Source organism: Dendropsophus ebraccatus, chromosome 8 (genome assembly GCF_027789765.1).
Source record: "Dendropsophus ebraccatus isolate aDenEbr1 chromosome 8, aDenEbr1.pat, whole genome shotgun sequence".
NCBI classification, from domain to species: domain Eukaryota; kingdom Metazoa; phylum Chordata; class Amphibia; order Anura; family Hylidae; genus Dendropsophus; species Dendropsophus ebraccatus.
In genome coordinates this window covers 35,311,926-35,433,821 of record NC_091461.1, presented here as the reverse complement: position 1 = coordinate 35,433,821, position 121,896 = coordinate 35,311,926, and the positions used below count along the sequence as shown (strand labels likewise).

The 121,896-nt window shown below is 42.6% G+C and overlaps 1 protein-coding gene across 1 annotated transcript; it reads right to left on the bottom strand.

Moving 5' to 3' along the window:
- Positions 1–6,166: 6,166 nt before the first annotated feature.
- On the bottom strand, positions 6,167–75,012 carry LOC138799244 (alpha-2-macroglobulin-like). Its single transcript, XM_069980158.1, has 37 exons — positions 74,908–75,012; positions 72,665–72,848; positions 70,432–70,591; positions 69,245–69,297; positions 68,340–68,360; positions 67,823–67,979; positions 64,208–64,292; positions 63,130–63,262; positions 61,283–61,391; positions 59,406–59,515; positions 59,132–59,305; positions 50,225–50,470; positions 49,119–49,191; positions 46,921–47,066; positions 46,372–46,527; positions 45,012–45,143; positions 42,262–42,361; positions 40,427–40,508; positions 38,761–38,986; positions 35,410–35,530; positions 33,433–33,554; positions 31,936–31,987; positions 31,062–31,145; positions 30,796–30,972; positions 30,279–30,354; positions 27,470–27,626; positions 27,113–27,181; positions 26,450–26,612; positions 23,317–23,483; positions 18,050–18,265; positions 17,816–17,943; positions 14,696–14,786; positions 13,109–13,177; positions 11,444–11,546; positions 10,330–10,371; positions 6,787–6,921; positions 6,167–6,333 (listed from the first exon to the last, which is right to left on the bottom strand). Exons 1-37 carry the CDS (start codon positions 74,973–74,975, stop codon positions 6,311–6,313), a joined length of 4,410 nt encoding a protein of 1,469 aa, XP_069836259.1. The 5' UTR covers positions 74,976–75,012; the 3' UTR covers positions 6,167–6,310.
- Between the last annotated feature and the right edge of the window lie 46,884 nt (positions 75,013–121,896).

Sequence of the window (121,896 nt, the reverse complement as noted above, 5' to 3'; positions counted from 1 at the left end):
ACTTCCGGGTACACGGGTGGGGGTGGTGGGACACGGGGAAGGGGGCCATTCACAGACATAACATACATTACAATGTTGTATAACTTTGTAATGTGTGTTATTCTGTGAATAATTCTTTACCGCCGCACTACCCCTTTAACAATTCTACCTAAATGGGACTTTTTTTATTATTATTATTTTTTTTTTTTTTATTAAAATGCCCATTTAAAGGGAATACTGTATGTCAGTCAACTGAATACTATGAGCTGTAGGCAATGGCTGATATATATTGGGGCAATAAAATAGACAGTACCTTTTGTAAAGCTAATGGCCTTTCTTTAAAATGAATCTGTACCAGTCACCACCCACTCCAAAGCACCAGCACTGTTTTTTAAGCCTTCACCAAACCATGTTCAATCCCAGGGTCTGCAAATAGGGTCTGATTTAGATGGTGCAGGCCTAGGGTACGGATGCTTTAGGCCCCACCTAATGGACACCCCACCTTGCCGCGCTGCTAGAATAAAATTAGTTTTTAGGCATAATACCAGCGCCTTGAGAAAGACAGACCCTGACTGGACATGGCATGGTGAAGACTAAAAAACAGTACCAGTGGTTTGGGGTGCTTGGCGGCCTGTACAGAGTCACTGTAAAATCGTGTTTTTTAACTGGCTGAAATATCAAAAAGGTGGGGCCAAGCTGCTCAAGTGCCTCAACACCTCCGTTCTGCCTTCCTCTCTCCCAGCCATGCATTGACTGACATTCAAGGCTTTGGCTCACATGTCAATCATGCAGAGCAGGGACAGAGGGTAAGCCAAGAGGATGGCGATGCTGTGGCACCAGGGACAAAAACCTGATCTGATGATTTATGAAAAGGCAATCCTCTTTATTAATAATTAATTATATAACGCCAACATATTCCACCGCACTGTACAGAACTTAAATTGATCCCTGTTGTTATTAAGGCTCACAAATCACATATCTGTTTTAGAGTGTGGGAGGAAACAAAACTCAAAAAAATTAGAAAGAGACTATTTCTATCAGTTTGTAGCCTCTGGTGCCCTCATTACGGTGGTGTTTTAATTTTGCTTCTATGTGCCTGCAAATCTGCACTTTTCCCCAACAGTCAAGTGGGGCTACTGCAAGGGCAAATAAGATTATGGAGTCAGATCTCTTGTCAGACTACATATAGACTATTGCACTTTGGGGCACCAGTGTACAAGAACGACAAAGTGGAGCTTGGGCTTGTAGAGTAAAAAAAATTAACAGCCAGGCTCAGACTGGCCTACAGGGGGACAGGAGAATTCCCCATTAGCTCCTTTCCCTTTGTGGGCCCCTGAGATGGAGGTAGCCTTCCTGTTTAGCAGCACCAGGATGACATATAATCTCCCAGCACTGCTGCACACACCTGTTACCCACTGCCTCTATATACTAAGCTGGGGTTTCATATTACTATAAAGAAGCAGGGAGTGACCAAAGTGGCAGGCAGCATCATGTAGTGTGAAGAATGAGTGCAGCCCCTCTCCTTTTCCCTGGGACTCTCCCCCACCTCTTCCCTTCAGGTTGCCTCCAGCTCTAAGTGCTGCTGCTTGCAGTCGGGACACGGGGGGAGGTAAGGGATATGGGCTGTAGCCGCCCAGCGTGGCCTTGGAGTAGCTCCTGGAGCTGCAGATCTGACAGCATGTGAGCTGTACCTGGTGCTTTCCTGTACCAGAGGTAAATCTGTGTGTACATGAATTATGCATGTGAGTCTGTGTGTATGGTGCGTGTGTGTATTATCTATGCATATATCTAATGTGCACTTCTTTATATCTGTATATGGTGTGTGTGTGTGTGTGTGTATGTGCTATGTATGTATATAGGTAATGTGCATTTCTTTATATCTGTGTATGATGTGTGTATGTATTGTGCATATTTGTATGAAATATGTTTGTAAACGTTTTGTTCACTCATTTGTAATGCCCCCTCCCACACCTAAACCTGCTGAGGGCTTCCAGGTGTCAGTTAAAGGGAACCAATCACTTAAAAAACGCCTGTAACGCTATGGGAATGTGCTGTAGCAGCACCCAGCACACTTCCCAAACATGCTTTTAAACCCCCCGTCCCTGCAATGTACAAGCCTAAAACTTACTTCATAAGCTTGGCGCCCTGTATGTAAATTACCCCCAAGTAGTCCTCTGGACGGGGAGCTGCGGACAAATAGTCACTGTCCCCTGGGCATTCTGCAGCGCTAATCATGCCCCTCTAGGCGTGATTAGCCTGCATAATTGTGGCAACGTCACCGGAGGCGCGCTGTCCCTAACGTCAGCACGCCTACGTTCTTGCTGTGCGGCTCATGCACAGTACAGCAGGTCCAGTCTGCGCCGTACTGGGCAGGTGCAAAATAGCCTCAAACTCATTGCCGGATCTCCAGCCATGAGTTTGAGGCTTTCTGCACCTGCGCAGTATAGTGCAGAGTGGACCCGCTGTACTGCGCAAGTGCGGCACAGCAAGAACGTAGGCGTGCTGACGTTAGGGACAGCGCGCCTCCAGTGACGTTGCCACAATTATGCAGGCTAATTACGCCTAGAGGGGCATGATTAGCGCTGCAGAATGCCCAGGAGACAGTGACTATTTGTCCACAGCTCCCCACCCAGAGGACTACTTGGGGGTAATTTACATACAGGGCACCAAGCTTATAAAGTAAGTTTTCGGCTTTTACATTGCAGGGACAGGGGGTATAAAAGCATGTTTGGGAAGTGTGCTGGGTGCTGCTACAGCACATTCCCATTCCCATAGCGTTACAGGCGTTTTTGATTGGTTCCCTTTAAGCAGGGAGGGAGGAGAGAGGAGGCGTCAGGCTTGCAGCTATTCAGGAGCTTGGAGAAGCCTTTTTGACTCTTTGTACCAGAGAATAAAAGCATTTTCTGTGCTATGGAAGCACAGACAATTATATTAGGTATATTAGGTACCATTGGGGAGATTTATCAAACATGGTGTAAAGTGAAACTGGCTCAGTTGCCCCTAGCAACCAATCAGATTCCACCTTTCATTTTCCAAAGAGTCTGTGAGGAATGAAAGGTGGAATCTGATTGGTTGCTAGGGGCAACGGAGCCAGTTTCACTTAACACCATGTTTGATAAATCTCCCCCTATGTATCTTCTTGACCTAACAGCATCTAACAACGTCAGCAGTTTGGAACATTAATTACAGCTGACCGATTCCCCTTAAATGAGAAGATAATAAAGTATACTTACCAGTCCCCATGCCCCCGTAGCGTTGCTCTAAGGTCTCTTCCACAGCCGGCGGAAATAATTTTCGTCTGGATTCTGTGTACGTCAAGCCCCTGACTCCTCCAGCTGCAATGCCATAGACCAGCTGATGGATTGCTCGCTCAGCCAGTCATTGACTACAGCAGTGTCCCATCCCAGTCACAGTTTGGCACAGCTGGAGGTGCTGCAGAAGGGTGGCGGCTGTCGGATATCGTTAAAGGGTTTATCCAGTGCTACAAAAACATGGCCACTTTTCCCCCTACTGTTGTCTTCAGTTCAGGTGTGGATTGCAATTAAGCTCCATTTACTTCAATGGAACTGAGTTTCAAAACGCCACCCAAACTGGAGACAACAGTAGGGGGAAAGTGGCCATGTTTTTGTAGCACTGGACAACCCCTTTAAGGAAGTGCTAAGGGGGCTTGGGGAAGTATACTTTCTTTATTATGTTGCCGCACTCTCTTCCCCCTCATTGTCTGAGATTTGTTTCATGGAACTTCTCCTGTCTACAAACCTAAATTGGTTGTCCAGCAAAAATCTTTTTCTTTCAAATCAACTGGTTTCAAAAAGTTATATAGATTTGTAATTCAGTTCCTCAGTTCCTCAGACAGAGGTGGCAGCAGAGAGCACTGTATCAGACTGGAAAGAAAACATTTCCTGCAGGACCTACAGTAGCTGATAAGTATGGGAAGACTTGAGATTTTTAAATAGAAGTAAATTACAAATCTATATAACTTTTTGAAGCCAGGTAATTTGAAAGAAATAGATTTTCGCTCGATAACCCCTTTAAGTAGCATGCTATGCTATTGCTATTATATTGCTACTAGTGGTGAGCTAGCATCACTGGTCACATATTCAGCTCTATGCAAAGTTGCTATAGTAATATGAAAGGTTTGGCGCTGGGTATATCTGGTGTATGTAGGATGGGCCCCTAGAATCAAATTCCCTGCACACCAGCACAGGAAGGGGTTCTTTCCTGCCAGGGCAGTGAGCCTACAGAACCTTCTACCAGGGGAAAAAGCATTGCTGACCCAGGAGATTATTCTGATTGACCGATTTGGAGTCAGGGGAGTTTTTATTTTACTTTAAAATGAGTAAAATTGCATACCCATTGTACCTTACAGGGTTACTTTTGCCTTCCTCTGGATTAACCCTGCTGGGTAATAGGTTGCAATGGATGTTTTTCAGCCTTACAAACTGTTACTTTGATACAGTGCAAGAGGACTGATACATGATTTGTATTTGTTACCTAAAGAAATAAAATGTAAAGGGTCATTGCAGCATAAAAAAACGTACAAAGTAAAGCTGGGTTCACACTACGTATATTTCAGTCAGTATTGTGGTCCTCATATTGCAACCAAAACCAGGAGTGGATTAAAAACACAGAAAGGCTCTGTTCACACAATGGTGAAATTGAGTGGATGGCCGCCATATAACAGTAAATAATGGCCATTATTTCAATATAACAGCCGTTGTTTTAAAATAACAGCAAATACTTTCCATTAAATAGCGGCCATCCACTCAATTTCAACATTGTGTGAACAGATCCTTTCTGTGTTTTTAATCCACTCCTGGTTTTGGTTGCAATATGAGGACCACAATACTGACTGAAATATATTTGTAGTGTGAACCCAGCTTAGGTGTTCAGACCCCCACCACCACCAATCACAAGATTTAAACCTTTTAAACCTTGCCTACGCCTGACATGCACATGCTCCTCTAATCTCGGTTGCTATAATTCCAAGATGGCCGGAGGGGGTAAGTGGAACACCAGGGAAAAGACCAGGTAGGACCTTTTCTGCTGTCCAGCCAACCCCTTTGAAGTGAATATGTCAGCTCTATTTGCTGTTTAGCGTTGCATACACCATTGGATAGCTGTTCGGGTGTAAAAGTAAACTGTATTTTTCCTGGAACCTGGTGGTGGTTGAAAAACTTTTAAAATTGTCTTTCGCCTTTTTATTTCTGCACCTGCCCTCATCTTCCAACCTCTCACTAACTGGTGTACAATGCTCTGTATGGAAGGGGCTTGAAGGGGGGGGGGGCAGGAAGGGGCTGGAAGGTGAGTACAAGCAGGGGGTTGAGCAGCTAGGCCCTGCCTTCTTGTCACTTGGCTGAGAAATACAAAAGAGATTTGGCAACCATCATCAGCTCCAGAAAAGGTACAGCTTGCTTTTGTATCCAATGGTGTATGAACTGGACAACTGACAGATTCCCTTTAATATTGTAGTATGGATGGGTTAGTAAAAGTCTTAAAAGTCTGGTTAACAACTTTTCATATTCTATTTTGGACAGTCCCTCTGGGATTACACAAATTGTGTAACTTGCCAAGATTCGGCTGTTTTGGTTTTCCAACCACCTCTCTGGGGGCTGTATACTGGACATAGGGGGCTGAAGAGCGCTCGATCTAAAGATAGGTGCAGGTCCCAGAGGTGAGACTTACATCTAGGAGACATGTATGACATATCCTGTGTATAACCCCTATGTAGCCTAGTGTCAAAGGTGACGATTAGAGATGAGCGAACCTCGACCATGCTGGATTCGATCCGAACCCGAACTTTCGGCATTTGATTCGCGGTGGCTGCTGAAGTTGGATAAAGCCCTAAGGCTATGTGGAAAACATGGATATAGTCATTGGCTGTATCCATGTTTTCCAGCAACCTTAGAGCTCTATCCAAGTTCAGCAGCCCCAGCTAATCAAAAGCCGAATGTTCGGGTTCAGATCGACTCGAACTTGAACCCGGTTCGTTCATCTCTAGTGACGATGAAAGTATGGAAGTGAAGTATCCTTCTTTTGTCACATCCCCTCTCATCAAGTGTGCAGTGAAGGCTATAGTCCTCACATATGTCTCCTGCTTTGCATCCATTATACTGAATAGTTACAATAATTTATATATTACATGAACCTCGAACACACAAAATACAAACATATCACAAGGCCTCTATTAGAAGGACACATTTACTTTATTGAGAGCTTGTTTATAAGATAGACTTTGACAGTGTATAAGACCAGACGCTTTTATTTTCGTAACATTTTCATTGACTGTTCCCTAGAGAAGTGGCCGCTGCAGCTAATGACCAATGGATATCTATTTCTTTGTCTTCTTAAAGTCTGTAAAAAAACAAAAACATATTGTAGATCAAACATAGAAAACTGTATCTAAGCCTTTCTCTCAGTTCCCCCTCCCCCCCCCCCTTCCGAGATGGCTGATGTAAACAAGTCCCTATCTGCAACTTTGTAATGCCAAGAGGGAAAATCACAGTAACTTGACCTCACATTAACCCCACAAAGTATTACAAAAAGGGTACAAAGTTGCAGATAAGGAAGGGAGGGAGGGAGGAGGAGGGGGAGTCAGAGAGAAAAGCTCTCGCAGTTTTTTCTGTCTTCAGCAGAAAGCAGCAGCTCAGAACTTGGGGAAGGAGAGTGAGTAGATAATTAAAAGTAGGGAAGGAATTGTTAGTGTCACCATGGGCAGGTGCCATAAGGTTCCCATATGATAACAGGGAAGAATAACAGGTACTAATAAATGTGAGTATACAAATAAGATGAAATGCTAAGTCCAACCTTGGAAGAAACACCACTTGGTTCCAGGGACACTGGGGTCAAAACAGCAGCCTTTCTGATGACATTGGTCCTTTGAGATATTTGGAAATCCACAATCTTCTCTCGCCCCAGCAGATACTTCACAGTGAGGTATGGCTGAACATGGAAAACACATTAAGATTTCATCAGGGACAAAATAAAGCATTCTGGCTGTAGGCCTTTAAAAGGGCTATCCAAGCTTAGGGCCCGTTCACACAGAGTAAGAACCACCAGCCTCCGTGTCATAATGACACTCTATGGGAGACACGCGCACGACATCGCTCAGGGTCAAGAATGAACATGTTTATTCTTCAGCGCTGAGAGATGCATCGCGCGCCTCACATAGAGTGTGTGAATGGGCCCTTATAAGAACATGGCTGCTTCCTTCCAGAAACAGCACCTGTCGTGTCCTCATTTTGGGTGTGCTTTTGCATCTCAGTTGCATTGAAGTGAATGGAGCTTAACTGCAAAACCACACCCAAACTGGAGACAATAGTAATGCTGTTTCTGGAAGACAAAGGGCATGTTTTTCTAATCATGGATAACCCCTTTAAATCAGTATGAAGACTTCATAGTGGTACCTAGATTCCCAGTGGCTCTGTACTGTGGAACTGTAAGAATCTATGTGCTACTTATTGCTATTTTTTGTTACTTTTTTAGTTGCTTTTTTTTATTTTCCCTCACATATAAATTATGTATTGGAGGTATGGGAGGTGAACTTCTCCTCAATTATCTTGTTCTTACTGAAATTTTGGTTTTGGTTCCCGCTTCTCCACTTTGGCCATTACAGGGGTTTTTATTATAATAACTTATTGATGACCTATCCTCAGCATATCAATATCAAATTGTTGGGGTGTCGACAACAGGCTCCCCCACCAAACAGCTGTTTGTCAGAATGAAATTCCTGCCATACATGATGAAAAGTGTACATTGTGTGGTGAAAGTTCTGAATTACTGCCGCTCAGCTCTCATACACTTCAAAGCGAGCCAAGCTGCAGTAACCCAGCTTGGCCACTTAACAATATATGGAGCTGTTGGCTTCCTGCTCGCTTTCACTTTCCATTCAGGCACAAAGTTTTTTTTGTAAATAAGGATTTTATTGAAAGATAAGTTTTTAAGCAGAACAGAAAAGAGAGACCATACAATTTCAAACAAGCAATAGTCCATCCAGTAGAAAGCAGAGATTCAACAGATGATCCAAGAGGTCATACTGTCCAAGCTAGAAAGGTAGACAGGCTTGAAGAATCCCTTCAGGGGAAACATGAATCGCGATCTCAATGCCCGTCAGAGTTGTTTCAACAATATAACATAATAAAGAACATCTAAATTATTATCTGACGACTCAATATATTTCTCAGAAGAGGAAGAAAGGAAGAGACAAAGCAAGAGAGAGGGTAACTAGTGTGGGAGAGGAAAAGAGAAAAAAAGGGGGGGAGGGGATAGGTAGGGAGATGTAGAGGGAAAGGGCTGTACCACGTCATGTCCAGGGGTAACATATCAATACACATATCTGCCACGGGAAGGGGCTATCAACCACCATCCCAACTCAAGTAAGCCAACGTGCCAGGGAGGGGCTAGCCTTGAAAGTGAGCCACAGGAGCCAAATATGTTCTACTTTCTTGCTACAGCCATATTCCTCTGCTTTCCATCCGATAAATGAAGTCCATCTCGGCCGACCACCCAGAAATGGAGGGGGCTACCGTAGACTTCCAATCCCTGGAAGCTGCTTTCAAGAAATGACGGAGCAGCCCCTTCTTGGCAGCAGAGGAAGAACCAGGGACCAAAGATAAAAGGGCTACGGCAGGAGCAGGAGCCATGTCCCTATCAGTAACCTTGATGTAAATCTCAAAGACTGCATCCCAAAAGGGCCGCAGGGCAGTCCCACCAAATGTGGAGCATGAATCCCACAGCTGTTGAACAACGCCAGCATGTTTCAGGCACATCCGGATAGAACCGATAAAGCATTGAGGGGCAAAGATACCATTGTGTTTTGAAGTACCTTTGAATAGCTGCTTTTAATCCAAGATCTGTCCTGGGGTCCGTTTGGCAGGTGATGCGGTGATTGTCCTAAAAAAACAACTTTTAAACTTGCAGTACCCATGCCCCTAGAACAATTTCTGCTATTCATCACCTGTGTGAACACTGCAGATGTGCTAGATTGTTAAGGCACCTGTGCAGTGTTCAGACAAGTGAAGAATAGGAAAAATCCTAACCAGGGGCGTTCATAATGGCAAGAAGGGCGGGGAGGAGGGATGGAGAGGCAGTGCAGGCCTAGGGCATGGGTACTCTAGGCTACGCCAATTTGACATAGGGTTGCAAGTTTAACATTTTTTTTAGCACAATGACTGCATCACCTGCCGAACAGACCCAAGGACAGATCTAGGATTAAAGGCAGCTATCTGACAGTACAAGCAGTTTGGGGGGGTCAGATTGTGGGTAAAGAGTCACTTTAAAGTTGCTAACCTGGCCATATAACTCGAACTCCCTGAGGACCGCAGGAAGAGTTGTAATGGGGTTGGACACATAGAACAATAGGTTGTCCGCATAAAGTGCTACCTTATAGTGGGAGCCCTTTAAGCGGATACCCGTTATGTCAGGGGATGCCCGCAAGGCCACTGCCAAATGTTCCATGGCTAAGACATAGAGCATCGGTGATAGCGAGCACCTCTGGCGTGTTCCATTTGTGATCGTCAGGGGGCTTGAGAGAAGGCCATTTACTTTGACCCTTGTCGTTGGGCCCTCGATACAGGGCTTTAATCCTGCCCATCATCCAGTATCCCAAACCAATCTGGTGTAGGGTGGCCCGAAGGAATGCCCAGTGGACGCGGTCAAATGCCTTTTCAGCATCAACCGATATCATGCATGCTGGAGACCGCGTCCCCTGGGCATTGAACATTAACAGAAATGTCTTATTAAGATTAGCCCGTATCTCCTGGCATGGGACAAAGCCCACCTGGTCAGTGTGGATAATCGGGAGGAGTAATGGGGCTAGTCCGCAGTCGTTTTGGAAAAGAATTTTATATAGAAGTTGATTAAACATATGGGGCGGTAGTTGGCGCATGATGATGCATCTTTGCCAGGTTTTGGAATCACCACAATTGTGGCTATTAAAGACTGAGACAGGAAGGGGCATGAAGGGGAGATGAGATCAAAAACTCGGGCCAGGAAGGGTGTAAGCTGAGAAGAAAACATTTTATAAAACTGATTGGTAAACCCGTCCGGGCCCCGGGCTCTTCCCCAGACACTATGTTTTGCCTAACTGTTGATTATCAGAGGTTTCATGTGGCGGCACAAACCAATCTGATATTGATAACCTATATTGAGAATTAATAACCTAATTATATGGATGATATAGGATTATAATACGCTTTATTTACCTCTGCCTCTTTAAAGCAACAATATACTTAAAATACAATAATGCACATTTATTTATACTATTGCTAAAACTACTTAGAAAAAGAACCAGATAACTCATATTAATCCCAAATATAATAAATAATAAAATATTCAAGAACCGTTTCTTACCTTGACTGCATGGGGCATCATACTCGACCACAGTGTATTCGTCTAGGAGAGAAACATATGTTAAATATAATTCAGGAGCAGACAGACGAGTCTGGGCCTAAATAGCTAGTCTCTCCAAAAGAGGGGAAATTTACGATCAGCATGAGGACTACTTATTCTCTGTCCAATATTATTATTCGGTACCAAACAGCAGCAGTGCCCACATAATGTGCTTATATAATAATATTTATTGAAGCCACAGTAGAACCTAAACAAAAGTGGCCAAATAATACTTTAGCCAGTAGCTTAATTTAAAGAGAACACATGCTTTCAAAACTATTTTAATAATCGTTAACCGTTCAAAGTGGTCTGCAAAGTGCCATGTGAGAAGAAAGGAAATAAACAGCAGCAGGATTACACTGACAAAAGCAGCCCTGGTCTAAGCTAGAAATTGCTAATAATGCTAATGACCAATCTGGAGCAGAGAGAAGAGCAAGGACTGGGTTATATCATAAAAGCAGCCCTGGTCTCAGCAGTGAACTACTAATAATGATTATGACTAACAAGGATCAAAGCAAAGAAGGGGTCACATTATAAACATAGACCTGGTGTTAGCAATGAACTGCTAAAAATGATGATGACTAAAGGGAGAGGAAGGGTGAGATTACATTCAGGAGGCAAGGGACAACTGCCCAAAACTCTATAGGAGAGTAGGCGATAATAGGAAAGCCTTGATTTACCTTTCAGGCACAGTGAAGCACACTGTCCAGGATTTATGATCTACAGTAATACTACATATGCCTTGTCCCACTGTATCATCCCTTATTTTTCTGCTGCTAGAGATGGAATTCTTCTAACAGGCAATGAGCAGCAATTTGTAGGAAAGTGGGACACCTATTAAATAAAACTTTACAGCATTTGTCCTGGTGTAAGGGAGTATTTTTAGTAAATAAAAGTGATTTACAAACATTTTAAAAAGTTTTATAGGCTATCACAAGGAGGGAAGTTGTTTAAAGCAACAGTGACCATTTAACTGCTATATGGCATGATACAGTAATTCGGGATAAAGGGGTTAAGGTGTCTGTCCGGTGAACAGAATTCTGGGAAATGCAATCTATATGATCATTTCACATACCTGGATCATAGTAATCAAAAACCACAGCAATGCCCGGCTGCAGATTCTGTACTGGAGTTTCTTGTTCCAGAGTAAAGACAAAGCTTACAGGCTCGTGTGTGAGCTGCAAAAGAGCCAAATAGAGAGAATAAATGTCTGTACATACAAGAGAGGCCACTCTGTCTACAAGAGGCGTACCCTGGCGGTATACTTAGGGGTAATATACAAGTAAGGCTGGGTTTACATACTGTGGAACTGCACAGATATAAGCTACTGTATAATATCAAGATTTCCCATTTTGCTGTATTTTCATGTTTATAACTACTAGAGCACAGAGAGGCCTTACTACTATATAGGAGTAAAGACAGGCCTAACTACTATGCAGGGGTATAGAAGGGTCTAACTACTATATAGATGCACAGAGGGGGGCCTGACTACTATATAGGAGTACAGACAGGCCTAACTACTATGCAGGGGTATAGAAGGGTCTAACTACTATATAGATGCACAGAGGGGGGCCTTACTACTATATAGGAGTACAGACAGGCCTAACTACTATGCAGGGGTATAGAAGGGTCTAACTACTATATAGATGCACAGAGGGGGGCCTGACTACTATATGGGTGTGCAAAGGGGCCTAACTACTATATGAAATAACACAAAATTGAGTCCAAAGCAGTAATACAAAACAATGTCCTGTTTATTCACACATTAGCAACATTTTGGTTCCATACCTTTCCCAAGCAGCGATTGAGGTATGGAACCAAAACTTTGCTAATGTGTGAATAAACAGGACATTGTATGGTAGTGCTGCCTTGGACTCTATTTTGTGTGATTTTATCATGGACCAGGGACCAGGCCCAAGTGAGGGGCTATCTTCTATATGGAGGCACAGAGGGGCCTGACTACTATATGAGGTCACAGATAATGGCCTTTTTTACTATGTGAGGATGTAGAAGGGGACTAGGTACTATTTGAGGGCCAAAATTGGGTCTAAATGCTACATGGGAGTATAAAGTGAGAATTGTTGCAATGTGGAGCAATGCAGATGCAGAGTATTTATAGAGGCGAGGATGGTGTTGCAGCTAAGAGCCTCTGTTTGTCTGGCGGCTTCTGGCCAGGAGAAGTCTTCATGATTGCCAAGCCAGATGATGGAGAAAAGGAAAAACTCCAATTGGAGAAGACGCCCATGTGAATCACTGGATGTAACTGCACTGTAATCACTTCTATGGTAGCCAGATATATATGGGTCAGTATATGGGGATACTGGTCTTTGTAATGGATTTTATTAGTAATGGTATGGTGGTATTAGTCACTATGTGCTGGTAATGTTAGTGGTTTGGCAATAATATTTGTTGTATTTTCAATTATATTAGAAGTGTTATTTTTCAATGTCTTCCTGCCTATGATAATAAAAGGATAACGGGGATAGCGGCTATAAAATGATCTCTACTTAGCGGTAAATGTCAGCCTAAAGTGAGTCTCAGTGATCAAAAGTATAATATATCAGGATTTTTTATATATATAAATTGACATTGAAAATTGTGAAATTACAATTAGTAGCATTGTCTGTTCATACATTCCCTTTAAACTGTCCATGTTTATGTTTCTTAGAAAACTTGAACAAAAACTTGACATACGTTCTCAGTAAAGCCCACTGTTACAATAAGTTGCTTTGTGTCTTACCTTGGTCAGGTAAATGGAAATGTTATGTGCTGATACTTCTGTTCTATCCACTAGAGGATGTTTCTTCAACTAATCAGATTAAAAAAGATATTTTGTGTAAATGTTCAAAAATTCTTCATAGCTTTTTATAATCACTTTTGATAAAACAATACCATATTTTGCTTTATATTAAAGAGATCCCATAGCAAAAGCAAAAAAAATTGAGGTTTCTATCTTTAAATAGCAGAGGGTTCCCTGATTCACTACTATTATTAAAATGACGTTCACGCCCATCTGACTAACAAAGGGAACCCGTCATCATGAAAATACTTCCTAAGCTATTGGCATCATGTTATAGAGCAGGAGGGGCTGAGCAGATTGATGTATAACTTTATGGAAAAAGATTCAATATAACTTGTAATTTATTCATTTAAATCTCTGATGTTTCTATTTTTAAGAGTCCAGTCCATTGTGTGACACCGCCCACTGGACTCCTTAGCCCTTAACGATGGATGACGTACATTTACGCTATCTTGCCGTTAGGGGAGTTCAGAGAGGGTCACGCCGTGACCCCGCTCTGAACTGCCGCGATCCCGACTGTTATCTGCAGCCCGGGACCGCAGCTATTAGCGGGAGTGGCGATCGTTAAATGCCATCTTCTATGGCCATTTTCCTAGTGTCTAGTGGGGGGAATGATGCTAATCCCGGCTCGGAAGTCTATTGATCTGGTCTGCAGCAGACCAGACCAATAGAGCACCGATCTCATTGATCTGTGCTGTATAAAGCATAATACACTGATCAAAGTAGCTATATTAGAAAAATGTATTCTTACCCATCCCCGTGCAGCACAGCATCAGCATCTCCCTGACAGCTGCTGGCCTCCTGCAGCTCCTGCTACATCACTTCCCAGCTGAAAAATACCCACTTAGCCAGTCAGTGACTGGGACGGGACATGTCTGAAGTCACTGACAGGATGAGTGGCTACTTTCCACTGGGATGTGACTATGCAGGAAGCTAAGAGAAAGAGGAGACCAGTGGCTGTCAGAGAAGTGGTGACACTGTGCTGCAGGCTGTAGGTTCTTTATTGTTCCCCCAACTCCTGCCTGCACTGGATTTTTAGATTTGACCGGAGTTCCCCATCTACTTTTTTCTGGATTGGGTACAGGTCCTCTTTGTTGCCTGGATCTTCAACATGGAGCCAGGATCTTAAGTATACAATAAGCTTTATTGATAACATACTAATATCAAAGCCTTTCTCACACATAATGACAATCTTATTTGAGTCGAATAATATAGTAAAGGTGGCTTCTATTTTTCCTATAGCAGCCAATCAGATCACTTATTTTGTGACAACACTTGTCCTGGAAAAAAAGGTGGCAACTGGTCAGTTACTATGGGCAATGTTTTGTCAGATGAGTTTTGGAGGACAATACCTTATTAGGCTATGTTCACACAATGTTCCGCAGTAATTGTTGCGGGTCACGGAACAGCTGGTCTCTTACAAAATGTGAACATGGCCTTATAAAGGTTAAAGCAACAGTCTTTTTTCCTATACAAAAATTAGCTTACAGCTTAATAAATGGATGACTTATGGGTCACGCTTCTCACCTTTCTCATGCTTTCCTTTTCAGGAACGTAACCAGACACAGTCTTTACTACAATCATTGCCATATTGGTATGTTCCCTTTTTCCTGAATATCTAAATAAAAATCAGAACAATAGATTATGGGAAAACAATGGAAAAATATAGTCCAAAGACCTTCTAGTATTACTGGGATGCATTTACTTTATTTTGCACAAAATACCCATAAGAAACTGCACAGATTTGAAAATCACAGGGGAAGAGAACATAGCCAGACAATACATAGTATGGTTGCTGCTTTACCCAATCCGGCTATAAGTATAAAGGTGCAGAATAATGTGACAGACAAGGGATCCGGGCCCCACAACCCGATGCACTTTTGCTGTGAAGCAGGTCCTGAAAGAAGCAAAATGTGTTGGGTTGTAAGGTAACAGATCCCTTGTCTGTCACACTACTCTGCACCTTTATACTTGTAGCCAGATATTTTATTCAAATAATAACACCCCTACACCCCTCGTTGACCTTTTTATTAAAAAAAAAAAATACAACGCTGGTCATCGTCGTAGTTCACAGAAACTAAACCTAACCCATTCCAGCAATAGGTAAGTGCCCCTCCTCCATGCAGGGATGGGTAATGGGGGGGGGATGGGGGGAACTGTTTATACTCACCAAAAATGTCTTCTTTCTTCATCAAAACCTGAAATATGCAGGGCTCTGTCTTTTCAAATAAAAAAACAGCAAATCAGCAGCTACAGCCAGGACATTGCTGCAGCCACTGATTGGCTGAGAGGACAATGCACAAGCGTCATCTCAGCCAATTAGTGGCTGCAGCAGGTCCTGGCTCAGCTGGTGGTTGAAGATGACAGGGAAAAGACTGGGGGGGTAGTTAACCATCCCCTGACGCCCCCTAACAAGCACAGTCAGTACCACAGGGGGTTCATTTAACCCCCTGGGGACCAGACTGTAACCAGTGGCGTAGCTACCATAGTGGCAGGGAAGGCAGTTGCTATGGGGCCCATGGAGCGAGGGGGCCCGGGGATGCACAGGGAAGATAAGAGCCTCCTGTGTCCTTTTGCTAAACCCCTTATGTACTGTACTGCAGTGTGTAAGTGACCCAGTATTGTCTTACATGCTGCAACACAAAAAAGGGTTAATAAGCTCAAGACAATTAGCTCTCTGCTTCACTGCTCTGATAACCTCTGACCTCTGTTCTCTGAGCTCCTGCAGAGATCAAGGGTCATTAGTGCAGGAGTAGTGAAGCAGAGAGCTAATTGTCTTCTGTATTAACCCTTTTTTGTGTTGCAGCATGTAAGAGAACACTCGGTCACTTACACACTGCAGTAAATAAGGGGTTAAGTAGAAGGTAGTCTGCTCCTGCACCTATGTATATAACCATGAGGCTCCTAATACGCTGTTATAGTTAAATACAGTGGATGGACAGAACAAGCAGACATTGGCTTTCTGCTCTGCCAGTCACTGTTGTGGCTGCATGCAGGATTCTGCTTCTGGCCACGAGAGAATTTTTTTTTGGCCACATCACCGAGTACATTATATATATATATATATATATATATATATATATATATATATATATAGTGGTGCCTTGGATTATGAGCATAATTCGTTCTGGGACTTTGCTTGTAATCCAAATCCACTCTTAAACAGAAGCAAATTTTCCCATAAGAAATCACTGATATGCAGACAATTGGTTCCACTCCCCAAAAATAATGATTTTATATTTTGAATAACATGTAAGACAAATGAAACAGCTGAATATGTGATATTATAAGTTACTGTGCAGTATAGCAATCAGCATGTGAAGTATAATGTATAATAAGTGCATAAACCTGAAACACAGCAGCAGTTTGTAGATACAGGGTGGAACTGCAGATCCCCATAATGCAGTAGTGTAGTAAAACATGCTAAAATAGAGAAGCAGGGCTGCTGTCAGAGGTCTGTGTGGTCACATGACAGCAATGGAGAAGGGGTGTGTGCTCAGCATGGACCAGTCAAGACTGACAGAGACTGCAGGGAGCATGAAGGAATGAGCAGGGCAGAGGTGGGCACATACATGCAGCTCTCTCTGTCCGGGGAGAGAGGGGTTACAGCTATGAAGAGATTACCTCCACAGTTCTGTCCCCTGATGTAAGCCCCAGCCTGAAGTGGATCTGCTATGATTTGGAAGGCAAGGGAGACTTCCTGGGTTAGAGTACAGGGCTGTAGACCCCGCTATATAGACCATGTCCCTCCCCAACTCGCGCTCCCACCTAGTACAGGGAGCTCTTAAACCAAAACAATGCTCTTAAACCAAGTCACAATTTTGAAAAACTGTGAGCTCTTAAACCAAAACGCTCTTAAACCAAGTTACTCTTAAACGAAGGTACCACTGTGTGTGTATATATATATATATATATATATATATATATAGTGTGTAGGGGAGGGGGGCCCCATACAGTTCTTTGCTATGGGCCCCATGAATCCTAGCTACGCCCCTGACTGTGACGTTATGACACATGCCCCTCCCCACCCCCACCCCTCGTGACCCTTCACACAAAACTCTGTGTGCCAGCTCTAGCACCTACTCCAGCAAGGAAGAAGTCACTTAACCCTTTACTTTTTGGAATGGGTGCATTCAGGTCGGCATTCTGAACATGAACCTGAACATGGACTTCAGCAGAAGTCCATGTTCAGGTAAAAATGCTGACCAGAAAAATGCCAAAAATAAAAAAGGAAATTTTACACATAATGTCAAAAGCACCACAAAACTCCACCCCAAAAAAAGATGCAAACGCATGAAAAAAAAAACAAAAACTACAAACTAAAAGGATGTATGGGGACACTCTAACTGCAGCTTTTCTCAATTTATCTACAGTGCTTAGAACTACAGTCCTTTGATTTTGAAGATCATGGATCCCCACAAGCACACCCCACTGATCCGAAAATGATGGGATATCTTAATGATATGGTAAGTAAATCCCATTAAGCAATCAACTAGATTTTACCACTAATGTCTACATTTTTGATGACGTATTGTGTATAGGTAAGACACATTGCTTCAATGTTTCACCTGTACAAGCTTCATGAAAAGGAAGAGCACAATAAAAGCATGGCTCCTATGCGTATGGGAACTTTTATTTCCAGCTCACCTGACATCCATATGTACATCAAACTTCTTCCAAGATGCATGGGTGCAGGTAGACGGCTCACTGCTCACGTTGAAGGAGAAGTATCCTTTTTCAGGCTCCTCAGGCAAAGCATGGTAATATAAATGTGACTGTGAACAGAGGGATAAGACATTATAGACAGTTCTCTTTCTAATTATATTATTTCATGGTTCAGTTACTAAAACTTTAAATTGAATTCTATTAAGCTATTTCTACCTGGCAATAGACAAAGCCGTCACCTATAGCAGTGACAGTGTATTCTCCAGGGATTTCTGGAAGGTCGATTTTTTGTACGAGGAGACTGTCGGTTTTGTCCACATGAACGGTCTTTTCAAAACCGGACTTTGACTTTATTGTCACCGTTGAATCTCCCTTCTTGTGGCTAATGGCTTTGGCATACTTAGCCAGAGCTTGAACAGCTATAGCTGTGTCCTAGAAAACCAAAGACATATTGAACAAAAAAAGAAAACAATCAAGGCTCAAAGACATCTGAAATTTTGTAAACATAATTATTTTGGGATTTTACATTTTGCATACATCATAAATAGTACATATCAATATAAAAGCAGTGTAATATATCTTAACAGGAAAAAAAATCTATTTTTGTTTCTTTACCACCCTGGATTCCTCTGCTAAGCTCATCGCCTATGCTAAAAAACTGATTGTCTGATAGGTGAATACAATGAAATCTCTGCCTTAAAGTGTACCTGTTGTTTAATTAATTTATTATTTTTTTGCAGAAATTAATAGTACAGGCGATTTTAAGAAACTTTGTAATGGGGTTTACTAGCCGGAAAATGCATCTTTATCATGAAAAAGCAGTTTGAAGCCCCCCCCCCTGTCTTCATTGTTCTTTATGGAGAGGGGGGGGGGGAAATGAGGCACCAAAACAGAACAACAAAGAGTTAATTTACAGCTACATCACCAGGCTATCTCCTCTGAGGTCAGACTGACCTCTCTGACCTCTAAATATCTGCTTACACACAGCTCCTGCTGTGTAATCCGTTGTTCTCTGCTCTCTGCTGCCGACTAATCTCCCTCCACCCCTCTTCATAGAACAGACAGGAGCATGTCTGATGCAACAAGATATGATTTCCTGATAATGAGCAGTGAATGAGTGAGAGGAAGGAGGGGGGGGAGGGCCTGCGAAAAGTCATTATGAATGCAGATAATGGCATATTTGCCTAATAAACCCAATTGCAAAGTTTATTAAAATCGTGTGGACTATTGATTTCTGCAAAAAAAAAAATAATAATAATACAACAGTGACACTTTAACCCTTTGAGGACCAGGCCCAAAATGACCCAGTGGACCGTGCAGATTTTGATCTTAGTGTTTTCGTTCCCCCCCCCCCCCCTTCTAAGAGCTCTAGCACTCTCAGTTTTCTATTTACAAGCCATGTAAGTGCTTGTTTTTTACAGGAATAGTTGTACTGTGTAATGACGTCTTTCATTTTACCATAACATGTATGATGGAATCCCAAATATATTATTTATGAAGATATAAATAGGTGAAATCGTAAAAAAGAATGCAATATGGTAACGTTTGGGGGGTTCCTGTGTCTACGTAATGCACTATATGGTAACAGCGACATGACACTATTATTCTATAGGTCAGTCTGAACACAACCATATACAGGTTACACAGATTCTCTAATGTTATATATATATTTTTTTTTATGAAATCCTTTTTTTTGGCAATTAAATATTAATAAAATGGGCCTATAGTGATACTTATAACAGTTTTATTTTTTCACCTACGAGGCTGTATGGGGTGTCATTTTCTCCGCCATGATCTCTAGTTTTTATTAATACCATATTTGTGAAGATCGGACGTTTTGATCACTTTTTGTTGATTTTTTTTTAATATATAATGTAACATAAAATCGGTAATCTGCGCACTTTTTTCCCTCTTTTCGTGTACGCCGTTCACCGATCACAATGACGCTTGTTATATTTTAATAGATCGGACAATTACGCACACTACGGTATATTATATGTTTATCTATTTATTTATTTTTATATGTATTATTTATATAATGGGATAGGGGGGGGTTATTTCAACTTTTATTGGGGGAGGGGTTTTGGGGTAGTGTAATAGTGTTTTGAACTTTTTTTTTTTTACACATTTGAAGTCCCTTTGGGGGACTTCTACATGCACTACTTTGATTTTTACACTGATGAATGCTATGCCATAGGCATAGCATTGATCAGTGTTATCGGCGATCTGCTCATTGAGCCTGCCTGTGCAAGCTCAGTGTAGCAGATCGCCGATCGGACCGCACGGAGGCAGGTAAGAGACCTCCGGCAGTCCGTTTTACCGAACGGGACCCCCGCAGTCACAGTGACTGCGGGGGTCCCGATCGGTAAGTGACAGGGGACTCCCCGTCACTTACACTTAAACGTCGCGGCCGCGCCGCGATTGCGTTGTTTAAGGGGCTAATGACACGCGGCAGCGCGATCCCTGCAGCGTGTCATTACTGGTGAGGTCCCGGCTGCTTAGTGCAGCCGGCCTCCACCTCCTATGAAGCGCGCTCCGCTCCGGAGCACGCTTCATAGCGGGAGAAACACCCAGGACGTAGAGTTACGTCCAGGGTCGTCTGGGGACAGACTTCCATGACATAACTCTACGTCCTGGGTCGTCTAGGGGTTAAAAGGATATGCCTTTTGAACCACCCTGCCACAAGGTTCATCTGACTTTCTAAGGTATATGGTGGCCTCCTGACTCTTCACTGACAGATAATGTCATATGGAGACAAAGGGTCGGCCATGATACATTTGCTGCACTCAATCCTATTGTTCTCAGAGGGATATGCACCACAGATTTAATGTTTTAAAATGGCCTCAAGGGTGGCCGAGTCAGACAGGTTAAATGGTGACAATCATAAAGTAATGGCACATCGTAGTTACATGCCATCACTTAATCAGGTGAAAAGAAAACCCTTTATGTGTATGTGCACCTTTAATTGCTAAAAAGATTACAAGAATGACATTTATTTAGCTATTAAACAAGATGTCTAAGGGAGGAGGCAATGGATTTGTCTGTAGTGATTCATGCAAATAACACAGCAAAAGCTGTTCCATGTACAGTCATGGCCAAAAGATTTGTGAATGATACAAATATTAATTTTTACAAAGTCTACTGCTTCAGTTTTTAATATGGCAATTTGCATATACTCCAGAATGTTATAAAGAGTGATCAGCTTAACAGAAATTATTTGCAAAGTCAATATTTGCCTAGAAAATGAACTTTATCCCCCAAAACACATTTCAACATCATTGCAGCCCTGCCTTAAAAGGACCAGCTAAGATCGTTTCAGTGATTGCTCCATTAACACAGGTGTGGGTGTTGATGAGGACAGGGCTGGAGATCAATCTGTTATGATTAAGTAAAAATGACACTACTGGAAACTTTAAAAGGAGGCTGGTGCTTGGCATCATTGTTTACCATGGTTATCTCTAAAGAAACACATGCAGTCATCATTGCACTGCACAAAAATGGCCTAACAGGGAAGAGTGTCGCAGCTAGAAAGATTGCACCTCAGTCAACAATCTATCCTATCATCAAGAACTTCAAGGAGAGAGGTTCCATTGTTGCCAAAAAGGCTCCATGGCGCCCAAGAAAGACTAGCAAGCGCCAGGACTGTCTCTTAAAAGTGTTTCAGCTGCGGGATCAGGCTACCAGCAGTGCAGAGCTTGTTCAGGAATGGCAGCAGCAAGTGTGAGTGCATCTACAGGCACTGTGAGGCGGAGACTCTTGGAGCAAGGCCTGGTCTCAAGGAGGGCAGCAAAGAAGCCACTTATCTCCAGAAAAAAACAACAGGGACAGACTGATATTCTGCCAAAGGTACAGGGAGTGGACTGCTGAGGACTGGGGTAAAGTCATTTTCTCTGATGAATCCCCTTTCCGATTGTTTGGGACATCTGGAAAACAGCTTATTCAGAGAAGACGAGGTGAGCGCTACCACCAGTCTTGTCTCATGCCAACTGTAAAGCAGCCTGAAACCATTCATGTGTGGGGTTGCTTCTCAGCCAAGGGAATCGGCTCTCTCACAGTCTTGCCTAAAAACACAGCCATGAATAAAGAATGGTACCAGAATGTCCTCCAAGAGCAACTTCTCCCAACTGTCCAAGAGCAGTTTGGCCATCAACAATGCCTTTTCCAGCATGATGGAGCACCTTGCCATAAAGCAAAGATGATAACTAAATGGCTCAGGGAACAAAACAGAGATTTTGGGTCCATGGCCAGGAAACTCCCCAGATCTTAATCCCATTGAGAACTTGTGGTCAATCATCAAGAGACGGGTGGACAAACAAAAACCAACAAATTCTAACAAAATGCAAGCATTGATTGTGCAAGAATGGACTGCTATCAGTCAGGATTTGGTCCAGAAGTTGATTGAGAGCATGCCAGAGAGAATTGCAGAGGTCCTGAAGAAGAAGGTTCAACACTGCAAATATTGACTTGCTCTAATAACTCATTCTAACAGTCAATATAAGCTTTTGTTACTCATAATATGATTGCAATTATATTTCTGTATGTGATAAAAACATCTGACAAACACACAAAAAACCAGAGGGCAGCAGATCATGTGAAAATACATTATTTGTGTCATTCTCAAAACCTTTGGCCATGACTGTAGAGTTCCCTTATAAGACAATAGGATGGAGAAAGGAAGCCTCAGTATCCAGAGCTGTCAGTAAAAGTGTTAAAACTTACTAAGAATTTTTTTCCCCAAGAATCACTAAGAATTTTTTTTCCCTTTAAGGGCAAAATTGTCTTAAGTTATGATATTCTTTACTTAATTATTAGGCTATGTGCACACTGCCTAAGAGACCGGCCGTTCCGTGACCCGGTCGGGTCACAGAACGGCGGTCTCTGCAAAGATCACGGATGATCCTTCCGGCCGCAGTGTTCTGATGCGGGCGCATCAGTGCGCGTCCGCATCAGAACTCCCCATAGCACACAATAAAGCAAGCAGCCGGAGCTGCTTGCTTCATTGTGTGAACCGAAATGGGCTTTTACAGCCGCAATTCACTGAATTGCGGCCGCAGAAATCTGACGTCAGTTCTTTGAAGCGTCGCATGGGATCTTGGCTGGAGCGTATACAATGTGTATTTGCTCCAGCCGGGATCCCATAGCAGATAAGGCAGTGTTTCACACCGTACAAAGTACGTCCATTGTACTTTTACGTAGTGTTAACATAGCCTAATGGGTGGAAATGTCTCAGCTTCACCTCTTCCCCTCTTTATGTTCATCCAAGTCTTGTCTTTCTAAAACCCGGTTGACCAACTATGTAACTTTGTTCACTTATCACTGAGAATGTGAGTTGAAGAATTCCATATCTAGTGTTACTATGCAAAAGAGTCAACGGAGCCTCATTTAAGAGTCTCAAAGCAGAGGACTAGACAGATATTCCTCCATCTATCTAGATATCTAGTGTTAGGGACAAGGGGAAAAGTTGACTTAGAAAATAAGATAACCTGAGTAGAATAGAACCCGCCATATGGATTCTGCTGTTTCACAAGCCAACGGACGACACTCAGACTATCTTCCAGATTCTTAATGGTTGTTGTCTTCTCAGAAAGTAAGGCCAGGAGGACATATGCGCCTGTCTCTATTTCCATTGAACTGTAGTGAAACTTCGTTCCTTGTAAAAATAAAATCACAATGAAAAATATTAGAATTATAGAGTCAAAAATCTTATTTAGAAATTTTATTTCAAGTTAAAAAAAAAATTTCTGAAGGTTTACACAGGATAAAGTTTTTGTTGCCCTATGCTTAACCAGTTTGAGGCCATCATATCCAGCCCTAAATTACATGTTTTAGAGTTCTGCAATCTAAAGGGGATTTTTTTTTTTCAGTTTTTTTTCCCTCGCCTTCTAAGAGCTATAACTCTTTTATTTGTCCAGCTACAGGGCCATGTAAGAGCTTGTTTTTTTTTTTCAGGAAAAGGTGTATTTTGTAACGACACCTTTCAATCTACCATAAAATTTAATGACGAACCCCCAAAATATAATTTATGGGGTGAAATTGGGAAAAAAATACAATTCCACAAAATTTTATATGTTTTATTTATAAAATTGGAAAGGATGTGATCTAAACTTTTATTGGGGGAGGGGCTATGGCATGTTTTTTTTTAAACTTTTTAAATGATTTATTTTACAATTTCTAAGCATGGAATTGATCTGTGTTATCTGCGATCGATACACAGAGCCTGCCTGTGGCAGACTCTATACAGCGATCGCCCGTCTGACTGCCGGGAGTAAGGTAAGGGACCTCCGGCAGTCAGTTACAACGATCGTAACCCCCACATTACACTGCGGGGGTCCTAATCAGACAGTGATAGAAGTGAAGCTCCTGTCACTGTCTTTTGAATGTTGTGGCACTGCAGGGGTTAATGGCAGGCAGACGCGCGATCGCAGTGGCCCGTCATTAGCAGGGAGGACATGACTGCTGATAGCAGCCAGTCCCCACGTGTTGTGAAGTGACTTCATGGCGCTGCCGAATCACTGGCTCATGGGTCCTTAAGTGACAGGCTCCCATGATGTACGTCATGGGTTCTTAAGGGGTCAATCAACCAGACAACCAGACATCTCCTATTAAAGTTCACACTGCGTTTTTGCTGTTTGTTTAACAGATCCATTTTTAAATGGTTAGTTTTAACATAGACAAAAACGTGGTCAACTCTGTATGTGTGTAGGCTTAAAAAAACCTGATCCGTTTTTTTTTTTTTTATAATGGCAGTCAATGGAAAACTGGATCCAATAGGATGCACAGAAATGTGTAAATTTTTTCAACCTTTTTTTTTTTTCATTAAATGGATAGGTTAAACGGACTGCAAAAACACAGTGCGAACCCAACCTTACTCTGGAAGATTTGTGGCCGACAGAAGGTCAGAACTGAACAATCAACTAAATCAGCCAGTGTTTGCCTATACGTGGGCTGATCGCTGGCCCCATGACACAGGGGGCCTGATTTGACAGATAATCGGCCTATGTAATAGGGTATTTAGATTCAGCCTCTTTGTATGGAAGATAATCATAAGGGTACATTTATATGTAAGGGTATATTCACACTGAGTAAATGTCAATTCTTTGAGCGGAGACGGGCAGGCCTTCCCATAGACAAACTATGGGACACTGAAACAGGCAGGATTCCACGGCAAAGAGTTCCGCTGGGGAATTCCGCCACATTTACTCAGTGTGAACACACACCAAAGGTGCAAAGCAGACTAGCACAAGTCAAATAAATAAGTACATATATACACCATGTTGTTGTCCCTATTGCACATGTTTAGCCTGCTGTAAGTTTATGTAAAAGTACTGATTTACATATGTGTAGATACTAGTGGGGGAGATTTATCAAACATGGTATAAAGTGAGATATGAGATAGATAGATAGATAGATAGATAGATAGATAGATAGATAGATAATAGATAGATAGATAGATAGATAGATAGATAGGAGATAGATAGATAGATAGATAGATAGATAGATAGATAGATAGGAGATAGATAGATAGATAGATAGATAGATAGATAGATAGATAGATAGATATTAGATAGGAGATAGATAGATAGATAGATAGATAGATAGATAGATAGATAGATAGATAGGAGATAGATAGATAATAGATAGGAGATAGATATGAGATAGATAGATAGATAGATAGATAGATAGATAGATAGATAGATAGGAGATAGATAGATAGATAGATAGATAGATAGATAGATAGATAGATAGATAGGATATAGATACATAGATAGATGATAGATAATAGATAGGAGATAGATAGATAGGAGATAGATAGATAGATAGATAGATAGATAGATAGATAGATAGATAGATAGATATTAGATAGGAGATAGATAGATAGATAGATAGATAGGAGATAGATAGATAATAGATAGGAGATAGATAGATAATAGATAGGAGATAGATAGATAGATAGATATGAGATAGATAGATAGATAGATAGATAGGAGATAGATAGATAGATAGATGGATAGATAGGAGATAGATAGGAGATAGATAGATAGATAGATAGATAGATAGATAGATAGATAGATAGATAGGAGATAGATAGATAGATAGATAGATAGATAGATAGATAGATAGATAGATAGGAGATAGATAGATAATAGATAGGAGATAGATATGAGATAGATAGATAGATAGATAGATAGATAGATAGATAGATAGATAGATAGATAGATAGGAGATAGATAGATAGATAGATAGATAGATAGATAGATATTAGATAGGAGATAGATATGAGATAGATAGATAGATAGATAGATAGATAGATAGATAGATAGATAGATAATAGATAGGAGATAGATAGATAGATAGATAGATAGATAGATATGAGATAGATATTAGATAGATAGATAGATAGATAGATAGATAGATAGATAGATAGATAGATAGGAGATAGATATTAGATAGATAGATAGATAGATAGATAATAGATAGGAGATAGATAGATAGATAGATAGATAGATAGATAGATAGATAGGAGATAGATAGATATTAGATAGATAGATAGATAGATAGATAGATAGATAGATAGATAGGAGATAGATAGATAGATAGATAGATAGATAGATAGACCTTTCATTAATTCGCTCTCTTCCAGTTTCTTCAGCATCTTGTCTCTCAGCTCAGTGTCCCCTGATAAGGTGAAGGCATATGCCAGCAGAGCCCGGGTGTACTCTGAGATTTCACCATCTACTGATTTCCTCAGACAGCTCAGGGCGTCTTCCACAATACTTCCCTACATAGAACAATAGATAGTATAACAATTGTTAGAGACATACATACTATCACAGCAAGGATGCTTTCACACAAGTGTATTTCACGCATGTATAACATTTATTATTTGCAGACCCTGATATGGAGCTTAACAAATAGCACATAACTGGGGGTCTGACTACTGGGACCCCAGGCTATCTAGAGAATTGGGACTATAAAATCCAGTCTGGATTTAGTGGCAGATCACACATGACCTGCTAAAGCTCTAGTCACTCTCTATGGAGCCACCACAGAAAGATGAATGCATCTTCATTGTCTCCTAGATAGCACATAGGCACAGCCTGTTTAACCATATTCAATAAAGAATCAATTGGAAATGTGCTCAGATACTGGATCTCTTGCTTGTGTGCCATTGCATCAGACGTGGCCCCTGGTTATCCATGCAGGGGTTAGCTGCGGTTTCTTATCTTTGCTTGCACTATTTGTTAATAGAAGATTATTGAAGAGCATTAAATGACTTACATTGTATGCAACGTGATGTTCTAGGAGAGCAATTGTGACATAGGCCGTGCGTGGCACCAGATCATCTGCCTAAAGGTAAAAAAAAGAAAAGTAAAGTTTCACTTTGTTATTATAGTACACAACCTGTATCTCAACTGCTGCAAAACTACAATTCCCATCATGCAAGGATAGTCGGAGGGTGCCCAGGCATGATGGAAATTGTAGTTTACAACAGTTGTAGGGCCGCAGGTTGTGCACCACTGTTATAGTATAATGATTGAAGGATTAGCTGAGTCTGTATAGTTAAAGTTTGTCTATATCAAAAAGTTGCAATAATTAAAGGCCTGTTTTACCACTTTATGCTGTGCACGCACTTACCTCTAGTTCATTGTTGAAGTTGTCTCCCTCCTCGTTGAAGCAGCCATCAGGTCGTTGTTCGCTATGCAGCCAGTTCACAGCTTTCTGAACGTGACTCTCATCTATGTAGATAAACTTCTGAGCAGCATTGAGAGCCTTGACCGTCAATGCTGTGAGCCTGCAAAAACAATATTAAACATTTAAAGAGAACCAGAGGTTAGCACTGAAAATGTAGTTTTAGGCTATGTTCACACTTAGTAAGAGGCTGTCCGTTCCGGGGTGGTCACGGAACGGCCAGTCTCTGAAAAGATCATCCCGGCCGGTACTGCAGTACCGGACGAATGATCTTTGCAGCCGCAGAGTTCTGATGCCGGCACATCCGTGCACGCCCGCATTAGAACTCCCCACAGCACACTATGGAGCATGCAGCCGAAGCCGCTCGATCCATATTGTGCACTGACAGGATTTTCTGCGTCCGCTATTCAATGAAAAGCGGCCGCAGAAAATTGACATGTCAGTTGTTTGCATCGTCACTAGGGATCCCGGCCGGAGTGTATACTATGGGGGACATTTATGAAGTCCGGCGTTTTTTACGCCGGACTTATAAATGTCCCCGCATCTCCGGTGCTACGGAGATTTATGTAGAGGCGGACCGCCTCTACATAAATCCCTTGCGCGTCGGTGCGCACAGCCGAAAACCTACGTCACCTGAAAGATGGAGTAGGTTTTCGGCGTATCTTTAGGTGTAAAAAATGATAAATCCTGCGGACTCTGAGTCCGCGCCCCCAGTTCCACCCCCTCAACACCCCCTCCCCGCCCCCCCCCCCAGCGTACCCGGTGGAAAGGGGCGATTTGCAAATATTTTATTCGCAAATGGCCGTTTTGCGAATAAAATATTCGCAAATTGCCCATTTCCCCTGAAAAATACGCATTTTTGTAATGATACATGTCGCCCTATGTGTATACACTTCGGCCTGGATCCCATAGACGGCAAGGTAACGTATATTTTCGTAATAATCACGGCCGTTATACAATGGCAGGGGTTTTATGAAAATATACGTTGTGTGAACATAGCCTCATACTGTATCATTTTGTATTTTATGTGTGCCCGGATTCCAGCAGTCTTACTTTTGGCTATGTTCCCTGATTCCCAATTCAGTTGACCTAAAAATGGTATAAAAAACTCCCCATCCTCTTTAAGGCCACGTTCACACAACGTATATTTTGAATTAATCACGGCCGTTGTTGCAATTTGCACCAACGGCCGTGATTAATAGAACATTTACATTGTGCTGCAGTGTATGAAATCACGGCCGGAGTGTATACAGATAGTATACACTACGTACACATAGGATCCTTCATTGAATAGCGGCCACACAACCCTGACCTGACAGGTCACATAATGGAGAGTGCGGCTCCGGCCGCACTTTCCGTTGTGTGCAATGGTGAATTGGGATGCAGGCACACACGGATGCGCCCGCATCCCAATTCAATAGAAATGAAGTTTATCCAGCCAGTACTGCAGTAACGTCCGGGATAAACTTTACTGACACCAGCCGTTCTGTGACATGGCCGGGTCACAGAATGGCCGGTGTCTTACGCTGTGGGAACCTGGCCTAAAGTTGCACAGGACTATAAAGACATGACTGTGTCAAAAAACACTGTCACGCATTGTTACCACTCAACTGATGGACACATGTGCAGCTATTCTTGGAAGTAACCAACCAGATTTCTATAGTCCTGCACACATGAAACAAACCATGGCAGACTTTACAGTGTACCATAGAAGAAGTGTACCAGTCCCTCCAAGTGTAACAGGTGCCAGATTTATCAACAGAGGGCATAATGTAATGATGAATCCACCACTAGTTAGAAAACAACCCAATATATAACCTATAGTTGATTTTAGTATAGTTGATATTTCTTAACTAGTATTTGAGTGATTTCTCTGCTGTACATAGAACTTAATAGGGAAAGCGGAGAGTTGATTGATAACTTATGCAACTGTATGACATACGGTTTCATATGTTGGGGTCATACATTTGACAAAAGCCAGGTGTAAGCAAACTTTTATTAGATAGATAGATACATACATACATACATACATACATACATAAATGGAAAGATACTGATTATATTATCAATCTATCCTAATTGATGAGCCAAGGAATGACACATAGAAGTCACTAGATGAGCCAAGCTCAAGCACACTTTGGTTCGACTGAGCCCAATCGTTCAGCATTTGACTCCCAGTGCCTTGTGAAGTTTGATGCATCCCTAAGGCTGCCAGGAAGACATGGGTACAGCCTATGGCCGGGTTCACTCAGCATGAAACACCAGCCGTTGTGTGACCCAGCTGGGTCACAGAACGAATGGTGTCAGTGAAGATCACCCCGTCCGGTACTGATCTTTATTTGTGCTGAATTGGGATGCGGGCACATCCCAATTCACCATAGCTGACAATGGAGAGTGTGGCCAGAGCCGCACTCTCCATTGTGTGACCTGTCAGGCTTGACATGTTAGTTTTTTGCACGGCCACTAAAGAGCCCGGCCGGAGTGTATACTATATGTATACACTCCGGCCAGGATCCCCTCAGACTGCAGTGCACATAACTTTTGTAGTAATCACGGCCGTTGTTGCAAATCGGCAAAAGTCGCCATGATTAATACACAACTTACGTTATGTGAACATGGCCTATGGTTGTATCCATGTTTTCCAGGACTGCCTAGGGCTGCATCCAATGTCACCAGGCACTGGGAGTAAAATGCTAAATGCTCAGGCGAACCCGAGAATGCTCTAGGTTGGCTCATCTCTAATTGTAATACATACCATAAATTGTCATCGTATCCTGGATAAGGTGCAAATGACCCGTTTTCAGTCCTAAATGTGAGCTGTGTTTGGTAACCTGGAGGAAGATTACAGTGATACACAAAGTTCAGATTTTCTGGAGTTGAGTGAGTAAATAGGAACAAATCTCATTAGCAGGAAACAGTAACACCTAGTTGTCAATGTATTCATACATTTCTAGGAGGGGCTAACAGGGTCGTGAAAAAGCGTGGGTTACCCCCCCCCCCTTTTCTGGCCACATAAGTGTCAATGGGGGTGTGGCTTAACAGAAGTAGGTGTGGCTTGCACCAAAATGTTGGTGCTATAGACTGACATAAAGTAATACAATCGATAGGCGGCATGAAGTTAAGAAAATACTATCTAAATATAGGCCAATTTTATTGTACAGCATGAGCCACTGTCATCAACATTTGTACCCTTCCTGCTCCAACTATACTCTTTCTACATATTGGGAAGGGGTAATAAATCCGCTCCATTAGGTTACAATCACATCACTCACATTCAGTTAATTCTTCGAGAGCTTTGGCTTTTCGTTCGGGTGTCAGTTCTCCTACGCTCTGCAGATAGTCCAGGGTGTGAGCATATCTGGTAAACTTTGCTGTGTTCTGTTCTCCACATCCATCCGGCATTGGGATAATATCGTTCAAGTTAAGAATAACGTTGGACAAGAGATCACCTAGCAAAACATATTAGAGATAATTCACACCTAGAATCGCACACAAAGTATTATGTAGGGTAAGATTTTTATTGCTTAGGACTACTCACCCTGAATGATCATGTGCGCTCGTTCAGAGCCGGCGACTAGTCTTTCCGGGGTTTTGATATTAACAGTAATGGCATCTCTGTTGTCTTTTAAGAGTAGAGATAAAACAGGAGTTAGATATTAGTCCTGATCCACCCCTCCCCACTTCTAATGATATATAAGGGGTCTACAGGTGTCTATCTTTCTGTATGCATTCTACATTGCTCCATAGTACTACTGTATCAATTAACAACAATAGTCAGCTGGTAGAAGACAATATGAATGCGAGCTTTACTCTTTAGAGCCTGTTCACACTACAAAATTGGCGGGGAAATTCCGCTCTGAACCCCTGCCCGTGGCCTCCTTGCCAAATTCTACTATCTCTTTCAATGGGAGGCTCTGCACGCCTCTGCTGGGGGTTACGAGCTGAATTTAGGCCCTGATTCCGTAGTGTGAATGGGCCCTACCTTTCACACATAGGATTTGATTTAGTTTTGGTTCCTTGGTTCCCCTCCAGCTGACAGGGTTTTTTTGCCAGGAAAAGCTACAGCCGGTGAGGTCTCTTTCCTGTGGTGATCATCCATGCAATACAAAGATGACCAGAAGAAGAACCACCGCTTGTTAGAGACTCCCTAATCTGGTTCAGAGAGGGAGGGACCACCTTCTGTAGACTGAGGTTATCCAAAATGTTATTGAAAAAAAAGGGGGAATCTGGTGTTGGAATATCAGACACACAGTAGAGCCTTGTCGAGAGTTAAAGTAAAGGAGGTATACCAGGAGTTGTGTGTGTGTGTGTGTGTTTTTTTTTTTTTTACAGAGTCTCTATCTAGTGAGGGATGGGGTTTTAGCACTTATAATGTTTTAGCACTTAGCATATAATGTCCTCATTTTAGTTACCTGATGGTAAAAGAAGGAACGTCTGGGCTCTTTCGTCTTCATATCCTTTTGGCTGAAAGATAAAATGACATTTTATATTTATAGCTTGTACATACTTAACCCCCTAAAGACCAGGCCTGTTTTGGCCTTAATGACCGAGTTCCTTTTTTTTATTTTTTTTTACTGACATGTGTCTATTTTGCTTTATGTTAGGGATACATTTTGGGTGATCTATTCATTGTATTTTTGAGGAAAAAGGGTTTTATTTTTAGGTTTGAAATTGTCTGGTAAAAGAGACAATTATGCCGCATAAATTAGTTATTAATTTGCATCTACAGTATATCTTTATCTTGCCATCATTTGTTGAAGGAGAAGTCCGGTGGAAATTTTTTATTAAAGTAATGTATTGCCCCACAAAAGTTACCAGGGGGCAGGGGGACACTGAGGGACACAGGGCACTGGAGGGACACTGAGCATCCCTCTGCCATCATCCTCTCCAGCAGCCACAGCCCGCACAGCTCTGGGAGTCGTGACATCACCATTTTATCCAAGTGAAGCTTTGATGCAGTAGTAAGTGCAGGAAAAAAACACTTTGAGGGACATTTATTAAGTCCGGTGTTTTGTCCCCGCAGCTCCAACAGTACAGAGATTTATGTAGAGGCGGACTGATTCCCGCTGTCTTCCACCTCTGTGGAGAGGGTGGATAAAGCGGGAGGACTGCCTAGAAAACTGGGATACAGCCTATGGCTGTGGCTGCATCCCGGTTTTCCAGCGGTCCTCCCGCTGTATCCACCCTCTCCACGGAGGTTTAAGACAGCGGGAATCATTGCCGAGAGTCCGGGTTCGTACAAACCCGAACCTCGGCAGGTTCGGACCATCCCTAGTTAGAATGTCCAATTTAGCAGCAATTTTTTTCAATTTTCCCAAACAATGTTAAAATCTGTTATTTTAAAGGATTATGTCAGATTTGAATCCATCTTTTTCTGTAGCACAGCAAATTTTAACAAATAAATGCATCCCGGTATTTATTCTCTTAAATATGAAGTTTTTAGAAATAACCTGTGATCCTTGTACATTATGTGACTCACATGGGCCTCAGACGTAAAGGAGCACCCAGCGTATTATAGGGCTTTCTTTTATTCAGGATATATTTTTTTGTACATTGCCATATTTTGAGAACAGTAATAAAAATACCAATATAGTTTTTAAAAGCTTGTTTTTTTTGCAGGGTGCTTTGACATTTTTAGTGTATGGCTACTACACAGTCATTGGAGCTAAGATTTCCGTCTCTTGTCCACAGTGTACATCTGGCTGCGGTGGTTATGCTAAATGGCTCATTGGGGTGCCATTTGTTGGAATAGATTGACGGCTAACTACATATGAAATTGGAGAACTCCTTTAACCATTGTATTTTCAGCATATAAAGCTTATTGTAAATTGTTCTATTCTAGATAACACTAATGGCTCTAATCCAGGTTCTTAGTGCATTATATATACATTGCAGTTAATAAACCTCACCGTGACCACAACGGTTTTCTCCACAGTGTCCTTTTTAATATTTTCTCCTTTTACAACAGCATCATGGGTGCACTCTCCCTCCACTTCCATAAAGCCACTGTCAACATGAATCTGAAGTGTTTCTGAAAGGTCAATGTTGAGTCGTGTCACTCTTTATACAAAACAAGGAACGTAAAATGGAGTCCAGTACATCTCCAATGACCACCAAACAGCAATATAAATAAAATAGATTAAATATATTAGGTGGTTCTTATTAGAGATGAGCGAATTTGCCAAAGTTCGGGATCGTCTGAACCTGAACTATCAGCTTCTGATTCCCGCTGTCTGCCCTCTCCGTGGAGAAGGTGGATACAACCTTGAGGACCGCCTGGAAAACTGGGATACAGCCTTAGCCATAGGCTGTATCCCAGTTTTCCAGGCGGTCTTCAGGCTGTATCCACCCTGTTCATGGAGCGGGCAGACAGCGGGAATCAGAAGCCGATAGTTCAGGTTCATATCTATGGTGAAATCCCTTTCATCCAGTGACTATGGAGCATGGTATGTACGAGATAATCAGATACTCTGGATTATTGGATGTTCATAGGAATGTATATAAAATTCACTTCAGGAAAGTATGCTTCTATTTTATGTTGCTTCGTCAGAAAAGTTTTCTTAATGGTCTTAATAGCAAATTATTTTCAGTTTCAATATCTGTAGTGATAGACATGGATCATAAGGTTATCGAGTTATACAGACTTGTTTCTGTCCATCAAATTTTGTAAGTAATCCTCAAGAGAGAAGGGGCGACATTTATAAATGTTCCGCCCCAGGTGTACTCCAGAGAAAGTGCAGATCCGCCCCTTCTCCCTGGCGTATGCCTGCTGTATCCCCTGCTTGCCCATTAAGCGGGTAGGGGGGCTTGTGGGCGCGGCAAAGCAGGAAGGAGGCGTAGCATTTATCAGGCTCGCAGGCGTAAATCATGAACCTGGAAGCAGGTGTAGATTTGGTACGCCAGTCGCAGGGTCAGGCGCCAGGCCAGCTGAATTCACTAACAGGTGTGCGCCTGTTACGAGTACGCTGGTCTTGATAAATCCCTCCCAATATGTCCATACATACATAGATCTTCTCAGCCCATCCAACCTCTATATTCTGTTTTATTCTTACTGTAGTCAGCTTGAAGGCTGGGTTCACACTACGTATATTTCAGTCAGTATTGTGGTCCTCATATTGCAACCAAAACCAGGAGTGGATTAAAAACACAGAAAGGATCTGTTCACACAATGTTGAAATTGAGTGGATGGCCACCATTTAATAGCAAATATTTCCTGTTATTTTAAAACAACAGCTGTTATATTGAAATAATGGCAGTTATTTACTGTTATATGGCGGCCATCCACTCAATTTCATCTTTGTGTGAACAGATCCTTTCTGTGTTTTTAATTCACTCCTGGTTTTGGTTGCAATATGAGGACCACAATACTGACTGAAAAATACGTAGTGTGAACCCAGCGGCTATGTTCACACACAGTATTTCTGTCGGTATTTTGGACCAAAACTAAGAGTGGAATTGACAGGGAAAAATTATAATAGAAATGTTTTTTCTGTGGTTTCAACCCACATTTGGTTTTGGTTGAAAAAAGACTGATGGAAATGTGTGAACATAGCCATAAAATCTCAATGATCTTATTATTACCCAGAAAAAGGATTAAATGGGTTATCCAGTGCTACAAAAACACGGCCACTTTCTTCCAGAGACAGCCCCACTCTTGTCTCCAGCTTGGGCGGGGTTTTGCTGTCCATTGAGGTGAATGGAGCTTAATTGCAAACCGCACCTGAACTGGAGACAAGAGTCGTGTTGTCTATGAAAGAAAGTGGCCATGTTTTTTCTTTCCAATTAAAAAAAAAAGTCCAATATTTCCACTGTGAGGAAACTTTTCTTAAAAGTAAAAATTATTTAACAAATGTAAAAAATAAAGTAATAAATAATCTTTTCAGTACTTGTTTTTAAGGCTGAAACATCCCAGGAGAACTTGTGTAAATGACCCTCACAGACACATCTGGACTGATCCTTATCATTGGCTGTTACAAGATCCTCTGTTTCCGACAATGACACGGCAATCTGTTATATGGAAAGAAGAGACACAGAATAAGTTTATCTTGTACATGGTAAAATGTCTTTGGTCTTATGAGCATCATATCCTTATTAAACTCCTAACACAATGATTACTATAAGGCTATGATCCTACTTCGGGAACATAGCGGGGAAAGGGGCCATCTCATAATATAGGCGGCTGCTAATAATGGTCGTGGGAACATAGCCTAAAGGTGATTGCTGGAATATGAGCACGTTTTTCACTAGATTTTGGAAAGGCTTAAAGTACTACAAAAATATATTAAATAAATAGCTCCGGGGCCCATAGAAAAACTGGAAGAGTGTCTTCCTAGACTATAATAAGCTTATGGTTATGTGACAGTTAGAGATGAGTGAACCGGGTTCGGGTTCGGGTTCGAGTCGATCCGAACCCGAACGTTCGGCAATTGATTAGCGGTGGCTGCTGAAGTTGGATAAAGATCTAAGGTTGTCTGGAAAACATGGATGCAGCCAATGACTATATCCATGTTTTCCACATAGCCTTAGGGCTTTATCCAACTTCAGCAGCCACCGCTAATCAAATGCCGAAAGTTCGGGTTCGGATCGACTCGAGCATGCTCCAGGTTCACTCATCTCTAGTAAGGTGGCAGCTGGCACCCACCAGCAATGGTCTCACTCTGTACTCATGGCCACTGGGTCACAGTTCCTGCTCCACCTCTATAGTACAAGGCCTAGGCTCTCTCTTCCCGTCTTTTTACTCCAACATGGTGGCACTTCCTGGTATGAACCACAGGGTTTGCATGTGCTTTTGATATTTTACTTTACACTTTTCTGCCCACCTACCGGTTCCTAAGCAGTAATGAGTTTTTACCTTTACCTTGACCGTATGTTTCTGATCTGCTATCTAGGACCTCTCCTGTTTACCTCCTATACATGTATAGACCTGTGCTGTCACGATTCATCTGCCAGAGCCTGATTCTGTACCTGTGCCACCTGCCTTGACTCCTCTGCTTACTCCTAATTCTGCTACCTTTCTTCCAGCCTACAACTTATGGCCACCACTGCTTGATCTTCTTTTTTGCCTGGCCAGCTGCTACCGATACCATGATGACTTTTTTCACCCAAGCCGATTCATTATAGTACACAGCGGAAGTCCAGCATCCACATCATCGATTGGGTTAAAAGGTGAAAACATAGAGGATATTTAAACTCTACTCTTAGGTTTGAGGAGATTAGTGGGTATATAATATTGAGGTATTACAGAGTACTTTGGATTTTTATCTGCTCCCCATTAATGTTCTTCCTTTTCTTGGTTTCACATATAGCCCATGCAACTGGCTCAGCTGCACAGAAGCCCAAGGTGGGAGAGGGGCCCACTCAGACAGCAGTACATTGCAGACTTCACGATACTACAATGGTCCACCGATGACTGTGCTGTGCTGCATTGCCCTCCCGGGAATCCAGGACACATGTTGCAGATTCTTGGGTGAACATATCAATCATTTGTGTGTGAGCCTTTAAGGCATGCATGCAGTTAAATTATAGAGGCCACCAGGGACTTCCGTTACAAGCAGCATTCCAGTTCCATGCTACCTGTGCTGGAAGTTATGAGAGAAGAGCATGTGTTGTGAGAGCGCTGCAAGCAGGTGGGTTGTTTTTTTGTTTGTTTTCATTGTGACACAGAGAAGGGCCTATATACTACACAGGGGCATAGCAGGGCCTATATTCTATAGTCATGGCCAAAAGTTTTGAGAATGACACAAATATTATATTTTCACATGATCTGCTGCCCCCTGGTTTTTATGTGTGTTTGTCAGATGTTTTTATCACATACAGAAATATAATTGCAATCATATTATGAGTAACAAAAGCTTATATTGACAGTTAGAATGAGTTAATGCAGCAAGTCAATATTTGCAGTGTCGACCCTTCTTCAGGACCTCTGCAATTCTCCCTGGCATGCTCTCAATCAACTTCTGGACCAAATCCTGACTGATAGCAGCCCATTCTTGCACAATCAATGCTTGCATTTTGTAAGAATTTCTTGGTTTTTGTTTGTCCACCCGTCTCTTGATGATTGACCACAAGTTCTCAATGGGATTAAAATCTGGGGAGTTTCCAGGCCATGGACCCAAAATCTCTATGTTTTGTTCCCTGAGCCATTTAGTTATCACCTTTGCTTTATGGCAAGGTGCTCCATCATGCTGGAAAAGGCATTGTTGATGGCCAAACTGCTCTTGGACGGTTGGTAGAAGTTGCTCTTGGAGGACATTCTTATACCATTCTTTATTCATGGCTGTGTTTTTAGGCAAGACTGTGAGAGAGCCGATTCCCTTGGCTGAGAAGCAACCCCACACATGAATGGTTTCAGGATGCTTTACAGTTGGCATGAGAGAAGACTTTACCCCAGTCCTCAGCAGTCCACTCCCTGTACCTTTTGCAGAATATCAGTCTGTCCCTGATGTTTTTTCTGGAGAGAAGTGGCTTCTTTGCTGCTCTCCTTGAGACCAGGCCTTGCTCCAAGAGTCTCCGCCTCACAGTGCGTGCGGATGCACTCACACCTGCCTGCTGCCATTCCTGAGCAAGCTCTGCACTGCTGGTAGCCCGATCCCGCAGCTGAAACACTTTTAAGAGACGGTCTTGGCGCTTGCTGGTCTTTCTTTGGCGCCCTGGAGCCTTTTTGGCAACAATGGAACCTCTCTCCTTGAAGTTCTTGATGATGCGATAGATTGTTGATTGAGGTGCCATCTTTCCATCTGCGATATTCTTCCCTGTTAGGCCATTTTTGTGCAGTGCAATGATGACTGCACGTGTTTCTTCAGAGATAACCATGGTTAACAGAAGAGAAACAATGATGCCAAGCACCAGCCTCCTTTTAAAGTGTCTAGTGGTGTCATTCTTACTTAATCATGACAGATTGATCTCCAGCCCTGTCCTCATCAACACCCACATCTGTGTTAATGGAGCAATCACTGAAACGATGTTAGCTGGTCCTTTTATGGCAGGACTGCAATGATGTTGAAATGTGTTTTGGGGGATAAAGTTATTTTTCTAGGCAAATATTGACTTTGCAAGTAATTGCTGTTAAGCTGATCACTCTTTATAACATTCTGGAGTATATGCAAATTGCCATTTTAAAAACTGAAGCAGTAGACTTTGTAAAAATTAAAATGTGTATCATTCACAAAACTTTTGGCCATGACTGTACACAGGGGCACAGAAGAGTCTTACATTCAAAAAAGTTATCATTTTCCTACCAGAATACATTTGTTCACATAGCTGAAGACCATGGCTTGGGCTGTAAATTTCTCTCCTTGTATCACAGAGGAGGGGACAATCAGGTCAATGAAGTAAGGCTGGAAAGTGGTGAGCTCAATGTCCCTGGCACTGGCAAACCCGGCTGGGCTCAGGCAGAAGGCATCGGTTACCCAATTAGTGATAGTGTGCGGGGTTGTAAGATTCAGGACAGTGTGTTCCTCTGAGCTGTAAGACAAGAAGAATGCATCAATAAAAAAAGGGATTATCCAGCGCTACAAAAAACATGGCCACTTTTCCCCCTCTCTTGTCTCCAGGTCAGGTGTGGTTTGAAATTAAGCTTCATTTACTTCAATGGAACTGAGTTTCAAACCCCACCCATTCTGGAGACAAGAGTGGTGCAAAAGTGGCCATGTTTTTGTAGCGCTGGATAACCCCTTTAATATTAGACTCCATTTAACTCAGTGGGATGGATAATCATCTGTGTCCAGTTTACTCTAATTCATTTTATAGTTTACAAAGGGCGCTGTGTAAGATGAATGGTGTATTAAGAGATAGCAAAGTTCTGTTCTTTATAAGCCATTAAACGAAATGTATAGGAGATCTGACACCAGAACAAATAAAGCCAGAGCACCAGCATTTTCTTCCGTGTTTTTGTAGTGTCCCAGCACAGGTGTGCCACTAAGTCTTTTGCACCTGGGTAAAGTAACTTACTCAGGTTTACACAGGAGGTGATGAAGGAGATTTTGTTGTGTGTTTTCCCCACTAGATGTCACTGAATTTATTATGTGTGTAATGTACAGAGCACAGCTGAAGGAAGGAATGGGTTAAACTGTTGTCACATGTTTTGTTTTATTGACTTACAGAAGCAGGCTCTGTTCCCTCACTTTTCCTCCTATCCTATCTCCTCTCTCTTACCCACACACACAGCCCCACCAATCACACATTAGCTAAGTTGTCCCTATAAAAAAAAAAGCTAGTTCCTGGTGGGAGGGCTTTTTGGTTTCAGTAGATGTGGGAGAAACACAGGGCGCACAGTCCCTGCTGCAGTGAAGCCAAGGCCTGGCTTAGGCCAGGACCCTTGTTAGATACCAAAAGAGGCTTTTTCCCCCCTTTATGTTGGAGATTACAGCTAGCATGCAGTGCTAGAGACCTATGAGAGAGGGACGTCCTCTGAAGAAATCTTGTCCTTGCCAGAGATACCTTCAACAAGACACAGGGTAGTAACCACAGCTAGGTACTGACCCCAATAGGACAAATAGTATTAAGGAAGCTGACGTATCCTACTGTAATGCATGGCTCTTCTGGAAAGTCTTGGAAAGTCTTCTTAACCCAGCACGGGGTCCTGGTACCTCGTGCTACCCTATTAGGACAGGAAGCCGACACTGTATCGAATCTAATTAGAGAATCAACCCCATTCACTTAAATGATTGGCAGACTCACAGGTTTCTGCTCATGCTAGCCTATGATCATAATCATTATTTACGGCTGTAATTATCAAAATATGGCCGTATTCTCGCTTATCAACTTTTATTTTTGGGTATCTATTTAGAACACTGGGTATTTAAATTATTGCCCTTCCTGTTTAAAAGGCCTATAAAAATGGATCTAAGTGAATGCATGTCTCACAGCTTGAGTGTGGATATACTAAAGTGGCTGCATACTCACCCCACAGGAACCAACTCATACAGCCAGGAGTCTGGGAAGTAAGTTCTTGTAAGATGTTTCGGCGGGGTGTCTTTTTTGGTGTCTAGAATAGGAAAGTGCAAGAGAAGGGTTAATTCTGATTTCTTTCACTTATTTGTATTTGATGATGGACACCAGTCTATGTAGTCGTGCACAATGCCTGGGATTTATTAGCACCAGGTCATACTCTTGAGGATTAAAGCTCACTGATGCGCACTACATGCATAGAGATGCCAACTGCTTCACTGAATTCCCTTATGTATACCTTAGGCCACTGTATAGTCACACACATTAGGCTGGGTTCACACTGCATTTTTGCAGTCCGCTTAACATATCCGCTTAATGGAAAAAACGGATGCAAAAATGGATGCATTTGTGTGCATACGTTTGGATCTGTTTTTTTCCACTGACTTCCATTATAAAAAAAATATGTTTTTTTTTTTTTTACATTTTAGCTTACACAAAAACAGTATTTAAAAAGGGATTTGTTAAATGGGCTGCAAAAATGCAGTGTGAACCCAGCCTAAGATGTTTTTGTGGGGTGGCCACTATATATAAAGAGAAAGATATAATGCTGGATGCCTTAAGGTCATGCCTGTTGTCTCGATCTGGTAAATAGGAACATACACAAAGTATAGCTACTTAAAGGAGAAGTCCATCCAGACCCATTTTTTTAGCAAGTGCTGGGGAGGGGGTGGATAAAAAAAAAGTGCTCATACCTCCCCTGCTCCAGCACTGGTGGCCGCATCCTGCCGCTCCAGTACCCGGGTCCCCAGGTGCTTCCTGGTCTGAGCAGGGACCCAGGTTGGGACTTGTGAGATCCGCTCAGCCTCAGCCAGTCAGCAGCTGTAGCGGGGTCCTACTTTGGCCGCTGACTGGCTTAGCGTACCTCACATGTCACAACCCGGGTCCTGGGGACCAGAACGGCAGGAGCTGCTGGCCACTAGCTCTCGATTTCTGAATATGTTCCAGGGAAGCAGATATATACAGTAGTAAGTATACCCAGCTCACTGTAGTATATTTATAACCAGTTTGTAATAGCATATTCCCGGATGTCTGTAATGCCTGAGAGGGATTTTTTTTAGGGATTGGCCATTATAACCACTCTGCCAAAGGGCTCCACCTCCATGACTGCAAGAAGAAGCTAATTTGCATAAATGGTCCCAGATTCATCAATCTGAGACAATCGGTGTCTGATTTGCCAAGAGCAACCAATCAGCATTCAGCTTTTATTTTAACAGATCAATTTGAGAAGTTAAAACTGAGCTGTGATTGGTTGCTATGGGCAGATCGGACAGATTGATAGTGTGGGCCAGTTTGTGTGGCAAACAAAGTTCATCTATTATATAATTGTACATAGAGACACACGTTAAAAAGTCACTGTGATGAAAAGTAACTTTTGACATGTCATCAGAATTGCCAAAAGTTAGTGATCACAGCGGGTTTCACTGCTGAGACCTGCTGCAATCAGGAAGGTCTCAGTAGTGATCAATTACTTTTAATATGCCGGATGACATATCAAAAAGGTATTTTTCATGACAGGTACTCTTTAATAAAGAAGCTTATCCACATTATAAGGTAGTATTGGTGTCTTACGGTAATAATGCTTACTGAGTGCGCTGCATAATATTCATTTTCCACTATAATAAATTACTATACAGATTACTGCTGATAGCTGTAGGAAACCCTATGATCAGTTTATTCCTGAAGGACTCTTCTAACATAAAGAGATTGTCCAAAAAAAAACCCAATCCATACTGTATTAATAATAGTTGCCGACAAATAGGCTACAACCGGTTTGTGATTGTTGTATATACCTTTCTTCATCTTGATAGCAGAGCGGGAAGCAAACCTATGTGGCTCACATCTCACTGGTTCCTTCATCTCAGTGTTGGTAAAAACCTCTAGATCATATGTCTGTAGTAGAAGAAAAAAAATGACTTGTTAAAACGAGATAACTATGTATTTTATACCTAGCTGATGTCATAGCTCATTCAGATCACAGATAATACACACAGTGTGACCCTTTTTGACACACCAGACACCCCTGTAGCCAAAGCTAAAATGTAAAATATACACATAGTACACGCATCCATGGCTGCCACATATATGTCAACACACAAAATGGCTGCTGAACACTGCAAAGGAGAACTCGTATATGATCAATGAATGTATAGGATATTTTGCTGCTATATTCATTACACATGTACACTTGAGGTTCGTAGCCTTTTGATTATATGATGTATACCCCTCCGCCACATTAAGGTGACCGTGAATCGGATCGAACCCTAAACTCACCAGATTCACCTCTCTTGGTTCTAGGTTCCCCCAAATAATTCAGAGTATGTAGTATCAGGTGTATTCTGCTCTAATTAAATTCAGATTGCAGCCACTATGCAGTGAGTGGAGTCAACTGCTTCCGGCCCTGTTCAATGGGTAGTGCGGGTGCAGAACAGCTCATCGACATGGATGCTGGATGCTGGCAACTCACTGACTAGTGTCTGATGGGCTTACCTGCGGGTAGCTCATAGTCTATTTTCCTTAGAAAACCCCTTTAAGACAAACTAGGAGAGCTGGTAGGCAAGTACAAAGTTGTGTGGAGGGTAATTTCACATAAAATGTCCAAATCTGTATTGGGTATCATGAGGGGCTACAGTTCACCAACCTGTGGAGACCCTTTACAGTAATAGGCGGGTTCACACTACATAGGAACGGCCAGCGTCACTGAAGTTCATCCTGATCGGTAGTGCAGTACCGGCTGGATTTAACTTAATTTCTTTTAGAATTGGGATGCAGGAACATTCTGGTGCGCCCGCATCCCAACTACCCATAGTACACAATGTAAAGTGCGTCTGGAGCCGCACTCTACAATGTGTGCACTGTCAGGGTTGTGTGGACCCTATTCAATGAATAGCGGCCGCACAAAACTGACATGTCAGTTTTCGCTGCAGCAGCTTGGAATCCCAGCCAGAGTGTATACTATGTGTATACACTCCAGCCGGGCTACCATTGACTTCAGTGCAATGTAAATTTTCAATTAATCACGTCGGGTGTTGCAATTTGCAACAACGGCCGTGATTAATTAAAAATTTATGTTGTGTGAACATATAAATGGGCTGTACAGGTATTCACTAGTAACACTAATGTGCCTACAGCACAATCAGAGACTTTAGTCAGTAAAACTGCTGTGCAGGCTGTGCCCAAGTTCCAACCATCACAATAAAGATGACATCACAATATAGATGCCATACTAACCTATCAATATAATTTTGAATAAGCAAAAATAGTAATAATACTCAGTTATGTCCTACACTAGCATGTTGTGCTATTTGAATGCACAAGATCATTGATGATCATATATGAGGATATGATAGGGGATAGTGTCAAAGATTTTTTGTGTCGTAAACAAGATACAAAACACAGTACCTCCCTGGCAGAATACTTGATGCACCAGTTCAAACTTTTTTCCCCCCTTCTTTTCTGTTTGGGTTTTAATAAATTTTTAACCCCTTCATGACCATGGTCATTGTTGCCCGGGTCAAATTGAAGCAATGTTCCTCCTCGCCTTCCAAGAGCCATAACGCTTTTATTTTTCCACCTACAGGGCTAGTTTGGGTGTTATTTTTTGCGACATGATCTCTAGTTTTTATTGGTATCATATTGGTGTATGAGAAAATTTTTGATTGTTTTTCATTCATTTTTTTTCTAATATATAATTTTAATTAAAATTAGCAATCCTGGTGGGTTTATTTTTCATTTTTCGTTTACGCTGTTCACCGTGTGGGAACAATATGGTTATAGTTTAATAAATCAGACAATTCTGCACGCTACGATATGTAATATGTTTATATGTAATATTTTTATTTGTATAATGGGAAAATGAGACATTTTTATTAGGGTTTTTGTTTTGTTTTTTACTTTTTTTTGTCACATTTTGGATTGCAAATATAAGTCCCTTAGGGGACTTATATATGCAATGCTGTGATTGCATATACTGATATTGCCAAAGCATTCATCGGTATATTCGACGATCTGTACATAGAGTCTGCCTGAGAGAAGACTCTATGAACAGATTGAAGATCCGACAGGATGGAGGTAAGTGGCTTACCCCCGCCTGCCGGCACATGTGACCGTTCCCGATCAGTGACAGGCCCTTGTCCTGTCACTGACTTCCTTAAACACTGTGATCGCTATGCATCGCAGCATTTAAGGGGGTTAATGATAAGCAGCTGTGGGACCGCAGGTGTCTGTAACTATGCCCGGGTCTCAGGGCTGTAAAGTGTGCAGGACCGATCGCATTGAAATGGCCCTGCACACATTAAAACCCCTTCACAGCCATGAGCGTTTATATATGTTCCTGCTGCACAGGGTATGTGTAGCGAGAATGTATATAGCTGTATGACTGGCGTGAAGGGGTTACAATATTTTTACATTGAAGCCACTGAACTAATAACTTATGCATGTTCAATATGACACTTGTCATGTAAAATCTACTACTGTACCCTGTTAACGCAAAGACATTAAAATACGATCGAAACAAAAGTAATATTCAGTAAGTTTGTCTTACCATAAATAACCTGTAAACATCAAAGATTTCTTCGTATCTAGCTGTGGTATTCTCAGGGCACTGGTGTAAATCAGGGTGTTCCATTAAACTTGGAAAAAAAGAAAAAAAACTATCGTCCCTAATGCTGTCAGTCTGTAGGCAAGAGCAGAATCAAAGTTAGTTTATAATCTAATTATCTTTCTGAAGAAAAAAACAAACAAAAACAGGTCAGTTAAAGTTTAGACAATAAAAATGACCATTAAAAAAAGGATGACCCTGGAGCCACAGTAAAAAGTGGAAAGACCTAAGACAGATTTGGGTCAGAGATCAGGGTTTGCTTGGAGGTGTTTCTAGTAGTTCATGTTAAGGCTACATGCACATGGAGCAAAAGTGGTGGAGCTCCCCTGCCACCGTCTGGCGGCATTCTGCGCTGATGAATTCCGCTGCGGAATGCCGCCACTTTTGCTCTATGTGCACCTAGCCTAAGGCTGGGTTCACACACAGTATTTTTGCTCAGTATTTTGGTGCTCATATTGCAACCAAAACCAGGAAGCAAAGCAAAGGGGGAGATTTATCAAACATGGTGTAGAGTGACACTGGCTCAGTTGCCCCTAGCAACCAATCAGATTCCACCTTTCATTCCTCACAGACTCTTTGGAAAATGAAAGGTGGAATCTGATTGGTTGCTAGGGGCAACTGAGCATGTTTCACTTTACACCATGTTTGATAAGTCTCCCCCAATGAAGTTTAACAATAAGTTACAGATTTTTTTTTTCCACTACCCCCAATTACAGCATGCCGTTAAAGGGGTTATCCAGCACTACAAAAACATGGCCACTTTCTTCCAGAGACAGCCCCACTCTTGTCTCCAGCTGGGCGGGGTTTTGCTGCTCAGTTCCTTTGAAGTGAATGGAGCTTAACTGCAAACCGCACCTGAACTAGACACAAAAGTCGTGTTGTCTTTGAAAGAAAGTGGCCATGTTTTTGTAGCACTGGATAACTCCTTTAAGGCCCAATTTGGTAGACTTAGGCCGCATTCACACATTTCATGTTCCGTACGGAACACACATGTGGAATGCCTGTAACGCAGCCTCCCCGCCCTGGCAGCATCTATGATAAGATGCTGGGAGCGGGGAAATTGCATTCATATGTGCCATGCTGTAATGACTATATAAATATATATATATATATATATATATCCAGCAGCACGGCTGCTTCATTACAGCGCAGCGCAAAACAGAAGGCCCTATTCAACGAAATGATTATCGTCCATATTCAGGGTATGTGGGGTAGGGTACTCTTGTTGGGTAATTAATACCACGGTTGGAAAAGGAAACAAGTTCATGAAAAAAAAACGAATACACGAAAGATTAAAACTTACCAGTTCTGTTAGCAGATGAGTATCAGCATGAGGGTTTTTCAGCAAGTATCCTTTATCCACAGACCGCACAGAGCACAAGGATCCGGACGCTGCTGTAACTTCCAAATTTACATGTTCCCCCGGTCGGACTTGTTCTTCAGAGAAGCTAAGTTTCACCTATTTGTATACATGATATGTGTTATGTTATAATATTTAAAAAAAAAAAAAGAAAAAAAAAGTAATATATATATATTTTTTGATTGTACAGTTAAAATCTGAAAATTGCTTAAAGGGGATCTGTAAGCTGCAATTCACGTTCTAGACTGCTGACACAGTGAGATAGCTGTTAGGGAAAGAAGACACTTGATAGCTTTCATATATCCAGCTGTGTTTCCAAAACATAAAGCATGCTTTTATTCTCTGGTGCCAAGTGTCAAAATGGCCCAATTGAAGTTTGCTCTGGGGCCCACACAGTTCGCACACAGTTCTTCCTTCTGCATTGTAAAGTTCTGTGGAATATGTTGGTGCTATATAAAGATGATTATTTTTTATTATTATTATTTTTATTACCTTGCCCCTAACACATGGTGAGACCTTGTATTCTGTAGCCCTTGCCATTGTCTCTCCATTGGGCAGAACAGTGAAAACAAGAAGATTGAACTTAGGGGACAAATCGTCATCTACATGGATATTTAGAGGGAATGAACCCTGCAGCCCTGAAAATGAGAGAAAAAATAAAATAAATCAATTGGTCAATCACTCAGATGCACATAGAAAAGCTGTCTGGTTGTTAGGAACTTACCTGACCGCGCTCCAGCGACGTCCGTCCCGGCCGGAGCGCAGCGCCGCCTTCCTCTCCGGGGCCGGGTGACGTCAAGGAGACCCGACGGCGTCCTTGGTTACCAGGGACGCCGTGAGCTCCGATGACGTGCGGCAGCTCAGCTGAGCGTTGTATGCTCAGCTGAGTAGTATCAGGCTCAAGCTGAGTGGCAGACCCTGCTGCCACCCGGCTTGCAGCCTGCACATGTGAATTGATCAGGACTCAGGAGTCCAGACCAATTACATTCTGGTCTGGGCTCCTGGTCCTGTATTTAAAGAGCCAGCGGTAATTTACTGATCGCTGGCTATTAGGTGTACTCCTGGTCCCAGCTCTCCCTTGTCTATTCCTGCGTTCTCCGTCCTAATCCCTTCTTACTGCTCGACTCGTTATTCTGACCTCCCGCCTGACCTGTGACTACTCTTTTGTATTGCTACTCCTTATTGTGTTTTGTCTGTCCGTATTGTTTTGTGTACCACGTATATAGTGCAGGGAACGTCTTTGTGGTTGTCTGCGTCCGCCTAGGGTCAACTGAGGCAATTAGGCAGGGACAGTGGGTGGTGTCAGATCAGGGCTCACTGTCTGGTTGTGTCTGTGTTAGTCTGAAACTGGTAGTGGCTTATTCCCCTATGGAAATAATCATGGCTAGCCAACATTTATTACAAACATATAATTATCTCAAATCTATAGTTAGGGACATACTGATCATAGCGATGTTTATATCCATTACCAATGGATATTATTTTATTTTAGTTATTGGGCTGATTTGGGCAAATCAGCCCAATTGGGCTAATTTGGTTCCCTGGAGCACAGTATAAAGCTCCTGTGCAGCCCGTTGCCCGTATCGGCCGCGGCTGCAGCAGTCTTTATACCTGAGAAAATTACGTTTAATCCTTCATGCATGGCAGAGAGAGGCGCGGTAGGTAGTCACTGATGTCTATTCACTGCTCGCTCCCTGTCAGCAAGCTTGGCGGGGATGATTGACAGGCCTATTTTCCATATGTTTCTACTATTTGTAACTTATCTGGACCCGCTTGTTTTGAGATTAACAGTTTTTCTCTTTTTTTTGTTTGTTTTTTTTCAGAGCCAGCAAAACACTCATTTCAGCTTTTATTTAGGTTATCCCCTCCCAAGCAGTTTAAGATTCGCAGCCTTTTCCTTAAATTCTGTTACCATGATACAGTTCCTTCTAATTCTAAGGTATTTCCCAACTGGAATTCCCTTTTTAGGGGCTCCCCCATTGTAGGAGTGTAATGGTGGCAATTTCTTTAGGATCTGTTTCTCAGCAGTTAAATCTTTAGGTCCAAAAACACCTTTTTCAATTACAATGTAAAAGCTGAATTTAAGACCCAGATTGTTTTGATTTAGACTAGTTACAAACTTGGCAAAATTCTACACAGATGACGTCCAATTCCTCTCCGAAGATTGGCAGATTGGCATACAATGGGGCACATGCACTCCCCATTGCTGTACCTCGTGGCTGAAAGAAATAGTCGATCCCGAAGAGGAAATTATTTTTAGTTAGCACCAGGCTCAGGAGTTCCAGGACCAATGTATTAGGACATCCATAACACCACTATGACATATATGACGTATATGTGCAAGCATAAAGAGTTTCAGCTATTGGTAAGAACCGCTTTCTTCTTACTTCTACTTTGAAACATATATCTAAAGGATATCATACGGTATAAGAAAATAAAATGAGGAGCATGTAATGTGGTATGCTTCACTTGTAGGGGAGCTTAACACTTTCTAAACAATAGACCCAGTAATTATCCTATTTTAGGGGACTCTTTCTGTTAAAAGGGATTGGCCAAAAATCTATTTAAGTAAAAATAACTGTATACGCTAAGAACACAAAAATATTACATATTTTTATCACGTATCATGATTTTTTGAGGCGTGGTCAATATTATTCAGCATGAAGATGACTAAAAACCATGATACTCACTTGGGCTATCTGCTTGGTCTTTAATATCAACTTTATGTTCCTTGTAAGAGAAGATTCCATTTTTGGACATAATCTGTAAAACATGGTGAACAGGTCAGATATTTAGGAACAGAAAAAGTTATTCTATGTTTGAAACCACTTTGAATTCTAGTATGTTCACCTCCCCGTTTTTCCCCGTTTCTTTATTAATAGAGATAAGAACAACTAGCTCATGCTCAAGTCTAATTGTTCGGCATTTGAATACTGCCTGCTTAAGAAGTTGGATGCGGCCCTAGGGAGTCTGGGAAAACCACTACCTAGGGCTACCTCCAATTTCTTCAGCCACCAGTATTCAAATGCCGAACAATCAGACTGGAGTATGCTCGAGTTGCGCTCATCTCCATTTTTTCATCTGGCTATGGTCTAATCTGGTAAAAAAAAAGTTGCAAAGAATTATACGGCAGGAATAATATTTAGACAGCAAAAGAGTAAGGGGGGGGATTAATCAAATTAGTGTAAAGTCGAATTGTCTTAGTTGCCCCTAACAACCAATCATATTGCACCTTTCATTTTTCAAAGAATCTGGGAGAAATAAAAGGTGGAATCTTATTGTTTGATAAGGGGCAACTGAGCCAATTCTTCTTTACGCCAGTTTGATAAATCCCCCAAATCTTTCATAAATGGTCCTTTCAAACTACTTAACTATGTGTAAATTTATTTGTAAATTACTTCATGAAAAACTACTCCTTACCCAGAAAAAAACCCTAAAGTTCTGGCCTCCAGGGCAGGGAGAGTCAAACAAGGTGGAGAGGAGGTGGGGTCGCCCCCAGCATCTAATTTATCATGTTTACTCCTGAAAACAGGCATAAACCTTATCATGTGTGCATGCATTCTGAGCCTGTCAGCCTCCTCCAAAAGGTCCATGCAGTGCCTCAAAGGTTAATCAAGGCTTCCCTCTTATCTATCAATAGCTATAAAGTTCGATGTCGGAAACCTGACTAAACATAACAGATCATAATAGATCCACCTCTGCTGTTATGGATCCTGTGAACATGAAAACCATGATATAAATGCCTGATCTACCCCTCAAAATGAAGCTTATCAACACTGATATAAAGAATACTTACAACGTAGAAAAAGTGGAGATGATCAGAATCAGACTCAAGGTTCTTCTTATGGATGTCATATTCAATAGTCACTGACTGATCAGAATTACACGATACCTCTGTTGGATGCTCTGGTATAGACAGTAAACTCTCACTATTAGAATAAAAGCGAGAAAGCCAGAGCATATCTTCAGGAACACTTTCTCCAAAACCCCATATGGAAAATTCATGGAGATCTTCATGATTGTCATGAATTGAGAGACGTGCCTTAAGAGAGAACACAACAGGGATGTCAACTTTTCTTTGGCATCTCATTTAAAATATTTCTAGAAATACAGTGTTCCCCCAATTTATAATGGCTTCAGGTTACAATACTTTCTACATACAATGATCTTTTCTGGACAACTGTAACTTGAGACCAGACTTAACATACAACGCAACATATATGAATGGCTAGATGATTCAACAAATATAGGTAGGCTTGTAGAGATGATGCCATAGAGTCTAATTAAACAAGACTCTGCTATAGAGGACAACCACTGATTTAGTGATCTGTGGTGTAGTTTACCAAAGAAGACTTTACTTACTAAAAGTTTGCTGTATGACACCTAGCGAGGCACATGTACAACAAGCTTTATGTGTCATGGAGGGAGTGCTGCACTTTGGCTTATACCCATACAGAGTTAAATGTTGCAAGAGAGTCCTTGAAACGAGTTCCTCTCCTGTTTTGGCAAATTTCCTTATGTGGATTAGAAACAGGTGCTTGAAGCAGAATTGTCCAAGCAGCATGGACTGAAGACATTTTTGGGTGAAACCTCCGAAATCCCACACTATTCCGTAATCACTGTGTATAGACCCAGATCTATCTTAGGTGAAGGTAGCAGCTGGAAAAGGTTGGTAACTTTCTAGTAGCAGGTTTGGTTGGAACTTGTCTAGGCCTAAGGCCTGATGAAGGGTCTAACAGAGACTGACTAGAAAGGTACAGCTCTTTGGGAAAAAATAGGTTGGGCTTCACTTTTTAAGGATTGGTGTGAACCTAAAAATAATTAAACTCCTTCATCAGAGCACACCTCAGTTTGAAGCTTCCTGTGGGAAGGTCATACAACCAAACTCTTTAATTTCCTGACATATTGCAGTGTCTAGAAACCCATGGGCCACTGATGGGTTCCTCTCTTAGTGCATTCAGCCCTGAAGGTATTTTGTACGGGTTACCTATGCTCCCCTATATTGTATTTTTCAAAAATGCATCTTTACTTTTTGGCCACAAGATGTCGCCACTGAGTATTTTTTCCTATGAAACTTCCAGCACATTGCAAGCAATAGGGGTAAATGTATTGTCTGTATTATGTGATGTTTTACATGCAAGAGTGGATTGCCAGACACATCCAACACTCCTAGCCTATCATAGGCATCCTCTAGAAAGTTACCACCAATGGGACGTCGAGTTGCCTCAGATTCTCTCCCACCAATAGGGAATTAGCCCAGTCTTAGCCCTTATATAGAGGGAGGTTAGTTAGTTCTGGTTGTTGTAGTCTTAGTTGGTTCCTGATTAGTCAACTGTTGCTGCACGAGACAGAAAGAGTTCGCCTCAGGCCTGGTCCTCGTGGCCAGGTGCCCATTGCAGCTAGAGACTGATTTATTCACAAACACCTTTCTATTGCAACTGTGGCTTGCTAAACCCTAATTGGGATAACTGCTGTAAAGGGGTCCACAACCTGTCTACGTCTGGGGTGACTGTTCTCAATTATTCTCTGGCAGTCCTTCAGCTGACCAGGACAGTCCTTAGCATGTTGGTTAAGGTAGCTACTAGCCAAAGTACCCCACTGATATTGCTCAGTCGCCTTGGGTAATCTTGAGGGATTAGCTCCACCTGGATGTCCTACCCCAGGGCCGTATTCCTAGATCTGACACTTTGTGATCTCTTTTAGCAAGAGACGAAATTTTCTAAACCGTGAATACAGGTATTCTCGTGTCACCAGTCAAGTGTCAGAGTTGCCCTGACACAGTACTGCACCACTCGACAGGTCCCCCTTCTGTATAAGTCTTCTACTACCTAAACCTACATTAGGTAGGTTTAGGTAGTACTACCAAAAAAAATTCATACTACCTGGTCGGCGCCAGCGTGTAGATCCCAATGGCGCTGTAGATTTTTTGAAAACTGCCATCCGGTTCCCACCATCTGGTTGCTCAATCTGCAATTTGGCCCACTCTATGCACTCCCAATGCAAGCCCAATGACTCCAGTTAATTGATATGCCCTCCCTTCAGGGATGTGTCACCCAGGGGAGGAAATATTGTTGCACTGGGGGATCGGCCCACGTCCAGTGCATAGAGTGTTAAATTGCAGGCCGAAAAACATGGCGGTTTAAAAAATGCACCGTGCCATTGGGATCTATGCGTCGGTGCCAACCAGTTAGTGATTTTTTTTTCTTTAATAGTGAAGTAGAAGATTCACTTTAAGAGACTCTGCAGTTCAAGGAAACCTATATTTAGCATTACATGGGCGTGACAATCATACTCAAGCGCAAACCGCTTTGCCTAAACTTGTTCCTAAAGTCATCCTGTTCTGTCACTTTAAGAACTGTTCCAGTAAAGCATTCAAGTGGTTAAGTTTAACCTGGACTCTGTAATTACTCAAGCGCACAGGGAACATCAGTAACTACTACTACACCTTTAGGCTATGTTCACACTACGTAAAACAACGGCCGTTATTTTCAACGGCCGTTATTTTGAGGCCAAAACATCGGCCGTAGAATTACGAACGTAAGGCCTAGTCGTGAAACTACGGCCGTTGTTTAATATTGCCTCCTAGCATGTTTTTAATCGGGCTGAAACATGTCATTTAATTTAATTACTGCGACTAGCCGAATAAACGACTCGGTAAATTTTTTACATTAAAATCAAGTTTAATTTGGCTGAAATAAATTTTACGTGTGCGGCCGCATTAAAATCTACAGCCGTAGTTGTAACATTACTGGCCGCAAATAAATGACCGGTTCATTTTTCACGGGTCTGTACGAATTACGGCCGTAGTCTTCTACGCAGTGTGAACTAGGGCTGGGCGATATGGCCAAAAAATAAAATCTCGATTTTTAAAAAATTTTGGACGATTCTTGATTTAAATCTCGATTTTTTCTCTTTTTGCTAAACAAACAGGACATTTTTCTCCCTGCAGCATCAGAAACTATTTTATAGACGTTTGAGACAACAACCATATTGCTTCCCAGTGTAACAGTGCTCCTCCCGTGCCCCTATGTAGTAGACAAGCCCATTGTGTGCCCCATATAAGTAGTTTTCCCAAATATGTGCCTTATGTACTAGTGTATTAGTAGTAGTACAGATGAGGGGATTAGCAGTACAGGTAAAGATGAGGGGTGTAGTAGTGGTACAGATGAGGGGTGTAGTAGTAGTAGTACAGGTATAGATGAGGGGTGCAGTAGTAGTAGTGCAGGTAAAGATGAGGGGTGTAGTAGTAGTAGTAGTACAGGTAAAGATGAGGGGTGTAGTAGTAGTAGTACAGGTAAAGATGAGGAGTGTAGTAGTAGTAGTACAGGTAAAGATGAGGAGTGTAGTAGTAGTACAGGTAAAGATGAGGGGTGTAGTAGTAGTACAGGTAGAGATGAGGGGTGTAGTAGTAGTAGTAGTACAGGTATAGATGAGGGTGTAGTAGTAGTAGTACAGGTATAGATGAGGGGTGTAGTAGTAGTACAGGTAAAGATGGGGGGTGTAGTAGTAGTACAGGTATAGATGAGGGGTGTAGTAGTAGTACAGGTAGAGATGAGGGGTGTAGTAGTAGTACAGGTATAGATGAGGGGTGTAGTAGTAGTAGTACAGGTATAGATGAGGGGTGTAGTAGTAGTACAGGTAAAGATGAGGAGTGTAGTAGTAGTACAGGTAAAGATGAGGGGTGTAGTAGTAGTACAGGTATAGATGAGGGGTGTAGTAGTAGTAGTACAGGTATAGATGAGGGGTGTAGTAGTAGTACAGGTATAGATGAGGGGTGTAGTAGTACAGGTATAGATGAGAGGTGTAGTAGTAGTACAGGTATAGATGAGGGGTGTAGTAGTAGTAGTACAGGTATAGATGAGGGGTGTAGTAGTAGTACAGGTATAGATGAGGGGTGTAGTAGTAGTAGTACAGGTATAGATAAGAGGTGTAGTAGTAGTACAAGTATAGATGAGGGGTGTAGTAGTAGTAGTAGTACAGGTATAGATGAGGGGTGCAGTAGTACAGGTATAGATGAGGGGTGTAGTAGTAGTACAGGTATAGATGAGGGGTGTAGTAGTAGTAGTAGTACAGGTATAGATGAGGGGTGTAGTAGTAGTACAGGTATAGATGAGCCTGGTGTAGTAGTAGTAGTACAGGTATAGATGAGGGGTGTAGTAGTAGTACAGGTATAGTGGATAAGGGATGTAGTAGTACAGGTAAAGATGAGGGGTGTAGTAGTACAGGTATAGATGAGGGGTGTAGTAGTACAGGTATAGATGAGGGGTGTAGTAGTAGTAGTACAGGTATAGATGAGGGGTGCAGTAGTACAGGTATAGATGAGGGGTGTAGTAGAAGTACAGGTATAGATGAGGGGTGTAGTAGTAGTACAGGTAAAGATGAGGGGTGTAGTAGTAGTACAGGTAAAGATGAGGGGTGTAGTATTAGTAGTACAGGTATAGATGAGGGGTGTAGTAGTACAGGTATAGATGAGGGGTGTAGTAGTACAGGTATAGATGAGGGGTGTAGTAGAAGTACAGGTATAGATGAGGGGTGTAGTAGTAGTACAGGTATAGATGAAGGGTGTAGTAGTACAGGTATAGATGAGGGGTGTAGTTTTAGTACAGGTATAGATGAGGGGTGTAGTAGTAGTAGTACAGGTATAGATGAGGGGTGTAGTAGTAGTACAGGTATAGATGAGGGGTGTAGTAGTAGTAGTACAGGTATAGATAAGAAGTGTAGTAGTAGTACAGGTATAGATGAGGGGTGTAGTAGTAGTAGTACAGGTATAGATGAGGGGTGCAGTAGTACAGGTATAGATGAGGGGTGTAGTAGTAGTACAGGTATAGATGAGGGGTGTAGTAGTAGTACAGGTATAGATGAGGGGTGTAGTAGTAGTAGTAGTACAGGTATAGATGAGGGGTGTAGTAGTAGTACAGGTATAGATGAGCCTGGTGTAGTAGTAGTAGTAGTACAGGTATAGATGAGGGGTGTAGTAGTAGTACAGGTATAGTGGATAAGGGATGTAGTAGTACAGGTAAAGATGAGGGGTGTAGTAGTACAGGTATAGATGAGGGGTGTAGTAGTAGTAGTACAGGTATAGATGAGGGGTGTAGTAGTAGTACAGGTAAAGATGAGGGGTGTAGTAGTAGTACAGGTAAAGATGAGGGGTGTAGTAGTAGTAGTACAGGTATAGATGAGGGGTGTAGTAGTACAGGTATAGATGAGGGGTGTAGTAGTAGTAGTACATGTATAGATGAGGGGTGCAGTAGTACAGGTATAGATGAGGGGTGTAGTAGTAGTACATGTATAGATGAGGGGTGTAGTAGTAGTACAGGTATAGATGAGCCTGGTGTAGTAGTAGTACAGGTATAGATGAGGGGTGTAGTAGTAGTACAGGTATAGATGAGGGGTGTAGTAGTAGTAGTACAGGTATAGATGAGCCTGGTGTAGTAGTAGTACAGGTATAGATGAGGGGTGTAGTAGTAGTACAGGTATAGATGAGGGGTGTAGTAGTAGTACAGGTATAGATGAGGGGTGTAGTAGTAGTACTGGTATAGATGAGGGGTGTAGTAGTAGTAGTACAGGTATAGATGAGCCTGGTGTAGTAGTAGTACAGGTATAAATGAGGGGTGTAGTAGTAGTACAGGTATAGTGGATAAGGGATGTAGTAGTACAGGTATAGATGAGGGGTGTAGTAGTAGTACAGGTATAGATGAAGGGTTGCAGTAGTACAGGTATAGATGAGGGGTGTAGTAGTAGTACAGGTATAGATGAGGGGTGTAGTAGTAGTACAGGTAAAGATGAGGGGTGTAGTAGTAGTACAGGTAAAGATGAGGGGTGTAGTAGTAGTAGTACAGGTATAGATGAGGGGTGTAGTAGTACAGGTATAGATGAGGGGTGTAGTAGTAGTAGTACAGGTATAGATGAGGGGTGCAGTAGTACAGGTATAGATGAGGGGTGTAGTAGTAGTACAGGTATAGATGAGGGGTGTAGTAGTAGTAGTACAGGTATAGATAAGAGGTGTAGTAGTAGTACAGGTATAGATGAGGGGTGTAGTAGTAGTAGTAGTACAGGTATAGATGAGGGGTGCAGTAGTACAGGTATAGATGAGGGGTGTAGTAGTAGTACAGGTATAGATGAGGGGTGTAGTAGTAGTACAGGTAAAGATGAGGGGTGTAGTAGTAGTACAGGTAAAGATGAGGGGTGTAGTAGTAGTAGTACAGGTATAGATGAGGGGTGTAGTAGTACAGGTATAGATGAGGGGTGTAGTAGTAGTAGTACAGGTATAGATGAGGGGTGCAGTAGTACAGGTATAGATGAGGGGTGTAGTAGTAGTACAGGTATAGATGAGCCTGGTGTAGTAGTAGTACAGGTATAGATGAGGGGTGTAGTAGTAGTACAGGTATAGATGAGGGGTGTAGTAGTAGTACTGGTATAGATGAGGGGTGTAGTAGTAGTACAGGTATAGATGAGCCTGGTGTAGTAGTAGTACAGGTATAGATGAGGGGTGTAGTAGTAGTACAGGTATAGTGGATAAGGGATGTAGTAGTACAGGTATAGATGAGGGGTGTAGTAGTAGTAGTAGTACAGGTATAGATGAGGGGTGTAGTAGTAGTAGTACAGGTATAGATGAGGGGTGTAGTAGTAGTACAGGTATAGTGGATAAGGGATGTAGTAGTACAGGTATAGATGAGGGGTGTAGTAGTAGTAGTACAGGTATAGATGAGGGGTGTAGTAGTAGTACAGGTATAAATGAGGGGTGTAGTAGTAGTAGTAGTACAGGTATAGATGAGGGGTGTAGTAGTAGTAGTACAGGTACAGATGAGGGGTGTAGTAGTAGTACAGGTAAAGATGAGGGGTGTAGTAGTAGTAGTACAGGTATAGATGAGGGGTGTAGTAGTAGTACAGGTATAGTGGATAAGGGATGTAGTAGTACAGGTATAGATGAGGGGTGTAGTAGTAGTAGTACAGGTATAGATGAGGGGTGTAGTAGTAGTACAGGTAGAGATGAGGGGTGTAGTAGTAGTACAGGTATAGATGAGGGGTGTAGTAGTAGTACAGGTAAAGATGAGGGGTGTAGTAGTAGTACAGGTATAGATGAGGGGTGTAGTAGTAGTACAGGTAAAGATGAGGGGTGTAGTAGTAGTACAGGTAGAGATGAGGGGTGTAGTAGTAGTACAGGTATAGATGAGGGGTGTAGTAGTAGTACAAGTAAAGATGAGGGGTGTAGTAGTAGTACAGGTACAGATGAGGGGTGTAGTAGTAGTAGTAGTACAGGTATAGATGGGGGTGTAGTAGTAGTAGTACAGGTAAAGATGAGGGGTGTAGTAGTAGTACAGGTACAGATGAGGGGTGTAGTAGTAGTAGTAGTACAGGTATAGATGGGGGTGTAGTAGTAGTAGTACAGGTAACGATGAGGAGTGTAGTAGTAGTACAGGTAAAGATGAGGAGTGTAGTAGTAGTACAGGTAAAGATGAGGGGTGTAGTAGTAGTACAGGTAAAAATGAGGGGTGTAGTAGTAGTACAGGTAAAGATGAGGGTCAGGGACATAGCTAAGAGCATGGGGCACACTGGGGGGGAAGGGCATGGGGTACACTGGGGGGGGCAAGTATGGGGCACACTGGGGGAGCAAGGGGCAGACTAGGGGGGAAAGGCATGGGGTACACTGGGGGACATGCATGGGGCACACTGGGGGGAGCATGGGGCAGATCGGGGGGAGAATAGGGCAGATCGGCAGGGGCATGGAGCAGACCGGGGCAGGAGGGAACATACCTGGTGTACCCGCTCTGCCCGGGGGCACACCACCGGCACTTGCGCTCTCCTCCCGCCCGCACTACTGCCCGCAGCGGACCCACCCCCATAGCCGGACGTGTACGCGCGCTTCCTCCCGGCCACACATGGAGGTCCCCGGAGGAGGCTGCAGATACTGAAGCATCAGGTGATAGTGTCGCTGCTGTACAGCTCCAGCACCCGCAGCGATCACCCGATGCTTCAGTATCTGCAGCCTCCTCCGGGGACCTCCATGTGCGGCCGGGAGGAAGCGCGCGTACACGTCCGGCTATGGGGGCGGGTCAGAGGCGGAGACATAGGACGCTGCTGGGCGCTCGCGCTCCTCACGCTGCTTCAGTAGCTGGAGGATGCGAGCAGCCCGCCCGCGCGCCCAAATCCAATGATTTTTTGGGAAAATCGATTTTCGATTTTCCAAAAAAGTCAAATCGATTCTCAAATTCTGGGCGAATTAATCGAATTAATTCGATTAATCGCCCAGCCCTAGTGTGAACTATACGACCGTAGTTCGTACGAATTGCTGTATCGTACCATCCTCAAAACAACGGCCGTAGTTTTGCGGTGAAAACTACGGCCGTTGTCTTACATAGTGTGAACATAGCCTTAACAGGCGTGTGTCTGGGACTCAGGGAGGGCATATACCACTCTGAGCCTCGCGACAAGTACATTACAACACCTGTCCTTGCAGGATCTGTCTAGCAACACCTGTTTACCAAGATATGACCACTAGGTGTGAAGAACACACAGGATTGTTAACCTTGCACTTCCATAACACTGCAGTCTATGCCGTTTTAGCAGTGTGAGAAGCAAAATAACAGCAGATACCCTAGCACAATTTAAGACATTTTGCAAGAATTTTTATTCCTCAGCCACATGACACTTTAATGCTTAGATAGCTGCAGAATAGGTACTAGGACACTGCTTTCCAACTTACCATTAATATTAACATTTGTGGCAATTCTGAGGTCTTGAGTGTAAAATGTGCAATCCCATGCGAATCAGTCACCAGGTTTTGACGCACGACATTAGCCATTTCTTCACCTTGAATTATTCTTAATGTTACAGCTTCATTAACTATGGGTTGATTCTTCTCATCACTGACTTTAACCTGAGTATAAGTAAAGGAAAAATTTGTCAGGACCCTTCCAAAGCCGCATATCCCCCAGACGTCAAGCAAATAAATAATCTTTATATGTATCCTCTCATACCTTTCCATTATATGGAAATCCTTTATGGTAGAATTTTTCACATCCCACAAACTGAACAGTTTTCCTTGATGGTCTGATGTGTAAAAAAGCTGATGTTTCCTCACTATGACCTGAAAGAATGATTACATATTATGGAGAGAAGGGGAGCAGCCTTTATTTAGGTGCCCTACTATGATGGATGCATATCAGTATAATGCCAGGCATCATAGAAATATCTAATCTCATTGTTATCTTGACTATTCATGCTCATCATTGGAGCATGTGGCAACCAACTACATTTTTTTTTAGACTTCATGCGGTGCTTCTAAGTTGGATAATGTGGATTCTGTGGTTGGGTGTCATTCAATTGGAGCCATCTGTGTGTGTTTCACATATTTACAATACATACGGAAAGTTTTCAGACCCTTTCACTTTTTTTTTTACATTTTGTTTTGTTGCGGCCTTGTGCTAAAATATAAATAAAATATTTTAAGAAATACATTTCTTCCCATCATTCTTTACTCAATACACCATAACGACAACGTGAATGTTAGACATCTTTGCAAATTTATTGAGGAGTATTCAGACCATTCACTCAATGCGTAGTTGAAGCACCTTTGGCAGTGGTTACAGCCTCTAATCTTCTTGGGTATGAAGGTTCGTACAACAGGATTTGGGGAGTTTCTGATATTCTTCTCTGAAGATTCTTTTAAGTTCTGTCAGGTTGAATGGGAGCTGTTGGTGGACCTATAGAGAAGGTGATGGTTGACCTTCTTGAAGTTTCTCCTATCTGTACACAGGATCTTTGGGGATGAGACATAATATTTGTTGGATCACCTCTCTTACCAATGTCCTTCTCCCCCTAATACTTAGTTTAGTGGAGCAGCCAGCTCTATTAAGAGTTCCAAACTTCTTCTATTTACTAGTTATGGAGGCCACTCTTAACTCGTGAACTTGCGGTGCAGAAAAAATATGTTTGAACCCTTTGCCAAATCTTTCCCTCCACACAATAGTTTAGCTGAGCTTTCCAGACTGTTATTTCCAACTTGTAAGAAAAACAGATTGCTTGTCAATGTAATGACAAGGGATAAACCAAGGCTAGGTAACCATCCACATACAGCTGTTTCGGGGTGTTGCGCCTCATCAGTGTGGAGCAGGATTCTGGCTAGGTGGGAGCAATGCCTAGTAGAGCCATAAGAGAAACACATTGCTGAACTCAGGGAGACCAGCCTTCCCGGAGGGATATCTGGCTAGTCCTGTGTTTTAAGACTCTTCAATGAGGCTCCACGGGCTCTTCTTTTGCTTTCCAACTTATGACATGGTTTATACTCTGATATGCATTTAGTGTTTCTAACAAAATCTTGTCTGATCAACGTAATTTACCACAGGTGATTCCAATGAAGGTGTAGAGATATCTCATAGATGATCCCTTTTTAACGCATTTTTAAAAATTTCAAAAATTACATTTTCACATTCTCAATTTTGAGTCTAGAATGATAGGGGAAACTTTTTTTAAAATTTTATTTTAGCACAAGGCAGCAACATAACAAAAAAATTTAAAAAGTGAAAGAGCCTGAAGACTTTCCGAATGTACTGTATTTGCTTTTTTAGGCCAAATTCATACTATGTAAAAACAATGGCCGTATTTTAAAAATGTTATTTTTACGTTGTATGAACATAGCCTTGTACTGTAATTATATTTGTACTGGGCTTAGCTGGGAGCTAAGGAGTTAACGTGCAGAAACATTCACTTAAATGGGAACCTTCAGAAAGGGAAGGGAGGAGCATCTGTTGCAATAACATGTGTCTGAACTGAGCCATCAACCATGTGACACCTTGTGTAAGATAAGAAGGCATTCTATTGGTAAACAATTCCAGCATTGTTGCCTATCCCATACCTGTGCTGTCTTCTGTCAGTTTAGATCTAATATGTAAAATTTCGCGTCTTCCTGAAGTTTTAAAATGAGCAAGCTCAAAATCTCTGGAGACACATCCTTTGTCATCAAGCTACAAAAAAGATATATATGTATATATTAACCGACGAGTAATATTACATTTATCTTGCTGTTTCCATAGAACTTACAGGTGCTCCAAAAAAGATGCCCCAAGGTAAAATCACAGCACTCATGTTGTATTCCACCACCATCTTACAAACACCTAAACATACAACAACACCACTAAATAGCATTGGCTGTAACTGTTACTTGTGCACTGAAATCTTTTTTGAACCAAATGTATCCTGACTACGAACAGTGTCAATTGTAGTCAGGCTTAGTAAATGCTCCCCTTAAGCTCCCAGCACACTGTTCTCTTTCATGGTACATCTTTTGCATTTATCGTCAAAGTGTTGGAAGCAATGACTAAAAAAGTTCCCTCCCAGAAATATTATATACACTATATAGTTTGGTCTGATCAGACTGGTCACTAATCAGGAGGTAGAGAAATGTTTCTGACATGTATCACTTAAAGGGAATGCTTATCTGATTGATGGAAATGTAGATATTAGTGAAATATGAAAATAATAAAAAAAAAATCAGCATTTTTGGCGAAGATACTTTTTATACTATCTTAGTAGATGTCCACCTTTTAAAGGAGAAGTCCAGTAACATTTTTTATTAAAGTATTGTATTGCCCCCTAAAAGTTTTACAAATCCCCAATATATACTTATTACGGGAAATGCTTATAAAAAAAATTTTCCCCCTGCACTTACTACTGCATCAAGGCTTCACTTCCTGGATGGATAAAATGGTGATGTCATGACTAGAGATAAGCGAACCTCGAGCATGCTCGAGTCCATCCGAACTCGATCGTTCGGCATTTGATTAGCGGTGGCTGCTGAAGTTGGATAAAGCCTTAAGGCTATGTGGAAAACATGGAAATAGTCATTGGCTGTATCCATGTTTTCCAGACAACCTTAGAGCTTTATCCAACTTCAGCAGCCCCCGCTAATCAAATGCTGAACGATCGGGTTCAGATGGACTCGAGCATGCTCGAGGTTCGCTCATCTCTAGTCACGACCCGACTCCCAGAGCTGTGCGGGCTGTGGCTGCTGGAGAGGATGATGGCAGGGAGACACTGAGGGACACAGGGCACTGGAGGGACACTGAGCATCCCCTCTGCCATCCTCCTCTCCAGCAGCCACAGCCAGCACAGCTCTGGGAGTTGGGTCGTGACATCACCATTTTATCTAGGAAGTGACATCACCATGTTATCCAGGAAGTGACATCACCATGTTATCCAGGAAGTGACATCCCCATTTTATCCAGGAAGTGAAGCCTTGATGCAGTAGTAAGTGCAGGGAAAAAAGCTCTTTATAAGCATTTCCCATAATAAGTGTATATTGGTGATTTATATAACTTTTGGGGGCAATACAATACTTTAATTAAAAATTTTACCAGACTTCTCCTTTAACACCATGCCATTTTAGGCCCAATATTTTGCACAGCCTAAAATGAAAGAACACTGGGTCTTGGACTAAAGAGAGAGAGCCAGAGACTCTGTCTCCTATTGCACAGTTATGAGCAGGGGGAAGCACGGACCTGGGTGACTTTCTACAGGTCTTTAGGCACCAACTTCAAAATTAAGGTAATTTAGAAAAATTACTCTATGCAAATAAAACTTTACAGGTGCAAAACAATCTTAAAGGAAAGGGTTAAGTTTGAATCATTTTACACAGATATTCCATTAGTATGTTCTATTAGAAAATACAAAATAACAGCAAAAAGGGGGAAATTTTATTCTCACCTTCCCTGCTTTAATGTCTATACAATTTCTCCTATCTGCTTCTTCTACAGCATTGTAGCTGCATAGATCTTCACATTCCATACTACACACTGAAAGATCAATTACGCCTTCTACTGGCTTTCCATAAGTATAACTGGAAATGAAGACATGAGTTAGAGATGTTGCCCTCCCTCACGGGCTGGTCAACCGCTGTCTTTATGTGTATACAGTGTATAAAAAATGTGACTACAAATTCAAAGATTTCTGACAACTCCTATACGATTCTCCGGTACATAAATCAAGGCTTAAAGGGGTTATCCAGCGCTACAAAAACATGGCCACTTTTTCCCCTCTCGTCTCCAGTTCAGGTGTGGTTTGCAATTAAGCTCCATTTACTTCAATGGAACTGAGTTTGAAACCCCACCCAATCTGGAGACAAGAGAGGAGGAAAAGTGGCCATGTTTTTGTAGCGCTGGATAACCCTTTTAAAGTGTCAAAGTCACTTCACAAAACTTTTGACATGTCATAGAGACATGTCAAAAGTTTTGATCGGTCCAGGTCTGATAGAGCCAGGAAAAGCTGAGCTGCAGTGCGTCTTCTCCCGACTTTGACATTTGTGATCAGAAAGACTTATAATGAAGCTCTATGGGGCCCGACTGATCACCTAAGCGCTGCGGAATCTGTTGGCGCTATACAAATAAATATTATTATCACCTGACTGACTTGCTGCAGCGGATCTTCTCCCGGCTCTATCCCCCGATCAGTACGGGTATGAACACTCAGACCTGGACCGATCAAAACTTTTGACATGTCTCTGTGACATGTCAAAAGTTTTGTGAATTGACATTGGCAATTTACCAACAAAATTTTAAATATTTTCATTTAAATAATATTTTTATTCAATACCAACTGAGACAACCATAGGGTGTATCCATGTTTTCCAGCATTCCCTAGGGTCGCATCCAACTTCTCCAGCCACAGGAGTCAAATGGTAAGCGCTTGGGTTTGGATGAACCTGAGCATTCGGCAGCTTTGCTCATCACTAGTACAGTAGGTATAGGGTTTTGAATTTATGCAGTGACATTTTTGGTCTACTTACTGGCCACAAGCTTCCACGTGAAAGGATTTTTCTTCTACGGCTATATCGGATGGGGCATTGAGATTGAACTCAAACCTTTTGTGTTCTGAAGAAGTGAAAGAAAAGAAATGTCAGTGATTACAAATTCAAGGATATAGAAAAAAAAACAGTGGGCACCACAATCATATATAGGCTGGGTTCACACTACGTATATTTCAGTCAGTATTGTGGTCCTCATATTGCAACCAAAACCAGGAGTGGATTAAAAACACAGAAAGGATCTGTCCACACAATATTGAAATTGAGTGGATGGCCGCCATATAACAGTAAATAACTGCCATTATTTCAATATAACAGCCATTGTTTTAAAATAACAGCAAATATTTGCCTTTAAGGTTACAAACCCACTTGCCGGATCTGCAGCGAGTCTCCTTGCTGCGTTTTTGCAGCGAGACTCGCTGCAGATCCTGGCCCTATACTTTCAATAGCAGAGAAACTCGCAGCAGGGATGTACATCCCTGCTGCGATTTTGTCTGCAGCCTGCCAATTAACCCCCCGGCCGCCGGACATTATACATTACCCGGTCCCCGTTCCTGCTTGCTTCGGGGCTCCCGGTGTCTTCACGGCCCGCCTGGCCAATCAGTGTGCTGCGGCGGGGCAGTGCACTAATTGGCCGGGCGGAACGTGCCGGGAGCCGCCGAAGCAAGCAGGAGCCGGGATCAGGTAATGTATATCCTGCAGCCCGATCGCCCCCAGCCCCCGGCCGCATGATCGCCCCCAGCCCCGCAGCCCCCGGCCGCACGATCGCCCCCAGCCCCGCAGCCCCCGGCCGCATGATCGCCCCCAGCCCCGCAGCCCCCAGCCGCACGATCGCCTGCAGCCCCCCAGCCCCTGGCCGCATGATCGCCCGCAGCCCCGCAGCCCCCGGCTGCACGATCGCCCGCTGGGGGGCGATCGTGCGGCCGGGGGCTGCGATGCTGGGGGCGATCGTGAGGTCGGGGGCTGCGGGCGATCGTGCGGCCGGGGGCTGCGGGGCTGGGGGCGATCATGCGGCCGGGGCCTGCGGGGCTGGGGGCGATCGTGCGGCCGGGGGCTGCGGGGCTGGGTGCGATCATGCGGCCGGGGGCTGGGGGCGATCGGGGCTGCAGGATATACATTACCTGATCCCGGCTCCTGCTTGCATCGGCGGCTCCCGGCACGTTCCGCCCGGATAATCAGTGCGCTGCCCCGCCGCAGCACACTGATTGGCCAGGCGGGCCGTGAAGACACCGGGAGCCCCGAAGCAAGCAGGAACGGGGACCCGGTAATGTATAATGTCCGGCGGGGGTTAATGGGGCGGGCTGCGAGTACATCCCTGCTGCGAGTTTCTCTGCTATTGAAAGTATAGGGCCAGGATCTGCAGCGAGTCTCGCTGCAAAAACGCAGCAAGGAGACTCGCTGCAGATCCGGCAAGTGGGTTTGTAACCTAAATGGCGGCCATCCACTCAATTTCAACATTGTGTGAACAGAGCCCTTCTGTGTTTTCAATCCACTCCTGGTTTTGGTTGCAATATGAGGACCACAATACTGACTGAAATATACGTAGTGTGAACCCAGCCATAGAGTGCAAACCTATGCCTATCAATAGCACACGTCACAAAGAAACAGCAAATACACATATAGGCTGGGTTCACACTATGTATATTTGAGGCTGTATTTGTGAGGCTGTATAGCAACCAAAACCAGGAGTGGATTGAAAACACAGAAAGGCTATGTTCACATAATGTTGTAATTGAGTGGATGGCCGTCATTTAATGGCAAATTTTTGCTGTTATTTTAAAACAACGGCTGTTATATTGAAATAATGGCAGTTATTTACCGTTATATGACGGCCATCCACTCAATTTCAACATTGTGTGAACAGAGCCTTTCTGTGTTTTCAATCCACTCCTGGTTTTGGTTGCTATGAGGACCTGACTTGAGGACCAAATACAGCCTGAAATATACTGTGTGTGAACCCAGCCATAAGCTGCACATCAGAAATAAGTGTGTGGACGCCCACACCCCTGAGGAAGCCGTGGGGTACGACGAAACGCGTGGGTCGCTCTTTTCCTTCTGGACCCTTATTTTTTTTTCTTTTCTTTTTACCTTTTTTTCACATGGGGATATGTGTACTACAAATTTTTGGATACCGCATTATTCTCCGTTATGTATGTTATCATCAGCTATCTGTCAGGGATCCGCGTTGGACGCAAGCAGGGTACATGACTTTGTATTTTAAGTGAGGCTCCCCTCCCTCCCATTTGCTCCCTTAGTATTTTGTATAGGATGATTCTCAATAAAGGTTATTTCTCATGTGCAGCTTATATAAATTCTACCAGTCTTATATTCAGTCACTCTGGTGAAACTAAATCTTAAATCAACTAGTGGCAGAAAGTTATACAAATTTGTAATTTATATCTATTTAAAAAAAAACTCTTCCTGTACTTATCAGCTGCTGCATGTCATTCAGAAAGTGGTTTAAAGGGGTTAGTTATCCAGTGTTTCAAAAACGTGGCCACTTCCCCCCCCCCCCCCCCCCCCCCCCCCTCTTGTCTCGAGATTGGGTGGGGTTTCAAACTCAGTTCCGTCGAAGTAAATGGAGCTTAATTGCAAACCACACCTGAACTGAAGACAAGAGAGGGAGGAAAGTGGCCATGTTTTTGTAGCGCTGGATAACCCCAGCCTGTGTTAAAGCCAGACCAGGCGATGTCGAACTAGATTTCACTGGCATCATTGTGCTCATGGCATAGTGTCAAGGATGGTGCGGCATTCGTCACCCCCCAATCATGTAATCATCATTGGGGGTATGCCGCCACAGCGTTACATGATGAGCATGGTGATGTGAGTGGATTGAGGGAGACGCTAGCATACCAGATGCCAGTCAGGTATAAGATTTATAAGGAACTGGTGGGCCAGGTCTCAGAATCCCAGTGATCCCATGTTGGGAGGAGAAGAAAGCCAGCATTACATCTATGTAATGACTAGTGGGTGGCTAGTTTCATTGAAGATAGTAGCCTGGACACAGCTATTTAGTCAAGACTGTATGCTCCTGCTTAGGCTGTGGTCACACTACTTTTTTTTCATCCGTTTTAGCAACGAGAGTCATTTGTGTGCATTAGTTGGGATTCGTTTTTCCATTGACTTCCATTATAAAAAAAAATGGACCAAAACGCATCTGCCTTTTGATCTGTTTTTCTTTATAATGGAAATCAAAGGAAAAAATTATCAAAATGGAGGCATACAAAGGCATCCGTTTCCTCATCCGTTTTTTTTTTTTGCAAAAAAAGGGATGAAAAAAATGGATTGCAAAAAAGTAGTGTGAACCCAGCCTTATATACTTTAATCTGATGGGGTGTTTAGTGATGGTTTGAGCAATAAAGAATATACCTATGTATGAGATTTGGCTAGGGTGATGCTAGCCTAGTCATGTATAACACCACAGCTCTGTCTGAATAATAATAATAATAATATTATTATTATAATTATCATCATCAATGTCCTTCCCACCCACTTAGGCTGTGTATACTGCCTAAGCCATATAAACTGTACTGAATTGTACTCCAGACATTTTTACTCTATAAATTGTTCTGTTTCATCATCATCAAGCCAACTTACCGTATTGCTCAACGCCAAAATATTTGTCACAGCCATCAGGTATGTTAATTCTATAATCTCCGAGAGCTAATTCATGGGCCAGATGGAAGCTCAAGTCGGCAAACCCTTGCTTTGTAGACACATCCAACCACTGGGCTATGCGGTTCTTTTTGGGGTCCTAAAAAAATGTAAAATAAATAAATAATTTTTCCAAAGAGGGGCTATAAATCTCAAGAACAGGGCAGTATATCTATGACGGAAGAGCTATTTCTAAGGAGGGGATCACTATCTTAGGGAGGATACACTATATTTCAAGGAAAGGCACAATCTCCCAGAAGGGGGGCACCATTTTTCTATTAGGGAACATTAATAAAAGTGGGCATTTTGGGGACATAAGGTAAAAACTGGTTGTTGATACTGAATATAGAAAATATAAAAACCGTGTCCAGTGATTATAACAACTGAATAAACCTGTGCAAGGGCATCAATGAGTAATATAACATGTCATCAGCTCCAGGAGGATAGCTGTTGTACTTACTGTGATTTCAACCACATGATGCTAAAATGAAAAAGAGAAGAAGAAGAATGTTACATGTAAAATACAAACAGATCAACAATTAAATTGTGTGAATAAATTATAGGTTATGAATAGTGAATATTAAATAGTAAAAACTACAAAGAAGCCTTGTGCAGTCTGATCCTGTACTTATGTGTTAGGGCCCTATTATACGGAGGGCTAAAACCATCGGCCACGGATCAATACATGTAATATCGATGCCCGACTGACGGCTGATCATTGTGGTATTAAATAATAGTGTAATAACTTACCTTACCACGTTCCCAGGTGTCCTTGGGCCTTCTACGGTGTCCTTGGAGGCCTTCGCGGTGTCTGCAGCTGTGCTTTTTTTGCACTGACAGGTCAACGGCCGTTCGGCCAGTCACAGGCCAACGGCCGTTTAGCCAATCACTGGCAGAGACAGGTTGTGGCCTGTGATTGGCTGAGCGGGCTGTGGCCTGTCAGTGCTGAGAAGGCAGAGCTGCAGACACAGGGAAGGCCACTGAGGACACCAGGAAACATGGTAACATGAGTTACCTTATTATTTTATACTATCGCTAACGATGTCCGTGCAGACCTTGGTGCCCGATAGTCGTCCCGTCTAATTGCTTAGTAAACGAGCGCCGTGAGTGGTGCTTATTTACAGTTTATGATCAGGCCGTCTAATAGGACCCTTAGTTAACCCCCCTGTTTCTAGTAAACCTTAATGCTGTAGAAAGGGCATTAATACAAGAAGCCTTACTACCGAGACAGGGAATCTCAGCACCGGCCGACTAAAGGCTTTAGTCGTCTTCTGCTCGCCAGGTATCCCCCAGGTAATCTTTTAGAGCAGCATTTGTTCTCCACATGAACAGTGCATGGTAACCAACAAACAAATAATTTCTCACCTGTTTACTTATAGGCCGAAAATCAGGGTCTACAGATAATATTCTAAATTTCACTAGAATAGAAAGAGACAAGAAAATAGAAATTATTATTTCACTCATTAGTCTTGTAATGATGATACACTGAATTGTATTTGTATTTATATTGTGGTCTCCCTATCCCACCCTCCTAGGAAGGGGGATCTGTTGCCTCAAGATGCCCAGGTCCATCCTGGGGGGGCTATATGGCTGTGAGGTTAGAGACCTGGAGCTTACATGGGGCGGTGACCGTTTTACAGACAGGTTCTTACGCCAACGTAAAATGGACCAATCTGAGTAGGTGTAAATGGCCTGACTTATCAATGGCAACCAGTGTGGCTTTATATAAGCACATGGCATGAATGATGACCAGCTGAATAGATGTATGTACTAGAGTCTTGTGCTTTCTTCTAGTAGGTGATAAGAAACATTCCACTCAATAGATGGATATAATAATAGGAATAGCAGTGATGTTAAAGGGATTTGAACTGCTGACACTGTTAGATCCAGAAGCCACATGTTACCTTTCATATATCGGTCTGTGCTACCAGAACATAGAAAAATGCTTTTGCGCTATGGTATGAAGCTTTCCCGAGTTCCTTGGTAACACTTCCTTGCTCCCCCTCCCAAACCTGAGCCTGCTTGGGACTTCATCATCATCAGAGAGGGGGGGGGGTGGGGGGGGAGAGGAGACATTTCAGCTCAGAAGCTTAAAAAAGAACCAGGGAATAAATACTTTTTCTACATTCTGGAAGCACAGCTGGATATATGAAAGGTACAATGTGTCTCCTTGACCTAATAGCAGTTTAGAACATAAATTGTAAATGTGATTGAGATAATTGACGTTTCTCTGCAGGTCTTCTCCATGTGAGATCCTCAGATAATAGCCTCTCGAGGGGTACTTCAGCTGCACTCATTTATGTCGCATTTCTTTCTTTATATAATTAAAGCCTAATTAATCATGTGGGTTCTGCAATTTTGTCTAAAATTATTGTCTGGGCTTTACCATGTGATCAGCATTACCAGGCTTAATCAGATCATTTATGACAAGAAAAACCCCTGCAATAAAGCCTGGTAAAGCCCAGACAGTCAATTTAGGCACAAATAACAGAGCGCACATAACCAACTCAGCTGTAACAGCTTCAGTCTTTACTAATTGTCTGCCATCTTACCGATATCTCCTGGCTTATATGTGGACTTATCACTCTGAATGACGCACACATCGTTTCTTTTGGTGATTGTAACTTTCCTCTTGCCATCCACATTGATATGTTCTCCATGTGCAGATACATGTAAGAAGTAGTCTGAATGATCATCTTTTATGTTTGGAACCTAATAAGAAATACAGCTTTATTAGTTCATAGTTTTTGTCAGGGGCGTAGCTAGCCCCCCCCCCCCCCCTACGCACAACATAAAGCAATGAATATGCTCTGTGATGTGGGCAAAATCTCTTGTGGCCAGAGGCAGAACCCTGGCTGGCAGAGCAGAGAGCTCATGGCTGCTTGCTATGACAGCCCACTGTTTCTACATATAAGGGCCCATTAGGAGCCCTTACGGTTAAATACATAGGTGCAGGAGCGGACTACCTTCTTAACGCTTAATGTACTGCAGTATGTAAGTGACCCAATGTTCAGAAGAGAAGGTTATACCTGCTTTACTGCCTGTGCACTGATAACCCCTGACCTCTGCAGGCAACTCTGCACATTTTCCTACAGTACTTTATGGCATAGCTGGAGAACAGAGGTCAGGGGTTATCAGAGCAGATCTCCTTGTCTTCTGCTTGTTAACCCTTTTTTGTGTTGCAGCATGTAAGTAAACACTGTGTCACTTACAAACTGCAGTACATAAGGGGTTAAGCAGAAGGACACATGCTCTTACCTTCTCCCCCAGGGCCCCCCTCCTGCACGGGCCCAATAGCAACTGCCTACCCTGCCTGTAGGCCTATTCCATGGGAGCGATAATCGGCCGAATCGATTGGTTGAGCAGTCCGACAGCTTAGTCAGGCCGCACCGAAGCTGATGCTGCACCGCGGGACCCAAGGAGGAAGACGGAGCGCAGGAGAAGCCCTGCTAGGTAATGTATACTGCAAGGGCTGCAAGGACATCGGTAACGATGTCCCTGCAGCCCTCACTAAACAATCATCGGGGCAATGGAATAGGCCCAGTAAACGAGCGCCGATGTAGCAGATCGGCGGTCGTTTACATTGTTGCTCGGCCCGTCGAAGAGGGCACTTAGCTCTCTATACCTTAAAGGTTTTTCCAATTAAAACTTCCTATACACAGAATAGGGGACAAGTAAGAGCTTGCGGGGGTCCGACCTCTGAGCCCCTGTCAGTCTCCCCGTCTCTTTGCTTGGAGTACAGCCATGGGTTGGCCCATAACCCACAGCTCTATTCAATCTCTATGGAGCTGCTGAAGAGAAAACAGTACAGCACTTGTCCCCTATTATAAGTTTTATTCAGAGAACCCTCTTAAAGGTTAACAATACAGTTTCAGCAAGTCAGTGTTATTCTTTTTATTATGAAACTGTATAACACATTACCATATAATTTCAATATCAGTTCCTCGTAGTTTTAAGATCTCTGTTTGAAGGTATTCAATAGGAACCTAGATTGCTTATATCCAGAGTATAATATTCTGCCCTGGTCATGTGATATACACATAGGTATATGACTCATTGCAGTACAGTTATCTAGAGTTCTTCCTTATAACACTCCCTGCACCTGTGTGTCCAGCACACGACCAAGGAAGACTTTTATTCCCTGTAGTTTTCAAATTCTCAACAGTCACAGTATACTTGATGCACATGATAGCCTAAGGGGACGTAATATTGTTATACTTAAATACATTACTCCTTATACAAATGTCTCTCAATAAATTAGAATATTATCAAAAAGTTATTTTTTTTTTCAGTAAATTAATTCAAAAAGTGAAACCCCTATGATATATAGGAATTACAAACAGAAAGCACTCCCTGCATTTATCTCAACACATAGGAAATGATACTTAGCCGAACAATGACCACATTGTGACCAGCCTCACCCACTGATTGGCTGACAGCCTCACCCACTGATTGGCTGACAGCCTCACCCCTTGATTGGCTGACAGCCTCCCCCACTGATTGGCTGACAGCCTCCCTCACTGATTGGCTGAGGGGGCATTTCCTATGTGTTAAAATGTAAGCAGGAAGTGCCCAGAAGCAGGGAAGAGCACAGCAGGAATTACACTGGTGGGGGATCAGTGGAAAGTGAGTACCAATGGTTTATTTTTTCTTCCTACTTTAAGCAATTTTAAAGCTAAAAATATTTATACAGACAGCACCCTATAATAAAAACAAGTTATATAGTATGTATTGTACATTGTTCTTTTAAGTTTGGCACTTATCACTGTGAAAGCATATACAGACCTGGAAGCTATAGCACTCAGAATGATCAGCACTGGTTACTTTATGTTCTGCTAAATTGTGAGCTTGGTCATCATGCTTCAGCTCTATTTTAATGTCAACCGGCCCCTTCAGATCAAGAAAGGTCACGCAGGCTTTCTCTTCGGCCCCCTGCTTTAAGTGTTTAGGAACTGCGATCACATAATGGCTGTAAAGATGCAAAAAAATTTGAATTTTTATAAATATCTATCTATCTATATATCTATCTTTCTATATATATGTATATATATATATATATATATATATATGAGTGAAATGATGTTATACATGTAGTTATTGCTACTGAGTTTATACTGAAAATTGTCTCCTTTCCCTAATTAAAGGAGAACCCCAGGCAATTGGAAAAAAAACATCAGTCCCAGTGTTAAGGATGTCACATTTAGTATATAGTAAACACTAGTGCTATGCAAGTAACTCTTTTCGTACCTCAGCCAATGAAGTACTGACACAAGCCTTAGTGGAAAAGACACGCCCCCAGAATGTATAAACTGGTTGCCATCTTTGAATAAAGACAATCCACCTTAACGCATTTTATCTTTATCATTTGTAATTTGGAACAGACAATGTGACCGCACACTTGAAGTGTATCCATAACAGTTGTCACTCAACAGGGGCCAAGGTGAAAACATTTACACACAAGGAAGTAACCTGACGAAGGATCAAAACGCGTGTCGGGGTCATGACGGCATCCCAGGCTGGTCCTGATACAGGTATATCATTTGTATTGTCTCTATTGCAGGAGCTGTAATGTTGCATACATTGTATTTTCTATAGGGTGCAGGTTCACGTGAGTGTAATTTGACTTGAGAGTCGTGATTATAGTTATTAAAGTGACTCTGTACCCACAATCTGACTCCCCAAACCGCTTGTACCTTCAGATAGCTGCTTTTAATCCAAGATCTTTCCTGGTGTCCGTTTGACAGGTGATGCAGTTATTGTCCTAAAAAACAACTTTTAAACTCTTAGCCCTGTACCCAACGGGCAGGGCTTAGAATGTCTATGCTTTAGGCTGGCACAACCTCTCTGTCCCTCCTCCCCGCCCTCCTCATCATTAGGAATGCTCCAGGCAGATTGTCTCCTATTCCCCACCTGTGTCAGCACGGCACATGGGCTGGATCGTTAAGGCACCTGTGCAATGTTCAGCATGGGGAAAATGTTCCAGTGGCATTCCTAATGATGAAGAGGGTGGGGAGGAGGGATGGAGGGGTGGTGCAAAGTTAGGGCACAGATATTCTAAGCCACGCCTGTTGTTTTTTAGGACAATAACTGCATCACCTGCCGAACGGACCCCAGGACAGATCTTGGATTAAGGGTATCTGCCACTATAGAACTCACTGGTATAATTTACTGTATATAAAGTTCATCCATATGAGACAGTAGTACTTACTCATTTATATGAGTGGGATCAATGCTAGTCTAATGTGCTGCTTTTTTTGTGTGCTGGATTCATCACTTTTTAACCATGGTTTAATTGTTCAGTAAAGATATTCGTATTCATAATTATATGGCAGTTAGTGGTCTCTTTTGTGTAGATATGTATATATGATATATTTCTGGGGACTCCGTTCATCCCTTATAGCCTGCACCCAGCCTGTTGCTGCACCTGACCTGTCTGCTGCTATAGGTTCACTAGAGATACAGTATTCTTCAATCTAGAGGAGACCAATTTCTCATAATATTTTCTTGTAAACATAACCTACTCCAGCAAAAAAAAAAAAAAAAAACCTTTCAAATCAACTGATGCCAGAAAGTGCCAGAGATTTGTAATTTACTTCTATTAAAAAGACTCAAGTATTCCAGTACCTATCAGCTGCTGTATGTCCTGCAGGTAGTGGTGTATTCTTTCCAGGAGCGCAGGACAGATTATCTACAGGAATTTGCTGCTGCTCTTGACAGTTCTTGTCACAGACAGAGGTGGCAGAAGGGAGCAGTGTGTCAGACTGGAAAGAATATACTACTTCCTGCAGTACATACAGTATAAGTACTGAAATACTGGAGATTTTTTTTTTTAGTAGAAGTCAATTACAAATCTCTGGTTGATTTGAAAGAAAAAAATGTTTTGCTGGTGTATACCTACCAGAGGGATCTCCACACGCAGAGTCAATACCTTTCAAGAGTAACTGACTCCATCTAGTTATATCAGGCATAGTATTACTGTAACATATACTATACATTCACCAATAAAATAATAATAATCTGGATCTTACGGTTCTGATGCTGATGTAAAGGATGAGCTGAAGATTGCCAGGCAGGCGGGAACCAAGAGAAGCCACATGTTGGATCACACGTCACCTCCACTAAGTCTCCAAAATGTCCTCTCTTTTATAATGTTATAAGGGGAAGGAGGGTCCTATATAATTCCCATGACCAATCCAATATCAATAGAGATATTTGAGGACAATAAACCTTTGTGGGAGAATTTTGGCTACTGAGGAAGATTTCAACAGCAACCCATGACCCCTTATCTCCTATGGAGTTTGTAATGATGGAAATAGGCCAATGTCAGGGCTAAAATGTAAAAAAATGTAAAACCAGAGATTATTCTGAGTTCAGGGCTCAATATAAAAGAGGAATCTATGCAGCCCACCCTCCATCTATATAGAACGTGCAGGTCCACTCTAAGTGCATCATAAACTAAGTTGATATTGTTGTGTATATATAGGACATATCAATCTGCTCTAATGGGTTAGTAAGAAATAGATGTAACTGGCAAGTGAAAGGCTCTATAGTGTAAGGCCATTCTGTGACCTGGCCGTGACATAGAATGGCCGGTGTCAGTGAAGATCATGCCGGCCGGTACTGCCGGTACTTCTGTTGCATTGGGATGCAGGCACATTTGTGTACACCTGCATCCCAATTCACCATAGCACATGGAGCCACACTTTCCATTGTGTGAACTGACAGTTTTGTAAGGCCACTATTTAATTACAGTTTTACGTGCAACCACTTGCCGCTTTCATTCAATGGAATGTATCTTTTGAATTAATCACAACCATTGTTGCAATTTGCAACAACGGCCGTGATTAATGAAAAAAATATGTTGTGTGAACATAGCCTAAAAGTGGTTGTGCAGCCTGTTAGGCTAATGATGACAGGTAATGGTAGAACTGAGCTCAATGACTGTGCCATGGTGATGCTGCCATGACACACTAAAGTGCAGTGCTCACAGTCCTCTAGTCCTGCGGTGGACTGATCTTATGCTGGTTCTGTATATGATTGTAAGAAGCAACAGGTGTGAACCTGCTGTGCTACCAAATAAGGTTGCCTTTAAGCAGAGCATAGCCAAAGTGCCCTCTAAATTGCTTTTTTTCTCCTCCAGCTTTTCCTGCTTAAGGGTACATTCACACTGCGGAATCTGGGAGGACAACCCGCCGTGGATTCAGGCGCTTGCCCCCGCTCACATCACCACCCGTGCCATGAACTCCCTTCTATGATTCCGCCGGCTGCCCAAAGAATTGACGGAACTGACAGTTCGATCGAACCTACGATTCTCCAATGTTCGATCAAGCCAATAGTTGTGGCCGTCTTGCAACCGGACCTAGTGACTCAGATCGCTGAGTCTCAGTCCCTGGCGCCCTGGAACACTCTGGAATCTGTGTTGTTTGTATCCCTGAATCTTCACCTCCGGGTCTCGGAAGAGATTCACAGTTCCATTTTGGCTGGTCACCCAGGGGTGGCAGGAACCAAGTACTTGCTCTCGCACAATTACTGGTGGCCTTCCTGGGCCCAAGATGTCAAGTCCTTCGTTGACGCTTGTGAGACCTGTGCTCGGTCCAAGGTTTCCTGTAGGCCACCTGAGGGTCTCTTACGTCCTCTGCAAGTGCCTACGAGACCTTGGACACACATCTCAATTGATTTTATCACATATTTACCCCTGTCCAAGGGGAAAACTGTAATTTGGGTAGTTGTTGATAGATTCTCCAAAATGTGTCATCTTATCCCTTGTGCAAAATTCCTAATGCTCGTACCCTAGCTACACTTTTCATTAACCACATATTGTGTCTGCATGGTATTCCAGAGAACATTGTGTCTGATTGAGGTGTTCAGTGTGTTGCTAGGTTCTGGAGAGAATTCTGTGGTCGTTTGGGTATTTCCCTGTCCTTTTAGTCTGCCTTTCACCTGCAGACAAAAGGGTAGATGGAGAGGTTTAACCAATCTCTGGAAGTTTTGTGGCTGATACCCAAGATAAGTGGAGGGACTTCCTATCTCTAGCAGAATGTGTGTTAAACAATCATGAGCAGCGCTCATTAAAGATCACCGTTTTTCTGCAATTATAGTTTTAACCCGAGGTATTAATCTATTCATGCCATCGAGTCAGTTAACCCTTTAGCTGAAGCTATATTCACTAAACTGTGCACACTTTGGGCCCAAGAACATGCAAATAAAAGACGCATACCTAGCCATCAGTATGTTTTAGGCAAAAAGGTCTGGCTCTCTACTAAGAACCTAAGGTTAAGGGTGCAGTCCGGCAAACTGGCACCCAAGTATATTGGTCCGTACACTGTAGAGATCATTAATCCTGTTACTTTTAGATTAAAATTGCCTAGGGTATTCTAGGTCCTCAATGTATTCCACAAATTTCTGTTGAAAAGGTATGTTCTTCTGGTTTCTCCTTCGACTCTCCCTGCTTTACTGATTGTCCAGGGGAGCTGGAATATGAAGTAGAAAAGATTTTAGATTCACGCCAGGTACAGGGTTCCATACAATACTTTGTGCATTGAAAAGGATTCGGCCTGGAGGAATGTACGTGGGTGTCTGGCAAAGATATGCATGCCCCACAGCTGAGCAGTGTTTTTTGATTGACAGATGCCTCTGCCTGTTCGGAACCTTGAGCGCCAGTTCAATTGGGATCCGGACAGGGCTCTTGATCTTCATAAATGGAAGCAGAGCCAGTTATTTACTGCTGGCAATTAGGTTTCATACCCTGATCCCCTTTCTATTCCTGCGATCCCCGATCCTGTTCTCTCTGTTTGCTACTCGTTACCTGACCTCCCGCTCGACCTTCTGATTATCCGTTTGCTTCCTGATTTTGAACTGTGTTGTCCGTTTGGTTCTGACTTGGCTTGTCGACTCCTCCATTTTGTGTTTGTCTGTCTGTCTTGCTCAGTGTTACACTTATTTAGTGTAGGGCACGTCTTCCTGGTTGTCCGCGGCCGCCTAGGGCCGACTGAGGAAAGTAGGTAGGGACAGTGGGTGGGTTCAGCTTCAGGGCCCACTGTTTAGTCTTGTCTCATATCTCCCGTATGTTTGCCATCTGGGGGTCAGGCAGGCAAAAGTAGTCAACAGGCAGGGTTGCACATTGCAGAATCAGAAGAGTACACACTGATGGGAGTCAAATACAAACTGTTGGTCAGGGCAGGTGATATAGGTTCAAGTCAGCATGTTAGCTTTGTGCAAAGCTAAATGATCTGCTTTTGAATCCTGCAGTCTGGCCACTCTTTGAAGAAGGTAGAGATAGCCCAAGGACCAGCTGGAATATATGGATACAGCCCTGGAAAACATGGAGAGTATCCATGTCTTCCAGTCGGTCCTCAGGCTGTCTCCAACCTCTAATCAAAGCTTATCAAAGTGTGTTCCCCTCATCTCTAGTATATACCTGTGCTTCTCTGAAAATAAGACCGGGTCTTATATTATTTTCTTCTCATTCTCCACAAAAAGATCTAGGGCTTACTTTCTTCCATGAGCAACAGTTACACATTAGGCTCAATTCCTTTCTTGTACTCGACTGAGTTTTTTGGGGGTAGGGCTCATTTTTAGAGAAACAGGGTAACCCTTAATATATATATATATATTCTTATTTCGTTTCAGACAGTACAGGTTTTAGTGGTGGCTCTGGGTAAGCTGTAATTTAGGTAGAGGCGACTCAGAGTGTGTGGGTTTTGCTTTTTTTATGGCAACATAACAAGGTTTTGATGAGTAGTATTTACCTGGTTTAATATTTGCCCAATATTTTATAATCAAAAACAAACAGATCCTTTAGACTGGTTGCGATATTATATATTTATCTATTCAACATGGTAGTGAGTGCATTACAAATCAGCTTCTGCTTACTCACCACTGTAAATAGTAAAAGTAAAATATTAAATTGTTACTTAAACAAAAAGAGGATTCAAGCACTCAATTCCCAATAAAACCAATACTTTGCTCCAAATTCCAGGGATAAGAATCACAAAACGGGGTGCAATCAATATTAATTTCTTGTGTAACCTGCACTATAGAGGGAATTACATTGAGCCCCACTGTAGCAGTTCTTTCAATTTTTTTAAAATAATATAATGATCCCAGGGGGCAGTACAGCCACAGATGATGCTTGGTGCTTGTGGTTTTGCTCAGAATTTTCAAGTTATGTTGCAGATTTGTTGCAGATGTTCACCTCATATTTTACATATGATAAATCATACGAGTTTCCTCTCGATTCACCACAGACTTGCTGTACGATTTACAGTTAAAAGATTCTTTGGCGTGATTATGCTATAAAAACATAGGAACTAATATTAGGTCCATACACTGTGCCCCAATCTGTAAATAGGCCCCCACATTGTACCCTTATCTGTACCTAGACCCACATATTGTGGCCCTATCAGGGACGTAGTTAAAGGCTGATGGCCCCTGGTCCAAAATTTTAGCTTGCCCACTATCCCATCCGATGAAGCGCAGTTAGAGGCCAGAAAAACGTTATATCCAATTACTCTAAGTGACGCTCCCTAATGTGCCACCGTGTCCTAATGAACTGTCACTGTGTCCCCTCATGTCCCCTCCTGTGGTATTCTTTAATAATAATTGTTTCCCAATCTTTGACTCTTCAGCTAAAGCACTAAAACTCCCATTATGAACTGTCAGCAGAGCACGATGGGAGTTGTAGTTATGCAGAATCAGAAGAGTACACACTGATGGGAGTCAAATACAAGCTGATGGTCAGGGAAGGTGATATAGGTTCCGGTCAGCACTTTAGCTTTGTGCAAAGCTAAATGATCGGCTTTTGAATCCTGCAGTCTGGCCGCTCTGAGAAGAAGGTGGAGACAGCCTAAGGACATGGATACAGCCCTGGAAAACATGGAGAGTATCCATGTCTTCCTGTCGGTCCTCAGGCTGTCTCCAACCTCTAATCAAAGCTTATCAAAGTGTGCTTCCCTCATCTCTAGTATATACCTGTGCTTCTCCGAAAATAAGACCGGGTCTTATATTATTTTTTTCAACTCAAAGTGTGTGGGGTTTGCTTAAAGTGTTTTTTTTTTTCTTTTTTATGGCAACACAACAAGGTTTTTGATGAGTAGTATTAACCTGGTTTAATATTTGCCCAATATTTGATAATCAGAAACAAACAGATACTTTAGACTGGTTGCGATATTATATATTTATCTATTAAACATGGTAGTAAGTGCATTACAAAATCAGCTTCTGCTTACTCACCACCGTAAATAGCAAAAGTCACTATATTAAATTGTTACTTAAACAAAAAGAGGATTCAAGCACTCAATTCCCAATAAATCCAATACTTAGCTCCATATTCCACAGATAAGAATCACAAAAGGGGGAAAATCTATATTCAATTCTTGTGTAACCTGCACTATAGAGGGAATTACATTGAGCCCCACTGTAGCAGTTCTTTCAATTTTTTTAAATAATATAATGATCCCAGGGGGCAGTACAGCCACAGATGATGCTTGGTGCTTGTGGTTTTGCTCAGAATTTTCAAGTTATGTTGCAGATTTGTTGCAGATGTTCACCTCATATTTTACATATGATAAATCATAGAAGTTTCCTCTCAATTTACCACAGACATGCTGTACGATTTACAGTTAAAAGATTCTTTGGCGTGATTATGCTATAAAAACATAGGAACTTATATTAGGTCCATACACTGTGCCCCAATCTGTAAATAGGCCCCCCCACTGTACCCTTAGCTGTACCTAGACCCACATATTGGGACGTAGCTAAATGGACCCTTGAGCAAAATTTTAGCTTGCCCCCTATCCCATCCATTGAGGTGCAGTTAGAGGCCAGAAAAACGTTATATCCAATTACTCTAAGTGACGCTCCCTAATGTGCCACCGTGTCCTAATGAACTGTCACTGTGTCTCCTCATGTACTGTGGCATTCTTTAATAATAATAATTGTTTCCTAATCTTTGACTCTCCAGCTACAAAACTAAAACTCCCATTATGAACTGGTAGCAGAGCACGATGGGAGTTGTAGGTCGGCAACATGGAGAGACAGGCTTCAAAACTACAACTTCCATCATGAACTGTCAGCATGGCATGAAAGGTGTTGTAGATCTGCAACCTGGAAAGCCACGTGCTGCAAACCTACAACTCTTATCATGAAGTGTCAGGAGGATATGAAGGGTGTTGTAATTCTGCAACCTGGAGAGCCACAGGCTGCAAACAACTCCCATCATGAACTGTCACCAGGGCAGAAGAATAACAAGCCTGGTACTTGTTATGTTTAACCAACCAGTGTTAGGCTTAATATCAATACTGCTCTTCCAAGAAATCCAATGACCCAGCAGAGTAATTGTAGGTAGACATGTTCAGTTGTGTTCCTTGCTATCATCTGGAGTCAGTGTGGACAGACCCAACTCATGCACTGTGCAGTGGGTGAGTTTTGTTTGTCAGACTCCAGATTACAATTGGGGGTACCACTGAACTTTCTGACTGTGCACAGCACTACTGCCATGATGGAACAGAACTAAGTATGTCAAATCCTCCATTGGGGCCAATCCATTGCTGTTAGTCAGGCATTTGCAAAATGTAGTGGCACCATACTGACTGACTTGTGCAACTCCGTGAATTGTGACTTATGCAACTCTGTAAATTGCAAATAGGAAAGGCATTATGTGCCAATGGGCAGCCTCTCAGAGACCCACAGAGCACATAGGTGCATATCTAGGTCCCCAGCCCCACTGCAATGGGGTCCCTTGTGATTAAATAAAAGTTATTTTTTTTATCTACAAAAAGTTCTGTATCATTTAGGTGGAGGATGCCCTTATAGTAACATTGAGCTCCTATAGTAACCAGTCAGGGCTAAGCTTTCTTACATTAATTCACCTTTACATTAACTGATAATTATTATGGAGAGGGGCAGCTGTTGTTCCTGAGCCCTTGGCAGAAGTACCTTAGTTACGACATCATATGCTATTCATGGGAAAACTGTAGCCAATCACTGAACTTAGTGGTGTAGTAGTGCAGCAATTACATATGACTGACAAGGCAAGGGAATGACTGCAGGCCCCATGCAGTGTATGGTGACCGTAACGTTTCTACTGGAGACACGCTATTTTCATTTAATAGGGCCCGAGCATGGAATTCACCTAGCATGGGTGTATGTATGGTGACCCGAACTTCCGGCACAATTGGATAGAGCTGCATAATTACAGGTAAACTGTAGTTTTTTCCATCATATAAGGGCTTTGCTGAGTAGTTTTTACTCTGTTCCTGAATAATTTTAACACTTAACCAATACTGCGGAGCAGAGATAAATAGACTTTAGACCGGCTGTGTAATACTTGGCTAATTGACTGTATTTAGCTAGACAGTGAGTGAGCTACAATATTAAACTCCTTTTTATTCATTACAATAAAATACTTAAAGTCAGGCCATTATATTCATGTGTACATGCATACTTAGGCTGGGTTCACACATAAGATATAAGTTCACACACGTAAGACACCGGCCGTTCTATGACCCAGCCGTGTCACATAATGGCCTGTATCAGTAAAGTTTATCCCGGCATCTGTGTGCGCCCGCGCTAATTCACCATTGCACACAATGGAGCGTGCGGCCGGAGCTGCACTTTCCATTGTGTGAACTCTCAGTTCTGTGCAGCCGCTATTCAATGAAAAATGACATGTCAGTTTTCGCTGCGGCCGCTAGGGATCGCATTCCTTTTCAGTTGAAAGTATTTTTTAAATAATCACGGCCATTGTTGCAAATTGCAACAAAGGCCATGATTGATTAAAAAATATGTTGTGTGAACATAGCCTTAAAGGGGTTATTCAGCTAAATAAAATACATTTTAAATGACCACACTCATGTAAACAGCATTCCTGGACGGATGGTGATGCCGGGAGGGTTAATCAGAGCAAAGTCACCAGCAACTTGACCTCACAAGGGCCGGTTGGCATCACAGAGTGCAGAGACAGCAGGCCAGGGACGCTGTTTATATGAGTGCCGTGAATGGAGGGGGAGAAGAGGGAGTTCAGAGCAGGGCAGAGAACTCAGAATATATTTTTATTAACGTCCTCTATTGGGATATTCAGAGTGGTATCCATTGCATCTCACCATCATTGTATAAAGATCAGGAACAGATTGTTTTCACTTTATTAAGTTTCTGGAAGGATAATTAAACTTATGTGCACACATCTTATTAAGAGTATTTGTCTTAAGGGTATTTGGATTAACCCTGCGGCTTAAAAAAATGTTTTGCTATTAGACAATGACTATATTGCGTTGTTACTGCCATTGGAATATTACATTTATATTATTAATATTATAATATTAGTTATATTTTGGATTACATGATTTGACTTCCTAACAAGGTAATCCTTTATCACCCTAAATGTTTTTAGAGCAACTGGTTTCAAAAAGATATATATATATATATATATATATATATATATATATATATATATATATATACTGTGTATATATATATATATATATATATATATATATACATTTGCAAAACACTTCCATTAAAAAAAAAAATCTCAAGTCCTCTAGTACTTATTAGCTGCTGTGTGTCCTGCAGGAAGTGTTGTTTGATTTCCAGTCTAAGGGCGGGTTCACACTACGGAAATCTCGCGGACAATGTCCGCGGAATTCCGTCAGCTGTCCGCCCGCACATCTGGGCGCCTTTCCGCCGGCCCCATAGACACTATTCTATGGGCCGGCGTATTCCGCTATACGCTGAAAGAAGTGTCATGTCACTTCTTTTAGCGGATCGCGGAATACGCCGGCCCATAGAATGGTGTCTATGGAGCCGGCGGAAAAGCGCGTGCCCGTGCGGGCAGACAGCTGACGGAATTCCGCGGACATTGTCCGCGAGAATTCCGTAGTGTGAACCCGCCCTAACACAGTGCTCTCTGCTGCCGTGACAGGAACTGTCCAGAGCAGGATAGGTTTTCTATGGGGATATGGACAGAGGGGGCAGCAGAGAGCACTGTGTCAGACTGAAAAGAAAACACCACGATCTCATTTGCAATTGTTTATGGTTAATCCTTAAAAATTTTGCCTAAAAACTTCTCTTCTGGTCACCTCAGCCTATAATAATTGGAGCATACCAGGTCTCCAGGAATTGAAAGTATTTGTAATAATACATCATTATAGCATATAGGACTGCGACTGCCTAATAGGACTGCCTAATTTACACTAAGAGATTTATCTGACATATTTTGAAGCCAAAGCCAGGAATGGATTTGAAAAGAGGAGAAATCTCAGTCTTTCCTTTATGACGTGTTCCCTGTTTATAGCCTGTTCCTGGCTTTGGCTTCAAAGACCTGTCAGATAAATCTCTCAGTGTAAACGCAACCTAAGTGTCAGCAACTTACCTGACCGTGCTCCAGCGATGTCTGCCCCGGCTGGAGCGCAGCGCCGTCGCTCCGCCTCCGCCGGCCGGGGCCGGGTGACGTCACGGAGACCCGACGGCGTCCCTAGCGACCAGAGACGCCGTGGGGTCACGTGATTGGCTGTCGTCCGACCGAGACACAGCTGAGTGGCATTGCGCTCAGGGTGAGTGGCTTTCAGTTCAGCCACTCTGCATGCAGCGATGCAGCTGCTGTGTTTTGCTCATTAGGAGTCCGGACCAATTAGCTCTGGTCCAGGACCCTCCCTCTGGTATATAGTTCAGAGCCAACCAGCAGTACATCGCTGGCTATTAGATCAGTTCATAGATCAGTTCTAGTCCCAGCTCACCCTGTCCTTTTCCTGTTATCCCCATCCTGATTCCTTTTGCTTGACTACTCGTGTTTTGACCTTTGCCTGGACTTAGACTATTCCTTGTTTTCCTGATTCTGTACCTTGTTGCTAGTGTGGTTTGACCCGGATCGTTCATTACTCTCTATTGTGTTTGTCTGTCTGTATTGTTCTGTGTGTTCACTTACGCAGCGTAGGGAACGTCTTCGTGGTTGTCCGCGACCGCCTAGGGTCGATTGAGGCAAGCAGGCAGGTGACAGTGGGTGGGTTCAGACCTAGAGCTCACTGTCTTGTCGTGTCTGTATCACCTGATTCCTGACACTAAGTCTTTCTAGTCATAACAAAAGTAAAAGCTAATTTCAGGGTCCTGTCTCTATATCATGCTGCCCTCTGATTCCCTTTAAATTCTGTTAGACTAACATTGTCTTTTTGAAAGTATATACAAGCGGAGTACAAGAGAAGGTTGAGTAGGGATTATTTTGTTCATTTCTTTCTAGCCTATTCTTAGTTTTCCTGTTGGATTGGGCTGTGTATCCTGGTTGGCTGTGACCAACATACTATTGCTTACCCCAATAAAGTTACCATTGTCATGCTCTTGTTGTCTGTGTAACTAAGGTGCTTAATATACGTCATAAGGCACCTGAGTATACAAATAAAGATCACTCACTCATTCACATGCTGCAGTGTATAGTAAATCCAGAGAAGTGCTGAAATTACATCTCGAATAATAAACTTACAAATTGTCATGTTCGGCTAGGTTTACATCTGCACTGTTTTCTATTACTCTGTTTCATCATATTAGATTTAAAAAAAAAACAAACAGACTATATAATCAATACCAACAACGCCCTACAGACCCCACCCCTAGCAAATCTTTTTGCAAGAGGATTATATCTAGTCAGTTAATAGTCCATATGTAAAAAATATCCAATGTTGGGGTACATATTTGGATGATGTGTGATTGTGTGAGAGGGGTCTAGGGGAAAATTTCAGGATTTTATTGTAATTCTATTAATATTCAATTTAGAGCAGAATTTGGAAAGTTGGAAATTTGAAAAAAAATTGAAAAACAGCACCTATAACAGCACATATAAGAGATAAAAAGATCTACACTAAAGATTTTCAGGAACTTACAGCAACCAATTCGTTGTATCATTACAAAAGATTTCACCCCCCCCCCCAGCATGTGAAAAATTCTGTACTACCTAGTCAGTTTATTAGATTGCATAGAATCAACAGTGAATATGCCAATTTTATTACAGTCCCGATTATTGATGCAGACATTGCAGTAAAGAGAAAACCCTGAACAAGTGATTGAAAACGCTTTTAAGAAAGCAGTCAAGATGGATAGGAACCAAATAATAGGTGTGAGGTGCAGAGCTCCTTTCTCTCCTTATCCCTATTTTATGTTTCTCTCTTTTCTGAGTGTTTGCACTCATCCTGGTAAGACCAAACGTGATTACAATCAGCAGGAGGCACCTGTGCTCACATGACTAGTACCTCCTATTCTTCCCATTCTACCTGCTGGAGCAATGGTGAGTGATAAGACCATGTTCATCCTTGTGTTGCCTGGTGGCAGCTTTCTCCGCCAGTGGTGCCTGCTGAGTTTTGGGGGGTCCTTGGGGATTGGTCCTGTGACAGTGGGGTTGCAGAGCCGTTCTATGGCCTCCCTTCCCTGTTTGTGCTCGCTTTGCGGGGTTGGCGGTTGCTGACTGACACGGTGGTGAGTTAGTGTAGGGACTCATGTGAACCAGGAGACCTGCACATGGTACATGGTTCACTGAATTCCGGCCACAGAAAACTGACATGTCAGTTGTTTGCAGCGGCGTATGGGATCCGGGCCGGAGCGCACACAATGTGTGTACGCTCCGGCCAGGATCCCATAGAACAACAGGCATTGTTCCACCGCGGCAAAAGTACGGCCGTTGTTGCCATCGGCAACAACGGCAGTACTTTTACGTAGTGTGAACATAGCCTACAAGATGAAAGTTTGTTCCATGAGAAGAATCTGAATAATTAACAATATGTTAAATAGTTTCAAGTCAAATATAAGTATGAGATAGCCGAAGATTGTCTATAAAATAATGGTAGTCTCACATTCAAAGCTGTAGTGTATGGTGCAATAGGGAGCCTTAAAGTCAAAAGTTCAAGACATTTTTGCTTGTCAGTGTATAGTCTACATATACACAAACATACACTGTACAGTATATACATAGTTATACTCTACACACATATATATACAAATATATATATATATATATATATATATTTAATTCACTTTTGGCATCATCTGCAAAAAGGATTTCATTAGACAGTAAGCATTTCCATCCACACACCTAAGAGTAGGTGGAGTCATAACATTAATAAATGTAGAGACATCATAGTCCAGGTAAGGTGAGCTGGCAAGACAGACAGAGAATAATTTATACAAAGCCGTAAGGAAAAGAAAGCAGACTGGGACACGGATGTACTGGTGACCTGATCAAAACTGTAAGCAGATAGTCAACAACTGGCAATGAAGACAAGAACCATGGTGAGGACGTGAGGTGGGGCGATCTGCTGCATTCAGCAACTACTCTTCAGAAAAGAGAACTTTCCTTATTTCCAAAAAATGATGTGTCCCCAGCTGCTGCTACTGACTTACTGCTTCATCTCCTCAACCACTGGACAGAGTTCATCCATGTAAGCAAAATTTCTTATAAGATTACATGCAATACATGCAAGCTATTTTTGAAATATTAAGGAGCACAAGTATAGAAGAAAGACTTTATATAAATGTTAATGGATAGTTATAAAGTTTTGAAAGGGTTATATTTTTCTCTTATTTTATGACTAGAGATGAGCAAACCGGGTTCGGGTTTGAGTCGATCCGAACCCGAACGATCGGCATTTGATCAGCTGGGGCCGCTGAACTTGGATAAAGCTCTAAGGTTGTCTGGAAAACATGGATACAGCCAATGACTATATCCATGTTTTCCACATAGCCTTAGGGCTTTATCCAAGTTCAGCAGCCACCGCTAATCAAATGCCGAAAGTTCGGGTTCGGATGGACTCGAGCATGCTCAAGGTTCGCTCATCTCTAGTTATGACCTGTTAATTAGATGAATAGTGGGCTATATGTGATGTAAAACATGTCCAACTTCCTGGTTATCCTAGTGCCATGCTACGTTATGTGCTATGCTTCTAAAATTTTCGAAAAAAGTGTCTTTTGCCTGGAATCTGCTCAAAAATAAAATATTTACTTCCCTGTAATGCCACTGTCACCCACTGAGCCTGCTGCGGTGACATCACATAAATTGCTCACATGTTGTTGCAGCAAATCATTGGCGTCATTGGTGACATGCCATACATGCAAGAAGAAAGCAAAACTTCCAGAACTGCAGGTTTTTACTTAGGTAATTCTTATTCTGTCTCTGCAGTGACAGGCCACTCAGCCAATCACTGGCTGAGACAGGACAACACTGCGGCCAGTGATTGGCTGAGCAGGCATTCACTTCAAAGACGGGCTCGAAAGTGTCTGCAGCAGCTGTCGCTAGCAGGGGATCCCAAAGACAGCAGAGAAGCGTGGAAAGCTAACCATCATTATTATTATTTTCTATATATCTTTCATCAGCCATGCACCTCCTTTTTCACGTAGCGATGCACAGTGGTGGACGGTGATTTTTTTTTACATTTTTGAACTTGTTGAAAGAGAGCGATCAGCCAATGATAGCCTCCTCAGCTGATCGTTATCTTTATTACACGAGCTATTGTCTTTTACACGAGCGATTGGCCGAAGCAGGCCAAATTTGTCTGATTATTGTTCCATGAAATAGAGACATCGATCAACCGAGAACAATCAGACCGTGGAGAGGTAATGTATTACAGTTAAGGACAAGGGCTGCACAGACATCGCTAACGATGTCTGTGCAGCCCTTGCTAAATGATCATCGAGCTGTGTAATAGGCTCAGTAAACGAGCACCCATCTAGCAGATCGGCGCTCATTTAAATTATTGATCAGGCTGTCATCAGCAGATAATCACTCTGCATAAAAGTACCCTAAGGCTCAGGTCATGCTGTCACTCACTGTATTTGCTATCCCCAATACTACAGCTAAGAGATGAAACTACAAAATACACTACCTGGTCGCTGAGCTGGGTCTTTGCATGAGCTGAGAATACCTTTAAGCTTTATTTTTTGTACTGCTTAGTGTCTGCTGACAGGTGCATGTGTGCAAGGCAGAACCAGACAGGTTAAGGAAGTCTATTGCTACAAGACAGTTGTAGGTTATTAAAAAAAATTCTGGCAGAGAAAGCAAGAGACAGGGAGGCACCAGCTATAACCTGAGGACATTGAGCCAAACCGGGAAATAAACTACAAGGATGAATGAAATGATGACTATCACAATAGTACCAAGAGGTACGAGGGGAGAAAGCAAACAATGTGAATTATCAATGTGTTCCATTGTCTTCCCCAGAAGTTACTGACTGCTGGTTCCAACTGAGATTCACTTTCCCTCCAATGAAACAGCTTGTGTGGATGTCCGTGGGGCTCCAGAGACTCTAAGGGTGACTGTCACCTTACAGTATGGTGTAGAAGATAATATCCTATTCCAAGAAATGGTGACAGAATCACAATTATTTAAGTGTATACAATTTCAGGTATGGATTCAATATCAAATATCACTGAGCAATGAGATCCACAGATACTCCTATTACATGTACTACAAAACAAAGTATCACTGGGGCATGTCATTTAAAAACACTATGGGGGATATTTACTAACAAATCTAAAAACTAAATTCACCTGGTTCGGAGCAGACGTAGCGATGCACCAATATATGCAACTTTTTAAAAAATTGAGCAGTTAATAAATTTAGCTAAAAAAAAATTCTGCCGCACTTTCGATCTAATTAACAACAAAAAAATCTAATTCAAAAAGCCGCATCTAATTATGATAGTCTTGTCTAAAAAAGCTTCCTAAATTCATATTAGATTTATTTTGAGCGCAAACTAGATATATTAGACTAAAAACAGGCGCAATTAGTTTGAGAAATGTCCCCCTATATTTTAATATACGCATTAAAATAAAAAAATAATAGTAAATATAGTCCAGGAGGAAATTCTCAAATTTCAAGATACCAAATGTGAGATCACTTCTTGCAATACACTATGGTGAATAATCCTATATTAACAATCAAAAAATGGACCCACAAAATATAGCCAAAATTTAGTTTGCTATGTTGCTATACACACATCTGACACCAGGGTCTCGACGTGTTTCTCCCTTATTTCAGGTTTATCAGGGGACCAACAAACACATATATAGAGCTCAATAGTCATACAATGTAAACAAGAAGCAACCCACTAAAGTGTGAGGCATTCGCATTTAATTGCACTAAAAATTCGATTGCGGGGGTCAATATTGAGACAAAATGCAGAAAGTATATGATACGCCCAGGCTCTCAATGAATTTCCCCCTTAGTTCGGGTTCATCAGGAGACCAACAAATACATATACAGAGCTCAATAGTCAAGGGCCCGATCATACAATATAATTAAAAAAACAACCTGCCAAAGTGTCTAGCATTTCCATTAAATCGCTCTACAAATTCAATCGTGGGGGTCAATACTGACACAAAATGCATAAAGTATATGATACGCCCAGGCTCTAACGCAACACACAAGGGTCATGTCATCAATGATACATAAGAACAACCAGCAGTGTGCACTGTATTCACTTTCAGTGACACATTATGTCAAGTTGTCATGGTCACTATCAACAATAGATACATGGAATAACAAATATGCCCAGGATCATAAGAGCCAATCACAGATTCCCATGTCCTGATGTTGGTTATTGGATATGCACACTACTTATGTATCATTTATGATATGACCCTTGTGTGTTGCGTTAGAGCTTGGGCGTATAATATATCTTGTGCATTTTGTGTCAATATTGACCCCCGCAATTAAATTTGTAGAGCGATTGACTGCGAATGCCGGACACTTTGGTGGGGTTGGTTTTTATTTATATTGTAGCAGTAGCAATCCAAAAGCGGGACCAGGACCAAAGATTCCCTCTCTGAGACCGGCGCAGGTGTGGCCTACACCTGCGCCTGTCTCTGAGAGGGAATAATTGGTCCTGGTCCCGCTTTTGGATCACTGCTTCTACACTTCCACACACCAACCTACTGATGTTAAAGCAAATTTTTCAATAAGAAATAATGGAAATGCAGATGATTTGTTCCACAACCCAAAAATATAATAGGTAAGGTGTTCTGTATCAATAAAAACCACTAACAGTAAAGAAGGGGTTAAACAGTTAACTCTCCCTGCACACACACAGGGACCCAGGTGGCTGCAAACTTGCTGGTGCTGGTACCTGCTGGTACTAGTGGCGGCTGCCTGGGGCAGCTATCGGTAAAAGAGTAATTCAGGGGTCAGAGGGAAAATGCAGTGACTCGTACGGGCACCAGAGGAGAGCCGGAAGGCATCTGATCACTGGCAGAGTTGGTCAGGTAGCTGTGGGTTAAAATGAAAGGGCTTTCTACCCAGTACAGTATCAGGATAGGGACAAAAGGGGGCTTGTATAAGGAAATCTTGCTCATTTACCAACTTTTTTTCTAAATTATTAGCTTGTCTTGCAGAGCGCTCTCAAACCAAGTTACTTGTAATCCAAATTTTCCCTGTAAATGTTCATGGTTGACCTCAGTTCTGTAAAATGCATATATTATTATGACTCCATGCTTTGCTTGTGCAGACACCTCCTCCAGAAGGAGGCAAAGAAGAAGTGGTGGTCGCTCATATCTCTCTTGTTGGGTCAAAAACACAGACGTCAAATAGTAAATACATTCTGGTAGGTACTGTAGGCTCCGCAACGCTCATTCAGACTGACAAGCCTATATACAAGCAGGGCCAGACAGGTGAGTAGCGGACTAGTATGTGGGTATACAATATATACAATATACAGAATTTGTCACTTTCATTACCCCATAGAGTTCTTACAGCCTATGCAAAGTTCAGCACTGCCCCTACCATGTTTCATGTCACTCACATATACAGTATCTCCTGTGTTACACACAATTAAAATAGTACTCTGAATATGTTCATATTACCATGCCTGTTATTTATTTATTTTTGGTTGTTTGTTTTTTTTGAGTGAATTTTCGAATCCTCACTTTTAATAGAGACTAAAGGGCTGTTGAGGACATTGTAAGTAACATCATTCATGACAGCCACATTTACTCATTCAGTTTCCCACTCCACTTCAGTCACATCAGTCACCTTAGTTCACCAAGTTCCCAAAAACTAAGGGTGAGATTTATCAAACATGGTGCAAAGTAAAACTGGCTCAGTTGCCCCTAGCAACCCATCTGAATTCATCTTTCATTCCTCACAGACACTATGGAAAATGAAAGGTGGAATCTGATTGGTTGCTAGGGGCAACTGAGCCAGTTTCACTTTATACCAGGTTTGATAAATCTCCCCCAAAGTTTTTAAAAGTGTTATCTGGTTAGGTAAAATATATGTTAAATCATCCCCCTTTCTGGAAACGAATAATTCATTCCATACATGTCATTATATTTTCAGTCTTCTTCCCCCAGTTTTGAGCTGCTGCTCACATACAAAAATCTGTGTGTGAGCTTTTCTCTTTGCCTTTCCCTCCTCCCCCCTCCCTTCTGAGACTTCTGATGTAAATAAGTCCCTGGCCGACTTTACCTGCAACTTTGTAGCTTCTTTGTGAGGGTATGTGCACATGCGATGCCCTGGCCCCTGGGGGCCACTTCCGCAGTGCTGGTGTTATGAGCGGGCAATGACCGGGGCAGCTGCAGGGGTTATACTTGTCACGGTATAGGCCTGAGGGCAGCACAGCTGTAGGGCCGGTCTGTGGAATCTGCGGGTGATGATGGGCATGCGATTCTTCGCTGCACTTAGTCAGGGCACCAGTTAGTGGACACCAATGCCAGGGTTCAGTAACAGCGGTTTTATTATAGATGAGGTAACTAGTAGCAACAGTTCTGTCCGGATGCAACCGGGTATATAGCAGGCTTTGACAAATAAGGCAGGAGTGGTGCTGCATAGGCTGTGAGAATACGTGCCGGATGATGGGAGTAGGAGTATGAGAGAAATAGCGTTGCTGGGTGGATTAGCTTGAGAATAATACTTGCTGTGAATCCTTGTAGCGATGATGAGAGATAACGGAATGACACCCAGATGAGAGAGAAGAATCCGGTCACTTGAGCAGGCAGAAACAGCCGAAGACTGGAATATAGCAGCAGACTTAGTCACTCTTCTGTGGGAGAGGATAGAACCACACAACCTCCTTGCTTGGAAGCCGGGGCTCAACTCTCTTGTCAGCAGGAAGTGGGAGGTCACATGGTTGCTCCTGGCCAGAGCTAGTCGGCCATTGGAGGAACCATGGTTACAGGTCACGTGATCAACAGCCTTGCATACCACTGTACACTGTAATAATACACAGGAATACATGACAATACACATGAAAATGCACAATACCAGAGAATACTAGGGGAAAACCAGCAGCAGTTGCAGTGCAAACACTTACCAGAACAGGCATTGACACAGCAAGAGAAATGGCCATAATAGGAGTAGTAGTCTGTATGTTCTGGGACACTGCACACACTGAGGAAAAGGCGAGAAATTAGGTGAGGAATTGAAGAGGAATTTCAGCTTGAAATTCCTCCCGTAAAATATGTACAGAGCAAAATCCCATTGTGTTCTGTCACGGTCGCGGCGGTGTCCCGTGCTCCGGACCACCGCTGCGACCTCTCCATGCAGCTGCCGGGGTCCATGTACAGGGACTAGTTCCTGCTAGTTCGGCCCCGGGGGGCACCTTACCTCGCCCCGCTCCTGTCACCCGCTGTGCCGGCAGGCGCGCACGTCCCCGCCTCCTAGGGCGCGCGCGCGCCGGCTGTCTCAGATTTAAAGGGCCAGTCCGCCCCTTATTGGAAGGTGTACTAATCACTTCCTATAAATTCCAGCCCTGCCCCACTACAGGTGTTGGAGCCTCTACATGCTTCCCATAGCGTTTGGCCCAGCCCCCTGTTGTTCCTGATTTCTGTCCGCTACCTGGTCCCTAGTCCTTGTTCCTGGTTCCTGCTCCTCTGTTACACTATTGCTTCTGTGTTCAGCTGTCACCTGCGATTACGCCTACAGACCTCTGCCAGCACCATCTCCTGCCTACTGCTCCTGCCACGCCTCGCCTGCCGTCACTAGCAACCAAGCCAGGGGTAGCGACCTGGGGGTCGCCTGCCGCAGCAAGTCCATCCCGCCTTGCGGCGGGCTCTGGTGAAAACCAGCAGCCCCTTAGACTCCGCTCCCTGGTGAGGTTAGTGCCATCGCTAGTGACGGTTCAGTGGATCCACTACTCCAGGCGTTACACGTTCAATGGGTTTTCTAATCTGTTGTTCACACTGCACAATTTCCGAGCAGAATTTTCTGCTGTAAATCTGCTGGAGGAATCCTATAGAAGTCAATGGGGGGCTTAAATTCTGCTTGAATTCTGCCTGAAAACTTTCTGCTTCAATTCCTCGAGAATTGCTCAGTGTGCACATACCCTAATGCTGGGAGGGTAATCTGAGGTCAAGTTGCTGATGAACTCACTGTGATTAACCCTCCCAGCATTACAAAGTTACAGATAGGGACATATTTACATCAGCCAGAGGGAGAAGGGGATTGAGACCAGAGATGGACTGAACAGCTCAGATACAGTTTTCTATGTCTTCAGCATAGAGCTCAGGGAAGTAGACAGAAAAGTCAAAAACATGTATAGAATGAATTGTTAGTCTCCAAAAGGGGAGATGATTCAACATATATTTTATCTAACTGGATAACCCCTTTAACCTCTTAACGACGCATGACGGGTATACCCGTCATGCGGCCGTTAAGAGCAAACAGAGAGGGCTCCCGGCGTGAGCCCTCTCTGCAGCGCACGGTCCCCGGTTGCTAAGTGCAGCCAGGGACTGCGTGTATTAGCCGGCGCGGCCGATCGCCGGCTAATTAACTATTCAAAATGCCACTGTCAAAGCTGACAGCTGCATTTGAATAGCAGCTGTGCCCCCTCTCCCTGGTGTCCAGTGGGGGATCTCCCCCCCGCGATGCGATCGCGGAGGGGAGATTCGTTCTAATGAGCCGGCCGGGGCTCAGCGTCGGAATGACGCTGATCCCGGCTGGGCAATCTATTAAGATGGTCTGCAGCAGACCATTATAATAGAGCACCGATCTGATGGATCATTGCTCTATTATATACACAGGATTGATCTCAATGGGAGATCAGTTCTGTGTATATAAAAGTCCTCCAGGGGGCTTCATATTACTGTAAGGGAAAGTGAAAAAAAAGTGTTTTTATTAATATAAAAATCCCCTCCACTAATAAAAGTCTGAATCACCCCCCTTTTCCCATTTTACAAATAAATAATAATAAATAAACATGTTTGCTATCGCCGCGTGCGTAATCGCCCAAACTATTAATTAATCACATTCCTGATCTCGCACGGTAAACGATGTAAGCGCAAAAAAATCCCAAAGTGCAAAATTGCTTATTTTTGGTCGCATCAAATCCAGAAAAAATGTAATATAAAGCGATCAAAAAGTGGCATATGCGCAATCAAGGTACCGATAGAAAGAACACATCATGGCGCAAAAAATGACACCTGACACAGCCCCATAGACCAAAGGATAAAAGCGCTATAAGCCTGGGAATAGAGCGATTTTAAGGAACGTATATTTGTTAACAATGGTTTTAATTTTTTACGGGCCATCAGATACAATAAAATTTATACATGTTACATATCGTTTTAATCGTAATGACTTGAGGAACATATATAACAACTAAGTTTTTCCATAGGACACACGGCGTAAAAAAAAGAAGCCCCCCCAAAGAAAAATAATTGCGTTTTTTTTCAATTTCACTGCGCATATCATTTTTTTCTGGTTTCGCAGCATATTTTATGGAAAAATTCAGCCTGTCATTGCGAAGTACAATTAGTGACGCAAAAAATAAGGGCTCATGTGGGTCTGTAGGTGTAAAATGCAAGTGCTATGGCCTTTTAAGCACATGGAGGAAAAAACAAAAACGCAAAAACGAAAGTTAGCACGGTCCTTAAAGGGTTAAGCTATGTTCAAACTACGTAAAAGTACAGCCGTTGTTGCCATCGGCAACAACGGCCGTACTTTCTGCGGAGTGGAACACTGCTTCAATGGGATCCCGGCCGGAACGTATACACATCGTATATGCTCCGGCCGGGATCCTGTGTGGCGCCGCAAAGAATTGACATGTTAGTTTTCTGCGGCCGCAATTCAATGAATTGCGGCCGTAGAAAACCCTGTCTGTTCACACAGTGAAGCAAGCGGCTCCAGACTTTTGCTTCACTATGTGCTATGGGAAGCTCTGATGCGGGCGCGCGGTGATCCACCCACATCAGAGCTCTGTGGCCGGACGGATCATCCGGGCAGGGACCGGCCGTTCCGTGACCCGTCCGGGGTCACGAAACGGCCGATCTCTTCCATAGCGTGAACATAGTCTTAATATGGACCCTTTAATGGACCCTACCCCTATACCATTGTGAGCATTAATAGTTCTATGTAACCAGGAGACCTGACCTTGAAACATGAGTAGAATGACATTCAGCTGCATCTTAGAGATTAAGAATATTTTAGATATCTCACTACCAAGCTTAATACATACTGTATATACAATATACAATCCCCTCTCATACATCATTAAATATTGTTTTCTTTTTATTTAGTGTCCCATTGTGGAGTTACAGGTGAGTAGAGGTTAATACTGCACTAGATCTCAAAGAGATGAATTTTTTGAATTTTTTCAGTGATTGGTTGTAACCCTAACAATGTACAGTTTACATTACAGGATGACAATCAAACCTAATGGGAATTATTTGAAATGATTGGAAAATGGTTGCTATTAGCAATGACAGGTGTAAAGGTCTCTTTAAACGTAACAGAAAGGTTATACTAAGAAAATGGGTACAGAAGCATGATCTGCCCGATCTAGAAGTGAACGTACAGTAGATGGAGTATTGGCAGTAAAGTGTAAATTGAGATTAGGAAGACAAGGGTTGGATAATAGTAGCCAAGCTAAGCCAGATATGTGATGCTAGGTAGTCAGAACAGCCAAAGTTTTTGGAATAGCAAACAAAACAGAGGTAAGAAGTACAGTACAGGTCAACAGAAGGGTTGGTACGGGACAACACTCCAAATAGTGATGCCCTTAAAGAATTCATTCCAATCTGCAACATTCAAGTTTACATGACCCAGACTTCCTCAAGCACGCCCAATCCATGTCTAATCTAAAGGCTGAGATAGATAGATAGATAGATAGATAGATAGATAGATAGATAGATAGATGCTTTAAAGTGGTACGGCACTCGAATGATGAGTGATTGCTGGGTGCCAGCGGTTGCACCCTGACCCACGGGTGTATTTACGTAGACAACCAAAAATATAACTGCAGCACTCCAGTCTTGTGGTAGACAAACGGTGAAAATTTATTCCATAAAAAGAAAAACTTGGAACAGCAGTAGCGACGTTTCAGTCCTTCAATGTGGACCTTTTTCAAGCTCAGTGAAAATACACACACAGGTGAGTTATATAGCATACGTGATTTGAATAATTAGTGACGTAGATCACTAAAACATGTGAGGCATAATTAACATAAATTACGTGAACGGTGTTATAAAGTTACAGGAACAACATTTGTTCCAGAGAATATACAGTGTAAATGTGTACAAAAAGTTTACAAAAAGTTACAATGCTCAATAAATAAATCAAACAATACGGATCGGATCTGGTTCACCCACATAGTAGTATGACCTTTCTTCATGATGTTGGACCGCACGCTGCCGTGGAACGCACGGCCATATTATGGAAAGCATGCATAGAGGTATTAGCGTCCTAGGTTGCTGAGCAACCTAATCACATGGAAAGCATGTTTTGTGACGAATCTCGGGCACAGTAATCAAGCAGGATGTATTAGGGATGTAACGCCGCTTGTATCGCTGAGAGTCCAACCTATTAACACAGTATCCCCGAGTTGTGATACTTGATCTTGTTGCCTCGCGACCACACTGAAGCTTGGATATCACTGGGTAACTGTGGGGGCTCACCAGCAGACGGCTCAAGGTAAGATGTCAAATCCTGTTGAATATAGCATAAAGTGAGCATATACCTCAATACTAAAGATGTTGATGCTTGTTAAAGGTCATACTTAGTGAGGAACATTCATTCCGATCCGATAGATAAGCTTGATAATAGTGCAATCTATGAGAAAAAGAAAATTAAATGTTATTACAATTGATCATGTCATAATAAAGTTCTAGGTGCATTTTCTATACTCAAAGAATGGAGAGAAAGGAGCAACATGATTACAGGTAATAAATATGAAATATGTAAAAATTTATCTCTGAAGACAATACCGAGGTAGGATCTTAAAATCAACATTGAGTCCATTGGGTTTTAGAGAATTAAAATGAAAAATCCACTGTAGTTCTCTGTGTTTTAACATAGCCACCCTATCACCCCCTCTGCTTGGAGGTGGGATGTGATCAATAAACATAACTTTAAGATCATTTTCCCTATGTCCATGTTCACAAAAATGTTTAGGGACTGGGAGATCTTGTTTATTCTTACGAATCGTGTACCTGTGTTGGGTTATCCGGGTCTTTACATCGTATGTGGTTTCACCCACGTATAATAACTTACAGGGGCACCACAAAACATATATCACAAACTCGGAATTGCAATTGATGAATTTCCTGATATGAAAGCTTTGTCCTGTTTGAGGATGTATGAATTGACTACCCTTTTGTACATACCTACAGTTTACACAATTGCCACATGGAAAACAGCCTGTCGACCGGGGACCCAAGAATGTAAGTGATGGGGTTCTAGAACTAACTACTTCAGTTTTAACCAGCATATCCCTGATGTTCCTCACTCTTCTGTATGACATTAATGGTCTCCCCCTAAATGCCTCAATATTGGAATAATTGTGTTGGATAATCCAACACAATTATTCCAATATTGAGGCATTTAGGGGGAGACCATTAATGTCATACAGAAGAGTGAGGAACATCAGGGATATGCTGGTTAAAACTGAAGTAGTTAGTTCTAGAACCCCATCACTTACATTCTTGGGTCCCCGGTCGACAGGCTGTTTTCCATGTGGCAATTGTGTAAACTGTAGGTATGTACAAAAGGGTAGTCAATTCATACATCCTCAAACAGGACAAAGCTTTCATATCAGGAAATTCATCAATTGCAATTCCGAGTTTGTGATATATGTTTTGTGGTGCCCCTGTAAGTTATTATACGTGGGTGAAACCACATACGATGTAAAGACCCGGATAACCCAACACAGGTACACGATTCGTAAGAATAAACAAGATCTCCCAGTCCCTAAACATTTTTGTGAACATGGACATAGGGAAAATGATCTTAAAGTTATGTTTATTGATCACATCCCACCTCCAAGCAGAGGGGGTGATAGGGTGGCTATGTTAAAACACAGAGAACTACAGTGGATTTTTCATTTTAATTCTCTAAAACCCAATGGACTCAATGTTGATTTTAAGATCCTACCTCGGTATTGTCTTCAGAGATAAATTTTTACATATTTCATATTTATTACCTGTAATCATGTTGCTCCTTTCTCTCCATTCTTTGAGTATAGAAAATGCACCTAGAACTTTATTATGACATGATCAATTGTAATAACATTTAATTTTCTTTTTCTCATAGATTGCACTATTATCAAGCTTATCTATCGGATCGGAATGAATGTTCCTCACTAAGTATGACCTTTAACAAGCATCAACATCTTTAGTATTGAGGTATATGCTCACTTTATGCTATATTCAACAGGATTTGACATCTTACCTTGAGCCGTCTGCTGGTGAGCCCCCACAGTTACCCAGTGATATCCAAGCTTCAGTGTGGTCGCGAGGCAACAAGATCAAGTATCACAACTCGGGGATACTGTGTTAATAGGTTGGACTCTCAGCGATACAAGCGGCGTTACATCCCTAATACATCCTGCTTGATTACTGTGCCCGAGATTCGTCACAAAACATGCTTTCCATGTGATTAGGTTGCTCAGCAACCTAGGACGCTAATACCTCTATGCATGCTTTCCATAATATGGCCGTGCGTTCCACGGCAGCGTGCGGTCCAACATCATGAAGAAAGGTCATACTACTATGTGGGTGAACCAGATCCGATCCGTATTGTTTGATTTATTTATTGAGCATTGTAACTTTTTGTAAACTTTTTGTACACATTTACACTGTATATTCTCTGGAACAAATGTTGTTCCTGTAACTTTATAACACCGTTCACGTAATTTATGTTAATTATGCCTCACATGTTTTAGTGATCTACGTCACTAATTATTCAAATCACGTATGCTATATAACTCACCTGTGTGTGTATTTTCACTGAGCTTGAAAAAGGTCCACATTGAAGGACTGAAACGTCGCTACTGCTGTTCCAAGTTTTTCTTTTTATGGAATAAATTTTCACCGTTTGTCTACCACAAGACTGGAGTGCTGCAGGTATATTTTTGGTTGTCTAGATAGATAGATAGATAGATAGGAGATAGATAGATAGATAGATAGATAGATAGTCCAAGAATCCCCCGGCACAACCAAATATAGTGAAAAAATCCAAGAAGTGTTTATTCCATATCAGGTAGAAAAATACATGCAACGTTTCAATCTCATCACGAGATCTTTCTCAAGCATGCTTGAGAAAGATCTCGTGATGAGATTGAAACGTTGCATGTATTTTTCTACCTGATATGGAATAAACACTTCTTGGATTTTTTCACTATATTTGGTTGTGCCGCGGGATTCTTGGACTGTGTATAAGTGAGACGTGGATTCGGTCTCCAGCCGCTGGCACCCAGCACACCTTGATAGCGGAGTGCTCTCCATTGTGGAAGTTAGATAGATAGATAGATAGATAGATAACTGCTGGACAGACAGAGGAGAGAGAGGATATAGACAGGCTTGCTTACTTACTAAGGAACCAGCAGGAGGAGAATCCTGGAGCTGCACAGGGAGGAGCGAGGAAGCACACAGGCCGGCAGAGGGCACAGGTCAGCACACTGACAGGAAGCCCGGTCTGTGTAACAGATAAGGATTGCTGCTGCCCCCACATACAGCCGACTGATTGATGTTACATTCTGTCCAGCACACTCTTAAGAAGAGTGTATGTGGGAGCGGCTTTAGCCTTATCTGGCAGGGCCGTTTTGAACTTTACACACTGCACTGTCGGCTCGGCATTTGCCAGAGCTGCCCTATGGCCAGTCCGGGCCTGCCTACCTGGGGGAATTACTTGAAACCGGATGGGGGCTTAGAGGAAGACCCCAATGGTGTTGCAGGCCTAGAGCACGGACGCTCAAGGCCCCATAGACACTGCAGAATAAAGGATGATTTTTCACCCCAAAGATGGCACAGGAGCATTTTGAAAAACACATCCGGGAAAGGAGTTGACATCTGAAGAGCATTACCAGCGGTTTAGGGGGGGGGGGGGGGGAGGTTAGTGAAAACAGATTTGCTTTAAGAACACAATGTCAATTGTCTTTTAGTGCTACCAACCTTTCAAGTTATTGTTCACCTTCCTCCTGTCGTCACCATCCTGGAGGAGTCTTTTACTCTAAAAATATGTGGCAGGTAGGTTCTGTTATGTAGTAGGTATTGTATCTAACATCAATTTTTGTCTCTAATCCCTTTAAACCATAAGCTTAGATGGGAAATAGTGTTTCTTCCTGTGCCTTATTACAGTTGTGCCTAAAATCATGATATCATAGAATTATGGAAAAAAAAGACATGTTTCATTCGAAAACACATTTATTCTATTTATTCTGTTGATCCATCTTATAAGTATGTTTCTATGATTGTATAACATAACTTACAGAAGGGATATGGCTTCTCTCAAAGTGGTGTGGTTAAAATGTGAGTAAACCCCCCTCCCCCCCTCCCCCCAACCACCTTTTTTGGCAAAAAATTTAGCAAACTGAAACTTACACTAGACAAAGGTAAAAATGTTAGATTTTTAAACTGCCTGAGCAACTGTGATAAATCTGGCTCCATCTTGGCTAGACTGTCTAGTCTAAGTTTACAGTACTCTGTTTAATAATAAAACAATGTTATTTTATTGTTCTTAGTAAACCTAAAAATTCTAAATTCTAACTTCAAAAGAAAATAAGAATACGAGATCTATTTATAGATTAAAACCATAGAAACCTACAACAAAAATTGCTGGACCAATAATACACTGAAAATGAAATAACAATATATACTTATTAATGAACAAAAAGAATGAAAAACATACTCTAAAATTAATTAGATTCAAGAAGCAGTGCAAGACATTGGATACAAAGAAGACACATACCAGTATTTATATATATATATATATATATATATATATATATTATATATATATATATATATATATATATATATATATATATATATATATATATATATACACATATATTCTGAAATTCAAAAGTGCCAACAAACAAAATAGCTAGTTATAGTAACCAATACAGTATGTCAGCATATGTGTCCTTTAAGCCGACCCATCCAGCGCTGTGTTTCACATGATTGCTTTATTCTTGATAAAGCAATCATGCAATCACCCTTGAGAAAGCAATCATGCGAAACACAGCGTTGGAGGAGTTGGCCTGAAGGACACATATGCTGACATACTGTATTGATTACTATAACTAGCTCAGAATTGGAGTTTCCTTACTTTGTTAGGCGACATTCACACAACATATTTTTTAATTAATCACAGCCGTTGTTGCGATTTGCAACAACGGCCGTGATTAATTCAAAAGATTCATTGCAATGACAATTAATGGAATCCCAGACGGAGTGTTTACACATAGGGGGAGATTTATCAAAGGGTGTAAAATTTAGACTGGTGCAAACTACCCACAGCAACCAATCACAGCTCAGCTTTAGACAGTGCTGAAAGGAAAGCTGAGCTGAGCTGAGCTGAGCTGTGATTGGTTGCTGTGGGCAATTTGCACCAGTCTAAATTTTACACCCTTTGATAAATCTCCCCCATAGTATACACTCCGGCCGGGATTACAAGCGGCGGCACACAAAACTGACATGTCAGTTTTGTGCGGCTGCTATTCATTGAATAGAGGATGCACAGCCCCGACAGTGTATTAAATACCGGTATGTATCTTCTTGCCATCCAATGTCTTGCACTGCTTCTTGTATACAATTTAGTTTGGATATTTGTTCATTAATAAAGTAAATATTATTTTGTATTTAATTGTCGGGGTATTATTGGTCCAGCAGTATATGTGTATGGGCTTATTAAATATTTGGTTTAGGGCTTGTATTATAGGAGATATATAGATTAAAACCAGTTGTTTTATTGATCATGTATTAAAATATAAAATCTCATAGAAACTCTGCATATAGGAAAGTCTTAGTATTGCTATTTTGAACACTTTGGCCTATTTATTAAGATCTAAATTATACAATCCTTCTAACACAGTGCTTAAACCTAATGAACAAATGGCATAGAGATTAGGTGTCTCCGTGTCCCAGATTTGTCTTACAGTAGATTACGTGACAGGCGCTCTATTTGCGGAAAAATTCCGTAGTGACAGCAAGACATCTCCATATACATATATTTGCATGTATCGTATTTAGCATCATATACATCAGCAAAACCATTGTAAATATAAAAAGCGTTTAAATGTACCTGTTATTAGAAAAAACTGTGGATGTGTGGGTAGGGTCTAAGTGTTCAGACCATGACCGAAGTCTGTGCTGCCATGCGTTCCTGTCCCTGCTTTGTGTCCGTCTGACCTGAATAGCATCCTAGACTTACATTATGTAGTCAAGGTCACATAACAGCCAGAAGGAAACGTGCAGAGTGCGGCCTTCTCCTGACTCTTCTCCTGATCGGTCCATGGTCTGAACACTCAGACCCCCACCAATCAAAACTTTTATTCTAATGACAGGTACTCTTTAAAGGGCATCTGTCACTAGATTTATGCTGCCTTAAATGAGGGCAGCATAAACTAGTGACAGAAATGCTGAACAGATCAGTGTATTACTTACATCGTTCTGTTCAGCCGTTCTCCTAATATGCAGGAGAATAGGATTTTTGCCACACTCCTCCCCCCACCCTCCAGCTGCTGATTGACAGTTGACTGCCTATACACACGCGCCACGCACCGCTATTACACGTAGCGATGCGTGGTCGGCGCCCGACAATTATAGGTTCTAACCTATATCAACGATCAGCTGATGACAACGATCATCAGCTGATCGTTGTCTTTATTACACGGACATGTCATAATGACAGTCTATGGGAGGCTTGCGCACCTCATCTCTCTGCACTGAAGAATTGACATGTTCTCCGCCATTCGGAATTCTGCCAGTTTTGCTCCGTGTGAACAGAACCTTATTCTCTACTTTTCAGGTACACATTTGGAAAACCGGTCCTAGGAGAGATTACAGCATAAAGTTACAAATTATTCACGGTTCGGTGAGTGCCTCATCCTTCATTCTATTGCTGGATATGGTTTGGATGCAAGTCACAAACTGTTATGGATGAATGAGCACCGCATGATCTGAAGGGTGGACTATTAGCAAGTCACGCCACATACACATTAGTATCTGTAGTGCTGAGGTTGCTGTAGTTTGGATGCACGTCTCTATGTTTTGTTCCCTAAGCAATTTAGTTACCACCTTTGCTTTATGGCAAGGTGCTCAATCATGCTGGAAAAGGCATTGTTGATGGCCAAACTGCTCTTGGACGGTTGGGAGAAGTTGCTCTTGGAGGACATTCTGGTACCATTCTTAATTCATGGCTGGGTTTTTAGGCAAGACTGAGAGAGCCGATTCCCTTGGCTGAGAAGCAAGCCCACACATGAATGGTTTCAGGCTGCTTTACAGTTGGCATGAGACAAGACTGGTGGTAGCGCTCACCTCGTCTTCTCCGAATAAGCTGTTTTCCAGATGTCCCAAACAATCGGAATAGGGATTGATCAGAGAAAATGACTTTACCCCAGTCCTCAGCAGTCCCCTCCCTGTACCTTTTGCAGAATATCAGTCTGTCCCTGATGTTTTTTCTGGAGAGAAGTGGCTTCTTTGCTGCCCTCCTTGAGACCAGGCCTTGCTCCAAGAGTCTCCGCCTCCCAGTGCCTGCAGATGCACTCACACCTGCCTGCTACCATTCCTGAGCAAGCTCTGCACTGCTGGCAGCCTGATCCCACAGATGAAAGACTTTGAGAGACGGTCCTGGTGCTTGCTGGTCTTTCTTGGGCGCCCTGGAGCCTTTTTGGCAACAATGGAACCTCTCTCCCTGAAGTTCTTGATGATGCGATAGTTTGTTGACTGAGGTGCAATCTTTGTTGCTGCGATACTCTTCCCTGTTAGGCCATTTTTGTGCAGTGCAATGATGACTGCACGTGTTTCTTTAGAGATAACCATGGTTAACAGAAGAGAAACAATGATGCCACGCACCAGCCTCCTTTTAAAGTGTCCAGTGGTGTCATTCTTACTTAATCATGACATCTGTATAGTCTGCAGGAAAGAAGGAAAAGGGGAAAGATTTACATGAAAAAAATATTACTTTGATGAAAAAGTAGTAGGTACTTGAAGGGCCGCTTCTGCCATGAGGCAAAATGAGATTCTGCGCTCCTGCAGGGGGCGGCAGACAGCAGCCCTGCAGCCGCTTACCTTTCCTGCCGCAGCTGTCCTGTCCCGCCGCCACCGCTCACCGCTGTCCCCTGCCGGGCTCCCGTGCCGTCAGCCAGCATCTCCCTTCGCCCTCCAGCCTGTGGTGAGTATTGGCTGGGGCCGCGGTCGGATCGGAGCGCCGGGGAGGGGTGGGGGGTTAGAGATTTCTATTAGGCTTGCTCCGGGGGGGGGTTGCTAGTGAGGGGCAACAATCTTTTATGTGTCAGTGCCAGAACACTAACAATTGCCTTGTCTTTTTTTTCTTAGGCGTTGAAGTGAATGGTACCGGCAGTTGTCATATTTCAGCTAAGATAGCTTCAGTCACCTTTGGTGATACAGCCATGTCAGACTCCTATTACAAGACGGGCTTGAGATACAGGGCAAAGGTTAGAGATGATAGCTGTCACAGCGTCTATATGTAAAAACATAAAAGGGGCATCTAAATCACAAATTATATTTAATTCATGTCTTAGTAGCTGTTGATTTTCCTTACTGCTGAGCTCAGTAGTAATTATTATTACCGTAGTATGCGGCTGGATCATAGAGAGCACTTTCTAGGGGCCACTGGACCCAATTCCACCCCAGCCATTCCCAGCAGCAAAAGGTATAAATGATACCATGAGCATCCTCTTTTTTTCGCAGGACTTCTCCTTTAAGTAAAATTTGGGTTTATTTTTGCAATGTCCCTAGGTCAAAACTTTTATGCTTTAGTACTAAATAATATCCACTATACAAAGACTAGTATTCCCCCATACACTGACCCATATAGAGGTAGATACCAATGGTACACAGGCTCTGCACACCTTGTAAGTGATCACAGTACAGTTACATCCAGTGACTCACAGGGGGTGTCTTCTCTTATCAGAGTAACTCACTTTTCCTTTCTTCTCCATCTTGCCCAGCCTTTATCAAGATTTCTCTCAGCTATAAGTCATTTCCAGAGAATCTGCCAGACATAGCATTTTGGAAAATATGGAATAATTGGTTTTCTTAGTTTTTTTTTTTTGTTGTTTTTTGCAATGTCCCTAGGACTTGTCAAAACTTTTAAGCTTTAAGGACAAATTTACAGTAATAACTAACCAAAACATTTTGTTTGCTCAGCAGTCGGCTTATCAGCCAGATGCCTTCGAAATCTGTGCCACTCTTCTTCGGGTACCTGGAAAAACTTGATCCAGTCATGGGACTGGATCCAGCCCTGGAGCAGCACAGAGTTTGAAGGCAGCTGGCTGATAAGCCGACTGCCAAGCTAAGAAAGCGCTCTTCTATGTTTTTACTGTAAATTCGATCTTCTCTAGTTATTACCATATCTAGATTACCTAAATTACCATATTGTTATCTATTAACTATTTGCATGCAATATCCAGTCCATGTAAAAAAATAACAATAATGGCAAAACATTTTCTTGAGAAAGCAATTACTACATGTAGAAATCTATTGTACTACTACTACATCATTTGATTTTTCTTTTTTTAGATGACATTGGAAAGTGCTGATCCCCTATGAAATCTGAAACTTTGGATTTGACAGAGAAGTATGACAAGACAGTAAAGGAGCATGTGTATGAGACAAATGAGGACGGAGAAGTCTACTTTACTATGAACACCAGGCCATGGAATGGACATACAGTGTATCTGACAGTGTGTAACTATAGGGCAGATATTTATACACTATTAGGAGATTTTTCCACTTTGTAAGACACTGGCCGTTCTGTAAACCGGCCAGGTCACCGGTCACAAGAATGGCTGGTGTCATAGAATATCATCCCGGCCAGGACTGCAGTATCGGCCAGTGATCTTTACTGCCGCTGAATTCGGATGTGGGCGCATCCGTGCACGCCCGCATCTGAATTCCCTGCTGCACACAATGGAGTGTGTGGCTGGATGCCGCACACTCCATTGTGTGAACTGATAGGGTTTTCTGCGGCCGCTATTCAATGCGGCACCGCTATTCTTGCGGCACCGCTAGGGATCCCAGCTGGAGTGTATACTATGTGTATACACTCCATCCGGGATTCCTTAGAAGGCAGCACTACTTGAGTTTTATAGTAATCACGGCTGTTGTAACAACGGACGTGATTATTACGAAACTTACGTAGTGTGAACATAGCTTAAGGCTACGACAACCAAGTGTCTTTTTTTGGCCATTTGACAGACATTCTTTTCAACGTCTGTCATTTTGCAACTAAATCATAGTCAACATTTGTGTAATAACGGCCTTTGGCCGCAAAAAGACAGCAGTCCAAAAGAACTGTTGTGTGATCGTAGCCTAAAAGTATTTCTTAAAGAGGTACCCTGGAGAAAAGAAAATTTTTCAATTCAACTGATACCAGAAAGTTATACAGATTTGTAAATTATTTCTAGTTAAAAATCTCAAGTCCTCCAGTATTTATCAGTTGTTGTATGTCCTGCAGGACATGTCAATTCTTTTGACAAACAGCGGAGTCCGCCAGCAAATATCATTGAGTCCGTGGAACGGGTGGAACTTCAAGTCATCCAGAGGAATTCGCTTGAAGTCTCCACGGAAATTCTGTAGTGTGCACGTATCCTTAGACAGGGAACATCCTTAGGCTATGTTCACACTGCGTAAACTTACGGTCGTATTTACGACCGCAAAAATACGACCGTAAGTAAGAGGTTCACTGATATGAATGTAATGCAATGGAACTACGGCCGGGAAGTGCACACTACGTACGAACTTACGGTCGGATTTTATACGGCCCCGTGAAAAATGAACAAGACCATTATTTGCGGCCGGAAATGCTGCACCTACGGCCGTGAGCTTCAATGCGGACGGGAACGTACATCTGATATCTGCCAAAGTAAACTTGATTTTGATATAAAATATATTCTGAGTGGTTTCTCGGGCTGGGCGCTATATTTAAAGTAAACGACCTGTGTCAGCCCGCTTGAAATCATGGTAGGAAGCCACATTAAACAACGGCCGTATGTTCACGGCTAGCACTTACGATCGGACATACGACCGTATGTGCGAACCCAAATCCACGGCCGTGAAAAATTACGACCGTAAGTTTACGCAGTGTGAACACAGCCTTATACTGTTGGACATTACACTCAATATGACTCAATGGTTGCAGGCCCAAAATGAATTTTTGCCAGAGAATAATCATCTATTGACTAAGGCTACAGATTTCTAAGTATGTAGCCTATGAATATGGACCCTTCCTTCTTCTGAGGCCATTCTAGCCAAGATCAAGGTTCAGTGATAAATCGTAGATGTAAACCTATGATAGTTGTCTCTATGTTCAATATTTGGGATTTCAATATTCAATTAACCTATGAATCTAATGCGTTTGTAATAATATTTTTAAGGCTACATATCAAAAGAATAAGCCGGAGAGAAACTATGAAGAGCTCAATCCTTACTATGTTGATGCATATCGAACCCTTCAACCATTTAGCACCATTACAAAAAGCTTCCTAAAGGTCCAACCGCTTGACCACCCCCTGTCCTGTGAGAGGGTACACGAGATTGAGATTGACTACATCATAAGAAGCAGCGAGGTGCTATCGGAAGAAGACATCCTAGAGCTCCATTATGTGGTGAAAAGAATTATACTTTTCCTACTTCATATATGTTATACAGACTAACATTCCTGGAGGGGGCATATACTGGGTAGAACAGAACCCAATACTTAACACTTTACACATTCAATTACATGTAGTACTAACCAACCATGGTTGCTACAAGGAGAATCTGCAACCAGCCCAAAACATAGCAGTGGTTTGCTGTACTTTAGGCCTATATGGTTATAGACAGAGACAGTGTTCCTGTCTAGAGATGAGCGAACCTGGAGCATGCTCAAGTCGATCCGAACCCGAACTTTCGGCATTTGATTAGCGGTGGCTGCTGAAGTTGGATAAAGCCCTAAGGCTATGTGGAAATCATGGATATAGTCATTGGCTGTATCCATGTTTTCCAGACAACCTTAGAGCTTTATCCAAGTTCAGCAGCCACCACTAATCAAATACCGACCGATCGGGTTCGGATCGACTCGAACCCGAACCCGTTTCGCTCATCTCTATTCCTGTCATTAGATAAACGAGACATGTCAACATTTTTGATCAGTTGTGGTTTAACCCCTTAAGGACCGGGGCAATTTTGATTTTTGCGTTTTCGTTTTTTCCTCCTTGTGCATAAAAGGCCATAGCAGTTGCATTTTTTCACCTAGAAACCCACATGAGCCCTTATTTTTTGCCCCACTAATTGTACTTTGCAATGACAGGCTGAATTTTTGCGTAAAGTACACTGCAAAAGCAGGAAAAAATTCAATGTGTGGTGAAATTGAAAAAAAAACCACATTTTGTGTATCTAGTGGATATGTGTTTTTACGCCGTTCGCCCTGGGGTAAAAGTGACTTGTTATATATGTTCCACAAGTCGTTACGATTAAAACGATATATAACATGTATAACTTTTATATTATGTGATGGCCTGTAAAAAATTAAAACCATTGTTAACAAATATATGTTCCTTAAAATTGTTCTATTCCCATCATTCCCACGATCTTGGAGCGGTCCTCGGCCGGCTTCAGTAACGGAGATCGCTCCTCCGGGACAACGTCCCGGAGGAGCGATCTCCCCACTAGACACCAGGGATGATGCTGCAAACGGTAATCGGATGCAGCTGTCAACTTTGACAGCTGCATCCGATTACTGTATTAGCGGGCACCGCGATCGGACCATGCCCGCTAATACCTGCGGTCCCGGGCTACAAGCGGCACCCGGGACCGCCGCGGTTCAGAGCGTGGCCGCCGCGCGGCCCCGCTCTGAACGTCCTTAACGACCGCAGGGCGTAAATATACGCCCGCGGTCGTTAAGGGGTTAAAGTGACCCTGTACTCACAATCTGACCCCCCTAAACCACTTGTACCTTCGGATAGCTGCTTTTAATCCAAGATCTGTCCTGCGGTCCATTTGGCAGGTGATGCAGTTATTGTCCTAAAAAACAACTTTTAAACTTGCAGCCCCATGCCCAACAGGCGTGGCTTAGAGTATCTGTGCCCTAACTTTGCACCACCTCTCCATCCCTCCTCACCATCCTCTTCATCATTAGGAATGCCACTGGAACATTTCCTTATGTCTGAACATTGCACAGGTGCTTAACGATCCAGCCCATGTGCTGGGCTGGCACAGGTGTGGAATAGGAGAAAATTCCACCTATAGCATTCCTAATGATGAAGAGGGTGGGGAGGAGGGACAGAGAGGGTGTGCCAGCCTAATGCATACACAATCTAGGCCACGCCCATTGGGCACAGGCTGCAGGTTTAAAAGTTGTCTTTTAGGACAATAACTGCATCACCTGCCGAAAGGACCGCAGGACAGATCTTGGAATAAAAGCAGCTATCCGAAGGTACAAGTGGTTTGGGGGGGTCAGATTGTGGGTACAGAGTCGCTTTAAAGGGGTTATCCAGCACTTTAAAAAACATGGCCACTTTCTTCCAGAGACAGCACCACTCTTTTCTCCAGTTCAGGTGTGGTTTCCAGTTAAGCTCCATTCACTTCAATGGAACTGAGTTACAAACCCTACATCCAAACTGGAGACAAGAGTGGTGCTGTCTCTGGAAGAAAGTGGCCATGTTTTTTTTAGCACTGAATAACCCCTTTAAGTGTTCAGACCCCCACAGATTTCAATATATAACTGGAAGAAACACATGGCTGAGCACTTCATTCCCCAACTCCCTGTAGTCTTCCTCTCACGTCACGATAACCTTATACACTTAAAGGAGAAGTCTGGCGGATTATAAAACCCGGCAGCTGGCAGGGGGAAAATTGATTACAAGTACTAAATTACCACTTCCCGTGCCCGCGGTGAGTGACAGGATCAGCTGCAGGACCCCCGCCAGAAGGTATTTTCCCCCCAGTTGTTATGACATCACGACATTACGGAGGGAAAAGGCCTGTCCTGGCTGATGGACTGGCCGCTTAGCCAATCAGTGACTGGAGCGGTGTCCAGTCCATCAGTTGGGTTGTGACGTGTCAGCTCTGAAGACCACGGAGCCCGGTGGGGGTCCCCACAGATGGTCCCGCTGCTCATAGCGGGCACTGGGAGAGGTAAGTTAGTACTTGTAATAAATTTCCTCATGTTCCTGCCAACTGCCGGATTTTATAATCCACCAGACTTTTCCTTTAATATGGAGCTCATCTCATGCAGCAACAGAGACAGAAAAAAGTGGAGTGCTTCTTTTGGCTATATCTAGGGATCGTGGGGCGTCAGACAAATCTATACAGGGAATCCAAAGTAGTTCCACGATATATGCATCTTATGTAGACCTCATTGCTGCTTTATTTTATAATTTTTAAAAAATAATTTTCTTAGGTTGTGGCCAAAGGAAACCTTGAGCTAAATGGACAAATTCATGTCAAAATGGATAAAAAATCTGGTAAATATTTGTACTTCTACTAGTTTTAAAATGTTATATAAAATATGACTTATGAACTATGGACAGAATTCTATTTGTGGAAGGTCATTTTAAAACTTTTTTAGGCCCTACCCCTAGGTGTGATAGCAACGCGCATTGGCGTCACTAAGCAAGTGCCTTTGCCAGTAGCAGGTTTTCCAGGACCTATGCCAGTACCTATACCTTCCTCTATTGTTAGCAGCCAAGTTTCCACCCATTGAAATCTAACCTGGTAGCACTGCAAAGCCCTGAGGTCCACATCCGATAGCAATCAGACCAAACACATAGGCATTGCAACATAGTAACCATGGTGTCTGTTATAACTCTGTTCTCCATCTCCAGTGATGATGGGCACCGCCATACTTCCCCTCAATGTCACTGCTGAAATCTCTCCATTATCAAGCATCTTTGTTTATGCAATTCTCAGCGAAGGTAAAATAGCAGCCAACAGCGAAAAGTTTCCTGTGGAGAAGTGCTTCAATAACAAGGTAAATTGATGGGCCCATATAGTCCCTGTATGGTGAACTTATAAACAACTTCCCTAAAAGTGGATGGGGAAAGCCATATGGCCAACTCTTCAGCCATTCTCTGGCCAGGACGTAATTTTTTTGGTGACCCTGTTCTCCACATAGGTATAGGCTGTATTTTTCTAACCTGCAGTATTATAACACATGAGCAAATGACCTTGATCCTTAGGACCAATGTACATCAATATGTCCACCAGCTTATACTGTACTTGGCTATCTACAACCAGTAATATTCTCTATCTGTTCAAGGTCACAGTGGACTTTTCAAAGGCAGAAGCTTCTCCAGGGTCAGCCGTTACCTTACATGTCAATGCAGATTCTGGATCTCTGTGTTCAGTCAGAGCAGTGGATGAGGGTGTTCTGTTCCTGAGACCAGAAGCAGATATCTCCCGTGATACGGTAAATGGCCTTTTAGCCATATGCATATGGGTGTCAGTTCACACACAGTGGTCACTGCCTATGTCTTTGGTATTGTGGAATAGGGTTCCACCACATCTACTGTACAGTGTCAGAATGGGGTGCAGAGATTTCTTCTTCATTACTATTAAAGCCTAGATAAAAAATAGGAACAGCCTGACATCATTCATAAATAGAATACAACTAGGGCAACCCCTTATCCTTTTCTAAGATAGTTACCTGAAAATTGATCTGCAAGAACCCAGGCCATCAGCTAAAGAAAGCTGCAGATGTAGAGGTTGCCAACAAAGGACAACCCCATTTTTAGCACATTGGAACAAACATAATAACTCCATGTATTCATACTGGATGAATTTGCCTGCAAACACTTAGGAGGACATTCATTATGTCCGGCAATTTTTGTGCTGGGCTTAAAAATGTCCCCACGGATTCATGTGCAGTGCCTCTACATAAATCCCATGCGCAGCAGTGTGCACACGTAGGAAAACCTACGCCAGCTCAGAGCTGGCGTAGGTCTCCTTACAGTTTTTCATCTTGGAAAATGATAAATTGAGCAGACCCAGCGTCCTCACCCCCCCCCCCCCATTCCGCCCCCTCCCCACATACTCCTTGCCTCTTTGATGCAACGGGTGTAGAGAGGCCCGTTGCAAAACTGAATTATGCCCCTCTATGCCAAAAAAAAACAACACTTTTTTAGCTTGATAAATGTCCCCCTTAAAGTGGTGTTATCATGTGATAAAGTTATCCCCTATCCACATGATAGGGGATCACTAGCTGATTGGGGGGTATCTAAACACTGGTGCTCCTGCAATCTCAAGGACTGAGACCCCAATGAAGCAGAGTTTTAACGTGAGTCTGGAGTCCTCATTCTAAAGATTGTGCTGGAAGCCAATGATCGAATCCCCTGCGATCAGCTCCTGTGGATAGTGGATAACTTTGTCAGGTGGGAATACCTCTTTAAAAAACTACCTGGAAAAGCACCCAAAACACCACATTTGGTAAGGTTTTGCAGAAACCTTGCTAATTTTATACTCTGGTTCAGGATGATGTAGATCAAGTCACTTCGAAAGAACTATTACAGATTTTCTACTAAGAAAATTTGAGCCTATTATTGGCATATCTTCTCTGGATTCTTTAGTTGCCTTCAAGACTCTAATAGCTAAACTGCCCCACAATACTATTGTGTATGAGTAAGGGTCCTATTCCAGGGGCCGATGAGGGCCCGATCAACGATGTAAACAAGCGCCGATCTGCTAGATCGGCGCTCGTTTACTGGGCCTATTCCACCGCCCCAATGAATGTTAAGCGAGGGCTGCAGGGACATCGTTACCGATGTCCTTGCATACCTTGCACCATACATTACCTGTCCGGGCTGCAGGTCTTCTCCTTCTCCCGGGGTCCCACACGCAGCAGCTTCGGAGCGGGGCTGTCTGAACTGACAGATCGCTCAGCCAATCACTGGCCGGGACCGCCGCGGCCAGCGATTGGCTGAGCGGTCTGACAGCTCAGTCAGGCCGCTCCAAAGCTGCTGCGCGTGGGACCCCGGGAGAAGGAGTAGACCTGCAGCCCGGACAAGTAACGTATGATGCTGCTAAAATCGTCGGTCGCCGTCGCGCACCGCTATTCCACCGTAGCGATGCGCTAGTGGTGAACGATGATTTTAGGTCTGAACCTAAATGAACAATCAGCCGATGACACGATCATCGGCTGATCGTTCTCTCTATGCCACGGAGCGATAATCGGCTAAATCAGGCCAATTCTGTCGATTATCACTCCGATTCGCCAATTATCACCCCGTGGAATAGGCCCCTAAGAAAATCTAACAGACAGATATTAGACTGTGCCCTACTAAGGGCTTGAACTAATGTAAATGTAAGGGGTCATTCACACATTCCGTGCAAGGTCCGTACAGTAACGTGAAGATTTAAGCAGTTTTGAAGCCAGAAGTTCCGTAGTCCATTCCATAGCACCTTGTCCATCGTCCGCAAAACATGTGAATGACCCCTAAAAGTTGGAAATGATTTATAACATAGTTATGTATTCTATTATTAGAGTATGTATTCCTTGAAATGTAATCATTGTAATTTTTTCGTATCTTCTTCTTAGGTCTACAGTTTTGTTTCAAGAAGATATCAATATGGCTATCCGTATCGTGTCCAGGAAGATGACCCCATATGCTGGAAGCCACGCGCAAGCTACATATACAGTGTCCTTTGGCCGCAGAAAGCGATCCTATAACTGGCAAGATTCATCCTCTCCTAATGTGTTCACTTTACTCAAGGTATAAAGTAGCATTATAATAAGCAGACATATATTTATATTATACACTCATATATAAATATCTAAAAAAAAATATACAATGTTGGAAAAAGATACAAAGCTCCTTCATGTCCAATAGTCCAAGTAGAAAAAAGTAGTAGGTTCTGTTTACACTGGGATGGGTCCTGTTTGGTCATGGTTCCATTGTTTTTGATGGTACAATCAGCACAGACTGCTGGACTATCCTCGCCGTGAAAAATGGCAGACCGCAGATGGACTCAAGGGTTAGGATCTGTTTGATGATAGATCATCATAGAGAAAGAAGGCATGATAGTTATGTGAACAGAGCCCTGGCCATCAAAGCATAAATCATTTTGGATGGAGTTTCCACCAGTGGCAAACTGACTGAATTTGGTTATGGGAAGCCTATCTATAGTAAGGAAACCTTTTATTTTAAAGCGGGACTCTGTGCTATAGATGCCTCTTGACTGCCAATAACGGGTCCAACTCAATAAGATACTGAATGTGGTACTCAAAATGATAGAAGATTGACAAAGTGGATGACCATATGTCAGCCTTAACCTTTGCTGCTGGCCGAGGTTCATGCTGCCCGTTCTACCTTAAGAAATTCCCTCTCCCCTCAGCTCAGAGAAGCCTCCGGTGCTTCTGAAAGAGAGGGCAAGGGATGTGTGCAAACACAGTGCGGCTCTCTGCTGTCATAATAAACCTTGCGGCAGCTTGCTGGCATCATAGCACCTGCAGGAGGCCCTCTGGTGGATGGGGGCCCTGGGGGATTGCCCTGTTTACCTTCCCTAGCCTTCCCCCTTCCATGTCCCGGATCATGGACACAGATGCTCCCTATCTAAAAGGAGGGCACTTTTGATCACTAGATTCATAAAAAACAATTGCAGTAGAACCCTTCTGGATGGGACCTGCTGTTTCTGGGTTTTAGTTAAAGGGGTACTGCGGGCGGGAGGGCCTTTTTAGCTATGGCCAAGGAGGGGAGGGATGAAGGCAATGATCCCGCCTCTGTCGCTGAATGGCTGAGCAGGCTGGAAACATCATGTCTGAAACCGGGTCACAGAACAGGAACCGGCCGGGCCACTGCAGACTAGAGAAGCGCAATGCGGGACCCAGGGCTGGAACCGGGTAGGTAAGTGGACGTTGTTGCCATCAACCACCCCCTCCCCAGCCATAGCAACAACAAAAAAAATGCCCTACCCTTTCAGAATGAAGTGGCCATCTTTTATCACTTTACCAAGTCTTTGTCTACCACGTTAGCCCCACCGAATAGTTTAAGGTCCTAAATCCTTCTATATTTATTCATATCACAGTGATGTGCCTAAACATTCAGTGGTGGTAATACCCCATTAAGTCAGGTTAGGCTGAAAACATTTTATACAACAGATTACGCAGCTGTCAGGATGGTATCTTTGCGGAGCGTTATGCGCCCCTCGGCTTGTGCTGTGCGGCCGAGAAGGCGCTGATTTCTTGTATTGTTCTGTTTTTGTGTTTTGTTTTGCAGTGTCTGAACACTGGTTTATCTGCTTACTTTGTTACGTGGACACACCCGACTTCACCTGCTGATTTTTGTCTGGCCATGTCATGGTTACTCTGTGTTTGACTGACAGGTCATCCTGTCAGTGGATTTGTTTTGTTGTCAGGTGTCTGTGCTTGGAGATCAGGGTGATGGTCCAATTACATTCTGGATCAGAACCCTGGCCTCCTATATAACTAACCCCAGTCTGTGCACTCATTGCTAGTTATTGACTTTGTCTCTGCCTGCTTGTGGCTTCTGTCTATTTGCATCTCCTGATCTTTGCCTTGCATCTTTGACCTCCCTTATTTGCCGCCTGCCCCATGCCCCTTTGACTACGCCTATTGGATTCTGATTTTGTACTTTTGCTGCCCGATTGTTGTGACCCGGACTGTTTACTGTTCTTTATTGTGTTTGTTTGTCTGTCTTGTTCTGTGTGCACCTATACTAGTATAGGGAACGTCTTCGTGGTTTTCCGCGGCTGGCTAGGGCCATTTGAGGCAAGTAGGTAGGGACAGTTAATGGGTTCAGCATCAGGGCTCACTGTCTTGTTCCTGCCATCCGGTTCCTGACAGCAGCCCTTTACAATGATGTATGAACCCCCAGAAGTGTAATGTGTTGCTCCTCCTCTGCGCCTCCTGCGTAATAGGGACATATCAGCAAATTAGATTTGTCTAACCTGCTGATCCCTTTTAATTAATATTATAAAATATGTCTTTTTCTCTTTTAGTTGGCGATGCCTCCTCTTTACCGAGCACAATCACCGTGGATGAATATGATGATTCCTTTTTTCCCACAACTCTTACTGTCGTTGCGCTTAAAAATAAAATTCGGACAATATTTCCTGAGACCTGGATCTGGGAATTGGTGACAGTAGGGTAAGGCCTTATTTCTGTATTGTGGATAATACAGCTTAAAATGTCAATGACGCCTATTCACAAACAGTATTTTTGGATGTTTGTGTTGTTTTTCTGCAATTGCAGCTCTTCAGGACAGACGGACCTATCAGTGCAGTTACCCGATACCATAACTGAATGGAAAACCACCGCCTTCTGTATGGGTGACACAGGGCTTGGCATTGCACCCACCACCTCTGTACGAGCATTCCAGCCCTTCTTTGCTGATCTGTTACTTCCATATTCTGTCATCAAAGGAGAGACATTCTCCCTGGCAGCCACTGTCTTCAACTACATCTCCAAGCCAATGATGGTAAGTACAGCACACAATTCAGCGGTCTTCATTTTTTATAGTGTGTAGTGTATAGTGCTACTTTCATATAGCCATAAGGCTGGGATTACACAGCCCTACATGAATCATGCTGTGGCCACAACAGCACAACAGCACCCCGAAAGTCACAAGAATTCCAATTTGGATGGACAGCTTAAGATTGCCAAGTTGTAGCTACTGCCAATTTTGGGTTGCAGTACAACCCTATGTACCTTAGCACGAACAATACAAGTCCTGTCCATATACCATATTAGAGCCAATAACAAATGTCTCTGCTGAAGACCCATCCCCCTTTAGCCACCATGTTAAGACATTACTTAAAGGGGTTGTTCACAGAAAAAAATAAACTGTTGCCAAAAAGTGCCAGAGATTTGTAATTTACTTCTATTCATCTTATCAGCTGCTGTATGTCCTGTAGAAAGTGGCATTCTTTTCAGTCTGTTGAGACAGTTCCTGACATGGACAGGGGTGGCAGCAGAGAGCACTGCGTCAGACTGGAGAGAATACACCACTTCCAGCGGGACACACAGCAGCTGATAAGTACTGGAAGACTTAAGATTTTTTAATAGAAGTATATTACAAATCTCTGTCACTTTCTGGCACCAAATTTTTTGAAAATTTGGAAAAGAAATGGGTGAACTCCCTTTTAAAGCAAAATTTTTATCTTCTCTGTCAACACACAGGTGAAACTGTATGTGAATGGATCTCAAGATCTGCAGATGTCTGACTGTCCCAAATGTACCATCCCTCAGTGTCTCTTACCGCAGCAGACTATAGTGTTCACTTGGGATGCTAAATCTCTGCACATAGGTAATCGGTGCAAACATGTTTGTGCAACTTTTATCTTCCTTTATATTGTGTTACTCCCATCCTCACAGCACATGAGAAGTTCAGCACGAAGCATCTTACATCCCTGGGCCATGAAAAAGGCATTGCAGTGACAATTTATCCTTATTTATCCTAATCCCAAACACTGTAGACTGTTGTGGTCCGCACATGCTGCTCGGCCATCAGTCTAGTGTATATGGGGCCATTCTAAGGGCCCTATTCCACGGGACGATTATCGCTTGCATAACGATCCAAACAACCGCTATTGCGAAAGACCTGAAATCGTTCACCCATTCACATGGAACGATAATCGTTACTTAGGATCGTTCTTGCAGTCGTCTTGCCGTTGCTATTGCGAACGACCGAACGACGTCTTATTCAATGCGAACGATTTGTGAACAAGCAACGATAAAAATAGGTCCAGGTCTTATTAAACGATCGACGATTTCTCGTTCGGCCGTTAATCGTTAACTGCTATTTAAACGAACGATTATCGTTTAGATTCGAACGATTTAACGATTATCTGAACGATAATCGTCCCGTGGAATAGGGCCCTAAACCATCACTGACAGATGCTGTTGGTGGTGAAAGGAGTCAGCCATGTTGGAAAATCATGGGCAACCCCTTTGTTCAGAAAGAGATAAGCCTCCCTATAGGCAAAACATGAGCTCTGCCGAACACTCTTGTTTTAAGGACGGCGGGAGATTTAATTTACGGTCCAACAATCGGCCATCAGTTATTGAAGATGTATGGGGACCTTTATTATTATGAGCTTACACTTTGTTCCATGACCACATAACAGACTCTATACTAGCAGACCCATGAGCTCTCCTAATCTGTCTACTCTAATAAATGATTTTATTCTCAACGGAAACATTTGTGGATATTTTTTTCCCCAGAACTCAGCGCTGTGCAATTCTTGTTATTTTCCCTGGAATTTTATGACTACATTAACAACTGGATGTAACCATGTAAGCATTGCTTGGTTAAAGTCAGACTGTGGCAGGAGAATTGGTAACACATATTGCCAGCAGCTCAGTTCCATTGAAATGAATGGAGATGAGTTGTAATACCATACACAACCTGAGAGCAGGTGTGGTGCTTTTTGGAAGAAAGAAGTTATGCTTTACTACACCTGGATAATTTATCTAAGAAAATCTGAACCGGAGATATTTTCCTATGTGTATTTTGTCTATTAGTAATATTGTTTTCTCAAGGTTCTGCAAACATTCTGCTGAAAACAGAAGCAATTGTGACACAAGAGTTATGTGGAGGAGACCATCCAATTGTACCATACACTGGAGTGTCCGATAGTCTGATGAAGAGTTTACTTGTTAAGGTTGGTAAATCTATATGTGATGCCATAGTTCATTTGTCCAAAGGGTGACCTAAGGTGATTTAAAGGAGAATTCTCACCAAAGTTAAAAATCTCAGGCAGGTAGGGGGATGCGGGAACATAATAAAAAAAGCATACTTACCTATCTCTGTGCCCCCACAGCGCTGACTTACTGATTACTGCCAGCCACCGGTGAGCTCCTCCAGCTGCAATGTCATGTATCCTGCTGATGGTCTGCCTGATCAGCCAATCAGTGACTGGGGTGGATCCCACTGCAGTCACTGACTGACTGGGAGGGCCGTGGCATTGCAGCTCGAGGAGCCGGATACATGACTGACCTGGCTGCTGACAGAGAGGAACATCCGGCAGCTGACAGCAGTGGGTGAGAGCGGCGCTCCAGAGGCATGTGGACAGGTAAGTATGCTTTCTTTATTTTCGCTCACCCTACCGAGCCCACCTCCAAAGTGACAGGCCATTCAGCCAAACACTGATCGAGATTGGACAAGCGTTTGAGTGATTTATTTGCACGTGTAAAAGGACCCTAATGGTGCCTTTACACAGAGAGATTTATCTGACAAATCTTTGAAGCCAAAGCCAGGAACAGACTATAAACAAGGGACAGGTCATAAAGGAAAGACTGAGGTTTCACCTTTTTTTTTTTCAAATCTATTCCTGGCTTTGGCTTAAAAAATCTGTCAGATAAATCTGTCTGTGTAAACGCACCATTAGTCACAGCGGAGAGCCACAGCACTTAAAGCATCAGCATCACTATTTATTACATGGTCACCTACTCATTGGCCCACTCAAGAATCCAATGACAACAGTAAATATCATGAACTTATCTGATCTATTCCAAGGAATCATAGGCATGTACAGTACTGCCTTTTTCATAACAAATTACATGTAAAGAAAAAAAGATCTTCTTACTATTACTCTTTGCCACTGTTGGGAATCAGGGCCAGTTAAACATTATCCGCTTTACACATAATTTACTTTTGTGAATGGGATTATGACTGTGCACCAGCAGTTACAAGATTAAGGCTTAACCCAGGTGCACAGTGTCCTTATTACACTCTATCCTCATCTTACGCTGTGCTAGCGTCCCTTATAGAACAGCATTCATACAGTATAAAGGAATGTATATGACTTTTTTTGTTATGAAATCCAAATGCCTGTTATCAGATCCAACCTACTGTATCATTGGAAAAGGTGCTAATAATGCTTTTGAGCATTTATAGCCTGTAAAGACATGGGAAAAGTTATAATACAGAAAAACAATAAATGTAATCCAATGTATACAAACACAGCATAAATTACATAATAATAATAATAATAATAATAATAATAATATTTTGCAACAAATACAAACTATACCGAAAAAGTGTCTAACAGTAGGTTTATGCTGTCCTAAGGGTAGCATAAACTAATGACAGAGAAGCTGATCAGAATGATTTATCTCTTACATTGTTTTGTGCAGCTGATTCAGTGATATCTTTATGTGCGTGTGCTCAGTAGTCCTCAATATTCATGAGCACCAGCTCCTTCGGCCCACCGGCCCCTGATTGTCAGTTGTTTAGCTATACTGTGCGCATTTAGTGTGTATCAGCAGACAGCTGTAAATCAGCACCAGAGGGTAGAGGAAGTGGTGCAGTACGAAGCCCGTTCTCCTGCAAATCAGGAAAAAAGCTGAAGAGAATGATGTACAGTAAGTAATACACTGTTCTGTTCAATATTTTTGTCACTTGTTTATACTGCCCTCATTTAAAGGGTACCTATTATTTGAACAAACTTCTGACATTTCAAAGTGACATGTCAGAGGTTTGTATTGGCCAGGGTCTGGATGCTGAAACCTCCCGCTGATCGTTAGACTGAAGGAGCTAGTACGCAGCAGTGCGCTCTGCCTCTTAATCTCCATCTCACTGCTAAAGTCGCAGTTGATGGAATTATAATGGAGCCCTATGGAGCTTCCAGTAATTGTTGTATCGGAAGTTCCATAGGGC

Bases quoted from the DNA above. Each gene is read 5' to 3' on its own strand.
- LOC138799244 (XM_069980158.1), bottom strand. From the start codon at position 74,975: ATGTGGCTTCTCTTGGTTCCCGCCTGCCTGGCAATCTTCAGCTCATCC. The intron at 35,531-38,760 runs GTAGGAAAATGA...TCCATATAACAG, and splicing joins ATGTGAACAAATGTATTCTG to ATTGCCGTGTCATTGTCGGA. The intron at 14,787-17,815 runs GTGAGCTGGAAA...ATTTTTATTTAG, and splicing joins GATGTACATATGGATGTCAG to ATATTCAGGAAAAAGGGAAC.